Source organism: Ciconia boyciana, chromosome 3 (genome assembly GCF_034638445.1).
Source record: "Ciconia boyciana chromosome 3, ASM3463844v1, whole genome shotgun sequence".
Taxonomy (NCBI): domain Eukaryota; kingdom Metazoa; phylum Chordata; class Aves; order Ciconiiformes; family Ciconiidae; genus Ciconia; species Ciconia boyciana.
The window spans coordinates 90,266,295-90,410,473 of record NC_132936.1 but is presented as its reverse complement, the minus strand read 5'-3'; the positions used below and the strand labels follow the sequence as shown (position 1 = coordinate 90,410,473).

Below are 144,179 nucleotides of genomic sequence, written 5' to 3'. Positions count from 1 at the left end.
CTTTGCTGAATATATCAGCATTCCCTTCATTTCAATGCTTGCAGAAACTGCCTTTATCTTAATGATGAACTGGAAAGGGAAAAAATGAGCCTTGGCATTCTTTCCTTTGCTTTTGTGGAAGACAATTCTGAAAGCTTACTTTAAAAATAAAATTGTGGGGTTTTTTAAACTTGGTTAAGGTAGGGCTTTATGTCATTAAAAAATCAGGTCTGCTTCCTCACTGGGAGATTTGTATTTTTGCAGTCAGTCAAATGAGTCTTCCTTCCTTTTTTTTAATGTTGCGGTATATAGGGCTGTAAAGCACAGAAAACAGACTTTCCTGTTGTTGGCTATGCACACCCTGGCTTCCCTCCCAATAACCTACTCTTCTGGTAGCAATTCCAGTCTGGGTTTTCTTGCAGTACATCTGGGATCTAGTTATAAGCTAGCAAGGGAATTAATTGTGGCAGCTCCAAGCTACAGCTTTTCTTCTATAGGAGACTGGCAGCTGGTCCTTTTATAGAGTATCTCATAGTGGCAATTGAGCGGGGGGCAGTCCAGAAGTCCATTATGCATGTTTCTGGTTTTATTGCACTAGCAAAGTTCAGACATCTGTCAGGTATTACTGGTGATGAGATGCTCACTGGTCTGTTCAACACAAGTAGAAGGTCAGGGATACACAGTCCTTAAATGCATTAAGTAGTAGAACACAAGAAGAACCATTTATCTGGAGTACAGTCTGGAAACAGCCCTTAGTCACATATCACGAAGGGACTCTAGGACAATGTTTTCATTCAAGTTCTCTCCCACTCAACAGAGTCTACACAAGGTCCCATGCTGGTGTAAGGGCCCACCAGTATTGTAGTCTGCTGGGCTACCTATGCCTCAGCTCACTGTGAGAAACAAGCTAGAAAATTTCTGTCCTCCCAGAATAGTGCATTACACTTCTCATCTCAATTTTTGATAATTTTTGCCCAATGCCCCATCAAAAAGAAAGATTTTGTGCAAGAAAAAAAAGATCTGTTTTCCAGCGACCCATTGCTCTATGCATCATGAGATGAATGAGGACAGATGCAGGTCCCCCAACCAATGTGCTCAGCCAATAATCACATATGTCTAGTGAGGCTGGAGCCTTTTTCAGAGCTAGAAGGAAGCAGAGGTTGTAACCAGGAGTCTTTGTGGTTACAATAGAAAAATCAGCACTGAGACTCTTGGCTCTCTCACTCAGACAGGAAAGGTGGTAAGCTGGATCCAAACACACCTTCACTGGGCACTTTTGGTTACTGCCTGTTCCCTGTTCAGCTTTGGGCTTTTTACCCGCTCTACCTGACCTGACTCTCAGCTACTCTCTGTTCAAGTTTTCTATCCTCCTCAGCCAGTTCTCAGTCCTCTGCCAAAACCTTCACAGGGCTCTCAAACTCTCTCTTTGATCACTTCTTTTCCCCGTTTCTCAAGGGATCCAGGAGCACTAACTGTACTTTCCAAAATTACTGGAGCAAGCCCTTCTCTACCATTTCATGTAAGAATCCATGAGGTTTTAATCATGAGGTTCATGTTCATTAAATTATCTACAGTACCTACTTGGTTGATATTTTCCTCAGGGTACTCTGAGATGAACCATCAAAAATTAGAACTTGGTGAAAATTCCTGTGGCACTAAGACAGGAGCATAAAGAAAGGAGAAAAAGATATGGTACCAGTGCTCTTAAAGAAGAGCAATGAACCTGATTACCTTCTAATGAGTCTAACCTGATCCAACAAAAACACTTTAGAAGTGAATGTTAAACTAGGAATCTGTTAATATGTGCTAAAAGATAACTGAGCCAAATTCCCATTGACACGACTGGAAATGATCAGGGCTTCGCTCCTATGAAAGGAAGCCTCACAGGTTCTTAGGGAAGGTAGATTTGCTGCTTGAACAAGAAAGGATGTAAGATTTTTTTTTTTCTGCTCCTTATGTTTTATATCCTTGGACAGCACATAAAACCACAAGGCCATTGTTAGCTACAAAATGGGAAGCTCAACCCTGTAAATTTATAAAGACAAAGTTATCATCTAAGCATAGAAAAAAAAGTGTTTTAAGCTAACAATTAAAGCAAGAACATTTCCTAAGTGGCATTATGTCACTGGATGGCTTTTATAGGCATTGATTCAGACATTTTGCCATACACCACTGGTAAACTTCAAGATTGTACCAATGGGAACTGATTGCTTGATCTGGTGCTATCACAGTCATTTTGGTGGGTCTCCACAGGAACTGATCCTGACGTAGCACATCGGGAGAGGTTCTTGGTCCATATTTACACTGGGGCAATAGAGCAGAATTTTGCCCTTCTGCTTAATGATACATAATAATTTTTTTTCCCTTTCCAGTGGGGAAAAAAATTGTCCAGATTTCAGAAAAACTGTACCATAAAGTCAAGCTATCCTGTTCTTCCAATACCACTGGGAGAAAATGAAAAAAAATGAAGGTTCACCAAGACTTCAGTCACGTTTACATTTCCATTAAATTTTTATCTTCTGTCTTTCCACTCAGGTACCTCCCAATATCAGCTCCTTAAACTACTGCTTCTGAAACAAATAATTCCTTGACACTAGAGGCACAGATGGATTATAAGCAATTTGTACTTGAAGTGGAGGCACTAACGCTGTCAATGAACCCATTTGTTTTTTCTTGCCCCTCCACTACTGCTGCAAAGCACTTACAACAAAATACCTTGTCTCCAGTACTGACCTCTTTGAGAAATGCAGTGATGAAGTGCAGAGGTCATTTAACTGAAACAACAGCATCAAAACCTCAAAACATGCACTAAGTCTCATAAGGAAGCAAGGTAGCAAGTTACTTAGCAGAAAACAGCAATACAAAAGAAAGCAGCCTTCTTCTCATGTGGATGTTTTAATGGTGGCTGTGTGATTAAGCTTGTTCTAAAAGACCCTCTGATTTTTTCCAGAAGGATGAAGGAACAATACTGTAACTTGGAAAATGAGCAAACAGTAGTACTAATTTCACATACTGTTGATACAACTTAAGATTGTTTATCAGAGATGCAAAAGCAGGACAGATCAAAGACTGACCTGTAAAGACCTGAGTTCAAATCCCAGCCTTCATATGACCTGTATGAGCTGTTTCACCTCTCCTCACCTGTTTTATTTAACAAAACAAAGCTCTAACCCTTACTGGTATTAAGAAGCAACAGTAACTGTAAGACTGCTCTGCCAATAAAATGAAATCTAATTCTTTAATATCTGATATTTAATAAACACTAGTCGCTTTCTGTTTTGGAATCTGAAATGTAATAGTATATCTGGAGTAAAACTCCAAAGCTCTGTATTTGCCAGTACCTTTACCAGAATAACACAACTTTGGACTTGAGAGTTGGGATGGTCGTCACAATCCCAGGACTGACATCCAAACATTCGGGTACTGCTTGCACCACTCCAGTGACAAAAGTAAGATGTGCTAATACATTTGCACTGCTCAGATTTTACTGTGGGTAGCATCAGTTCTAAGCATAGAATTATTTTACTTATTTTCACAGTCAGCAAATCACTCAATTCTCTATGTCCAAAGAACAAGTAATGCCTATAGTCATTCTTTACTCATTAAATATAATTGAATCGCAATTTTGTTTCTGACAACTTTTTCAAGGTTATTAACCAGGTGACATCTAAGTGGTTTGTTTGTGCCACTCAGTCTCTCTCTCTTGTGTTTTACTTCTGCTCCTGTCTGACAGTTTTACAGAACAGCAATTATCAGCATATCCACAGTAGCAGCATTGTGACTATTAAAAATGCTACAGTTCAGAGCAATGTTTTTAATTATTCACCAGAGCCATGCTTAAACTGGGCTTAGCACTCAGCTATTTTTACCAAACTTCCTTCATTTCAAATGGTTTGATAAAACCTTTTAGTCACAGATCCAGGATATTCTGCATTTTTAAATAAAAGGCTTTTTCTTCCCACATCCTCTATGGGCCGATTAGGGATTCAAATCTTAATATTCCTAGGATAATCAGTATTCTCTGTTTATAATACTCAATAGTATCTACAGATGTTTCTTGTATTCATCAGAGCACAGTGCATGAAATTTATGTCTTAATGTCTACTAAAATCTTTCCAGGAGGGGATTCACCACTGGCTAAGGTGATTCCCTGCAAAGTATCTCATTCCCATATATTCATGACTACAAATCATCTTGGTTTTGGAGAAAAATAATTAAACATTAAATACTAGGACTGTATTCTCCATTTGGAAATTGTCTTAACTCCCACCAATCTCAAGCTAAAGCATGGCAAATTAAAAATTTGTAATTAACACTAAATCACTGAGCAGTGTTGGGCATTTTTTCAAATCCAGTGTCAATGAATAACGTGTAAAGGTCTAAACCTTTTTTTACATAGCATTCCTCTGCCTGAAGTGGAACCCCAGCCCTACTTTGAGACACAAAGTTTGGGCAAGTTAAAAGGAGTAGTACAATACTAACTGGATCTATTAAGAAGCCATTTGTTTTAGCTGCTCTTACCAGTGAGTTAAAGATATATAACCCACTTTCTTCATTTCCTAAATGTTCCAAAGGATATTTGTAGCTGTGACTCTTTGGCACTGTCGTGGTTTAACCCCAGCCGGAAACTAAGCACCACACAGCCGCTCACTCACTCCGCCCACAGTGGGATGGGGGAGAGAATCAGAAGAGGAAAAGTGAGAAAACTCGTGGGATGAGATAAAGACAGTTTGATAAGGAAAGCAAAAGCTGCGCACACAAGCAAAGCAAAACAAGGAATTCATTCCCTCCTTCCCATCGGCAGGCAGGTGTTCAGCCGTCTCCAGGAAAGCAGGGCTCCATCATGCATAACAGTTACTTGGGAAGACAAACGCCATCACTCCAAACATCCCCCCCTTCCTCCTTCTTCCCCAGCTTTATATACTGAGCATGACATCATCTGGTATGGAATATCCCTTTGGTCAGCTGGGGTCAGCTGTCCCGCCTGTGTCCCCTCCCAACTCCTTGTGGACTCCCAGCCTCCTCGCTGGTGGGGTGAGAAGCAGAAAAGGCCTTGAGTCTGTGTAAGCACTGCTCAGCAATAACAAAAACATTCCTGTATTATCAACACTGTTTTCAGCACAAATCCAAACCATAGCTCTATACTAGCTACTATGAAGAAAATTAACTCTATCCCAGCCAAAACCAGCACAGGCACTTTGACCACAGATTTCAAATGTTCCAGTGGTGAGGGTGGATGAACAGGAATGACAGATGGTTGACTATCTGATGGATAAAGCCGCTATTTTCCAGCTCAAAAACTGAATCCAATATAATTAAAACTTCTTTTCAATATTATTTTTTTCCTCTCCAATGCTCACTGCCTTCAATTTCCCCAACTATCGCAATTTTTCCCAATATACAATGGGCGCTATTTATCAAAAATGACCTTCTCAGATAAAAGCAGCTCCAGAATGTAAGTACATAGTCTACAGCCTACAGAGCTCACTTCCACTGCCTTGGCCAGGCTGAGCTTTCTAGGTAAGAGTGGTTCCCTGTCAGTCACTGAGTCTTTTGCACTGACTTCTGTGTTTCTGTTGCTAAAAATTGTTTATCATGAAACATCAAACAAGAGTAGCCTTGCCCTGGAAGTTTGCGAAGCAGTTAGTTGAGAGGAAAGGGGACGGACTTTCTCAGCTCTACATTTGGTCACTTTTACCCTTTCTTTGTTTGCTTTACTGAATCTCTATCTTACCCTGGTGTCTGTAGAAAATATATCACTCAAATGTATGAGGTTTTTTTTCCAGAATGACCTGTGGAAATGCTATCAGCTATGTGGGATTATTATTACTGTGAACAGAGAAGCCAAGAAAATTACCATGAGCAATGCTCCCACTAAGTGAAGCATTTTCCTCACAGTCAGCTCAGCTTTTTATATTTCTCACCCTCATTAAGTATTGAGTATGACAGTACTGGATATTCAGTGGTACACTAAGGGGAAAGGGTAAGCCTCCTGTCCCACCCACCCACCCACACACTATACTCATGAAAGATTCAATAGGTATTCCCTTAAAACACTTGCAATCCCATGGTACCACAAATGGCTCTGAGTCTAGCAGTTGTCTCCCAGATGCTTTCCCACATTCGCCAAATAATTTTAACCACTGATGCTCTCAAGATGTCAAGGGTATTTCTGATGAATAAATTTTCAGCAATTACAACGCTTAGCTGTTATGCCTGTAAGTAATTTTGTGATTTTTGCGTCTACTTTCAAGAGCAGACAGTATCTCCAAATGTTATTCTTGACAGTGGTCTTAATTTTCTGAATGTAATTCTTCAAAATTCCTGAAATCTGGCATTCTTAAAGGGGAATGCAGGTGCATTGATGTCCATTTTATGCATCCAGCATCTAATTTTGTAAAATGTTGAGTACCACTGAGATGGGCTCATAATTTTAACTCTCAAAGCCATTTCAAAACCGTGAGAGATTAGGCCCCTGGGAGACAGACATCCTGATAAAGTGATGGCAGCATGAAAAACAGAAAGAAAAAGTCAGTTCTAAACAAAACCATTTTGGAGTATATGGAGAAAGCACCTTGCTAAACAGTCACCCTGGAAATTCCTAATGGGTCAATCTTTACCCCACTAGCAGACTTACTTTGCCATCTTGTTCTAACATCAAGATAAACTACTTTGCATCATATGAGTTTATACCACTGTAGGTCAGCTGTGATGACAATTGTACATTCACAAAATAGAGAAACCTCAATTGTTAACAGAACAGTGGAGGTGGCAAGTTATTACTGTCTCAGCCTGTTCCCTGTTTGATCAAATATATGAGACCCACAGTGTTTTCTAGCCAGAAGGTGAGTGCTTTCCATAGCTCTGCAATAGGGATAAAGCATAGACTTTAACAAGTAGGAACTGCTACAAGCAAACATAATGAGGAGCCACGGGGAAAGTTCAGACATATGAAAAAGAGGAAACTTTGAGTTAAAAACAAAACAAAAAAAGTCTAGAATTGTCAAATGCTGCTTTTGGTTAAATAACCAATAAAGGTCTTTTCCAACCTAAATGATTCTGACATTATAAGATTTTTTTTAAAGCAGCAGTGATTTAAAGCAGCATGATTTTCCATCAATGTATTTGTTTTGGTTAGACATGTACCAGGCTGAATCTACAAGAGTTTACACCTGATGAGAGCTGGGCTGAAGACCTCTAGGACTGCAGGAAAGCAGGAACTCATCATCATCACCTGAACCTCCCCCTCCTGTGAGGGAAGTGCAGGCTGAGGTACTATGTGCTCCATTTCCACAGGCAGAAACTTTGGCCAGAAAATGCTTTTCATCATTGAAACTTCCACAACAATAAGGGTGGAAACATTATTTCCAGTAAACTGCTCCATGCAGAAGTTCAACTTGTTATCAGAAATCAAAACTACTTTTTTTTCTAGCAGCCCAAAACCTAAACATTTTGCCTCAGGCCACCAGAGAGGGTGAATGGGAAGTCAGTCTCAGAATGAAAACTATGAAGATTTTTTCTGGTGAGAAATAGAAAACATTTCAGACAGAACTATCCTTTAATGTAAATAAGACAATTAGTTATAAACCAAATCTTTCTTTTTTTAATAAGGTATTTTCTTCTTCTATCAGCCAAGCCTGTGCTCCAGCAGATATGAGTGTCATACTGTGGGCAAGAAGATTTTTTCCTGCCTTGCTAATATTAAAGCAGCCTTTAGATGCACAGCATGAAAACATCTCCATTAGACGGTTTATCTAGAGAAGAAATATAAGCCTTTTGGCCAGAGTTTTCTGCAGACTTGCCTTCACTTTCAGCAATTTCAGGGCTTGGTAAATCCACGCCTACTAATGAAAGACAGTCTGTTTGCTTGTTCCCTTGTCTAAACTATAAAAATCAATACATTGTAGAGAGCAGGCCTTTCTGGCATAGCTCCTCATAGTTTTCCACCTGAGAGACTGTGCTGACCTTTGGTGGCTAGAGAAAGAGTCATTCTTAACACATGCATTTCTAAAACATACCTAAAACACGAGTCAAATTGTGACCTTTGAGAAATCAGGACAGCAGAGCACTGGATAAAGTCAGCAGATAGCTAAGAGGGTGAAAATGTGCCCCTGAGCAGACAATTAGTTGTCCTGCAAGAAGCAGCCAGCAGCCACAGCCCACAAAAAACTGAGCACTGTGAAGTGCTCATAATCTTGAATTGAAATGTTTCATATCCAGAAGGGTTTCTTCTCGTGTAACTCAAGGCAGTGGTCAGCAGACAAAACTTTTCAAAAAGTTTGGCTTCGGTCATTCCTGTAAATGATGATGCCAATTACGTTGTCTCCATATTCAACAAACTCAGTTTATTCACATACAAACAGATTTTTTGCATTAAAATTCCTTTTCTCTCTCTCTTCTTGTGTTGCATGGGTTGTTTGTTTTTTCTAACTGTAAATTCTAAGGACAGGCATCTTGGTTGAACTATGGCCTCTGTCCCTACATGCTTTTCTGTTCTCATAACATCTTTTTATTCATGCTTTTATCATGTTTTCTATTCATTCTCCACCAGTCTTCATTTCTCTTTTCCATCCACACCCTTACACATCTGCCTGTTTTGTGTTTTGCCTTCTGCATTTCCTTCTTAACAGCCTGTTGCAGCCATCCATTCTCATACAGTCAATTTCTCTGGGGATTTTCCCATGTTCAGACCAAAGGAAGCCAAATGTAATCTTAGGATTTGCTGCACAAACAGGTTCTAAAAACTTGCAATTTCTATTAGCTTCAATAAGAAATGAGCCTGTTTAACAGCTCAGTATTTCAGATCATTATTGCTTTAAAAAAGATTCTTATCAGTGGAATCCTAAATGCATACCTGGGGGAGTGTAATCCTACAAAATCTGAGCATTCTCAGCTCAGATATAATTTGCAATATGAAAATATCATGATCAAAAAGGTAGTTATTAAGAAAAAAAAGGCAGTAATCTGAGAATGCTGTGTTAAAATTCGTCATCTACACTGGTTTCCTTTTTGTGGTTCCTTAAGCATGCAGTTCTCCAAGTGCTGTTTCTATTTACTGTGTCTCACTTCATTCACTATTTATCAAGTGCTTACAGTTCAGATCCCTTTTGGTGAATTTTTTGCAACCCTGTGCTGTTTTCTATCTTAGCTGTGCTCTTTGCTTGCACAGATTTTCAAGTACCTTGTTCTCCAAATACACAAATTTTGATTATATAAAAATTTCCTTAGACTCTCAATAGCTTGTTTCTAAGAAGAAATGATCACTTTACTATTAATTAAGCAAGAGCACACTAGCAGCTGCTTGAAACAAGTGGAAAGCATACACCAGACCTTTCTGAATGGGAACTCCTTCCTTCTGCAAAACAGAAATACCCAGAAGAAAACTGAAGGGCAGCTTCCCTGAGGGAGCAAGTTTGCATGGAAGCATTTACTTAGGTGTGAGACAGTCCCACAGTTTTCAAAGGCCAAAAATTACCGCATTCCTCCATAATTTTTTCTTATACATATAGAGACCAAACATGGTTTAATAATGAGAGCACTGGGACCCGTGTCCTGGCTTTGGTACTGATCTGTTTAAGTCTCCTTGCCTCTGCTTCTTACCTACTATTTTCAGTTTCTCTTACCATGGTATCCAAGCACCTTCCACAACAGGAGAGGTGAAGTCCCTGCTGAGCATTACAGAACCAGCAGCATGTCTTCATTTTGGAGGTAAATACTCTGCAGGGTCCTGAGGTTTTAAGCTTAGTTAATTTACCATGCTTATCATCCACCTTCCATCCATTCGGTTTATTCAAAAAGTAAAAATCATCAGGGCAGAACCCAGCAGCACTTTGTGTTTGTAGAAATATTTTCAATATTTGTTAATGAGATCGAAACCCCCACATTTTATGACGAGGACAGAAGTGTAGAATGTATATGTATAAATTATATTTCAGGATGTCTGACCGCCCTTTACTTTCTCTTTGTTCTATACTAAAACTAGATCTTCACACCCATTTCAATCAGCCCTAGACCTGCAAAGGTTTTCATATATGCTTAATTTTTAGCACTATGAGTAGCTTCAGTGTTACTGAAGTAATTCGCTGCCTGCAGTTATATAAATGAGTAACATTTTGCAGGACCAGGGCCTAAATCTTCAATAATATATGGTTTCCTCCTTTAATGCTTTTATTCTTCCAATTTATTCTTTAATTCCTCTGTTTTTCAGCTCTCATCAGTATCATCCGATGACCAGTGTGGGACTGATTAGCACATGAAGAAGCATCATTAAAGTCTAGCTTTATGTTCTGCATCTAATTTCATCCGAGAAGTGTCTTATAAACCTATGTTTAACTTTTCAACAGATCAATTTTTCTCATTTTAGACTTCAAAGGTTTTATCCCCCCAGTACTCATAACAGGAAATGTTATCTCTACAAAGTAGATAATAGGCATGGACAAGGTCACTATTGTACCTCTTGGCACTTTTGGGGAATTTAACAGCTCCACTGTGTGTAGATACACACTTTGCACTAAAATCCCCTCTCCAGTGTCAAGTGGGTATTAGATATTGCATTCATGTATACTGTTATTTTGTGCAGGATACTTGTGGGCTGTTTAATAGTCATAGTATTTCACTCTAGAGGTGACTGCACTTAAGGTATGCTTGGAATGAGTGTGTGTCTCTATGCTGTGCTTCACTTTTGCAGGAATAAAGATGTTATAGATGTTATATAGCAATGTATTTGAAGAGAGTTTTAAATACAATCTAACAATTTTTCTCTCAAATGGATTTACAAGATTAAAAGCTAGTTCGAGAGATAAGATCATAAGCTAAGATACGATCATAGGCTAAGACAGGAAGAAAGGAGGTGAGAGGGAAAAGATAACTGAGATGAGGCACAAACAGATGAGCTAGAGTTATGGAAAGGCAGCACCCAGTAGCTGAAGCTCCAAATAAGAAACAGATTCTTGTTGCTGCACTGCTGAGATTATTTGATAATAACAGTCAGTATGTTAAAGAGCAGAGAGCTCCAGAGTCATTTTATTGGCAGTGCGTGCAACAAAAGGAAAGCAGGCAAACATAACCATCGAAGTCTTTGCAGGTGAAATCATGAGTACAGTAAGAGAGTATCATCAATTAAAAAAAATATGTAGAGCACTAGGTAGGAATCAGAAAAATAACAGGATCTCCAGAACCTGGATTGGACAGCGAGAGATAAGAACATCAGAGTTGAGACACCCAGGAATTTGGAATGAAGATTTGAAAGGGAAAAGCAGGAATATTGGAAGCTTTTTTTAAAGGAAAGGAGGGGGGGAAATCAAAATCAGAGAAACTGCAAAGGAACTTGAGGGACTTCAGAGGAAAGAGATGCGTAGCAGATGCTCAGAGATGAACAGCACATACGAAGCAGTTCTGCATATGTAATGCTACACATGTATGTATATATGAGTATGTAACATATTTCTGAGTACGTAACACTACCTTCCTAGTGCAATCAGAGAACGGTCCAGCCGGCGAGTAGATCGCAATGACACAGAGAACAAGAAAGGGAGGCTTTCCAGGTGAAAGAAAGAAGTGTGTAGAGAAAGTAATTAGAGTAGTATGATAGTGGCAGGAAAAGTCATAGCTAAAGGGCCTTTTTTGAAGCAGTAAGCTGTTACTTATCAGAGGGGAATATGGGTAACAGAGATTTGGAGATGCTGAGACATTTGGATAAGATAGAATTTAATCAAAAGAAGAGGAGAAGCACATATATGAATAAAAGAGATCTTGGAAATAAGCTTCCTAAGAAAAAGTGCTGTTCGTGTCTCGCACTCCACACAGAGGTAAATGAATACTGGAACATACAGAAAAGAAAACCAGATAATGAGGAGGAAAAAGGTCAAGAAACATGCAGCAACTAAACTCAGTAGGTGAGTGGAAGCACATGAATGTTCCTCTAAACATCAGTCAGGAAGAATATTTATACAAATTACTCTGTAGAGAAATACTATCTTTCTAAAGTGTTGAAAGAAAATCTCATCTGTAATTGCACAATTACAGATGTACTCCAAACAGGAATACAGGCTGGAGGAAGCTATGGAGCAACCATCTCTGAAGCACATTCTTTTTCCTGTATCCTATCTGGAGTCTGGCTGAAAATACATTTGCTCTTGCTACATATTTGTGACTCCTATTTATAGAAATACAAGTTTGGGGATTTTTTTTCTTTGAGATATTTTATGTTCATATTCCACGTCACTGACTAAGTGACCTCTACCTATGTTTCTGTGTTATTCTTATGTATAATTTCAGCTAGGTTTTAATGAGTTACTACAGTGAGATTGCTATAATTTCCCATAGCACCACCAGAAAGTTACTGAAGGTAAAATGTCCCAAAGACATGATGACAGCTTTTCCATGCCAACACGCCTTCAGTCCTGAGGTCAAGCTCATACAATTTATATGTCTAGGGGGATATTGATTCTCACTTTCAGAGACAAGCTTCAACCTGTGCCATCTTTCAGAGGAAAACTAGTAGGAAGAGCATCTCAGGAGCTGCTAGGCAGGTGCATCCTGCTACCAAGAGGCTGAACCAGAGAGTGAAGACATTCCAACAGAGAAATAGTGGTTACACTGACACTGCGTGACAGTAACCACACAGGCATGTACATCAAAAAGAAAATATCTCAATCTGCCCAGTCTGGTTTCTCACTATGCATGATGTGTCATATTCACTGCAGTCTCAGTATAGTATTGATCTGTTATCTTTCTCCTGTCTCCTCACCCTTATCTTCCTTCTCAATGCAGGGCAAAACACCATGAGTGATTCCTCCATTATACTTTCCTCTTCCCCTAAATTGCTTCCTTCACTCCATATTGTGCTTTCCCATTTTTTACTGTACTGCCACCTCTCTTCCTCCAAGTGCCAAAAGGAGACTCAGCTGCCATTTTCTCCTCCCTTCACATTACAGAAGGCTTGATTTAAACTTTGTAGAAAACCTAGTTGTTAGGTTCTGCATTTGAAGGCTCATCTTCACAAACACAAACACGAAGGAGCACAGAAGTACAATGCCAACCAGGGAAACACCAATAACTTGATAAGGGAAAGGGAGCCCCCAGCCCTGACTCCTCCCAGAAGGAGTGATCAGCCCACTGTCCAGGTGTGAAACCCATCAATATGAGTCAACAGGAGCAGCTCCTCAGATTACCTTACCTTACAGACTGAGAGGGTGGCAGTTACCGCCTAAAGGGGTATGGGATTCTTTATGGGATACAGGGGAAAAGCATCTTGGGATTGCACAAGTTTTATTCTAGGAAGTTTAGGGAAAAAAACAAAGGTAGGGAAAGGGATGGATCAAGGTAGTCTAGGGAGGAACAAGCATTTGAGAGCAGAGAGATGCAGCAATAAAAGGGGCTGATCGCATGTAAACAGGTTGCTGGTCAGTATGCTTATCTGGCCATGCCCTGCATCTGATCACTGCAGCCTGTCCTTATGAAACTTCTTTTCTATTTTCCTGGGTGAGGAGACTCTACTTTGTGTGCATACATGTGTATGGAAGTCCAAGTGCAACTGCAGTACCAGCAACTGGAGAGACTGGAGTGCACGAGTGGTCCAAGTGCCAGCAACAGGAGTGGAGACCACAAGCCATAGACACCCATGTGTCCATAGTACCAGCAACTGAAGAGACTGGATGGAGAGCACATGTATTCTGTGGTACATATGTCACTGTGAAACTACTAGTAAGTATCAAGCTGAATCAGCCAGCAAGTAGGGTAAGAGGCTTGGGAGCCAGGTATCAAAACAGCCACAAGTCTGGGATGCATACAGGAAAGACCAGAGAGTCTGAGTGCTAGCTACTGGAGGGACCAACAAGTCCAAGTAAATTACTGGAGAGACCATGAGGTCTGGGGTCAGCTAAGACCCACTCATATATGTGTGTCCTCATGCCTGAGGCAACTGAAGACGAAAGGATCCAAGGGCCAGCCACTCATCAGAGTGTCCAAGGCCATCCATAGTGTGTGTCTGTACACAAGCTTGTGTGTGCAAGGGGGTCTGAGTACCAGCAACTGGAGTGGGACTGGGGTTGGCATGCTCAGGTGCCAGCAACTGGGGAGACCTGGAAGCCAGGTGCTAGCTACTGGGCAGACTGAGTATCTAAAATCAGCTATTGGAAGGATCCATATTGTATACATGTCTATATACATACACAAATTTTCCACTAGCAGACTTTCATCATGATCAGCTAGAGGAACAAGATGAGGCTATTGGTGCTGTTTACATTCGTGCTCTGTTTTCTGTATGTGTTGATCTGTGTAGCCATTCATGTGCACATGTATATACGTACACGTGGGAATGTATGCTCAGCCTTGCTACTGTCCAGAACTGGAAAGATGGAGCTGCAGCAGCCTTGCCTCAGCAATCTTTCCACTAACCTCCATGAAGAGACAGCTATAGAGGGCATGCTGTACCCTACGGTCCCAGCTAGAAGAATCATGGTGCAGCAAGTCCAGTGCGTCAGACTCACAACAAGTGCTAACTGGTTATACGTAGGCAGTGCCACACATCTGGCTATTGCACACACACAGTGTATTTGCACATGAACAGTAGCCACTGCTCCTTATGCCTGCAAAATATCCTTTGTGGTTTTAATTTGTAGTCAGAACTTGCCTACCTTTACACAGATCCACATTATATGACACACCTGATGTTTCCAGGACCATACTGACCCAGGACATTTTCCCAGAGCAATGCTGATCCGCATACAAAGCCTATAGACAAAATGTTATTTTGATATCAAGCATAAAAGAAGTTTTAGGCTCTCCCTGATATCGTTTGTTTCTTGTATTTACTGAAGAACATGTGAGGACAAAAATCAAATGCGTAATCTCTGGTATGTGCTTTCTGGTCATCTGTTTCAGCAGGCCTAATAAGGTAATTTGAAGACTTGTCATGCAAACTGAGATTGTTTCATAGTTTCTAGTGAAAATGGTTTAGCCACATCTCCATTTCATTTCCTGTCTTCCAGCTTCAGCAAAATTCCTTCACTCTAAATCTCTCTATGTATCTGAAATTTGGAAACCTTGCTGGCCATTATCCTTCACACTTCCAGATGCCCACATTGTGATCTGAACCAGAAAATAAAATAAAAACTTTCTTCAAAAGAAAGGTCATTGTAGAAGAGCTCAAAGTCAGTTATGGTGTGATATCGTTTGAAGTTGCCTACTGAACTCACACGTTCCCAGTGCTTCAGACACAGGGGTTATGTAGGATTTTTTAAAAAAAGAAACTCCACTCTTCAGAAGCTTTTTCTAGCTTTGATGACAACTCCTCTGAAATTGCTTATTTTTCAGATCAGTGGAGAGTGATACAGAAGGTCTTGGATCATTACAGAACATGAAGATCCTTACACATCTGAGCATATTGCAAGTGACAGCAGAACATAGAGTGAGCCCCCAACAACACTGTCAGCAGCCAGAGTTAAGAAAATAACATTCACTGGAATTTTCCTTACTTAAAGACGTTTTCTGACTTTTTTATTGACCCAACACTGTTGTATGTTTAAAGCACTCAGAGACATATTACATCACCCCTAGTGCTTGATGCAGAAACACAGGGAAAAGATCATCCAAGGAACCACATTGATGATCAGGTCAATAATTCAGTCTGCATACAGATGTAGATGCCACCTATCTTAACAGCAGCACTTTTCCAATCCCTCCATCCAGGAGGAGGCTTCTGTAGGCTCAGGCGTCTGCAGTCAAGGAAATAATGGGAAACAGAAAAAAGTGCACATTGCAGCCCTCCCATTTAAATAGGAACTGTTAAAGCTCAAGCCTCTGAGGCTAGCTGCAAGGACAGCCGCACCGTAAAGAATAAAATGGCCATTCCGGAGCCAGCTCAGAGGTAGCACTCCCATGGGCATGTTGCTGGCATGCTGCGCAGGTCAGCTGAGTGGCAGCAAATTTACCTGCTAAGGGTACACAGCAGCAAGCACAATGAACCTCACATTGTTTGTTTCTTTCTTTAAAGCCCCCGGCTCTGACATTCACAGGCTCGCATGTGAATGATTTTGTTTTCTTTCTTTAAAGAGAGCCTCTGAAACTTACCACCTAAAAGTTTGAAATTTTAGCCACCAAAGGGATAAGAAATCTTTCTTCTTTCTCTTCAAGGCAATGCTTTAAATATATTCCCTTCATTTTCATGACATTTGGCACATGATTTCTGACTGCAAAATTCACGTGTCACTGAAGTTTCCATGCTAAGCCGTTTTGTACAGTGCCTGCCCAAAAGGCTTTTCTTGTGGGAGAAGGTGGACTGCCTCACTGGAAGTCAGTGACCCCGGGATACCAATTAGCAGAGGAGCTGTTTGACTTTTGCTAATACTGACCCACTTCACACCCAAGTGAGTGAAGGCAAGTTGCTGCAGTCACATCAACCACTACAGAGTGCAAGCCCATGTATAATACCTTCACAAATCTAAGCAGAAGTTTGTTGTTTCATTCTTGAAATGTCAAGCCGAAAAGCTCACCATAGGCTACATCTAAAATAAGGCCATCCATAGCACAGCAGCATTGTTTCTCCTCCAGCGTGCCCTTAGAGCAGAGCACAGAGCACACAGCTTGCAAAAGGGCATATAGGTGGCACATCTGCGGTTCTCTTATTTGTGCAAGCACCTTGAAAGCTCCAGCCTTCGGCAGGCAGCTGTGAGCTGGGGAGAGAAGGGGACCACCTACGTGAATGATATGAAAAGGCAGTAACCATTTAATAGAAATGACCAGAGAATAAAAAACGTGAAGAGTTACACATAACCAAGGTACAAATCCTGAAAGTCAATGAAGCCATTCCTGGAAGAAGTGTGAACACAGTTTGGTGCTAGAAAAGACTTCCATTGACTATTATGATCATCTGGTTTGACCTCAAGGTGTCATCTTAAATTCTGGTTTCTTTTCACAGCATCAGCCCATTTTGCTCCTTTCCTAATGACTTCGTTTCCACTTTAGAAGTTCAACTAGCAGCTTGCAGAATGGGCCATTTACACACCATTATTGTTTCCATTTATTCAAATGATTAAGAAGTTTTTAGTAAAGTCTAGACCACCCTGCAGCCACTGGGTTTTCTTTTCCAGGAAAAAGATGGTTGTTGACCCACTTAATCCACCTTCATAAAGGGGAGGGAGATTTGTTTTTATTTTCTTTACACTTGTAATCTTTCCCTCCTCAAATTGCTTTCTGGGAGGATGATCAACAGAGAAGAGAGAACTGTGGCACCTTGTGATTGATTACAGCTTTTCTCCCAAGTTGCTCTCCTCATCTATTTCATAAGACATTTGCAAAAGCTAACATGATGTTAAATTCATCAGTTTCTAGAGAAAGAAAATGTCTAGCAATGAGAGATCAATTGGTTTCATCAAAAATAATTCTATTTCTTCTCAGTCTATCTTGGGAAACATAATGAATACTTTAAAACACTTTCCAAAATATTTCTCAGACATACTTCCTATGTTATAACACATAAGAAATATTTAATTCTGCTTAGTTATCAGCTGGTACTGTTTCTGAGCTTTTATAAGCCTGTTTTTTCCAAAACCTTCCTTTAGCTGACTCCAGACACCTGTATAGCACACACACATTCCCTTTTACTGCACAAAGCCATAGAAAAGCTGACCAAAACAACAATTTATATTTACTTTTAGGGCTGTGTTGCATCCTTAACAAAAGATAGTACAGTTCTGAGCTGCTCCAGAAGCACCACAGGAGGGAATTGCACTGCAGGCTGGTGGTTATTTACTGTAAGCATAGATGTAAGCTAGCAGTAAATAACTACTCTGATGCTCAAGTCCAGTAAGCATCAATTGTGCTGGCTCATACACTGGCAGAAAATACAAAGTTAAAGAATTATCTTGCACCTGTCTTTTCCCAGACCATGCCTTGCACCACTGCAAGGAAAGAGAGAGCAAGCACACACTGATTTTACTTCTCCAGTGTCCTGGGAAAGAATAGAAGGAAGGATGTACCAGTAAGCCCCTGCCTTGGCATGCAGCCTTCCTTCACACCCAGCTCCTGAAGAATACCTGGGGCTTCAATGAGTCAGACACAGGCAGTGTCTGCACTGAAGCCAGACACAAAAACTACCTAAAAGCCCCATCTCCCCCCAAGTACACAATCTCAAGACCATTGTAGAGAGAGACAGGTCAATGTTATCAGTGAGATATCCTCTCTACTCTTACAGTGATCTGTGAGCCAGGCAGAGCAATAAAGCATTAATGCAAACAGCAAGTGTGCATTTGAGTGCCCTTCAATGCATAGACAGGCATCAGCTTTTCATCTGTAAAATACCACCCCAGTTGCCATAAAACCAGTCTGTACATTCTCCAACAGGTCAACAGTCTAGTTAGTCAGACTCGTGTTCCACTGGAGGCCACATTAAAATACAGCATAGGAACGGCCACTGAGCCTAGTGCAGAGCCCCTTTAACTCAACAGGAAAGGTCCTTATTAATTTAATTCTCTATATTGCTAGTACTATGACTTAGAAGCTGTTCATTAACACAGGAATCTGGTGACATTTAGTTCCTATTAAGCAGTTCAACAAAACAGGCTCTGTCGTGTCGAAGCACGCCATTTCCGCTCAGAGTATGAAAGGAATATTCACTCATAAGGACATGAATTGGCAAACACCAGTCAGGGCCATATTCAGCAGCAGGATGTACCAGTAAAAAGCAAGCTGGCTAATATCAAGGGCTTGAGAGGCGGATGCATTTTGCTTGCTTTCCATTGCAAAGTGCTGTCTAATTAACATTTCAGTCCACCCTGAAAGAATGAACAGAGGACTGTACACAGCCCCCTCATTAGCCAGAGCCTCCCATGTGGGCAGGAAAACTGTCTGCAGATTCCAGATAGAGCAGTCCAGACAGGAAGGTATGCTAGCTGGCAGATCAAAAAATCCATTCTTCAGCTAAAACCATGGAAAACATACTGCCACAAGAGAAGTCTGAAGAAGAGATGAAGTCCAAAGACAAGACTTTCAAAAACAGGTGCCTACTCCCAGCCTTTAAAATCCACCTTGCAAGTAACTTAATCCACACATCTGGTTTTCCTGCCAAACCTTATTACTTTCCCTCTTCCTGCTATAATTGTTTTACTTGACATTTTACCCATTTTTGGGGTCCCCTCACTTGTGCCCTCTATTTCTGTGCTGGTGACATGGAATGCTTTCCTAGGTTTTTTTCGTTTTCATTGGCAAGCATCTTTTCTTCCACTAGGTAGCTTCCTCTCAGTTTCCCTGCAGTCAGTCACACCTGCAGCCCTGCTCAAGACCAGGAATGCAGATGCGGATTTGTTATTGAGGGCTGCCAGCATTTGCTTTTGAATGAACGATACACAGGCAAGCCCCCAGTGACTGCATTTCACAGATCCAGCCGCAGCTTTCCAGGATGAAGAACTGGCTATCTGGCTGATAATGGAAGATACAGGAATAAATATGGCTCTGAGGAGCCTCTCACGGCAGCTGGGCTCCAGTGGCCTCTTTTAGAAAGTGCAGATGACAGCCACGGTCAAGCAGACTAACTGTAGCAGTTCTGCTGGGTGTCAGTCAGAGCACCAGTATTCAAGGGACAATGAGAGCAGGTCAGACAAGTATATTAAAAAAAAAAAAAAAAGATGCCCAACTAAAAGACAGAAAAGTATGTGTGTTCCTGGGGTGAGGTGGCTCACAAAAATCACTCCATATCACTCACTGCAGTCCTAATCCAGCACCCTAAGCTTAGAGCACCTCAGCAGAAAGAGCTGTAGGGCTGGCAGATCCATGCCATCCACAAAGACAGGGCAGGGCTGAGCATCTAAACAGCCCCACTCACCCATGCTGCAGCTGCTGCTGGACAAGCATGGGCCAGCACAAAATACAGCAAACGCAGCAAGACAGACTGGCTACAGGCTTTAGCCACATTAACGCAGTAGCTCACACCTCCGCAGCAGCAGTCTGACCTCAACAAGCCATGAAGTGCAGTTATCAGATGTTACCCAAGATGGTCAGAGTGATGCTAAAACAGAGGACCTTGTCTTCATGTCCTCCTTCAGGATGCCATTTTGTCCAAGATTTTAGAAACTGGACACAAAACTCTGTGATGCTCCCAGTCTGTGACATCACAGCACAGATTCAGCTCCAGGCTGAACATCCCACATATACCTTTGCGGCCCACTGACTTCTAATAGAAAGTGGTTAAAAGGAACATGCTGCCATTTCATTTCCAATAGGTACAAGCTCTGTATTTGTTTTTCTTTGTACAGGGGCGGGAGGCAATAGATGAACATATACTTTACTCTGTTCTTTTCCTGGATCCATGCCCAGAAATCAGAAATGGAAATACACACCAGTTCCAATGATTTACAGGAAAAATATAAACCCACATTTTCCCTCTGCACACCTTCCTGTGTCTCCACCACATTCAGCTATCAAAACTTTCAGGTGCAGGCTGTGGTAAATTGGTTCTCCAGGACTGCCTCCCTACGTTAACAGAAAGCAGAGTACAGCACAGCAAGGAGCACACTCCTGGACTGACTCCAAAACCAGGGAGGTCAAGTGAAAGATTCTCCCTAACTTTAGGGAGATTGAACAAGGCTCTGGAAGATATGCATAAAAATAAATGGCAAGGGAAAAAAAAAAAATCTAGTCTCAGTAACACTGGAATAAAAAGAAACCTTGCAAAAGCATTATACAGCACACCGAATATTATTATTCTAATTGGAGACTGGAAAGCAAGTTGCAGGGCAACCCCCACGTTGCAATATACTCAGTATAGAGCAATAGTCTCAAAAACCCACCAGCTAAATCCACATAAGCTGTTTTTTCAGTAATTGCGCTATGTGTCACCCTGAACATCTGCGAGAAGCACTTGCAAAACACTGGAAAACTAACTGCTAACAATTGGTATCCATCCTGCGCTGTGGTGAAAGGCCAGCAAAGGGGCTGGGCAATACAGAACCTGGTTGTCTTCTGCACTTTGTACAGTGGCCACCAGAGCTGCTCCAGCTCCCTGGTCTGGGGGGCCAGGTCATGGTCCTGCTCAAAGCTGAGGCCCTGGTCATCACAGAAGAGCGGCTCTACTAGATCAGACTAGAAGTCCAGCTCCCCCTGCCATAACCTGTATTCAGCAGAAGCCATAATTAGAGAAGATCAAGAACCAAATAAGCACAGCATCCTTAACATTGTCCCAACCTCCAGTTATTTTAGCTCAGGGATGTGAGCTGCTGTAGTTTCTGTATAGTTAGTAAACCCCAACCGCAACTTTCTCTTTCCTGAACTTATCCGGTTTCCCTCAAACTAACATAAATGTGTTCACAACGTCCTTTAACAAAAAGTTCCACGTGTCCGCTACCCTCTGCATGAGGAATCAACTTTTTTTTTTTGTCTTTAATCCTTTCTCCTACTAGCTTCGTTTGATGTCCACCAGTTCTTGAACTGGAACACACAGTGAATATTCAACAAAGTGAATGTTCAACCCTCTACATGCCATTTCTGATAGACTTATATCAGAGACTCTTCAGCTGTTTCTTTCCAAACTGGAGTACCAGCTCACTCTGTCATAGCCTCCAACAAAAGATTTTTGTGCCTTTGATCATCCTTGCTGTCCTTCTCCAAACCTTTCCAGCTCTACTACATTATTTTTTAAATACAGAGATCAGAGCTTCACACATTATGCAAGATGCAGGCAAACAACATATTTACATGTAATGTCATGTTTTGTTCTATATTCCTTTCTTTATAAGCGCCAAGATTTGATTTACTTTTTTGACCACTAGTGAGTAAATTGACCTTTTCACAGAATTATCCACTAAAGCCCCAGGTTCTCACGCCAAAGATCCCACTTCCTGGTATGAGCTCAGCTCACTACTCATCTTTTATGATAAGTGGATTGTTTGTTCCCCACATAGATCACCTACACTGAGTTTCATCTGACATTTTATTAACCAGTCATTCAGTCTTACAAGGTTGCAGTTCCTTACAAGGCTGCAGTTCTCCAGCCAACCCACCCTTGCTCCCCCTACTATGATAATTTATTATCACCAGCAGCTTCTCTCCAAGTCATTTGTGAGCAGAGCTAAGAGCACACAGGTCTCAACACACATTCCTGTGTGATCTTCTGCCAGTGCAAGAGCTGACCATTGACCTTGTTTTCCAACTTTTAGCCAAATTAACTATCCATACCAGAACTGTCTTTCTGGTGTCACAGCTGCTTAGCTTCCCAAAAATCCTCTAATGAGGAAGCTGGTTTTTACAAAGCCTTCTGACAAAGTAGACTATACCACACAGAACATCTTTATCTACAAGCTTGTTGATTCCTACAGAGAACAGTAGTACATTTGCAAGGCAGACATACATTCTAACTCATCCCAAGTACACGATACTTACCCAGACATCCTCTAATTCTACTTTTTATTATAGTTTCTACACTGTACCAAGTACTTATGTCAGACTTACAGGCCTAGAATTCCCCAAACCACCCTGGAAACCTCTTGAAGTTGGGCATCACATTTATCACCTCCCGCTTCTCAGGTACAAAGGCAGCTCTAAGCCAGAGATCACACAGTGCTCTAAGCTTGAATTCCTCTGGAGTTTTTGGATGAGCACAATCTAGTCTTGGTGATTTGCTGCTGTTCATTTTGATAATTTGTTCTATAACCTTCTACAGTCACTTCAGTTTCAGAAAGACTTTCTCAAGGGTACCCCACAGGAAGGGTTCTGGCATGGGAAGTCTCCCCAGGTTATTCCACAGAGAACAACAATGCAAAGAATTAATGAAATTTCCTTGCATTGGCCTTAACAAGTTTAAGTATTCCTCTTATACCTCAATCATCTATTACTCCTACACGTATTCTCCTGATACATTTGAAGAAACACATGTTAATTATTATAAAAGTTTGGATCCCTCTTCATAGTTGATAGGACAAAACCAAAAATTTGAGTACCTTACTGAGCTTAATGTTTAACCTGCCAGAGTAGGATTTTTTTTTCTTTCTTCAAACATAACTTCAGCTTCTTGACAGATTCTTCTTACTTCTGATAATCTCTGTTTGGGGCAAAAGAAATCATCACAACTTCCTGCAATCTATTCTAACAGGTGGAGTGTCCTTAAGTAGTCTTCATGCCAGCTTGGTGGTAACATGCTCCCTCATTTTTACACAATTACCCTTCTCCACATTGAGGACAGCTGTGATGGATTTTTTAGCCTCCCTTGCTCTAACAAGGATGCTGAACCAAAGTACATTATAGTCCTCATTACAGAGTTTATAGGATTCAGGACCTACACATCACTTGGCACAAAGTCAAGCATAACCACACCCCTTGCATGTTTGCTAATCAAGTGCTCCATGAGCCAGCCATTGATGAGTACCTCATCGCTTGGTTTCTACATTACACCTTGTTACCTTCACCCAATCAACAAGAAGGAAACCAGTCTCCCATCACTGTTGTTTTTCTTGTCCCTTGCAGGCTTTCTGTTTTCCAAAGGCACTGTGCTGGCTGCTGTGTCCTTCACTAGAGTTTTCACCACACATGAAATTCCTTTTCCTTGGAGGCATTAGCAGCCAGAGCACATTTCTTCTTAGAAGCTGACTAGTTCCCCAGACAATTTATTGTGTTACTGATGCATGTCATGATCGACAATGTAATGATGGACATCTATTCACACTGTAAATAGAAACAAAGGTAACAGGACTCTATGGTAACAGTGGAGAGGCTGTTAACTGAAATGAAGGCTTTGGAGTGGAAGGCATGACTATAATACCAGCCACAGTGGATAAAATGACTAAAGAGGACAGGGAAAAAGAAGAATTTGGGTGAAACTAAACCAGGACTGTATTTGTCCTGTTACCCTAGTGCTTCATATAGTCTCACTGTGCTCACAATTCCAGTCAGTGGAAGGACCATAATAACATTAGGCAGAAAAATCCAGGAATTCACATGCATAGTTTCCAGTAAAGGTCAGAGAGAAACCACTCCCTCCAATCTATTTTGTTGTACAGAACAACAACAACAAAAAAGAAAAAACACAGAGACTTGTTGATAGGAAAAAACCCCACACCCCCACACACCAACAAGCTCTGATGCAATGGGACACCAGCAAGCTTGAATTTTAGCTCAGGAGGGTTGCTCCCCCTCTTTGTTAAGACATTCTCAGCTTTTTTTGCTGGACCAGGGCTTTAGCATGGACTCCATTAGGGCTATTACCAGTCCATGAAAAATACACCTGCCAGGAATATGTAAAGAAGATACTGTAAGACTGTTTCATGCACTGTGTAATTTGCATATCATTTCTTGTTTGTGTAGTGCCATGCTGTTTGAATCTGCTGCCTGTTCTGCCACACCAGTGGTAGTGCAGCTTCACTATTCAAATGGAACAAAATCCAGCTTCAAGTCAGTGGGAGTAGGATTGTCCCTCATATTTGTACTTTTTAGCAACACCACTGAAAAATACCAAGTTATTAATTTCAATTATACAATGAAACAAAGTTAACTTTCTTTTTCCTGGTGCCCTGGAAGGTGGTGCACAACTACCTCTTTCTGTACCTTGAAAGCAACGGTTACTTTCAAGCAGCCTATCTGCATTTAGGAAGGAACATAGGAATGAACATACCAGATGAGACCTCTGGTTCAACCATGCTGTATCCCATCAGCACCAAATTCTGCAGGGGAACGTTGTAGATGCCTCACAGTAGGCAAATATGGGATAATGAACACCTTATGCTTCTGATGTGTTAAAAGTAAACTATGTCAACCAGTTCTTTATGATGTGCTTCAAAATTCTGTTTGATTAGAGAGGTACAGTTTTCATCAACAGAAACCAATTCAGTAAGGTTGTAACATAATATGACCATGCATACATTCCCTTACCCTGTAAAGATTTTAAACAATTATTTTTGACCTATTTCTTCGTGTGGCACTCACTGAACAATCATTCTTCCTCAATAGTCTCTTGCACAAAATCTGCAGAAAAAGTGAATTTACTTTTATGTAAGTTCCTAGTGATTACAAGTTTTGGAGTATTTGCTTTGTTTTACTGCTTTTTGAGCCTGCTGAACAGTTCACCCTCCATGTATCCATAAAGTATAACATCCCTAACAGACATGCTACATTAACTTCAGATTGCCTTATGCTCAAGGAAAATCAAAGGAAAGGAAAACTATCTCTGCAGGTAATCTTTAAATAATATTATTTAGATGCCCTATGATTGTGATAATGCAAAACTTCCTCTAGAAGAGGAGTTAACTTGTAGACAAAAAATACCTGACTGCCAAGTGACCAAGACTAAGGTATGCTGACTTTCCCTACTATCTTCAACAGAATCCATGGCAGTTGTTCCAACCTCATTCTGAAGCAGCCTTCATTTTATTCCATCAACATCTTTACTAGACTGGCCATGAATAAAAGACTGTGATATTACCATATAAAATGCCTGTCCCCAAGTCATAGCACATGCACCCTTTCAGAACACGTTTCTTTTATTACCTGAAAGAATTTTTAGCACCCAACAGCTCTTGAGTTATGCCAGTTTGGCTGACAAGGCTTAAGTCACTTTACTGCAGAAAATGCAGTATAAACAAAAACATATCCTCCAACAATTACAATACCAAAGTCACAGCCATTTTGCAATGTTTTCATTTATCTCTTTCAGACCGTGCTTTCCAACTTTACTTACAAATAAAATTAGATTAGACTTAAGAGATCAAAGAGAACCTTGTCACTGGACAGATGTAGGCTAACTGGCAATGCCTTGACCCCCACAGGGGTCTGCAGTCAGTGTGCTACATAAAGAGCTATTACAGTTAATGGGTTAGTTCTAATTACATCTTCTTTCCCCAAACACTAAAAATATGCCCCATGGAAACAGAATGTGCTTGGTCATTCACACAAGACTCAGGCACTCAGGGAAACTTACAGAGTGCTTATAGTAGGGACTAAAGCACACAACTGTAACATGATCTGTTAAAACCGAGAGACAGCAAATATAGGGAATGGAACACATTACAAAGCAGCTGACTTGGCTTCTTCCTCTAAACTTTTGCCTTCACAGATGCCACAGATTTCTGGATGGAATCTGCCTCCATACAGACAATCACTTCCCCATCATCTCTTTGCTCCTGTAGGATATTAATTTCCAGAAACACAGCATTAAGTCACCTATTCATAAGAAGATTTGAAATGCCAACATCCCTACTTACTGAAGTCAATCACAAACCAGAGCATTAATTAACCGCTAAACACACGGGAAGTGAAAACCACTGTCCTTCCCATCACACCAGTTGTCACTAAGTTGCTTGACTCTTTCCCTGGATCATAAAGTACTGATCAGTGGCAGAAACAGGGTTTCACAGGATGAACCACCAGGTTCATCTTGAGGAAGACTCCTTTACTCCTTGTAGATGGAGATGAAGTATGACAAAAAAAGTGATTTTGATCACAAAAAAAAGATTTATCTGGAGGTGAAGTCCAGATTTATCCCTAGCGTAGTCCAGATTTATGCCTAGTGTAATAAGGCCACATCTCATACAATTTTCAGCCTGATCAGAGTACCAGCCTCTTTGCAGGCTGCAGAGCAGACTTATTTCTGTTGTGACTTTTTCTTGTGCAACTTTATTGTAAAAGAACAAGAACACAGACCACATTTCTGACGGCTGTATCAGTCCTACAATAACTTTCAGAAAACAGAGTAGAACGCTGTCAAACACTAGGTATTCATCAACATGGAGCTAGGAACAAGATTTAGCCTTAAAAATGAAAATTTTCATGTTATTGGTGATGTACTAAAGCACTTTGCACAGATTTTGGGTCCTGTAGGTATTTTCTATGACAACAAAGCAAGATAAGCAGCAGTGTGCCCAGGTGGCCAAGAAGGCAAATAACATCTTGGCTTGTATCAGAAATAGTGTGGCCAGCAGGACTAGGGAAGTGATCATGCCCCTGTACTCGGCACTAGTGAGGCCACACCTCGAATACTGTGTTTCAGTTTTGGGCCCCTCACTACAAGAGAGACATTGAGGCGCTGGAGCGTGTCCAGAGCAGGGCAACAAAGCTGGTGAAGGATCTAGAGAACAAGTCTTATGAGGAGCAGCTGAGGGAACTGGGGTTGTTTAGCCCAGAGAAAAGGAGGCTGAGGGGAGACCTTATCGCTCTCTACAACTACCTGAAAGGAGGCTGTAGTGAGGTGGGGGTCGGTCTCTTCTCCCAAGTAACACGCAATAGGACAAGAGGAAATGGCCTCAAATTGCTCCAGGGGAGGTTTAGACTGGATATTAGGAAAAATTTCTTCACCGAAAGGGTTGTCAAGCATTGGAAGAGGCTGCCCAGCGAAGTGGTTGAATAACCATCCCTGGAGGTATTTAAAAGACATGTAGATGTGGTGCTTAGGGACATGGTTCAGTGGTGGACTTGGCAGTGTTAGGTTTACAGTTGAACTCGATCTTAAAGGTCTTTTCCAACCTAAACAATTCTATGATACAATGACTATCAAAAATGAAAATATCTAGAAATGCAAAAAATTTTCCTTTCACCAAGTACATCTTTTCACCTTTAGAGGATGCATACAAACTACTTGAATTAGTTAGTAGGGCTGAAAGGAAGATAATGAGATTAAAATAGATTAGCTTCTTCAGTTTGAACAAAAATACTCAGGGTAGGGTAGCAAGACTTGGAGCTTGCCTCTAATTTTCTGCTGAAGTTAAAATACCACAAAACACAACTTACCCTCAAAATATTTTGGCATTCAGACTGTGCTAGAAGTCCTGACGTTTGAATACACAGCAACTGGATTTTTCAGTCAACTTGCTTAGGCAATGAGAAGAGCACATCTATTTCACACACCTCCTTATAGATTTCTTTTCAACAGCAAAAATGTCATATCTCCCTACAACCATAATTTTGCACTTCAAGCTAAAACCTGTTGTAAACAGCTCAAACCCAGAGGCAAAAATTGATACGAAATTTGAAATCTGGTAGCTAAGCTCTTGCCATGGGCCCATCCATCTTCCATGATCAAGAGACACTTCCTACCAGTTTCTCTGTGGGTGGCTGTGAGACAGTATAGGATAGTGACAAGACACGCTATTCTTTTTCCTCAGGCTTATTTTTGCCATGGTTTCAAAAGCAGAAAGCAATCATCCTGTAGGACTCTTCATTAGAAGAAAGTTGACATTTATGTCACATTGCAAATGCTACAGGGCTTTCCCCTCCCCCTACAATAAAAATAAGAAGAATCCCATGAAATTCTATAAAATGAATATAGAACTTTTTTTCTCCCCATGGCAATTTTAGATTAGTAAATTGCCTGTAATGAAAAAAAATGCGTGAGCTATGCACATGTTCCTTTGCAGTTTAACCCCTACAGGCTCCCTGTATCGCATGGGAAGGCCAGGTTCAAAACTCAGGGCTGAGGCTCCTATTGTCTGAGAGACTAAAAGTGACGACAAGCCATTCGGTGGAGTCCTTGTGAACTTTGGTGCTGTTTGCTCCATAAGAAACATCACTTATTACAGTGATACTGCACCAGGGAAATCCCAGGACTCTACGAAAACCCAGTTACTACTCTACACAGTGACAAACCCCATGGCCCTTCTTCAGCATCTCTGAGGGAGCAGGAACTAATTCCAAAAAACAAGCACCACGCTTGGACACAGCACAGGCAAACGTTTCATCAGTACCAGGCTCAATTTGGAGGGAGAGGTCCTAAAGAGACACTCTTCCCCAGCAACACCATAACACATGCCTTAGCTGATATTTAAAATACACCGGTTAAATCCCTATCCAAACCAGACACGTCTCCAAACACCTCCCCAGGGAGGCTGCTTTCTCCCTTGCAGTGCCCACTGCTGGAAGTGGGAACATGAAGTTGGAATTGCTGCTGCGTGGCACGGTCGCCAGCACTACTCCCTACGCCAGCAGGGTCCGGCCTCTGCTTGCAGCCTTCCCACAGCTCTGTGCCCCCCACCCTTGCTCCCTCACCACCGCATTAGGCTTGTGCTGCTCAGAACACCCACCCAACTTTTGCTCAAGTCTGTGATACTCCACAGGTATGGAAGTCAGGTTGCTTTATTCAATGGCTTTATTACAGGGCTAGGAGCCTTACCTGGCCAAACCATTTTACATGATATCTTTAGAAGCTGAAATAATACCACAAAGTTAACACGTACAAGTGGTTAAGCTGATTCCAGGCTTAGGCTCAGCATTTAAAGAACTTAAAGCTTAAAAAATTAGCAGTCCTCTGTCACTTTATAACTCCAGAACCAGCTTAACAGATCAGAATCATTTTATATTAAAAAAAGATCATGCATTTAGCCTGACAACCGGATATTAAGTTTCGTCACTGTGGGATTTCAAATGACTGAACGTAAATCTCCCAAACCAGGCAACGTAGAAGCTGATGGCCCCCCTCACAGCCAAGCATTTAGCAGCTCCAATTCCTCGCCAAAGTACTAAAAGGGCACTGGGAGATGGCATGCTTATTGAACAATGCATTTTCTTACTCAGCATGCAAGGTTATTCTTAACAGGTAAAAAATGAAGCAGAACGAACATAATCAGCACAGCATCTTGCCTTTTAAAATATGTAAAATTATAACGGCAGTGAAAGACCAGAGTGTGGCAAATCCTCATGCAAAGTTATTAACTGAACTTCAGTACTAGGCAGCTGCCTTGCCTAATGATATGTTTAATACAAACTATATTTCTTGTCAAGAACGTTCTATTTTGTTTATTTGTTTAAATCATAAATCAGATTAGATTCGTAGATAACGTTTTGGCCTCTTGCTCCAGTTTCTCTCCCATCTCCTGCCTTAGAATACAAAACCTCACAAGAGTAGCTTGTGTGTTAGTTAAATACCAACTGTAATTACCCCAGACTATGTTCTGGGAGGTTGACACAAGACAACTGAAAAAGTTACCTCTTTTTTATTTATTTCCTGCTTGTGGTTCCTGGGTAAGAGCCATGCATATCAAACAGATGGGCTGCTGGCCTCCTAGAAGGATTTTACCAACTTGAAAGATACAGGGTTTTAAATTATTTCCCAGTCCCAAACCTTCCTTATAGCTAAGCTGGTGTAAACATATTTAGTGAGTGGGTATCTCTTATTTAGAAAAGACTACATACAAACAAAACATACACAGATATGCAGATACACACAAGATCATCCTACATGTTTGGGAACAAAATTCCAGAATAGTAACACCAAGGTTAAATTTGGCCCGGAGTCTCCACATATAGTGCTGAATGTAGTAGTTCATTCCACTAGTAGTTCCTTCAAACCTTCCAAGACTTTATTTTATTGCTGGTATTCAGGGTTTTAAATCAGTCCAGAATAAGTCTTGTGGGTGGGGAGAAGTGATCAATACAAACAAAATGCTGATCTTGTCTTCAGAGCTACCTGCAGAAGGAATGGGTTGTTGCTGGCCACGCAGGTATTTCACTGAGCTGAAGAAATCCTCTGTGAGCCTCTGACTTAACAACCTTTCTCACCTTGCAGTTTCAAAGGAGCTAATTTGGCACACCATAAAATGTTAATTTTCCAGGTGTTTCCTTAGAGGGAAGACATGACTCTTCTCTTAGTAAAAAAATTCTCAGGCTCCAAATTGTAACCTTTCTTTTTTATTTTTAAAGCAAGCCAGGGGGAAAGGGGGTGTCATTTACAATTAGGCAGCAAAGCCAAAGTCACAGATGGGTGACCTCAACTGTACTAAAACCCTAACACTCAGACCAAGCAATAAATGATAGGAGTCTTATGAACTCAGGAAACAGTAATGAACAACACCTTTTTTCTCATAGCCTCAAGGGTTACAGTGGATTCCTCACAAATCTGGTATTACACTCTCAGTTGTTCTTCCTTGTTCTCCCACGATGGCAGGACAGGCTCAAGAAGGGCACAGATGCATGGTGAGCCTTCCCTGTACAACCCTGCTTGGAAGCAAAGGTCAATTTATGCCCCTGCTTCCTCCCAAGCACATGGCAGCTGCAGGCTGGCAGGGGTGAGCTGGCTGTAGGACAGCCTGAGCCTCAGCCCTCTGTCCCATGTCCCTGCCCCAGCTGGAAAAAAGCACATGCTTCAGAAGGTCCTTCAAAATAAACACAGGCTTCAAACAAACCTCTCCCAAGTGTACTTTAGTTGCCACAATCTCCCATCCCACTAACATGCTTCATATCAAATGCCTTCCAAGGGGGAAATGTCCACAGAAGTAGCCTGACTACACTCAAAAACTGGAGATGGGACTTTCAGCAGTATGTCCTTGGCATATGCAAGTCAGTACGGCTCCTTTGAGTCTGTGCTGTTTGCCTCAGAAAACAATAAGCTATGTCCAATTTCTACTGTTATTCCTTCTTTTTAAAGAAATAATCCCCCCTCAAAAGGCTGACGGGGCAGGAAGAAGCACACACAAAAATTAAGTTGGAGAGAAGACAGAAAAATATGCAGGAGGGAGGGAAAGAAGAGTGAAAGAGCATGAAAATCAGCTACTTGATTATGCTTCTGGAGAAACTGCCCTAGTAAGCACAACAACTCGATGTTACCTATTTCTATCTTATCACATCCATGTCAGCATTGCCTAATTTATTATATACTTGAATAGCCATATTTGTATTAGTCTCCGCTCCACACTATCAACATTGCTTGCAAAACACAGGCTACAGCATTTCTCCCATGCATCAGCACCACCAATAGCCAGAAAAGAGAAAACAAATTCTGGTTCTGGAGCATACAGTAGGGCTAAAAATTTATCTACAGCAGAACAAAGGCAGCTGGAGTTCATTTTTATTACCTTTCAAGACAAAGCTGCAGACCTGGCTTTGTTATTCATCTGGACAAGATGGCAGGGACGTCGCTAAGGAAACATGACAACAACGCTACAAGATGCTATCTTACCCTGTTGAGTTTTTCCAGGAGGAAACAAAATGATTTGTACTTGCAAAGAGCACAAGCACTTCAATTTGTGCAAAAGGCTTCAGAGCCAGAGGACCTGGTTCCATGTTCTCTGCACAGTGTGGCCGACAGGTGCTGCAGATGGCACGGCAAAGCAGAATCAGGCTTTGAAAGAAATACCAGCACTGCTGAAAGCGAGAGACTGGTGAGGGGGGAAGGGAAGAGGGAAGTTAAACTCATTGCCACAACAGGCTTCCTGGTATTAAAGCATGGCCCAAATACTATGCTTAACATAACTGCTCAGCTGGTGGCACCTGATAGAGGGGGCTGGGGGGATCCTAGCCCTCACAAGCTGACAGTCCCCCCTCAAAAACTGACACCGATGAAAAACATCACAACTGAAGTCCTTTATTTACCCTTAAAAGAGCTGGAGTAGTCTCCAGGTTGTTCCTTTTCTGTTCCACTTAGTTACTAGACAGGGATCCTTGAATCACTAATACAATGTTTAATCTTAATGGTTAATTTGAAATGCTTCAATTATGGATGTGAGCCACTTCCTCAGCCCCTACACAGAAACAGTCTCTGGTTTTATATGGCACTGCCAGAACAAGGATCCAAGAGGCACTTAAATACTAACGTTGCCTTTGTGGCAGGAAAGGTTGCAAGTGCCTGGCATTTGGAGATCTGTTCCAGCAAGGCAAGAAGTTTCAGAGAGAACCAAATTTTGTAAGTGAGCAAGACTATGCTAAGAGGAAATGGGAATGTAAAGTCCTTCCCCTAAATTCAATAGAAATGCACAGTAGGCTGCTCTCTCACTCAGAGAAATCCCAGGCCAGCCATTTCAGTAAACTCTTGACGCAAAAATCAGTCACCTTGCTTCCTCTCAAAGCCTTACAGAAGTGCCTGCGCTGTCTCTAGCTCCTGGGCTTCCAACCGCTCCGCACTTCTTCTACATGTGCAAAGGGGGAGAGCCTTCAAACCCGGCCCTGCATTTCTTAGACACTCAAAAGTCTCCATAACCCTGAGGCACTAGCTCCACAACTCCTGCCTGTCTTGAAGAACATAAAGGGATTATTTTTTTTTTCCTACCGAGCTGAAAAAACTGTTTGGTATAATCCATCTCCAGAGGCTCACTTGCTGGTGGTCATTATCAGCTTTTAACATTGAGCCTCTTGATGTCCCCAGGCAACTGCAGAGTCACATTAGCTTCATTTTATAGATGGAGAGCAGAGGCAAAGATGCTTACCTCGACATGAGCAGGGAGTCTGAATGAAACAGCGAAGGCACAACACAAATCTCTTGACACCTACCCACATGCTGTGCTCCTTTCCATGACCACAACCTAATCCCTCTTCATTACAGAGCAATGGAGGAAACAAAATGCCACAACACATTTAAGCCTCTATAGAGGTAAAGGACAAAGACCCCTGTGGCTTACTGTGCAACAGCAATCAGTACTGCTTTCCATGGTCCACTTGCAAGAAACCACTTCTGCAACTAATTTAATGTCTCAAATTTACCTCTGTATTTAATCAATCACAGAAGAATCAATCATGGTTCATGCTGGGACAATCAGATGATGTTATCAATTTCACTACTAATGAGCACTGAGGAACAGAACAGTTTTCGGTAGGTACAAATGAAAGTGTTCGGCACTGTTTGTGCTCACTTAACAGTGAAGAGCAGTTGCGTATCCTTCCCTCAGAGGCAGGCATATGTGTCCGGGAATGACAACACAGGTATCAGCAGGTCCTCTGAATGTTATGATTTCCTGGAGCCAGTTCAGCTGTCCCTCCAAATCAGGAGAAGCACTACTGTTGCCAGGGCAGGTACACTGTTGTAAAAACTACATAGGCAAGATGCAAATGTGGGTACTAGGGCTGCCCCAGAATAAAAGTTTTGTGAGGTGACATGAGAATTAGGCTTCTAAGTGAAGTAAGCTACCTCGGGGCATTTGATTGAGCAATGTGCAACAGCAAGATAAAAGTAAGACTTTAAGAACATGTTGGTTTCCTGCTTTTGAAGTGTATTTGTGCATTCAGCTGGCAAAGGTAATGGTAGGTGATTTTAGAAGGTTGCACTTTAATTCCTACTCACGTTTCAAATGCAATTAATTCTAAAAAAAAAAAAATAAAAAATTTTTAACAGGCTCAAAAGGCTTGATCCTAGTCCTGTTGATGTCTGGGTAAATTTTGCCAATCATGTCACAAGAACAGATTAAATGGAGAGGGGAAGGCAGGAAGTTAGACGTCTGTAATCCTGCCACCTTCCCATGCAATGCTGCTCAAGGAAGCACATGCTCTGCAACACTTCACAGGACAGAGTGACACAGCATCCCCTTCACTAGGAAGGTGGCTGCATCCATCAGAGTCAGTGGCAGGCAGCCCCAAAGCCATCACCCATTTGCCTTCACTAGTAGGTTCATGGCTATAATCTAAATGGAGTCACTCCCCAGCTAGAAAATTCAAAAAAGGTTAATGCATCCTGGGATATTCTCCTGGACAGCCCCTACGTAACCGTGACCTCTCATGTGAGACAGTACGTAAGAGACCTTCCCACAGAAAGGGGTCACCTTCGGAATAGAAAGCAAGGAGAACTGTGGTCCTTCTACCAAAAGGATACCAAGACGCAGAAATGAAATCATCCATCCAGTCACACAGCAAGCTTATGGAAGATCACAGAGCTGAAAACACGTTTCTTTTGTCCTTTCTAATACCTTAACTTAAAAGCAGATGAGTGGTAGTTTTCAGGAAAGATAGTGCACACCTGATGTCTGTGTCAATTAATGCCCATTACTTTTCTTTCTGAAGCTACCAGAAGGAAAATCTTGCTTATAAGAATCTAGACTGTCTACAACCTTCCCAGTGTAAAAGGCTAGGCACTTTCTTAGTCAAAATATGAAAGTGTTCTCTATCCTTGTACGATCCCACAGACTGAGGGGAAATGCACCATTTGATGTAAATCTCCAGAAGAAAACACAAATGGTCCCCATGGAAAGATAACCCCTTCTTCTATCTGCATCTGTCAAGTTTGACTCATGACAGAATTATGACCCCAAAATAACATTTTAATAAGTGTTTACATGCTACCACTCCCCAAAGACTAGGCTGATAAAATTCTTCCTCAGAACTAATTACGCTTCAAGACAAGGGTACCCTCGGAGGATGCAGCAGTGAAAAAACAGGACAGGGCTAGACCCTTCTTTGGCAAGCGCGGGGCTCCTCCTTGTGGATGTCTTTGCAAAATTGCGCGCTTTGCACGTATTCCCATGAAAAGACAAAAGAAACTGAAGTCATGTGTGGAATTTCCACTACCTACGTTAGTTACATTAAAAATACATGAACATATTAGCATGTCTTCTGTTCTTCTCCCGTCCTTCTCCCTGATGGGAGAAGACAAGACAGATCAGCTGGCTGATCTCCGTGGAATTTTTCCTTACTGTGGGGTTCAGGATCAGAGAGCATTGGAAAGGTAATGCCGCAGCAGCTGTTTGATATTATCATCTTGTGCTATACAGACTGTGAAGTGGACAAGACCAGACGCTGCCTTTTCAGGTGTACAGGTGAGAAGAGAAAACACGTGGAGACACATACCTGAAGATCTGAGGGAGATATAACATCTTGGTGTTCTACATTCCATCCTATGCGTTTCAGACCAGTTTCTCTCTGCCCCAGACCATGGCAGCAGCAATGAAGCAGCATGAAAGTGAATGGAGATTTAAAATCTTACCCTTTTTATCTTAATGGCCAAAAAAAAGAAGGCTTCTGCTTATTCCAGAAGCTCTTCAGCTTGGCAGAGATAAGAGGAAAGATTAAGTCCATGCCAGTATCAGTAGAGGTGCAGTTCAGCTTTTGAAATCCCCATATCAAGACTCAGACTACTGCTACTAGTGAATGTTCCCACAGCAATCCTGAAAGCAGTGGGCATCTCAAGCACAACTCTTCAAGCTATCCAGCACACAAGCCTTCCCAAAGCAGTCTGGTTTAGAGAGCCACAGTATAGCACACCGTTGCATGATTATTCACTGGAGCATCAAACACCTTAGTTGTATATGTGTTTGAGGAATGAAAAGAGATGAAGAGATCAGTCCTCGCACAGTCAACCAAGCTGTATAATTCATTCAAGAAAAGCACCAGTTAAGTTTCTCTTGCCTGCACTGTGCCTATCAGAAGTTCATGTAGACCTCCCTGTTCTGATGGCAAGGCATACTTTCCAGCCAGAATGTACGCCTAATGTACACCCACTTGCTCTTTTGCTACCATGGTTCTTTAGTTTCTCCCTCCCCTTCTCCCCCGTCATTGTCACCCCTAAACGCTCAGCCTCCCAGCCTTCGTTTTGCTGGTTAAACAAGAAAAGTTGTTGTAGTCTCTTCTTGTACCTTATGGCTCAATAGACCCGGGGCTGTGCTAACACCTGTCCTAGCCTGAGTTTATCTTCCTTGAACATGGAGTGACTAGGACTATCAGAGAGATATATCTATCAGGATCAGAGATTAACTTCTCCAGAGCATTAATTTTTCCCTGTCTTCAGCGGGAATCCCTTATCAGAAACATCCTACACTTACTTTTGATACCAGGATGTCATGGCTACATATATACTGATATATGCATGTGGTCTTTCCCCAGTCTGCAATTTCCAATTTGCAAAATAAATTCTTGTGCAATATGGTGAATCTGGAACAAACAGCTTCATGTCTCTGGAGTCACTGTCCTCATGAAAGTTATTGAAATCACCATTTTACAACGTTCATCTGCTACTGTATCAGCAGAAAATTGTTTCTCTTCTGCCATAGGTGAGGTTTGTTATTCTGGTTAGCCTTCAACTGTTCATACTGTATATATTTCTTTAACCCACAAATTATCAACCTCATTTTGATCTGTTATAATTAAGAAATAATATTCCCTGACTTCACTAGTGATTTCTGAAATCTACCCCTCTAATAGTATATTTATGCACTCCAAAGAGATTCTGTGTCCTCATCTCTGGAAACTGCCCTGGTAGGAGCTGAAGAAACCTCAGGGACAGACTTCTGGCCCCAGAAAGCTCCCGTTTGGTACAACCTGTGATGTTCACCAGAACCTCTGACCAAAAGCACCCAGAACTCCACAACAAAGAGATAGTGCACACCTGGCCTCTCATCACTCCAGCTCACACCTTCCAGGAAATCCACATTGCCTGCTTTCAGCACAAGGCCTGTACTGCAAGATAACATTTACTCTTTCTGGCACGTGCAATATATAACATTATCACATCAGAGTTTGAGTATCAGTCTGAAGTGCATGCTGTTCATGTTTAATTCATTTACTTGTACAGAACCTAGACAGCACTTTGCTCTAAAAAAAGTCACATGAAAAATCATACATCAACCACAGAATGGGCAAAACTGCATCAGTGCACAAGGTCACTATCTCAAACTAAACTTAGGGTTGTCAGAGATCATTATGACTTCAAAAGCATATTTTCATTAAGAAAAAAAAAAAGCAGTAATGGTCCTTTTTTTTTAAAAAAAAAAAAAGGTTCTTTATCCAAAATGCAAGCCATTACCCTAAGGAACAGTAAGCATAGCAGCTCTTTGTTGGTGCAGAATGGCCCATCCTTTGACTACCTGAGAATGATTAACAAGAGCTCTCTAAATAGTTATTTAATTGCTGAGATGGCTGTGTAATCTGCAGTGATAACTTACTTCTTCATCTTACAGGCTCATGGAAGTCTTCCACCCTGGATAAATAACCTGAGTGAAAAAGACCATTTCATCTGCTGATTATAGCAAATAAATAAAAAGCTTGCAATAGGAAGACAAGATCAGCCCTTTCAGCTATGTAACGTTGCCATCTAGTGATCATCTCTAGATGTTAAGCACAAGAGGGCCCACCTGGTTGTGTTTCAATCTCCTGGCCTAATCCTGAATCACCAGAGAACCTCACACCTGCAACTCCGTCCTGGCTGACAAAAGTCAGTCAAACCAATTTGCAACACTGTTGGAGAGACATCTTTTCTATATATGCAGCATATATATATATATATCTTCAGGGCAAATTGATACAGACCAAATGCTGGCTCTTAATCCATTGACCAAAACAGATTTTGTTTACCCTGCTTAAAGCTCTAAGTTAGTGGTGATCTATAAAGAGAGGGATAATAGAAGAAATTGCCTGCAAGTCAACAGCGAGGGTAACTTATTCCATATTCAGATTTGAAAACTCAGCAGATAATCATTCACTATGATTAACCTTGGCTAAAGAGCAGTTTTCCACAACAGGAATAATACAGATACCCAATACATTTAAAAGGGGAGGGGCAGAACAGTGGGCAACAATTAAAAAAAAAGTCACCAAGCAGAGAAAAACAACCAGGGAAAAGCCTTTAAGGATGAAAGCACACCAGAATCCACTCAACGTAGAGAGCTTTGAAATATCTGGCAGTGCCAGCACTGGACAGTCTGAGAAGCAATATTTGTGTGGTACTGGCTAGGTACCTGCATTGCAGGATATTTTGAGGGGTAGATGATAATGATGATTTTTACCCTCCGGTCTGCCTATGTCTGACTCAGATGGTGGCCAATGGAGAAGATCACTGGAGTATGGGAGACTCCAGATAGGCCACTCAAAAAATTTACTGCTAATCTAAAACTCTGCTATGTCTGGGCAAACAGCAGGTCTAAATAGCTTCACAGGGAGAAAACAAAAGGAATCACTGACTTATGTACCGCCCCCTGCCAAACCCTGGGTTGCTGGAACATAGCACTTTCTTTCAATAAAAAATAAAAAAAAAATTTTAAAAAGTCATTCAAAAACTGGAGTGAGAGAAAGTTGGGCAGTAAGGTTTTACTTTTGACCACTAGACATTGTTTAAAATATGCTGGAAGGAGTCAGAACTAGAAAGGCCAAATCATCAAAAGAACCAAATTAGTGGCAAGTCCAAATCATCAAAATTAAAAGACTCAGAGAGAAAGGCAGCAAGTGAGCATGATAGTACAATGATACAGATGAAACAATGAAAAGTTGTTTACTTCATGTCTTGTTATTCTTGACTATTTGACAAGGCAATTACTGTCAACACTTAGCACTTTCCTATGTCTTCCAGGAGACAAGGTCTAATTTTTCATCCTTTTGAGGAAGCTCATCACACCAAAATGTCAAGAATAACTAATGAGCTTTTTGTAAACACTCAGCAGAAAATCCATTTATAGGGTCAGTTGCGTGTGCATACAGCTCCTTCTACGCAGGCTTCTAATTTGCTATCCTCCCTCCCCATAATTTGAGCACTTATATTGAGAGCGCAAGTATTCTTCAGAAATAAATAAATACAAACCAAAAGCAAAATAACCTGTGGAAGAAAAATTATCATCTGTCTGCCTTTTTAACAAAGATGTACTGAAAAGAACTATAATTATCACCTGAGAAGATGCCCACTGTCCACAAAAGCTGAGTACTCCGAAGAAGACAGCACAGCAACAGCTGCAGATATTTATGTTCCTCTCTCCCTTCATTCTAAGCATAAATTTCTCATGAAAAAATTTTTCCAAACACAGATCATGAGCTGATGAAAGTGTATTGTCTATTTCCCTGACCTGGGGAAAGAAGTTCATTTAGAACAGACTTACTGAGTTATCCTCTCTTCATACTTTTTTCTGCTGCTCTGAATACTGTTCTGTTGCTAGCATTTTAAGTTCAACTTTTTGATGCATTTTGGTGCTGTAAGAGAAAGATTCAGAAAACTAGCAAGTGCTATTGGCTGAGGGCCTAATCCAAAATATACAACAAAGATTTGACTATATTGTTTCTTTCAGCTTACTGTTTCTGAGCACAGAACACAGTAGAACTGTTTTTCAACTGCACTTTAATCATTATTTACTTCCTTTTTAATTATTATAGCTCAGTGGGCTCTTTCTTTTAAGCTGATTTTTCAGACAAACCAAGTGCATATTTTTGATTCAGCACTGACTAAAATGCAACCAGAAAATAAAGACCGGAACCCAAGTCTGCCTCCTCCCAGCTACATATCTTAACCACTAAACCACAAATACACACTCTTGGGACAGAACTTTAAAGCTAACATACTTAGGCAGCAACGTGCTTACATACTTAGGCAGCAACATTGCCCCTTCTCTAAGTGTGATTAAAAAGAAATCAGTCACATGAAACTGCATTTTGTAGGGAGTCTCCTACCATAGACCCACTCCATGAGCACTTGCAGAACCAAGCAGCCCACGAGCCAGAGGAACAATTTCATTTCTGTGCCTGCAGAGGGTTCAGACGTCATTTAATACCTGAGCTGCTTCACTTGTCAAGACAATGATAATCCCTAACATGTACACAGGGACAGTGCAGACACTTGGGGAACTTCAGTCAAGTGAAGATACCCCTGTGTAAGTTAGAAACCTCCAGGGTTTAAACAGTGGCTATACAAAGCTCTTTGGGTCATAATTTTGGATTCAAGGACCTGAATTGATCCTAAATCCCATCTCAAGCACATAAATTCCAACTTGCACTTGGCCTTGTTCCTACCATCACTCTGTACAATGAGCCTTGAGATGTAAGGGAGGTTTCGAAACTCTGTGGGACCGCTAACACAGTAACTGCAGTCAAGAGTTGCAGGAGGATCACTCAGAGGGAGATGAAACTGGAACAACCCTGCAGCAACAGGAAAACAAAACCATTCACATGCAAAAGGTATTAATCTACAGCCAAGTCTGCAAAACTGCATGCCTCAAAATTGCTTCTCTTGCTCTAACAAGCCTGCTATGGAGATAGATTGATAGACAACCTCTGAGCCATCTTATTCTGTATCTGTGGTAGTGCTTTGCAGATTTTATGGCCATCCAACAATATCCTTTTCTTTCTGTAATTGGCTCTGCTCAATACTTCACAACCATTTTTGTTCTCTGTTTCTCCAGAGAGTGTTAAAAGGATTTAGACTTTAACTCAGGAGAGAAATTAAACCTCTAATTAGACCAGGTGTGTCTAGGATTGCATTCCCCAGGAAACCTAAATAATTCTACTTTCATTTTACAAATGTATAAATCATTAGAATGCAAAACCTGTAAATAGGAATTAGTCAGAAGCTTAAAACTGTACTGAAACACCAGGAATGAGTGCATGCTTCCCACGCTGAAAACATCCCACGAAGCATTAAATTCTTGATCCAAAGCTCAGTGGAATTAGTGAAAAGAGACCCATAGGGGTTTGGATCAAACCCGAAACCCTGCAGGCATACAGCGTTTAACCAGAGAGAGCTGCCCTGGCTTGATGGAAAGAGCTCAGGAGCTGCAGATTAGCTTACCCAATGAGTTATATGAGGCTTTGCCCTCGTATAGGCCCACATAGGGGCTTTGCCTAAAGGACAAGAGCATGAATAAAGCTGGACCTGTGGTGCTAAGTGCCTCTGAACAAGAAACAGTCTGCCTGCCGCTCAGAGAAAATTAAAGTGCTAAAGAAGAAACAATTTGCTTAAGGTCACATAGCAGAATCAGAATTACTATACATGTCATCTGAATCCAGTTCTTGGGGCTCATCTCCTAACCCCGAGCTCTGCCTGCTGCATTGGAACATTTTATGCTTCACCCAGCATCTCTGGCTAACACTGCTGGTGCAGTGAAAAGCAGGTCTTCCTGAGATAAACAGACATCAAACTCACTCTTTGCAAGGAAGAAAAGCTTATCCTGACAGCTCTTCTGAGCAGATAGATCTGTAGAGAAAGGTTACCCATGTGCAAATCAAAAAGCCCTCAAAAGACAGGGCCGCTCATATCTTAAAGGGTATTTCTGCGCTATTAGTTGGATTGCTCAACTGTCCAAGAAAAAACACCTGTGGAAATCAAGCAAATGGCATTTATGGTTTATCCATGCTGATCTGTGAGGATGAAACCTGCTCACATTGGTCAGTTAAGCATCCACTGATTTTCTCAATCATGGAACAAATGCTGGCATGTCAGTAATTTAAAAAAAAAAAAAAAAGCCTTTTAAGGTATTCATCAACCTGAACGTCTGTTGGGGAAGTCAGAAAAGTAATGGCCCACATTAAGGTTATTTATTATACAAAAAGGTCTAAAAGAGATGCTGTCTCTGCCTTATACTAGATCTACTAAAAGTTACACATGGAAAATAATTACATATAACATACATCTCCAAAAAGGAATGAGCTTTGCTAACATTGGTTCAGAGTTATTTTTCCCTAGGACCTGTCTCTCCTCAACCTAGTCATAAATCTCCTCTATGGACAAAGCAGCCATAACAGCTAGCAGGCATTTCAAAACATCAAAGCAAAGAAATACTAAAGAAAGTTGACTTTGAGAATCACATGGCAGCTAAGGACAAAGCAAATGTGACTTACATTAACCAAAGGAATAGAGTTGAGTAAAATGAGACTTAGATCCTAGTATTTTAGACAGATTTTGACATATACAAGAATGAAAATACTGTTAGAAGCCAGTTTTCAGAGTCTATTTCACATTTTGCTATTAATTCAAACAAACAGGAAAACAAATCTCTCATTAAAGACAGATTCCACATTTCAAGTCTGTAGTAGCCCTTAGCTCTTCTTTATGCAGTACCTTTAGCTAGTGATACTACATTTCCTCAATTCACCTAGTTTTTATTAAATGATACTTAGCACAGAGTCCAAGGCTGTAGCCATGATACAATTCTCAAATTTCTTTCTTAGAAAAGAGTAATGACTGGAAATTGATGAAGGTTCAATTTTGAAAACAACTCAAAGCAGATATTTTCATTAGTATCCACCATCTTCTGTATTAGCCACTGAGATTAGTGCAGATGAAGTATAGCCTCTAGCCCACCTTTCGAGTTTATTATTCACCGGAGAGAACCTATTTATCTGAAAATAACAAATTTTTAAATTTTTCATAAGATAAGAGTAGGACACTGGTCTAGTTGTATCTAGTGATTTTTTTCCTCTCCAGATTACATGTTAAGATTCTGCAATTCAATTCTATCAAATAGATGGGGGGTGGTTCTATAAGACCACATAAGTCTTTGTATGATGCTTTTACACATAAAAATCAGATTCCCCACAGAAGGGGTTTTCAAAATATTATATATATACACATATGAAGCTTTTGCTTTGTAGCAATAATCTAGTTAGAATATTCCACTGCAATTCCAGGTACACACATACACACATTTGGAAAGTTAATATGGCTGCAACACAGGTGTACCATTTTTATTTACAAAATAAATCAATTAGGATCTCTATGCAAGCCTGAGATTGCCTTCTACTGTTTTTTCTCCAAAGTTATGTGGTCTGGGGTTATGGAACTGGCCCTGTATCTGCCAAGCTCCAACCCAGTGGCCTGCTGAAGTTCCAGTGCAGAATAGCCTGGTGAATAAGTATCACCAAAAACTTGGTGTGATCTAAACTGAAAGTGTTTCCAATACCAGCATTACTTAAAGTTTCTAAATAAAATCATATAGCTATGAAAAAAAATACATGAGGGGAAAAGGAGAGAAGGTCTGTAGTGCCTTTTCTGGTGCGGGCATCTTATAGTGTTATTATTGAAGCTCAAACCCATTTGAGCATTTCCATAAAAATTTAAGATGGTGATCTCATTCCATGAGAGGCAACATCAAAGTCACAATAAAACTGAGGTGACACAAATACAAAGAAAACTCCTTCAAGAATTGACTAGGTGTAACGTACAACTGCTCATGTAGTATATGTGTTGTTCTTGCATACCACATGAAGCCTTTGAGGTGTACTGCAAACACAGCACAACAGTGAAGAACTTCATACAGAGAAATACACAGAGACTGCCTGGGTGTGCATCTCTTCAGTGCCACCCGAGAATATTTTGTGTTAGCATGTAACACACTGCCTACTTCCTCTGCTGTGGGCTCATAAGGAGCAATCCACTCTTGTTCAGAGAAGCCACGTGGCAGAGCTGTAAGGAGTGTCCATAAACCAGCAGTGCAGCTGAGAAGGGCAGTCACTGGTTTTAAGACCTCTGGCAGCATACAATATGGTGGCTTTTCCACAAAAGGCTGGCAGAGAGTGAATGTGTCCTCAAGATATGTTCAAGAAAACATACAGAAAAAGTGTTACAACCTACTTGGATCAGGAACACAGCTTGATGAAGTCATGAGGCCAACAACTTAAGAAGGGCCCACTGGTGGTTCTGTAGCTCTTTATGTCAGGGTACCTTTAAAAAAACCAAAAAAATCCTTTTACTTTTATAGTCCATTATGAACTGCCCAGAAATACTGGACTTCAATATGAATCCCTAATCCTTTAATAACTCCGAGCATTTAAGAAGAAAAATATTCCAAATTCAACCTCCTATACCTTTGCACTGTACCACAAATAGAGGTGTCACTCATTTTTTTTGAGGGTCAGACATCTCTGAGGGCTCAGTCATGTAATGCACTGATGTAGAAGACATGCCACCCACTTCATCTTGCTTAGCGTGATACATACAGGGAAACAACTCTGAATTTGACAGCCTTCTACTGGCAGCCCTGTACTGCCATGTCTTCAAATTACAGTCCACACTGGAGGTAAACAGAGGGGAGGAAGGCAAGGACTGACCCTGCAATCAAAATGAAGTTGGCAGCCTGGCATTAGCACTCTCAGAGAGTTCATTATATCCCACAGAATCCATAGAAATATATATTCATACATTCCCCATTCTGTCACAGATATTTTAAAATGCATAACCAAAATACTTTCTACTGCTCAATATTTCACATGGTGCCAGAAGGCAGAAGTACTTCACAAAGCACTTTGAGGTATTTAGAAGTTTCTCATGCATTCAATAAATACTGGAGTTCAGTTACACTTAATTTCAAAGGCCACCAAGGCTTTTACACTGCTCCAGCAAATTAACTGTTCTTGGGATCTTTATCTTGTTCGAAAAAAACATACATCATTCTACGCATGTGATAAAACAAGGTTTTTGTAATCCTTGACCTTTGGCAGTACACATGAAGGCTACGTTAAAACTACATTTGAGCCTCAAGCAATAGCTGACCCTTTAAGCCACAGGAACAGCAAATGCTTTTACAAACTTACAAAGCAATTGCATAAGCTATCTGAAGTGAAGATCCACCTGTACTTGACTTAAGGAAGGACAATTAGAATTATATAAACTATAGAAACAAATGTAACTAGACCTGAATTGTTTCAGTACCATATATGTGATCTTTAGCTCAGTAAACTGTTAGGGGTTAGACTGCAACTTTTATCAGGATGAATGCTCTCCCACAGGTCTTTTAAATTCCCCAAAATCTAGAGTAACCTGATCCCAGGTGTAACCCTGTAGGGGCAATTCCTATATTTCTGAAGGACAGCAAAAGAAAAGATATCTTCTGAACATAAACAACAGAAACAGAAGTTTCTGTCACCACGAACATTAAGTCTCATACAGTATTAGATCTCAAGCAACAGAATAAGACTATTTCTTGATTAGATCTGCAGTCAGGCAATAGTTTGGTCCTGAATTTCAGCCTGAAATATACTGTGCTTTGTGTCTTTGCTATGCAGGGTCTTCAGTAAAAAAAAAAAAAAAAAAAAAAAAAAATTGGTATAAGTCAAACTTATTTTATTAGTAGCTAATACAGTGATGACAAAATGCAGGGCATAAATTTTTGCTTCCTACTGTGGCACATATGTAAGTATGAAAAACCTCACAGAAGGTGGATCTCAGCATTTTGTACAGCAGACTGGAGGAAAATGTTTTAGAATAATCTAGTTGAAGGAGGAAAGAATGAACTCTTTGCTCCTTTTTAGTTACATTGTAGTCTCACCTAAAGGTCTGAGAAGAGAGCTGATAGCTGCTGTGTCAAGTACTCTGCTGTTGTGGTTGCACCTTAGCCTGTGAAATTGGGGTTTTTTTCCCTCCATTAACCCTCATTATTGTTCTGTGATGCTCCATATGAAAGATACTTATATAAAAATACATATTATTTTACCAAACGTCTCCATATTTATCAGGTAAGATAAATTATCAGCCTAGCAATACCTTTCACCGGCAGAATGGCTCTTGATGAACTGGGGCCCAAATCTGAATCCTAACTACAAACATGCTTTGTTAGAATGAGCATGGTTAAAACTCTGGATCTACATTTCTCAGCTGGTCACATTACCTAAAACAGGACAGACCAATCCCAGATATAAATATACCCACATTTTAAGGAATTCAACATTTGGACTCTTTTCCTAATTAGGGATCCAGGGCATTACAGTTCAAGTAACATTAAATCACAGGCAGACTATGCTTTTGAAAACTAATGGTACAACTTTGTTTCGATAGCTCAGCAATACCTTATATGCAGAACATACAATATTTTAACAGGATATTGTAAGGAATAAGAGGCACTCCTTGTCAACAAACCTGTGGCCTTCATCCTGCTGTGGAAGGCCATCACTGGACCAGGAGCAGCAGTGACCACTTCCATCCTGAACACGCCAGAACAGCTGTAGCCCTCTGGGACGAAGGAGCCTGGAGCAAAGGTGAGAAGAAACAGCAGTCTCAGCTTTAAAGAGGGCAGTCTCTGCAACAATCTCCTGGAAGACTTTGGGGTTAACCCACCTTAGAACCACTCACTTACCTGGAGGGAATATTTTATCATCACTTGACATCAAGGAGAGTGGTGGATGAAGGGTGAGTAAGACCATGACTAATGGACTTAACCCAAACCGTCTCATAATACAATCACTCTTATAATGCAGGGAGAACGCCCAATGTGGTCTACAGAGGGCCTTAAACTAAGCCTGTTCTCACATGTTCTTTCTGAATAGGGATTGAAGCAGGGCCTTAAGTAGTAGAGAAATCAATAGAAGTATTTATCAGGAAAAGGTAAAAATCATTTACTTTTGATTCAAAATGAACACTGTGGGCAAAGTAGGTTCAGAGTACATCCTTCTACACAAGCAGAACTAGAATTTGTAGTAGAAAGTTGCGTACTATAATTAGCTAATTCTTAGTACCAATCTTTCAACATCAGTATAACTCGTAAAATCCCCCTACAACTAAAACGTTGTCAAATTTCATTAGCAGGAAAACAAACAAAAAAAATCAGTAAACTCAGTGCTGGAGATAGAGTGTTTTTTAGCTGGTGAATAAATGGTAACTACAGCACTTTCAGCTTTTGTTTGGGGATTAGTAGGACTGATAATGAGAAGTTTACAAGAGTAATAATGCTGCACAAATTGTTTCTTAATGTACTATTTGTGTAAAAATAACAGTAACTCCACTAGTACATAGATACGCCTTGAATACACACACATAGTCTTGCAACAACATGTGGCTTAGAGTGAGAGGAAGCCTTCTGTGGTGTGAATAAATTGGTTATAAAGTGCTGATACCCCTGACTTTTTTTGCTATATTTCTAACTCACAGCCACCAACACCCCACCCCCATTTCATTCTCTTACCTGCTGTCTCTTTTTCCTCTTCTCTGTCTTGCTGTTCCCTTTAGTTATCCTTTCTGAAGTAGCTGGTTTAAGGTGATTAACAAATCTTTGACACCTGCAGGTTGCAACATTAGGCTCACCTCTTCAGCAGGCCTTCCCTAGAGGATCAGAGGCAAGTGAGGCTTGTGCCATTGAATACATTGCCTGGAAACAACAGTGGAAACAAAAAGACATTTTAGAAGTGGAGAAGCGTGACACTGATGTTCCCAGGGCTGTTGCATGCCAAGATTTCCATGTAATGCTGGCACATCTTGAAACTCTTTAATCCCTTCTCTCCAGAAGAGCTGCAGAGACAGCCCAGGCTAGAAGTGACACTGCAAACTAGAGATTACCCACCTGTTCTCCTTCTAGGCACCAGTGGCAAAGTGCCATCAAAAGCAAACAAACCACCCCTTTTCCTATATTTTCTGTGCTGCTTTAGGTGTGTCCACACTGACACAGAGCAGGTGGGACAAGGCAGCAGTAAAGCCATACTGTGCTGTTTTACACATGCCAGAATGGGTATCTTCAGACAAGGGTTAGGATACAGCAAGTCACACTGGAGGCTGAAAACTACAGGAGGACAGTTGGACAAAAAGCTACAAGCAGAACAGCGGGTTGTACAGCATTTTTTAGCAACCCTCAGCTACCTCTTCCCACCATTTATCTGTCAGAAACTTCTCTTTTTCAAACTGCTCCAGCCTCCCTTCTTTGCCATTTATTTCCCAGCAGTCCTGTTGCTTGTCCTGAGACATGGAGGTGATGGAGACAGGGTACTGCTCTCATATCCAGCGAGTGCAGGACAGACAGGCAGAGGAGTTTGCCCAGATGAGTGTTACTCTGAGAGCAGAAATTTCCATTTGACCTGGGGATCATATTGTTTTCATGCCTGTATGTCCATATATTTTTATTCTCCCGTGTCTAAACCTGCAAGAAGCAGCAGATGGACATTCCCCAGCCTCCCTGAGGACTTCTGATCTCGCGTGCCTGCCTGACACACACCCATAGGATTGCTCTCTGCAACCGGGCACAGCAGCAGCAGCCATTTCCGTTCGAGAAATACAGCACAAGGCAGAGCTCGGCGGTTAATGTACTATTGCAGAATACAAGAGACTAGTAATTTCCCTCCCTTCTCAAGTTTCAGCCCCTCACCTCCCATCTCTCAACAGCATGTACATTGGCCCAGTCAATGTTATGTTCCCTCTGTCTTGCCCAATTAATTTTGATTGTTTTAAGCTAAGTGCAACAGCTTCAACAGGAGAGTGGCTGAAGTCCCCTTATATCACAGGAGCCTACAACTTGGCACTTTTGTTCTGTCTTGGGAGATACAGGTTTGATCCCTCTGGTTGCAGAAGGAATTAAACTTAGGAGTATGATCTCACCATAAGGTTGTCCCATAAAGACAAGAATGGAAAACTGGCACCATCACTCTAGTTAAACAAGCAGAAACTGCCAGTCCCTGCTGCTTCTTTTGGGGGGGTGGGGGGAGCAGAAACAATGTCTGACCTCAGGGCACCGAGACATTGAAATCCCCTGGCAATCTACCTGAAGGAACCCAAGCCGATATTTTAGGGTAAGCAGTGTAAAGAACAAATGGGAAGTCCAGTATGTTCCTTGTATCCTGTAACCACTGACAGTACCTAGATGCTGATGGCTTCATTCCCAGGACTATTGCCTTGAGAGGAGAAGTGACAAAATCACATACAACTAAAGAGACTTTACTGTCCCTCAGTATTTTCCCTGTAATTTGGCATCTCTCTCCTGTAATGGGGCAAAAATACATTGGTCTTTTTGTTTTTACTCTGCACAGAGAAACGGGTTGTCACAATACAAACAGCAATCTGACATTTACAGGGCAGGATCATGCCATGTTTTGCTGAAGGGCATTTTGATAGGTCTTTTCATATATTACTTTTGACTGAACCTGGTAATCAAACATATAGAATGAAACTAATACTTACTGACTAAACCAGTGCCAGCCCCTCAGCAACCCGGCTGTGTTCCCATGGCACAAAACAAGAGCACAATGCGAATGCCCTCCTGTTCCGCTCAATAGAAAGAGACTTGGAGCATTTTCCAGTACACATGGGAGAGCACTTAAAAGGTCAAACTCATCCCCAATAGACTGATGCTGATGCCACGACAGCAGCTCTCTAAGGAGAGCATTTGTCCAAGAGCAGAATGTGGCACTGCTCTTCTTTTATATTTAATTTCAGATAACATTTATGGTCCGAAGAAGGAAAAAATAAGTGGTTTTTTGCTGTAACAATCCCCACCATCCAGCTACACTCTCCAAAAGTAAATATAGGTCTAAACTTTCTCCCCATCCCCAAATTAACTCCTAATTAGAGAATTAATTGTATGACACTCTTATGCAAAAACTTTATAGGATAAACCAGAAAAAGATGGCTACAAAGATGTCAAGCACGTATCCCCATAAGATGGTTCACTCATATTTCACGAGCCAAGAAAACAAATTAATTTTACTGAATATATGGCCAATTATTCACAGCATCAGAATTAACGTAATTCAAATTATAATGGATTTCTTCAAAAGACAACTGCTGTAGTAATTACATAAGGCATTCTAAATGGGAAACAAAGCCAATTGCAAATTTCAGATGTTATTTTATGCAAATACTGTAGCGGTAGTGTTCTGAAGAATTCCATTGTGAGCCAAATTGTCCATTTCTGATGCTATGAATAATTGCGTACCCATTTATTTCTAATAACCTATTATTTATGTGCAATTTCTTTTGTCCTTCTAAATGCTATGAAGCCATTTACAGAAACCACCTACATGACAACTTACCAATTATCCTTATAAAACCTTTTATTGCTTTGGATTAGTTACACACATAATCAAATGCCAACTAACTATTATGTTCATATAAGTTAGCAAAAGTCTGTGAACCCCAGCAATAAAATATTTCATTTAATTCTAAACAACCATTTCTAAAAGGAAGTGGTTTATATATAATCACCCCAGAACACAATCAAATTACACTCAGTTTTACCATTTAAAAGATTAGTGAGTGCATGTATCAATATTTAAATATACAAATAACAGCCACCATTTTCCAGACCATCCCCAAAACAAACTCATTCACTGCTTTGCTCTTCCAGTACACCGATATTGCAGCTACTTACGCATGTGCCCAGCAGTACACCCATGAGCAGCCCCATGGCACCATGCATTTACCCCCCATGTTCACCTCAGGATATACTGACATTGCATTTGGCCACTGGGCCACAATTTGGCTTAAGGCTGGCAAGCTGGATTACTCAAGCCTGTTGCATCCACGCTGCTGGACTTGGCTTTCCTCTGGGTCACACTGCTTAGCACCGGTGTCGCTCAGAGGGGCTGCGCTTGGGCTCTCGGCCAGCACACAGGTCTGGGTCCCACCACGTTCAGCAGCGGTGGAGGAATGGCCATTCCTCCTGGCACAGTCATGCAGGCCGACAGGCTGCCACTGTGCCACATATACTTACCACCATATCTCTACCGCCTGGGCAGAGCGAGGCAGCCACTGTTGCCAGTAGCATAGCAGAAGAGCACACCACCGTCTGGTATCTCTGCCACTGTTATACTATAGACACCAAGGATGCCCTGGCTTCCTTAACCACAGAAGGGGCACCAGACAGCACCCACCTTCAATCCACCGCTTGCCTAAAGGCGGCGCTGGCTACACAGATAAGGCTACCAGACTGGAGACCCGTTAGGTCCACTTCACAGGAACCGGTAAAGGCTGTGTCATTAGAGTGCACGATTTCCGTACCTTCAGAAAGTCAAGCTCCGCGCTGCTTGGCCAGGCGTCTCCTGCGTGCACCCAGAGATGACAGCATCGTCAGGATACCAGCCTGCAACACAGCATACCCCTTGCCAGACAGCGTGAAGAGCCCAAATGCTTGTTCTTTCAGTCATTGAGAATTTAGTCAATATGGGCTTTCAGTGAAAACAGAAGCAATATGGAAAGACTGTGACAGCACCGAAAAGTGGCAAGGAGAAGATAGAGCTGGTGTACGCCCTCCAGAGCCCAGAGAATAATGCACAAGCTTGTCAGTGCAAGCCGATACACTCTCATCATCCCACAATGAGTCAGTCGGGGCAGCTTCCTTGGGGAGGGCCATAACTACAGCACTCCAGAGTAAACGCACAAGAGCTGCTTGCTATGGAGAGCCACTTGTCCAAATCAAAGATCTAAACAAACCATGCAGGTGTTCTGACAGCCCCCTCAAGGAGAGCAACTTGAGAGTAGCTGATCTACAAACCAAGCAGCCCAGCTTGGCAAGTTGACGTCCCCCATACAGTGAATGAGGAGCAGTAAAGCACCCAAGAACAAGGCTCATAGTGCCTGGCACGCTGAACGGGAGCAGCAGAGGGAGGGCAGACATCACTGCAGCTAACTGCTAGAAAAGACTGCAAAATGTAGCACATCTGAAAACCCACCCTCCCCAGAGGCAGGCATAGATGGGGAGCTGGAACACAGAGCCTGAAGGTACTTCTGGGCTTCGGCGTCTACCTCCCCCTTTAGCCTCCAGCAATTAGCACACGCCTTTCCTTCAAAACAGCCCCTCTGGCAGATGATTTGTGGTGCTATTTTAAATAAACACATCTTTTTTTAATGTATGCAAATGCTTTCTTAGATCCTTTTTTGTCAATGTCTACACCATCTTTTGGAGGCACGGTGTGCAAGTAGCCCAATGACTGTGTTAGCCGATAAACCTGGCCTGTGGCTCTTCCCAATGAGAGTCCTTGGGACTGCAGTAATCATGGCTACGCAGCTCCCAGGCTAGAGATGACTCCTGCCTGGCCATCATGTCTATGGGAAAACCACACAAAAAAATACTCAATGCGTTTCTTTTCAAGCTCCTTTCCTCTCTTTAAGCTCACCATGAAATTGCTGTAGTGCCTCAGTAGCTCCCGTGCCTGGGACACCATGCCTGGCGCTGCTTCAGGGCACCGCAGGGCGGCCGTGGGGTGCAGCGGGACCTGCAGGGAAGAGACGTGCTGCCACGGGCAGGTTATGGAGGCAGCGAGCAGGATTCAGTCCTGCAGGCTTCCGTATCTTAAAGCAGGACTTCATGTACATTGATGTAAATGAGTGTAAATTTAATCTGTGGGCTAGTATGCAAGAGGAGCTCAATTTGCATGAAGGGATCTCGGCCTAACTTTTGGTTTCTTTAGTTTCAATTCGTTCTGTACTCATGTTCATTCCTTTGCAATGAGATGCTGCATTTGGTTTGATTTCCCTCTTTTTCCAACTGAACTGCTCCTTATTCAATGAACGCAATTTGCCATATTGACTCCTCTGATACACTTTCCTTGGTACGTCAGCATCCACCTCCGCTTCTGTGCCACTGAAAGGCTGCAGCATCGCTGTACCCAGGCTAACACTGTCTCGTCTCTTCCTTTTACCCTCAGTGATTTTGACTTAATTCTGGACTTTGAGCAGTTTTCCTTCTGAAGCAAACTCAGGCTACTTCTGTTATTGTTATTCTTGGAGGGTCTCTCATGCCAGCAAACAGCTTTGTATTTACAGCAGTTAATAATGATGCTTATTCTACTGCATTACATAGTTGTCTTTCTATATTAATGCATTTTTCATCTCTTTCAGTGCCCTTGGGCTTTCAGCACACAATACATTTGTGGACAAAGCACTTGTATGGCCCTATATTGTAAACCATTCAAAACACTGGCAGTGAAAAATGCAACACAAGAGAGCCTTAGAGGGCCTGTCCTCCACTGCACGGAAACTTTGAAATCACCCATGTATAAAATACACACGCTGTCTCTTGTGCTTCAGATTGCTTATTTAAAATGGCAATAGTCAGGGCACAGGGGCCAGAGAGGCATAAAATGACCTGCAAAAGCAATTAAGTGCCACTGAGACATTCCCATTTGATAACAGCAGAAGATTGTTTATTGCCCTGTTTACTCCTCCACCATGAATATTGTACTCCACGGTATGACAACAGGAGGCCTGAGCAAACCCCAGCGCTTGGACACATTTGTTGCTCTGCTGAGGGTCTGCAGCACACACACACTTCCCACCGGCATCACCGTGCAGATGGCTTTCCCAAGGCTTTTTGCTCCAAATTATAATCTCCAGCTGTATGGGGAACACACTTATCAAACACATACAGTCTTCAGAGCCACTCTCCTTTCCACACCCGCTTGTTTTGTGTGCTCCTGTTCCTCCACATCCTCCCACCCCATGTTTTTTCTCTCTGGTGAGATCATAGCCAGGCTTCACTGCTAGAAAATCCTCAGCAGGTCGGGATTTAGACAGCATGGGGGACCACATTACCACCCCCCTGCAACCACTGCTCACCCCAGGCAGGCTGGCACAAGAGGTCTGTCGATCACCAGGTGGGGAACTGACTTCCCCATGTATTTGCCCCAGCCCGGTCTGAGAGCCGAACCGTACTTTTCAGACACGGGAGAACAACTCCTCTCACCTTTAGAAGTAGGCTGTGCAGTGCTGGACAGCCCAAGAGAGAAAACTCCTGCGGGGGAGAGCCCCAGGCCAGTGGGCTGTGGCAGCCATGGAAGATCCTGCTTTCCCACTGCTCCTGAGGTGAGGCAAGGCAAGAGGGGTTTTCCCTCCACAACTTCCCCTCAGCGCAGCAAGGGCCCCCGGCCCACGTCTGACACGACAGCGCCAGGCGTCCCCACCCGATTTCGGAGGGACTGAGGGGCAGGGAAGCCCAGCCTCCACCGCTGCTCCTTGTCCTACTCCAGTTAACGTCCCATCCTCTTGAGGCAGGGCCGCCCTGTTTAACAGGGAGACTACTTAATGGTGCCTTGACGGAGGCAGCCTCCGCCAAGCCATGCCCCAGCTCCCCCAGGCAGGGGCAGAGAGGCTCCTCAGGGCTCCCCTCGCCCGCTGTCATAAGGTCTCACCACCTTACGGCCTCGGTGTGTAAAGCTTCTATTTATATTTTGTCAGCACAACAACATCAAGGTAACTTTTCTACGGTGATGCATAAATGGCTGACTGTGCCTCTGGTACCATGGCAGCAAGAAAGGCGGGTGTCCAGAAGCTCACACGTTGCAAGTGAGGACAAACACAGTGGCTTGCTGGTGGGGGGGGGTGGGAAGAAACAAACAAAAAGAAGAAAAATGAACAGTTTTCTAAATAAATAACAGGGGGGGAAAAATTCCATGCCATCAGGAAAAAAGAAGGTGGATTGTGCTGAGAGACCAGAAAAAAAAAAAAGAAAATTGAAGACAGTATAAATACTCACCCACAGAATGAAAGAAGAGACCAGCCTGGTCATCTGCAGAAGTTAGTCCGATCACTCTCTGTGCCTGTAGAAAAGAAATGAAGAAGAGGGAAGAATATAAGCACCCCATTTTCATGGGGGTTTTTGTTGGGTTTTTTTTTACATTTTTGGGGACATCGCTAATGCCTAAGATTATCTTGTATTTAATTTTTTCCTCTGAATATAAATACATTGCCTATGGATATATGAGAAATACAAAATAATGAAACTGAGTTATTTACCTGCTGGGGGAACGCTAATGAGTGTTGTAGTAATGAAAACGGCTTCACTGGCTTGTAAAATGCAAAACAGCAGGGAACTCACTGGAGACCCCACGAGCATATGTCAATAAGCTTATATTATTCACAAGTGCACAAGCCTCCCAGCCTCCCAGTTTCCCAGCCTCCATTCATTTCCTGACGGCTCCCAAGTGCCTCACGTTTTGAGCAAAGTCAAAGACTAATCTTCTATCTTCCTCAAGCCTCTAAAGTTTTTGTAGAAGACAAATGATCATATGAAAAACTTTCCATTCAGATGCAAACTGACTATTTTATTGGCTAATACTTCATATTATCCAATCTACAAGTATTACAAAGTGCGATAGCAATACAGGACAATTGTATCCATGACCATAAACATCTGAACGTAAATAACATTTTATCAGACTGCTTTAGCAATGCACTCACACAGAGCACTGACACAGTATGCTCTCATTCACAATGTTGTGGTTCTCTATTTCTATCCTTTACATCAATCCCGACAATATTAACATCCATAACAATCACTGACCAGTCTCATTTCAACACTTCCAGTATACATTGCCAAGCTCTGCAGTGTGTTAACAGTACAACAGAAGATGCTAATCCCCACCAAAGGTGATCGTTCAGCCAAAATTCAGATCAAAGTGTTAGGACTTTAACAAAAAAACCCCATTAGAATACAAGTCCAGGCATTTGCTGTCATAACAAGATTGTGATGACTGTATTTCATGTCCCCCTTCATTATAAATCCATTTGGCATCCTTTCTAATAGCCAGCCTCCCCTCAGAAAAAAAATATTTGATGTTCCTGTGGATGTCATATGTGCCCTGTACTTTTACAGCACTTCTATTGTAATTCAACATTAATTATCTTTCCAATTAATGTACTGCATAATGCTGCAATATGAAATGCTCGCATTTTGTAAATGAGAAAATTGAGCTCAGTTCTGTCTGCTTTGATCCCATTTTACTTTTATTATAATTCAATACCAGAATTATTTTCCTTTTTGGTTGGGTTCTTGACACCCTGAATACACACAAGGGAGACACCTCTCACATACAAAAGATACATTTATGCTTCTTTTTTCTGAGAAGACCTCCAATTTATCTTTTTCATTATCATTTTAATATATCTTCCTGCCTTATGATTGTTACTGAATAGCTCATAAGGGAAATGGAGGTGACAAAAGTACTAATAGAGCAGCATTTACCAGTTACCATAAATGTAGACATCATAAATACCCACAACTGCTAGAAAATCATAAGCATGAAGCAGGTCACAAATACAGAAAAAATGAAATCAAAACTGTGGTCAGGGAGTGAAAAAACTCTTCTTTAGAAGCTGAATGATCCAACATATTCCTTAAATGTTGTGTGTCAAAAATACCATTTACAGTTTTACTGCTGAGTACCATAATAAAAAGTATAAAATATAGAAATGGAAAATATATATCCAAAATTGCTCCCTATATGTATGGCTGAAAGAATATATGACTGGTGATTTTCCACAATGAGGAGTTTAATTTTTCTTTTGTTTGGGTTTGAATCTTTTGTTTAGTTTAGCTGCTGTCAATTGCTGCAATCATTGTTGGCTACTTGATTTGACCTTCAATGCCACCATCTCAAAGCACTTCATAGTGCTTTTTCATCCTGAATGCGTTTACGTGCTTGAGGAAGGTACCTATTCTCCCTGTCTCCAGTGACATTGTGTCTAGCCTTCCTCCTTGTTACCCCGCTACATCATTATTAACAGAACCAAACCTACAACACACAGAAAGCTGCAAAAAAATCAGTCACCCCTCACAGTCACTAGTCTTTCACTCAATGTTCTTGAATGCTCAACATTAGCTGGCAGTTACTGAGTATGTCAGTATGTGCCGAGAAGAATGTGCAGATCAGACTGAAGGAATTTAAGAATGTAATCTATAAAATATTCCCTCAGATGATAGCTAAATAACATCAGCTTAAATAACCTTGCTGGTCAAAAGGTGTAAAACTTTTAAGAGAAGCCTAGCTAGCATCTTGAGCCAGGATTTCCTCTTGAACTGCCGTGGAATACTTCATTGTAATCTTAAAGTGAGAAATACCGTGGTTTAAATGGACAGGCTGGCTATTACTGAACTATCAGTAATTCAGGCAACCTACTTTAATAGGAAGTACTGCTCCTGTTTTGACATTATCCTCAACCAAAGCCTTTTGAACTTCCTTTTATGAATTGCTTAGCAATGATCTTGACCTACTGCTGCAGCAGGTACAGCTGAGGCGAACACCCAAGGAACACTGCTGCTTTTTCCAGTGCCTTTGTAAAGCTTACAGGGAACCCTGGATTTGTTTGAGATAGCTTTAGCAACCTGAAACTTTCATTTGTTTGGTATTAACCGACTTCATTCTGATACGGTTTGGTTTTGTGTGTTCTATTTTGCTCTTCAATCCTCACTGGTACACCACTTTTTGTTTACTTATTTTAAATGGCCATTATTACAGCTGTTAATTTTGAAAGCAAATTCACATCTGCATTGATCCTTTCTTCCCACCATGTGAATGCCAGTCTTTGGGACACTGGCATCTTAGCTAGTCAACCTAAAGGACCAACAGCTGGAGGTTTTTTGTGCTGTCAGTGAGCTGTATGCAGTTTTCATTGCTACAGCAAACACGGCTAGAACAGGAGAAGAAAATTAAAGGGGAATATGCCAGGAAAGACAAACAAATATGACTTTGTGGAAACCTGACTACAAAATGACAAGACGTTCCTAACTATGCACTGAAGTTAAGCTATCTTAATCCTTCCCCTGTCACTGGCAGACTTCTAGAAAGGGATTCTCATTAGCACTGAATGACTGGGAGTTTGTGGTGTTTACCATCAGCTAACAAAGTGTGCAGCAGGATGTCTCACAGAGTCCATCTGTGTCAACACCTCAAGTACCCAATACTTGAGTTTTCAGCCTGGCTAAGGTACATTCTTTACCCAACATATCTGTAACAAACACTCCTTCTGCCAAGCCATTTACCAAGACAATTATTTCTCAGACAGAAGCTGACAAACTACGAGGAGGAAGACTTTAGCCTCCCCTACTGGCTAAATTAGCAACTGTGTGCCCATTACCCGCATACTCCTTCTCCAAGTACTTTTTCCTTTGTATTCCTTCTCTTCGGAGATAAAGAAATGCCTCTGGTGGGGAAAACACCAGCTGTCAAAGACTGGTGTTTAATTAGCCTCCCAAGGGAAAACTGCAGCCTAAAAACTCAGCCCTTTATGAGACCGTTCAATGTTCAACCGTCTTGTGCACACCGGTCTTCTGGTGTGCACAAGACCACAGTAGGTCTTGTGGTGGTGTGACTCTTCTCTTCCAAAGAACAGTCATTCTGTTCTTGACAGTAGCTCTTCAAAACTCCCAGACAGACGTCCAGAAAAAATCCACATCCTGGCTCTGAAATCATATGTACTACTGTTGGGCATAAAGTAACGCTGGCAAACCCAGACAACCCAGGCAAAGGCTCCATTTCCAGAGTTATGCAAGTAGCACACTTCCTTCTCTCATGTCTAAAAAGTCCCTTCTTCCGAACAAGTCAACCAGATGGTTACCAACCCCCCTGCCTTGATACCATAAAGAAGTGACTTCCTCCCAGTCCTGCCCAGCCAGGGGCTTCTTCATGTGCTTCCTCAACATCCAAAACAGGGTGGGTGCTCAGGAGTCCTGACAGTCATGTGGACAAAACCTGATATTCTCAACACGTGTTTCCAATTTCCCCCATGGGTAACCCTGTGTTCAGGTTAAGCAACAAAGCAAGCCACCACCAGGAGGAGGACTCCAACCTCCATGAGCGAATTCTGTCCAAGGCAATTCCTTCAATTGCTCAGGATGAGATCTCACACTCCCAAAGGAAAGAAAAATATTATTGACAAAAGGGGGAGAAAATTTCCACCACTGCATTCCTTTACTTTTTTCACACATTTATCAGCACACAGAAAGTGGCAAAGGACAACAAGACCTTCTGAAATTTCATTTTAGACTATGAACTTAGAAATTAAAATTATATATGAATACTATGAACTTAAAAATTAAGAATCAAAATGACACTTCATGGTTGTTTTAAAAAATCTCTTGGAAAGTCACTTCCAACATACTGAATACATTTCCAGTGATTTCAGCAGGTTTAACTACTGCATATATATTTCACACAGGATTCTACCAGGTAACATGAAATCACAGCTAAAAATCAGTGTTAAAAAACAAGTGAGGCCAAAGAACTACAGGTCATTTAAAAGAATCCAGTGAAGTCACTGATACTAACGGCATGAGCAAGGATTGCTTGTGTAAGTTAAGACAGCAGAAACAGGTTTGCAAATTGCATGGATTTTCAAAATTTTTCAATCAGATATTGTCCTTGTGGGATAACACTGGTTTCTGTTATATTTCATAAAAGTGAATGAAAAGCAGCTTGGACATGAGTTTTTTCTCTAAAGGAGGTTCAGGCCTTGCAGTACACATCATATTTTAACTTCGCTCCCAGCTTAGTTCCTTCTAAGCACACTTTGAATTTGGCATCCATTTCCTCGTTCTGAGCTTCAGTGAAAAGAGTTTTCCAGTCTCCAACAACACCTGGAATACAAAGAAAAGTAAAATATTACCCTTGACTGTAAGGACCAAGGAGTATGATTTAAAACAAAAAACTACCTTGTCTCTCTTATTACCATATTTCAGGATAATCCATTTTTTTCTTTTTTTGGTTTTTTTTTTTTTCCTGCAAGAAAAGAATCTCTGACCCAAGAATACACTCATATGTTTGCCTTATATTTGATGTTCTCAATAGAATGTGAACATAAAGCGAACAAAGGAAGCTACTGGTCTGCCTTCATAGGTTTGGCATGTGTCTTGTACAGCTGCAGAAGACTATAAAAGATGACCAGCAGTTGTGAAACCAACCCAGAAAGTTCAAAGATGTGGCTTTGAACTGCAAGAGCTTTGTGCACTGCAACCTGTAGTCTAACCTGTAGTCTACCCTTAATCTAGATTTTAGAGAGCCCACAGTCTGAGGTTGTCTGAGTCTACAGCTCTAGCTTGATCTATGGCTAAAAGACATAGCTCAATTTGTGGAGTGTCTGGATTCCATGTGTTGACTGAGGTTCTTAGGCAATCACAAGAGTTATTTAGAAAACCTAAGAAGAAAAATCTGTGGAGGCACTCTGTAGACCGAGTGCCAGGCTATCCCCAGTACTCACAGAAACCAAAATGAAACTCTTCTTTGTTTTAACTGGTGCTTACTGCATACCATGACTGAAGGGTGTGCTACTTGTAGGGCACTTCTGCTAATCACATTATACAGGGCTTTACCGAAATCAAGTGACAGCATCCTGAATCACAGTGTTTCTTAAACAACTCCCAACCTTGAAAATTAGACAGAAGGATTAACCATCTATTAATCCAAACTCCTGCCTGCCCAAGATGCAGTGCTACCATTCACCACCCTGACAAAATACAAACAAATTTACCTTTGCGGAAAAGAACTGAGCCAACAGCACCATGAGTCTCCTGTGCCTTATCCTTCACTGCCTGGAAAGTTGCCCTGTCTGCAATGCACTGGATCTGCTCTGCCGTTGGGGAGAATCCAAAGAATTCAGCTATCTGCTTTACACTGGCAGTCAGGTTCTGAAAGCAATACAGTGAAAGGGAGACATGTAATATGCTTCCTCTGAAAAAGGAGTTACCCACTTGGGATGTGCATTGCCATCATCTATTAACAATATATATTTTCCTTCACAGTATGTTTTCTGCCTTACACTGAAGCTCTGCTTTTGTATAGCCAGACTCAACTTGTCGCTAAAATCAACTTGATTTTGCTCTTTCAGAAACCTGTGTCTTCTGCTGTTAATTTCAGCAGATTTCAAGAAGTGGGTTCAGATGTGTTTTGCCTGCCAGTACACAGCATCTGCTTTACCTCTTTCAAGTCTTCATATATTATGATCATAGTATTCTCATCCTCAATATGTTTGTTCCAGGTGACTGCATGATCAAAATAGGATCCCCAGATGACTGTAAAGAAGAGAAAAAACCGTAAGTGTGACCTTCTTTTCTTACTGGGTACTTATTTCTCGCCAACTGAAGAATTGCCTTCTGTTGCCTATCGGTTACATCAATGCAAAAAAAAGGAACAGCCTGTCCTTTCCGTGGTACCATACTGTACAACAGAATGACAGAGTCTTCCTCTGGACTTTTGTAGTGGTTTCCACACAGAAATATGAATTTCACTACGTGCTTCCCCTCTGTTACTATATTGTCATTCAAACATCTCTTAAAAGCCAAAGCCAGACATCAGTCTAAATCTAAAATCTGGGTTGCTAATGAGGTGTTTGGCCTCATGTGCAGAAACAGTAAAGACAACAAACTGTCATTTCATTACCACTTCAGATCTGTAGCATTTCCTCCATCACTAAGTGGCAGAATTTTGACCCAATGCCCATTGTCAAGCTGCCATGCAACTCCTTCACCCTTGCCTGGAAGAGCAAAATACCCAGAAGCAAAGCATCTTTCGGACATTCTCCCCATTCTGGCATTCGGCTGCCTCCTTTATCATGACGCATGGCCATCAGTAAACTAATTATGACACAGCTGTTTTCCCACTGGCCCCATTTAGTTGTTTTGAAATATTTTTTTTCTGCTGCTTCTTCAACTGCATTCAGTGTCTACAACAATACCTTTCCCATTCATGAACTCTGAGAAGAACTCATCCCAGGAGCTGTAACTGGGGATGCTTGGCACATTGTTGTGGAAATGGAAAAACGAAACAGCTGTATCTTTAGGGTTTCGAAACAGCACTAGTATCTGGAGTGGGAGAAAGAGGTCAACAATTTTAGATCACTTATTTCCCCTGGTAACCAAAATGAGAGTATAACCAAACATTCTGCAGCCAGTAACATACTGGGGGCTATAAAATATTTTATTAGTTAAGGCATGGAGAACAAATTTAAAATGTGATCATAATAAAGACCTTGTTACACTTCTAAGATTTGCTTATATCATTACACAACTGTAGAAAGAAGCAACTGGAAAAACTGTAATATCGTCATTGAATACTATCCCATAACTACCTAAGACCTGGGAAATTGTAAGTAACCATTTACCAACCCCCTGCTAGGAAAAGCTCTGTTTGATTCTCCTTCAGGAAACGGCAGCTGTTACAATCATCTCCCATTTTTCAAAGCATGGCAATAATGTTCTTGAAATCCTAAGAGACTGTAATCCTCAGAGAAGCGTAAACACTTCTGAAAACACGTTATACAGATTACAGTTTTTGTTACACACATTCTATTTTTTCCTGTCTCATATAGGAAAAAATACCAATGAAACATGGAAAAAATCCCCATCCCTTAACCAATTATTTTCTTCATCTGTGGTACATCTCCTAAGTGCTATGTATCCACCATTGTTCAGTGACCCAGTACCAGAAATATTAAAGTTTTAACAATGTGACTCTTTGCAAGGAGACAGCCAATGTCCCAGAGATACTGCTGCCACATTCATTCCCACCACGGTCATGCATAGAAAAGAGTAGCATAAAAACTGAAAGTGTGACACTCCAGACATTTCTGAGCACAGCAACAGCCTCTAGATCTGTTCTTGTTTATGTCAACTACAGCACCGCTAAGGCTACTGTAAATTGTAGGGGGTACTAAGCCAGCCCAGGCATCATGAGACTCCCACTGTCTCCAGGTTGCTTTTCCCCAGTGCCACCTGCTTGGGCGCAAGGAAAGGATGTGGCCCTAAAATTACTCTTGCATGCTGGTACTGTCAGAGAGATGAGGCCTGTTCTTGGAAAAAAGAAAAAAAGCCCACCTTGGCTTTGTTCTTGAAAATAGACTTGGGGAGGCAGTCATAATTCAGATGTGTTGCCAAAATCCTTGGAGATGGAATCTGCTTCATCCTCTTTAGAAATAAACAGAACTATAAGTGAGAACAGGTTTATTTCATGGGTGCAGCAATGATCTGTGTGAGTTGCCTGTGTGAAACAACTCCTAATCAAAAGGCATTAGTCATCCAATATTATCTTTTTTCCCCTCTCGGGAGAAAATCTTTACCTGCTGCATGACTTAATTTTAATAACTTGGGGGGGGGGGGTGCAAGAGAGAGAAAACAACAGACTTTAAGTGGTTCAATAGTTTCTTTTCACTAACCTGATATTTATCTGGATCTCCACATTCAATAAATGGTAGTTCTGTGCTTACAGGTTTACTCTGGGTAGTTGTAAATATCAGATCACTTAAAATCTGGATAAGCCAGTTCACACCTGCACCAAGAATCCCAGAGAACAAAATAAAAACATATCAGAGGTTTATGTAAGATCTCAGAGCCTTCTCATTACATGGCTTAATTCAGCATAATAGACAGTCATCAAATGACAAATGGCACTAAAGCTCTCAAATGATTATAAACAAAATAATGTTTTCCGTTAATGAGATCCTCAACAGCTTCTTAACTGTGACCTTCTTGGCTCACTTATAACTGGTATGTGGAAAGCACTGGGGGCAGAACTGACTCAGCGATGCACTTACTTAACATCTTTTTAATATATTCATAAAACACTCAGTGACAGACAATAACAGAAGCTTTCCTGTCTTTTGCAGAGAAACACCTGGGAAGGGTCTGGATAGGAGAAGGAAGGAATGAGCAAGGACCTTCTCTCATTCTGCTGAGGAAAGCGTTTGCCTCTCTCTGCTGCCCTGGGTGAAGGATGAAATGGAGTAATTTATTCAATGTCACTGCCAGTGCTTGTCCCCAGTTGTGCCTGCTGCTGCCTCCATAAAGTGGATGCCAGAACAAGTGCTAGAAGAGCTGTTACCCACTGGACACCTGCATCCCTCCCCACCCCTCACCCTTTGGAAGGGATCTTGCAGCAAAGCCTCCCCCATACTGCATCCTGTTCAAGCGTGAGCCTGTGGCCAGCTCCTGGAGCTGCGCCGTGGTGCCTGCTTCCCCAAGGTTTCCAGGAATCACATTTGCTCCACTGATGCTCTGCCGATTGCCGGCAGGACAGAGCGAGAGAACAGCATGTTCACCTTGGCCCGCAGCACCCTTCCCACGTCCTTGTGGGGAGGTACTTGGAAGGCTTCCCACAGGGCCCACGGAGACGGAGCTGCAGAGCTGCTGCCGCCTCCTGCATGCTGCGAGTCCCCTGTGAACACAGCTGCCAGAGGCACTAAAGGGAACACACAACACAAACAGCTTTAACCTCATGCTTCCAGTGGAAAGTTATTCCCAGAAAGGAATAACTTCCACCCTATGTTATATAAAGTGCCTCAGGATGCTTGGATGGAAACAGCTGATACATGTCATTTATACAGTAATGTGTATACAATGTGTGCACATCATACAATGTCTTTTAATACATATATTACACTTATATACTACCCAATATCATATTTATATATAAGACATTGTATGATGTATATCATTTATATCACTCTCCCATTTACATACAGACCAGAGCCGAAAGCATTAAGATGTCCTCATCTGCCCAGTATTAACTGCATTTGCACAAATACAAATTTTATTTTAACGAAAAGCTACAATTCCTAAACCTAAAATTCCTAGTCTCTAAATCCCCTACTGGCTTCTCAACCATGCGACCCATACCTGGGAAGTACTACATCCTGGAGCTCCATCATGCTTTACCCCTACCTCATCAATAGTTCTCTGCATCAGAGTTTTCCTCTCCACTGCGCACACCTGAGTTGGGGGAAACCTTTTATATAGTGAGACTTTACTGTAACTTAACCTTCATAACACTTAATAAGTAAAAGGAATGAGGACTATATTAAAGCTTTGAGAGACAAAGCTTTTGAAGGGCCTCAATGCAAGTCCTTCATCAGGCATGTTCATGACCATTTAAACCTGGCAAATGCCAAAGAGTTTGAGCCCTGCATGGAAAACACTTGAGAAGCTGGCAGAGGAAGCCAGACACCAGGCTCCCTTGCTTCAAGAGGGAAAGAGGCCTGCAGAGAGACTTTTATTAGTACCTGGTGACACTATGGCTTGGTGGGTCGAAGTGTGGCATCAAGGGGCAAGAGGGAGCCCAGCAATTTCTGGTTTCAAACTGAGGGAGATAATATTTCCTTTTCATTCTTTATCCTCCCTTCTTGACTTCCCCCCCCCCTGCCACTTGGCAAGCTATAGAAAATTAGGACAAGAAATCTATTTAGCACTGTTTAAGAGTGTAGGAGCAAACATCCAAATGGAAGAAAATTCCAAAAGATTTACCTGCAGATTGTAACTACACTGCACTGCACAAAAGCAGCATTTTCTCTCCCTCCTGCTCTCCCATTTCTTCCGTGCAACCTCCCGTACATGCCTTTCCAGCAGCGCCCGCTGGGTAACAGGGTGCTGCATTCCCCAGTAGACCACAGGGAGCTGTGTACTCCCTCTCCTACTGAACAAGTAGCAGTGGTCTTTGGTAAAATTTTCCCTTGCTGACCTCCCACAAACTGCCCAATATTAACAGTGTGAGATCTCTTTCTTTATCTACTGATCCCTCTCCCTGAGCAGGAGAGGTTTACTGAGTTACTAAACCTCAGAGGCAATCAGTATCATGACTCCGTGCCTGAACTCTTCCAAACTCTGTGAGAAATCAAAGCCAGTGCCAAGTTATGACAATGACCTTCTAGGTCTTTATAGGGTCCAGCAGAACTCTGGACCCAAACCCAATGGAATTACAGGCTCCTTAAAATAAAGATGCACATTTCACATTTTGTGCCAGATCCCTCCTTTTGTATTTGCCCTCTCTTTCTCTTGGCTCAGTGTCCTGTCTCACAGCTGCTAAAAATTCACCCTAAACACTACAGGTATACTCCTTAAGCCCCTAAATACACCACAGTTTCTTTCCAGATCAGAACTCGCCAACCAGTAAGAATTCTATGTGCTGAATGACACCTTGACCTAGGACTCTCTGGTTAGAGCCCAATTTGACCACATCCACTACCATGCTAGTGCAATGAAATCCTTCTCTGAACCCACATTTTCTCTGACAATCCTAAGCTTCTGCTGCTTGGGTCCCAAAGAAGAAACATATGCTTCCTAGATAAGCAAAACCCTTCCCTTCCTTGCAAGCCACCATTTCAGAATTGACATTTAATAAAACTGATCAAAATCAAAATCAGTTGGTTGTTTGAGTTTTTTTTCACTGCTCCTGTTGCACCTTTTGTGCTTTCTGCAAACCTCTGACTAAAAGATTTAGACTTCCAGTATGTCTTAGTCAATACCATTTTGGAGTAACAAAACAAAAAACAATGCTGATACTGAATAATGCTAAGAAACAGCTTATAATTTTGCAAGTAAAGATGCCGTGCCATGTCACTTTCTACACCTTAAAGAGTCTAATGTGAAATTCTATTGCTTTTGTACACTACACTACATTACATTACTAACATGCTTTTCAGAATACAGTTTATCATACTGGCAGAGTTGTCTTGTTCCACTAATATATAAAAAACTATGTACTTTATCCTCACTTCTTCAGTCAAAAATATCTTTGAACACTAGAACTTTTCTTTTCAGAAACATAAACCATATTAAAAAGCAGTGCAACAGACTGCTTAATTAAGATAAAGCAGGACAAAAACCTGCTGCCTCTGGTTGTAGTAGAAATGCCCGATATCCTCACACAATGCAAAACCACAGTCAGTTGGTTTTCCTTCTTATTGTGTCAGCTAATTAGTTACAGTATTGTAGACTACAGCAAGCAATTTATAATGTATTCACCGCATTTGGGGTAGGACACCAGCACCATATCCTCTTTTCTGGCTTCCAGGTTCTCCAGGGCTTGGAAAGTTTCCGCGCTGCACACTGTGACAGGATACGGGGTCCCCCGGTAGGAGAAGAGTAGATCCTTCAAGGTAAGCCCTTCAGACTTTGCCAACACTTTATTTATCTCATCAACAAAGGCTTTTTTATCCTCAGCCATGTTTACCACCTTTGGGGTGTGAAACTGTTAGTCTAATGCAGTAAGTGCCTTTAAATAGACTTTTAAGTGGTGGAGTAGAAATCCTTGGCATTACTTCTGCCCTCCCCCAAATTTGATATGTTTCTTTCCCTCCTCCCTTCCCACCTTTCTGGAAATGGAAGCTGGGTTGATCCTGTCCACTTATAATCTACAGAGCAGGAATTACTTTATTAAGAAATCCCACTGAGAGTAAGTAATACTTGCAAGCTCAGCCACCAGGGAAAACAGAATTGGAAAACGCATCACCCTGTAAGAATGAGCAGCAAAATATTATATCTAATCTTACATAACATTAATAGGAAAAAAAAGCATCTCACAAAGAAAAGGAAGTCCCTAATAAGAAAAATCCCAAGAGGTTTTATTTTGGCAATAAAGTCAGCCCCATACTATGAGTTAAGAGAAATAGGTAGTGAGTAATAGAAAACAATGAAATCAAAACCATAAAACAGAAAGAACAATACTGAGAGGGAAGCGATGCTGTCATTTTAGGTTCTAAATAGCCCCTGTGGGAGCTAGTCTGCACTAATGCCCTTTTTTATGTTAAAAAGACAATTAAATACCGAGATCTTGCATGGCACAGGTTTTTTGAACATTCTCATGACAGAACTAGGATCCCTTTTTAAAAGCCATGAGCCTTATGTATGTAGCTGCTTTCCCCTAGCAGGAAACACAGACTGGTGCTGCCTCCCAGGAGCAGCAGAGGAGCTCTTCCACCAGTTGAAGCAGCAGGAGAGCAGTACCGCAGCACAGGCATGCTCCCTCGCCTAACAGGGGGCACCTGCTCAAGAGCCTCAACATGAGGCAGCAAGGCCTGGCCCGGCCTCTTAGCTGTGGCGGGCACACATGCTGCCAGCTCACAGCTGAAACAGCGAGGCGGGGACAGTGGCTCCTGGGCAGCAGGGAAAGGTGGTGGCGAGTCGCACCGGCTGCCAGCAGCCACAGGGGACCGCCGAGGGCGAGCGGCAGCGGCCAAGGACTGCCACCTACGCCCAACGCCATCGCTGTGCTAAGCAACGGCCCCGCCTGGGCCTGCCCAGGCAGCAGCGGAGCGGGGGGAGCCGCGGGTTGCCGAGACGCGCCTCTGCCTCTGTCTGCCTGCGACGGGGCAGCAGCTTAGCGCCCCGGCAGGACCCCAACTACCAGGGTCGGCGCTGGGTCGGCCATTACGGGACCGGGCAGACGCGAAAAAACGGCATGCGCATGCGCGGCCCGCCTGTGCGGAAAAGGTGCGCAAACCGCAGGCGGTCCGAGTGCACTGCGCATGTGCAGGCGTTACCGGCGGTAACGGAAGGGCGCCGTGCCCCGGCGGCAGCGATGGCGCGGCGCGTCGTGAAGGGGCTGCTGCTGCTGGAGGCGGCGGGGCTGCTCGGCGCCCTCCTGCTCTACCGCGCCATGGACCGCAGCCAAGGTGCGACGGGGCGGCCGGGGTCACACCTCGCCGGGGGAGGGGGGGAGCTCCTCCACGCGGGGGCCGCTCGAGGTGCCCGGAGCGCCTCACACCGCCACGGCGCGTACGCTGCGTGCGTGGGTTTCTTAAGAAAACCTGCCGCGTCGGGGTTAGTAGCTTGGCTTGTATTAGTGTACGTACACAGTAATCACTTGTTACACGGATCCTCAGGGATAAACTGCTATTTTAGTTTTAGAAAATCAAAACCGTGGGGAAACTTTTGAAAGGCAGCACACGACCACCAGGAACAAAGCTGAATCTTATGCGTTTTAATAGTAACACCATCGGCTCAAATGGGGACTTAAAAAGGAGAGGCTGGCTGCAAACGAGGCAGGAATTGATCAATCCTGTTTCAGGCATCTGGTGTTCAGCCCTTGAAGCGATCCCCTGGCTCATATCTAGGCCTCACTGGCTCTGTGATTTGACATTTCCCAGGCAGACAACAGACCCGGCTGGCATGAGGCAGCCAGCATCATCTTCCAGATGATTCAGCTTCATTCCCTCAAGTCTCTCAGACTTACGACTCAGTGCCTAGGTAACACAAAAATAAGCCAAGCACCGACTTAATTACTGCAAGATTTGCTATGCACAGCAGTGGCCTTATTTTGCATTCGGGGCTCTGCAGGGTGCAGCACTAGTTTGACAGGCCTGTGCCCCTGCAGGAAAAGTCCTGCTACCTGCAGGGTCAGTGAGAGCCAAAAGGCAGCTGCTGCGGCTGGGAGGGCGTGAGCCCACCCATTTCGGCCGCAGTGCAGTCTTACACCAAGTTCAAGCTGAACTTCACCTACACTACATCAGTTTGCATTTTTATTAAAAAAATATATAATCAAAATGTGGAAGATAGATGTATCAGCGTATCTTGGTAACGTTGTGCTGGGCATTCATGGTTTCTCATTTCTCCCCCTTTTCAGTTCTAGGTCCTAATTCTTATATGCCTTTGCAGAAGATTTTCTTAAGCTGGAGTTCTTGTAGTTCTGTAGGTGCAGTGAGCTCATCTAACAGCTCAGTGTTCTCAGAATTAGGCTTTTACCGCTTTCTTTGTGCTAGTACTAGCGTTGATAAGATCCTTCTATGAGCTGCTGTAAGTCATTAAAATACCACAAAGCTATCATTACATGATTTTCTACTGGGTTGCCAGAGCAGCCCACAGAAGGATTCAGTGAACACCTGCGTAAGGAAACAAAGTAGTTTTCCCAATTTTACTTTCCATGTCAGTCTATGAGAGGCATTCAGCTTCTTGTGAATTTGTAGCTTGTATTTGGTTATCACAATTTGAGGAAGCTCAGAGAACACTGTGATGATAAGGCTGTAACCTGAATACAGTCTGTGATACAATTTAAAAAAGTAAATTCAGATCATATTATTTAATGGTGGCTGTAACGAAGGAGCTCAGACAAATTTACGTAAAACTAATCTAGTTAGAAAAATAATGCATTTAATTATTCGTCTTAAAATATGTTGGGTAAAGTAACTGGGATTTATCTTTCTTGTCAGATTTCAGATATACAATGCAGAAGAGGTTTCCATCAATTCTGGAAGGTAGGTTTGGAGTTGTTGGCTTCAGAAGGATGGCTAAAGCTTCTGTTGCATCTTATGTACAAAACTGATTTTATTATTGCTTAAAACTTACCCCAGGAGACACTGCAGAAGTGTTTATTGTTACGCATAGGTGCGGCTGGAGTGTCAGACAGTTGGATAGTCCTCAGAACTGGAGGACTATACATCCAACAAAACTAGCCACAAAGTGGCTCACCTTCAGACATGACAGGCTACTTACAGCTGACATGGATTTTCCTATTTTTCAGTGTATTACAAATCCAATGAGTGGTCTGGAATTCATGGCATAAGGGAGAATGATCAAATGACATGGTTAAGCAGCAAGAACTGAAGTAAGAAAGATGTGTGATTAATTAAAAAATTATTTTAGAATAATTACTGTAAAAATGTCCACATTAAAATGTCTGGTTCATCTTTTTGATTTCTTGCCTTTGTACTTGTTTTTCAACCCTCTGTGCCTGAACTGTTTCTTCCTTTTGATGATGCTTTTCACATCCCTATTGTGAAGCCACTTGTCACGCTCTATTTCCCACTGGATCTGTTTGACACCTGTAAGAGGAAAGGCGAGAAATAAGGAGCTGATGGATACCTCTGACCATGATGTGGAATCCAGATGAATCATGTAAAAGTTAAAACTTGGCTGCTGTATTTATAAATGTTAATAAAGTGCAAGCTGCCAATTTTTTTTTGATACCAGAGAAAGTTTTTGTTTTTTCATTTCACAAAACATACCCTACCATCTCAGAATCTCAGAGTTTAAGACTGCTCTTGCCGTTGCTTTGTATTTTACTAATGCTAGACACACTTGTGTTAGGAGTACACGGTGTTTGAGTGCTGCTGTTTGCATTTTTCAGGTGACACCAGCAAGATTTGTAAAAGCTCCACAAAGGACTGATTATTCAATCCATATATACACATCTAATTCATTAGAATTATTTCTGGGAAACTACTTTTGCTTCACTGATACTGCAAGGAAATACTCTGGTAGGTAGATAAGGCAGCCATGCCTTATGCCTTGGAATCCAGGACACTCTTCATCAGAGCAAAATTCACACGAGTGCTTAACAAACAGCATACTGCCTGTCCTTATTTACAGTGTGAAAGGGCCACATGATAGCCTCCTGCTCTTTTCTGAAGCCTTATCACTCCAGTAGTCACAGTTAACATTAGTACTGGGCATCTCTCGTAACTGAAGAAAACTAAGTCGTGTCTTACTGACGTTGAGCTACTGTCCCTACTGTGTGATTTCTGACCGTGTGTGTGTGTGTGTCAGTTAAAGAAGGTACATCTTTTTAAGTACAGAATCTGAAGAGAAAGAAGTAAAACAGCATTACAACTATCTGCTATGTGTAGCATGTACTTACTTGCATTATCTCTGTTGGCCATGGCATTCATTCCGATATTGTCAAACTTAGACCCAGCATTTTCATCCAGCAGATAGCCAAACTTTAAAGAGAGAAATTTTAGTATTTTATTACAAAGAAACAGGTAAAATGCTTGATCACTCTTTTGCTAAGCACTGATCAAACTCACCTCTTCTGCAGATGCCAGTATACTGGCATCTTTGAGTTTTCTCTTCTTTCCTCCATTGGATCCTTCAAACAAAAAGTATTATTCTTATGAGACAGAATTTCAAGTTCACAAAGACACTAAAACAGTGTTACCATGTTTTTACTTTTTTTATTTAATTAGATCATCTAAAATAGCTGTGTTACAAACCTTTATTCTCCACCTCCCCTGAAAAAAAAAAAAGGTTTCCAAACAAGAACTAAATAGCACAAATCTGTGCATCAGGTGTTCGTAATAGATGCACAAACTGCCAGTACAACTCCATCCTTCCTTCAAAAGTTCCTCCTTTGATTCCCAGTCCTTCAACAGCAGATTGTCACTCTGAATCAGGCCACACTGGTTGAAAGACAACCTCCTTTTCATTTATGGTTTATTCAAATCTGAACCCAGATCCAAAAGTGTAGATAATCTACAGTACTAAAACCCTCTGATTCCAAAGTTTTCCAGACTCTGTATTTGTATTAAGCCTTCTCAAATGGAAATCATGGCAGTGTTTCCTTACCTTCAAGTGATCCCACAAAATTAATATCTTTCTTTCTCTTCCCTTTTTTACTGACAGACTTCAATTGCTTGTCCTTGTTCGGGTCTGACAGAAAAAAAAGAGAGATACATCAATCCCTCATTACCATACCATGTACATGTATTTCGAGCACAACAGAGACTAAAATTTCTTTTTAGACCTATTTGTCATAATGGTCCGAGTTTTTACATTAAAAAAGTTTAAAACACAGTGCGCACAACCAAATCTGGGATTTCTTCAACCCAGACAATTAAACATTGGTCAGTGGTGTGCCATGCTTTTTTTCCACAGCACCAAAAAGGAATGAAATAAGATACATAAAATACAAAGGCTAAAAGGAGATGTTATGTGAACCTTGAATGTCTGCTTGGTAAGTCTGGTGAAATAATAATCTCATGAAAGATTAATGTGTTAACAGCTGTATGAATAGTTTACCTCCCCGACCCTCAATCGTCTTCCTGTGACCTTAAGTTATTAGTTGAAATACTCCATTAATCTGTGCATGTCCAGCCACATAAAGTGTATACCATGTAAACTGCACTTTTCAATTGAAAAGATAATAAAACCATGCAGGTGCAATGATCAGTTATTATTGTAGTGGTAATAAAAATTTGGGTGCATAGCTGTATTAGAAGAGTAAGCTGGTCCTTATGAGACAGCTATTTAAATAAAAGTTACCTCATCTAAAAAAATCAACAAGGTCTAAAGAAATAAAAAAGTTACCAAGTACCAGATTGGTTTTTTTATTTTTCTCTTTGAGATCTTTTAACATTTCTGCCAACTGGAGCCAGTTATTTGTGTATAAAGCTACTTTTATTACTGCCAATGTTTTCAGAATTAAAGAAACATGTCTTGTTTGCAAGTTTTTATACCCAGATGCCTATTCCCACTCTCACCTAGGAGACTGTGCCAGGAAATGTTTCTCTTAAGACTTCATTGTCCAGAGAAGGGCTTGTTGTCACTTCTTTACTTAAAAGCCAAGCCTCCCACCTAGGTAACTAAAGCTGAATTTATATATGTAATTACCTATTAGATAACCTATTTTTAAAGCTTTTTCTTCTTGTTTTTTTGAGAATAAATGGTACTTTACCTAGGCTCGTATCATCATCAGACACATCCATAAATACACCTCCCTCTTCATCCATATCCTCTCCAAAGTCTTCCTCCATACTTCCTAAGGAGACTTCCTCATCATCCAGATCACTGAATTCATCTTCATCATCAGAATCCTCCCAGTCAGCACTGGATTCCTCGCTTCTTTGGCCTTTCTTACCGCCTTTGGTTTTCTTTTTTATATTACTAAAAGAATACGTAACAAGCTTAGCACTTAATCTGGCAAAATACTGTTTGCATCCAGATAACATCTGTCTACCGGCAAATGCTATGTTAAAAGTTCAACATCATTGCAAACTACTGTAAATGTAGGCTGAGACCTAAGAAAAATGTATTATGTGCTCAAGTATGTTTTCAACATCAGCATATGGAACTGTACTATAGAAGTCAACCATTTTAGGAAGTTCTGGAGAGAATCCTATTCTGAAATTAACAGAAATGTCAGATTCAGCCTTTTATCTCCTATGTGCCTTTGCTGCTTTTCAGAAAGTCTTTCCTGTAAAACACACAAACTGCTGGTATCCCTAGCAACTCTACTAAATGAAGAAATAAGACTTCTTTTTTTTCTTAAGAAAGGAAACATGGTTCTTCATGCACTAGACGGTTACTTGTTTTTTTTGTCTCCTCTTTGCTACACACCAGTCTGGATCACAAAAATGTTCAGGTTTCACTAGAAGTTTAAGCTTTAATTCTCCTTTCACCTCAAGAAAAAAAAGTTTCTGTGCTGATTTGAAAGCTGTATTTCAGATACTTTAAGTAAAAAAGAGGCTACTTAATCATTCACAGTTGGACTCGATGATCTTAAAGGTCTTTTCCAACCTAAATGATTCTATGATTAATGAAACTGCTGACTTCCTGAGAATTGAGCTCTGCGAGTCTGGATTCCACAAAGTTTATTTAGGTCCAGTTACAACCAGTCCTTACAGCAGCAGTACCATTATGCCTCATTCTGCTTCCTTTTGTACTTGGTAATTCTCAAACAGAAACCTGAGACAATGAAAAACAAATAAGATTTTACCTTGCTTACTGGGTCACTGCATTGTATAAATAAAATACTACAGGTCTCACGTGTCAAGCCAGCAGACTGTAAGCACCACAGGATCACGATGCTCCATTATGGGACATGCAGAAGAGCAGCACTACCCAGAGTTCAACTGCTGTTGCCATTTTTGCAAGGTGATATTCTGAGTCTTTTTGAAAAAGGTCTACCCAGTTTTGCAGAGTAAAACTCTATATAGGTATTAAAACAAGAGATGAAAGAACCAATTTAAAGTCTTACCCAGCAAAATCAAGGTCATCCTGGCCAACGTCAATGGCATTATCAGCAGCTTCAAATGTATCTAGAGGGAAAAAAATGTGTTTATTACTACAAAACAAAGTCAAACAAAGAAATATGAAGTAATTGCAAAATATATTCATTTTAGATATTATTTTCCTGAACAGTTTATATGATCTGCATCAGTAACAAAGGGCCCCGGTACCAAAGGGTTCATACGCCTATAGAAAAATACTCCACAGAACAGTTACCTAAAGCTAACTGGAATTTTCCTAAAAAAATATTTTTCTTTGAAAAATAATGAAAGTTTTATTTTATCCAGGATGTAATTTCTGGACAGAACTAGATGATGTGGGAGGCAGACAGACACAAATGGACACACAATTGCCCAGTGATTCAAACTTAGTTGGCAGGTGGGATATCGCAAGTCTCAAACACTTGCTCCAAGTCAGATAGAACAAAGACTCAATTAGCATACCCCAAGCAAGTGTCCTGCCAGCTAATGCGTATGTTAATTTTCAGATTAGAAGTATTCACTATAATTTTTAACAGAAAAGCAAGCAGACTAGAGGATGAAAGCTCCTATCATCGGATTCACTTAGGAACAAATTGCTATATAAAATAGCAGGTAAAAACAAAATCTGAAAAATTACAACTGTTCTGTTTCAAAGAGTAAATACTAACATTAGAGGATCCTTAATTTAAGCTTCTGACTTTATGAAGCAAATTCTCAGAGACAGTCAGCTTATTAGAGATACTAACAAAAAACCAACAATCATAATTAGTAATGGATTCTTGTCATAACTAAGACCATACTGATTGTGTCACTAAGGAAGAATCCTGCTATGGGAGTTCAGAATTCTCTAAAAATATGGTACAAAACAGTTATGGAGAGCTAACTGGATTTTTTTTTTTCCAAATACATATATTACTGTACAAGTAAAATACAAAATCGTAAAATAATGGACATTTTATGGTACACTAGCAAATTTAGATTCTGGAACAAATCATACACTAATTCCAAAGCAAACAAGGAAGAGCGAAGACTACTGCAGAAATTTGCCAAGGACCTAACTGAACCAAATAACCTCATGAAAGATGTTAGGAATTATGAGAGAAACTGTAAGGAAGATTGAAAAAAGCCAAGCAGTAAAGAAAGAATAGAAGCAAATGTTACATGCTGTTAGAAAAAGTTATTTAACTCTCAGACTACATTAGGAAAAGAACAAAAAGGCATGAACTGCCACTCATGAGCTTATGTTCAAAATCAGACCATTTCCAACCATTCCAACAAGCTGAACACTACTGCAGTACTGAGAGCAAGACCTCTTTTACAAGATGGCCATCCAGTTGGCTTATGCGATGGATAGTATGAACTGCTGCCTGTAGTAGCACAGAATGGGAACTGGAAAGCCAGTTTTCTTCCAATTCCATATTCCTGTATCTGGCTCTTTTACACAATATAAACTATAAAAAGGATAAATTAATAATTTGCAAAAGTAGGAAATATTGGGATAGTTACTGCAAGGAAAAACACAACCTTACCCAGTGCTCTTTCAAATTCATCATCCTCTACATCTTCCACACTTTCTTCATCATCCTGATGCTTTTGTTTCTCTCTCCTCTTATCGAACTTTGAATAAAATCTGAAATAATATATTGCTCTCAGACACAAAATTACAGGTGATAATCTTTATGACAAGTTTTTTTAAAAAGACAGACTGCATATGGTTTCACGTGTATGCTGCCAGTTGGAAATTGTAAGTAATGGTTTCAAACACATCTCAAATCAGAGATTTGTATTTTCTTTGCTTTTCAAAGAGTAAGCCACTACTGTAAGATTTAAAACAAAGAAATTTCATAGCCAAAGGTACCAGAAGTTATTTTGAACATAGTGAATTTATAAAAGGGAACAAGAAAGATGTGAAAATCTGCCTTACACTAATAAGGAAGAAAGAATCAAGTTCAACTTGAATCTAATTGGGGAAAAAAAAATTATATATAAAAGAGATTCATCCATTAAGATCTGTAAAATTTTCCACCGTAGCCCTCTTCTTTTGTGTGCTTAGTTTTACCTTTTGTCAGCCATTTTAAACCACTTTCTCTCCTTAATTTCATATTAAGGAACCACCAAGCACAGAAGGCAATTTTGATCATACACAAGAGCAAAAGAGTACAGCACTTCATATGGAAGACTTTAAATGTGTAATCTCAGTTTCAGCCATCTTCAATGTAACAATACTGTTAACTTTTCAGACAGGCATGGTTTTAAACTGCTTTTCTTTAATCTCAAAATTAATACCACTATTTTATGTATTTATTAATATTATATTCCTCAATATTGTGATATCAATTAATTAAAATTAGTAAGTTCCATTAACCTGATACTTCAAAAATTTTAAAAGTGCCTACAGCAATGAATATATCAAACAAAAATACCAAAGTGAATTAAACAAAATAAATGAAGTTAATTCAAACACTGATTTCCTAAGGAGACACTCACAGGTAACCAGTATTTTGATCTAATAAGAACAAATCTTTGCCAAATGTGTATCACTTCAATTTTAGTGTTACAGCTGCATTTTTATATCTTAATCTGAAAGGAAAGCCAACTAAACGGAAAGAACTATAAATAATAAAAAAATAAATACACAGAAAACTAGCTCCTCTGACATTGTTTGCATTGTTCCATTCTAATAAGCTTTGATGCCAATAACATAAACAAGGTATATTCCATTTTTTTTAAATATACTTTCTAATGCATAAGAATTACAACCCACAAGACATTCACCATTACCCATTGTTTAAGACTTCTTTATTACAATGTCAACTTACTTAATTTTAGACTACAAGCACTGATTGTAGTGGCCTTTGTTCATAAGTGATATTCTTTCCTAAGCACTTTTGACTAATGTTGAAATTACATTCTAAGGAAAGTACTATCATCAGAAGTCACTCAAATTAATCAAATTTTGCAAACACTTGGAATACCAGAGAATACTTATGAAATGTCATGGGGTTTGATGGCATTGCGTTAAAAAACAACACTTAAAATGAATGTTCACAGGTATTTCATTACCTGTGAAAAAACACTTCATCCACTGGGATTTTGCTTTCATCTTTGGCACGGAATTCCTTACTGTTGACTGCAAAAACAAAAAAAGAACAGATTTTACCTCAAGTTGAAATTATTGTTATTCTTTTAAACAGTTTAACAGCATGCACAGACAGAAGTATGCAGATACCAGCGTCATCCATTAAATAAAGTGGAGCTCATCTCAAAACCTCTTCAAACATTTCTCAGTGTATATACTGATACTTAGACGTGAGCAGACCCTATGGAAAAACTCAAGAGGCATAGCCCTAACCAGATTCTAATTTATGTATCAGCAAGGGAGGTTTTGCAATCACCTACAGCTGGAATGCATTTCAAAAAAAAAGAAAAAAAAACAAAGTAGGAAATAAGATAAATTCACTGTCATGCACTAAAACACTGGAACCGCTTTTGCCCAGCACTCCTGGCAGTAGAAATGTTCAGCAGTAGCTGCAAGCAGGACCATACACCAGCTGACCATGTTGAAGAAGGGATTGAGCCTCACCCTGCCTCCATTTCTGAGGAACTGAGGCAAAATATGACACTGCAACAGCAGATTGACTAGGGTATTGATCAGGTTCCCTGTGGAGAAGCTTTTTACCCTGTGGGAGACTGATACCCTTATACATTCCCCTTCCCTCCTCCACCTCAGAAGTAAATCACAGGAGAAAGAGCTACTGATTATCACAGTAGGCACAAATTATATTTTTTAAGTGACAAGGGTCCAAGTTTCTGAAACCAGATCAGCATACTCACAGAAGGACTCTTCAAATGAACAGTAGAAGGTACCAGATGATTTGAAATCTGTTCTCTAAGCCTCAGCAGAGACCAGCTACATGCAACAAGTGCAGATTGTTGTATCCATATTAATATATCCATATTTTTGTATCAGATGTTTCATTTGTAGAATTTGAATGAGGAAGGTGTTTCACTTAAATTCCTCAAATCTAGTTCTAAATGCTCAGTCTGCTCCTTCAACTCAGAATAAACTAAAGAATGCGATAAACAAACTGTACCTTCAAATGCATTCTAGGTAAAAATTCCTACTTTAAGCTTTAATAGCCATAAAACCATGCATCAGTAAAGGTACATCAGCTAATCTGTGTAACTAAAACCTCTGTGCAACACAATAGACCCAAAGTTAGAGGAAAGGGATTGTTACAGAGGTTCTACCACAGAAGATGGTACCTCTTCTGTCCTCAAGCAGCATGTTTTACTGATGGTTTACCCTGATTTTTTAACTGCTGGTTCTTACCACCAAATCCCGCCTTCTTAATCATTGGAAACAGTGGGACTAGACAAAAGGCAGCCTCTTTCGGGAGGCAGGAAGACTCTTAGCAAAATAACAGTGCCAAAGATATCTTACACTAATCCTAACAATAGCTGCAGCTGTGGCATTGTATGGAGTAATCCATATCATTTAATGAAAGAGCTTAATGTGATTTAAATCATTATATAAATCCATCTTCTGAGATTTTAAAGTAATTTTTCAATCACAATAAGCAGAATAGAAGTAGTTTCATGATAATTTGGAAACAAAAGCATTAACTACACAATAATACTATATTAACTACTGCTAGATCAGCACACATTTTAAAGATTTTTATATAATTTCAGATATTTTTAAGAACTTCAAAAAACATTATTTGTAAAACTAGGATGGCAGACATAAGAATGGCATGTTTGTGAGCAGAATATTTAGTTAGTATTTTACAAATTCATGTCCCTCTGAGGTTAGTACCCCAACAGATTGCTCTTCTAACTAGAAATATCATTACCTGGAATAAATTCTAAGGCCTTTTTTAGCCTTTTTTCCCCCCTAAGGGGTCACATTGCCAGCTACAAGCAAATTTGTAACAATGTTCTAAACTTTTTATACGAGACTGCTAATCTACTCTTTACCCATGGGGTGTATTTCATTTTAGGGGGATGCAGGAAAAAGGTAACAGCATAAGAGAAGGTATAGGAAGCATATGCAGGTCATAGCAAAAATAGCACAGAAAACAAGGCATGCAGTTTTCAGTAGCTCTGTCCTTTGCTGTTACACATGTCTTAATGGGATGGCTAAACAGAAGGTATGATCTTCATCATGCATTGCCTAAGAAAAAGGAATTACTACAATAGAAAGTAATTGACAATTAAGGGGGAAAAACAGAGAGAAAAGAAAGGTCTTAAAAAAAAAAAAATGGTGTGTAGCCAAGTGCTACAGTAGAAGACAAAGTGCTTTCCTATTCAAGAGGCTAACAGCTGAGGTAAATGACTTTATGTAATTTGTTCTTAAAATGATTCAATGGATCCAAAGTTTCAGCTGTGGAGATTCCATGCACCCTTACAAGAAGATTAGACCTGATCCTGAACATCAGGCACCACCACTGCACTCCTGATGGACAGGACTTTCTTTTATTGCTAACAGAAATAGCACAGACAGCACAGATGATCTATGTCTACAACAACCAGCCAAGAATTTTTTAGCCATCATAATCTTAACTGAAAAGGGGCTGGCTTACCTGCAAGATTCTGCATATCTTTCATAAACTGCTTCTTCTTTGGCTGCATTACCACACTGCTGGTGTTTTCTGTAGCAGAACATAAATCAGAAACAAATTACTTTATTACTATTGATACAAAACTGTGAGGAGTGGCTGATACACCAGAGGGTTTTGCTGTCATCCATAAGGACCTCAGGAGGCTGGAGAAATGGGCTGACAGGAACCTCGTGCAGTTCAACAAGGGGAAGTGCAAAGTCCTGCACCTGGGGAAGAACAGCCTCCTGCACCAGTATATGTTGAGGGCTGCCCAGCTGGAAAGCGGCTTGCAGAAAAGACCCTGGGTGTCCTGGTGGACACCGAGGCGACCGTGAGCCAGCAACAGGCCCTTGCGGCAAAGGTGGCTGACGGTATCCTGGGCTGCACGAGGAGGAGCGTTGCCAGCCGGTGGAGGGAGGTGGTCCTTCCTCTGCTCAGCACTGGTGAGGCCACACCTGAAGTGCTGTGTCCAGGTGTGGGCTCCCCAGTGTGACAAGAGAGATATGGAACGACTGGAGAGAGTGCAGCAGAGGGCCACAAAGATGGCTAGAGGGCACTGGAGCCTCTCTCCTGCGGCGAAAGGTGGAGGGAGCTGGGGCTGGTCAGCCTGGAGAAGAGAAGGCTCAGGGGGGATCTCATGAATTAATCTAAATACCTGAAGGGAGGGGGTAAAGAAGACGGAGCCAGGCACTTTCCAGTGGTGCCCAGGGACAGGGCAAGACGTGATGAGCACAAACTGAAACACAGGAGGCTCCATCTGAACATCAGGAAACATTCTTTCACTGTGAGTGCGACTGTGCGCTGGCACAGGTTGCCCAGAGAGGCAGTGGAGTCTCCATTCTTGGAGACATTCAAAAGCCATCTGGACAGCCTGGGCAGCCTGCTCTAGGTGGCCCTGCTTGAGCAGATGACCTCCAGAGGTCCCTTCCAACCTCAACCATTCTGTAGTCTTTATATTCCCCTATCACTTTGCTTATTCCTGCTAGGTTAGCAATTTCTGCACTGTGGATGTGAGAGGTGGCAGTATGTGACTCCCAGCTGGTTCTGACTTGCAGACATCTCTCTTGCAGCCCTGAAGACTGATCCCTCTCCTCTGTTGTACCACATGCACCCCGAATACTTGACAAGCACAAAGGGCTACTTAGCAATCTGAGAGAAAAAGAGTTTGGTCACCATCAATAATCAAGATCATATGCTAATATGTACAGAGAATTTCGTACCTTTGCCTTTATGGAGTTTGGGATTTCTGTACACAAAGCGATCCAAGAATCTCATTAACGTGAAATCCTGCAAAGGGTCACCGGAGTACTGAATGTGATCTCCCTAAAAGAAGAAAAAAGCCAAAAATCATTAAGTTCTTCATTTTAGAAAGACAGCAACTAAACACAGAAGACTCAAACAGTCCAATAACAACATTAAACCACACTTTAAAAAAACAAAGACTTGGGGATACTTCATCACATGAGCCTGACCAGTTAATACACTCCTGTACAGGTTCTTATTTTTGGAATTTCAATATTTTCTTAACCAAAAAACACCTCCTTCACTTTGTTTCAGTGATGAACTGCCTTGCAATGTACTGTGCTAATACTAGTTAATACTCAGTACTATTTGGATACCATATATTCAAATTAAAATAAATATTTTAAATATATATTTGTGTAGATTTGAGTATTTTTGGCACGATACCACAACAGTATTAAAAAAGAATTTGTTCCAACAGCAGGGTTCCCCACATAAAAAATCCACATAAAATAAAAAGATAGACCGAAACACTAACAAAGGTTTAAGAATCAGGTAATACCCACATTTCTGCCAAGTTAATTACTTCTGTGAGCAGTCTCCTTTACATAAAACACTTTAATTCCATGAAAAGCTTTGCATTTGAGTGTATGCTACAGTGCTGCAGAGCCGCTAGTTACCTGCTGAGTGCAAGGAGGCTTTATAACTTATTTTTTCAAATGGCAAAAGACAACTAACACAAAAATCAAACTTCAAAGCTACGGACTAATTAAAGCACTTACTTCTAGAATTGTTTTTGCGAATAGGGCCACAGATGGATGAAAATGTTCAGAAAGCTGAAAAACATGAATCATTTATTTCTACTTTAAAAATAAATGCAATCATTACTCATGTTGACATATTACACCTGACAACACCACTATGTCATAAGACCACTCCGTAACTCACCAAATAACACGCAGATGCATGTAGTAGTGCAAGGCTGATGTGCTCTGCCCTTGAACAACTGAAGAACTTCAAGTTCTAATCTTTTGTTTGCATTAACTAAATACATTCTCACTTACAATTTTACTTAATTCAACACTAAAAAGCTTTAGTGATACAAAGCTAAGATCCAAAAGTCAAAAAATATTATTATTGTCCAAATCTCCACTTAGAAATTCCTATTCCCTACTCCGGAATATCAGCATTGTAAGTAACATATACAAGCTTAAAGCTGAACAATGTGTCAGCTTTAACCTTTCTGTTATGTTACCCACGTAGCTACTCCAAGAATAACCAAGTTAATTTTCTTCTCTGAATACAAGGGCCACACTAAGAAACACAGTAATCAGCAACATAAGAATGCCTTACCTTCTTCAGTTCCCAAAGGCTTGTACTTTCAGCACCACAGTATAAAGGACTTCGGTGCATAGGATCATACAAAGCTCCACTCTTCCTGCCTGAGGGGTGGAGAAAATGAAAACAACTTAAATTTCCTCAGGCAACTTTATGAGAGTATTATTTTCATTTCACCATGACAGTAATGCTGCCATCATTCTTAGCTGGACAGGCCACAGATTCCTTCAGAAGCAAGTAAGAGTTCTATTCAGCTGCCATTCCCCAGTGTATGATCAGGTGCCCAGGTGAGTTCCTATGTGCTTCCAAGGAAGCTCCTGAAAACCCCTGCTCTGTTCCAAAAGGCCCTCAGGAAAGGCTGAAACTAGAAGCAGGTTCAAAGCTAGACGAATTGTTCTAGCAAGTTTCGCAAGCGTATGAGGGGTGACACATCCTAACCTTGGCAACATTGATCTGAAGGTGTTTGAACACGGAAGCAAAAAATCCCAAGCCTGTTTATTGCTTAGGCACAAATGCAATAAACTGCATAAAGTGAAATACACTAACAGATTCATATAGTCTCTTCATCACTGCTGGAAAAATGATTCTGACTGATTGCTTTGAATCAAACTTCAATTTGAAAAACTAAAATAATGTTTTAATCACTGAATTTTACAAGTCTTGATCAACACATCACTGTTATAGAATGTTAAAAGTTAAATGAATTATATTTTCTTGCTAATTTACCTCCCATATTCAGATGATGCACCCACGAGGCTGTTGAAGTTGAATTGTTTGTTTTAGCAGAATTTTCTGTTGTGCTCTTCTCTTCACCTTCTACTTCTTTATCTGCATCCACAAATTTTTCCTCATCCGCTTCAGCCTCTTCTTGATCCTTAAAGCACTCTTCATCATCCGACTCCTAAACAACAAAAAATGTTAGCAAACAGCTTTTCCTTTCCAGTTTTATTCCGATTTATAAGAAAAATGCACATATAGATCTTAAGAAGCTACTTACAAAAATATAAACAAATTATGGCCAATGTTTAAGCAATACAGATTTTTGGCCTTGATACAGGACTTAAAATTGAACTTTACAGCTTACATCACACAAGTGTAATGGTCCCTCCCCGCCTGAAGAAAGAAAAAAAAAATCCAGTCCTGCCTAGCTATACTTCAGAGGCTGCAGACAGAAGAAACAAGCAGGCCATGTTTTGACAAAGCTTTTGGGTGAAGAATGTTCACCTGCTTACACAGCGTTTAGCAAACTAATCCTCTCTCCGGGAATTAAGTCCACAGGACCTGCTAGAATGCTTAAAACACCTTCACCTATGCAGATTTTTAATGCAGTTATAACTGCTCAAGTGCTTTCTCCCATAACATAACATATTAGCAAACCCTCAGGTTACTAATAAACAGGTTAGGGAAAGATGCTTATGAAAATACCTCTTATTGAAAAAACAATGAGATAAAGAAATCATTTTATACCACATGATCCTGTAACTGGACCCTTAACTCTGGTTTTACTTTCAGAAGCTCAGATAGAAGGTACAGGGTTCCACAAATGAAGGGTGGCATTTGTCCACAAGTGACTTGAAGTAACCTCTTCACAAAGGCCTTCACGCGCCGTAACACTACATCTGCCTTCAGAGATTTATAGACAAGATTAAGAAACATGGATGGCTTTGAGCAGGTTGCTAAAGCAGGATCTAGAAGCTTCCTGTAGAAAACACAGGAGAAAATATTGCTGATTGGCGTAATGCATGTAGGAGAATAATTGCTATTAACAACAATCATCTACATTTTTCAGAATGACATCTAAACACCAGTGACAGCTTGTTGCCCAATACTCAAAACCATTACGATCAACCCTGAACTGTCAACAGCTATGTAATATTTCTAGATAGATATGAGACTCTGAAGATTAAAAAAAAGCCTGTATCAGTAAACTAAAAAAAACTGTAAGAAAATATAAAGAAACTGAGTTCAATTGGAAACAGTTTAAAAATTTGAGATATGCAAAGGGACAAACTAACCTGATTTGTTCAGATGTTCAAAAAAATAGAAAGAAAATGGTTAGCAATCTGCATCCTTCACAATCAGACCAGACTTATGTGTTGGCAAGTTCATTTTCTACTCCACTATTTCTCCAGGCTGCCAGGCTCAGGAAGGCCCCTAAATACATTGCACATTCTGGGGGAACTTGAGTTCCCCTCTTAAAATACAGCACCTTCCCTTTGGTCTACTAAACAGAAGTCTGTAAGGATCCTACAAAGAGTCTAAACAACCAGCTGGGACAAAAAAGAGACACTTTTATAATACAAGACTTTCCAACTACACAAATTAAATTATCTAAAGAATTTGTTAGCATAATATTCTCCCGCACCCCCACAAAAAAAGAAAACAAGATTTTGGGCTATTATGTGACTAAACCACAGTACCTGTAAAAGTGATTTCAGAAGCAGTTATCTATTAGTTTCAAATAATATCTGGAATTAAAACATGCCACTGGAAAACTGTGCAAAGGATGAAATGCGTATGTTGTGTTCTTAGGACCTATCAGTACCATTTGTTTTGTCCCTACGTTAAGTCAAACAAATCACACGCTTTTTCTTCTAGCTCATACAAAATGTCAGAAATTTTTAGCCAATGAGATGCAAAACTTGCAAGATCTTAAAAGCAAAATAAGTGTTTCTACAACTTTAAATTAATGGTGACTACTTCATAAAATGAAATTTATATAAAAAATGCAAACGTGTCACTTACTTGTATAGTGCTGCATAGTACCTATCCGATACAGTCTGCTGAGAGTCCATCACTTGAAACAGTAACATCAGGGCCTGGACACTGGTACCAAAGTTCACAAGATGCAGAACTTTAAACAACGTGTCCATTTGTTCTTTCACTTTCTCATCACCAGTCTCGGCATAAGGGTAAGCTCTGTTTACCCCGCAAAGAAGAGCACTGAGCATTTTGGATTCAACATCTTTTTTCTTAATGCAGTTCCGAAAAAAGCAAAAGTACAAAGTTATCAGTTTGTTAGCCAATGCACTTTCTTCGTGACTGAGGACTATCTGATTTAGAAAGCAAATGGCGTAATATTGAGTTTTCACATTAATGTTTGACCGGTACAAAAGCCTCTCCACCTCACTGCACACTACTCCCTTCATATTTGGATGCTTGTGAAGTAACGTCTCTAAAAGATAAGAGGCTTTGGTGGCAATTTTGTTCTGAGGGTCTCCTAGTTTATTTACCAGCTGAACGAGCAGAACTTTCTCCTGCTCAGGCTTGTTACAGAGAAGCTCATGGGCAACTGCCAGCGCTCGGGATTTCGCTGCCATCAGAGAATCATGACTCAGTGTTTCTAACGCTTGCACAAACTCTGCCACCTGCAGTTTCAGGTGGTGCTCAAAGTACCACAGTATCAACCGTCTGTCTCTTGAATCCCTGTTGCCACTCGACATCTTCTCTATGTTGTTAAATGGTCGCTGCGAGAAAGACCATAATTTTCGATTGTCTGGTAAGAGATCTGAAATGAGAAGCTCCTTGAAAGTATCCAAAGCCATAAAGCTCTGATGCCTGCTGCCCTTTTTCTTTATGAGGTTTACCAAGTTCTCAACAAACTGGAGACTGTGGACAGCACTGTCCTGAATGAGAAGGGTCATCGCTGCCATCCTGTCAGCCAAGGTACCCGACGACACAACAGTTTTCATCCACGCCGAAGAGGCCCCCTTCTGATAATCGGTCTTATTCTTATACAGATCTGTCTCATGATGGTACAGCTTTTGGGCCAAGGCCTTATACTTGGACAGAAGCATCTGATTTTGTGGCTCTGAAGAGAATTCATTGGTGTATTCTAGATCATACCATTTGCCCCCTGGTTTGATCAGTATCACTTGCCTAGCATGAAATTCAAAATCTTCTTCCAGCCTCTCTTTCTTTGCTGAAAGCTGCTGGTCCTGATCACCACCAGCTTCCTTTTTCTTGCTGTCTTTCACACCACTTGCCTTTTCCTTGACTTTTTTTTCTTTTTTCCCCTCTAACGAAGGAGAGTTAGTTTCCTTCTTGCTTTTCTCTTTCTTTGGGGGCTTCTCTTTCTCCTTGCTGCCGCCGCCGTCTTCCTCCTCCTCCTCCACCACCAGGCAACTGTTCGCGTATTTGCCGAGCCCCAGGGAGCTGACGAACGCCTCCAGCTCCCCTTCCTTCAGGTCGTCGATCGCATCCTTCTTCCCGCCGTCCACCATCTCCTCCGCCTCGTCCACGCCGCACAGCATCAGGTAGTCTTGCTGCGGGCGGCAGCGCACGGCCGTTACAGGCGGCCCCGCCGCCACCCCCCACACCCCGCGCCTCACAAGGGCCGGGGGAGCCCGGCCGCCACGTGCTCCCGCTCCCTCCCGCCCCCCCTTACCTTGGTGCCCCCGAGGCGCAGCACCTCGTCCAGCGTGAAGCCTTCGGCATCTTCTTCTTCATCATCGTCCTCCTCCTCGCCGCTGTCGCCAGCCGCCTCCTTCGGGTCCCTCACGCCGAAATCCCACAGTGCCGCCATCACCGACCGCCGGAAGCTCCGCGCGCATGCGCGGCGCGCGCTTCCGGCCCCGCGGGACGGCGGGAGCGCAGGTCCTGCAAGGGGGGCGCGAGGGAGCGCGCGCGGGCCTCGCCGGAGCGGGGGAGAGCGGGCAGGGGACCTCTGGGCAAACCGCAGCCGCCTCCGCACGCCCCGGCGGCGTTCAGCCGCGGCCCGTCCTCTCACAGGCGGCGGGACGCAGCGCGGCTACCGAGCGGCCAGGACCCGGGGAGGAGGAAGAGGCGGCGGAGGAGGAGTGGGACACGGGCACCGGCGCCGCTGCCGCTGCCATGGTGCCGCTGCCCCTGCCCGCGCGCCCTGCGCTCCTCGCCGCCGTCCTGGGCCCCGCCGGCCGCCGCCGCCTCTCCCGTCACCATGGTAACCGCCTCCTCCCCCCCCCTCTTCTCCCCACAGCCCCGGCGGCGGCGGCGGCGGCGCGGCCCTCCTCGGGCGCGGGGGGCCAGCCGGAGGCCGAGGGGCCCAGCCGGGCCACCGCCCTGCTGCGACACTTGCTGCTCAAGCTGCGAGCCACCGGGCCGGTGACGGTGGCCGAGTACATGCGGGAGGCGCTCACCAACCCCGGCCAGGTGCGGGCGGGGCCGGGCCGGGGGCTCCTCGCCGTCGCGGCCTGCGGGCCGGGGTGCTGTGCCTGAGCACCCGCAGCCCGTAGCGTCGCAGTCGGCCGGAAAGCGGCCCCGCCGTGCCGCTCACCGGGCGCCCGGCTCCTCTCCCCCCCGCAGGGTTACTACACGCGCCGCGGCGGCATCGGCGAAAGCGGGGATTTCGTCACCTCACCTGAAATAAGTCAGGTATTCGGAGAGGTAATGCGTAGTTCCTTATGTCTTAAGTAACTCTTTTTCATTCCTAAGTTACCGTTACGTTGTTCTTGGAGGAGGAAGGGGTGTTTTGTTTTTCTGGAAGATCGGGGAGTCCTTTGTTGTGTTCTAATTTGGGACACCATCTGTGCTTAGTAACACTTATTTTCATATAGAACTTGTTTATAAATAAAAAGAGTTATGGTAGCTTCCCAGTGTGAAAACTCTACTCAAAAATAATTTTCAGATTTTGGTCTGGTTTGCTCTGGTTTGTGTATCATTTCCAGTAGTGAAGATTGGCTACACGCTGTTCTCGATGTCACTTTGGTAAATGCACTCTCATGAAGAACGGCTGTTCAGAGGCAGCTGGGCGGTGACCTGCATTTGAGCCTTAAGTAAAAGCTCATGCACTGACCAGAAAAGAGTCCCGCCCGTTTACTGATGGGGAGTTGCTTCTGCTGGGCTGACAGCAACCAACCACCAATTTTAATACTGAAGAGGGCAAAGTTATGTATGATTTTTCTTAACTTTAAAATACGGAGAGAGAATATTTAGTATCTTAGTTATCAGACAAAAAGCAGATGTCACTTTCCACAAGTTCTGAAATTATTACTGTAACTCTTTCTTTGTGTGTGTTCTCACTGTCAGTTGATAGGAATATGGTATATTAGCGAATGGATAGCCACCGGCAAACCTAAAGCGTTCCAGCTGGTAGAATTGGGCCCAGGGAGGGGCACTCTTACTGATGATATATTGCGGGTAGGTGAAAACTAATATTAATATTCTCCATTTCTGGCTTTATTCTGTGACTACACTGAAATCTGAAGAAATGAGGTTTTCCTGTGAGGGTTTAACCTTCCCTAGTACCCAAATCATTTCAGTCAGGAGATTTGCAGCTTAGAATCTAATGAGCATATATGCAAGTTTCTGCTATTCAGTGAAGAGACCAGGTCTCTGAGTTGAAAGCAGAACACAGGCCAGTGTGTGCACACTGCACAGACACGCGTGTCATCTTTCAAACACTACTGGATAGAAGGGGAGGGCAGGAATATTCCATTACAAATTATTTCTGTATAGGAAAGCATTATCCAAACTGAAAACCATTTAGGAGGGTGCCACTGTGTGTAACTGGGAGGGAGGCCACAGTGCAAGCAATAGGAGGAAGGGGAGGAGGACAATAATACAGGACTGAGGTTGAAATCCTTTGGGGATTTCAGGAGCTTCTTTCTTTTGAGTTAAGCCTTTCTGTTCTATCATGCTTGCATGGCTGTCTATTAATTAAAATCTACTGATTCAAAACCAAATCACTAATGGGATTTAGTACCTCAGAAGGACTTTTATTCTGTTTACATATGTAAATGAAAAGAACTCTAATAACCACAGTAAAAGGTAGGATATTGAGCACTTTTTTTTATGGTGCCTGGGGAAGACGGAACCATTTTTCTCCTAATGCTAAACCCACTGTAGGTATTAGAGGAGCTACTCACTTTCAGGCTATTATTATCCTAAAATAGCATTTCATGTTGCTGTCCTTACAACTATATAATGTGTACTGTACTTTGCCAACTTTATTAGAAGCATAACAGCTTTTATTAAAACTGATGAAGAAATTCCCATTTCCTTCTGGAGAAGCAAAATGCAGTCTCTTTCACTGAGACTTATTTTGTTAAATGAAAGCCAACTAAATCTTATCTTGAATATAAGTAATGAGATTAAAGGTTAATTCTTAAACCTTTAATGTATATAGCATGTGACTGTGCCTAATAGAATTCATCTGTCTTTATAGGTCTTCAACCAGCTTGCCTCTGTACTTAGTAAATGCGATGTCTCTATTCATCTGGTAGAAGTGAGTCCCAAACTCAGTGAGATCCAAGCGCTGATGCTGGCAGGAGAGAAGGTGCAGTTAAACCCTGAGGACAAGCCTGCTTACATGAAAGGCATTAGCAAGACTGGAATTCCCATTTTCTGGTACAGAGACATTCAGGATGTGCCGCCAGGTAAGGAGCTTCAATGTCTTGTTACAGGGATGGCGTCCTTCCTCCATTTGCAGGTTTTGGTGACTGAGGATGTCTCTGTTAGCCTTCATAATGGGTAGAAAAGTATTTAGTGTACAGATTAGCTCCTACTTGTATGAGTTTGAGGCAGGATCTTGACTTATTCTCATAGCTGCTACCTATTCTGACTATCTTCATTTTGGGATAGATACCCAATTTCATATATTTTGACTTTTTCTTTTCATGGGAAACCATTTACTGGCTTTACCTGAATTTCCTTTCGTGAGATACTGATCTAAAATTCATGGACTGGAAGCTATAGCTAGCTGTAGAAATGCTGTCTTTGATGTATCCAAGCTGGAAGTAATGATAATTATTTCACAACCCCATTAACTAGCTTAATTCATTAAAATTCATAAAAACATTTTAATTTTCAACTGGAAGCTGCTATGGAAGCATTAATAATTTAATGCATTTTTTTTACCTTCCCACAGGTTACAGCTTTTACCTAGCACATGAGTTTTTTGATGCCCTGCCAATACATAAGTTTCAGGTATAGCAAGAAGATTATTGTAATTGTGACCATCTGCTTGAAGACCTTTTTTCTTTGAGGAAGAATAGAATTAGGGTGCCAAGCTAGATACATGCATTGTCTCTGTTAATAAAATATTTCTAACTGAATTTGGACAAATAAGGCTTAATTCAGCTGATAACTGTAAAATTAGTAATTGTTCTTGAATGGAAAAACTTGCAGAAAGCTAAAGATTTCTTTCTGCTGAGATAAGTCTCAAGTTTTTTTTATTTCTTGTGCTACATGAATGAAGTTTCTAATTTTCCACATTATTTTATGTACTGCTACTAGCAAAGACTGAAGGGCTTTCATTTGAATGGTAATGAGAATAGCAAAATAGAGGCTACTTAGGATTCAGAAGAAACTTTCAACTTCAATTTGATAATTAGTTTATGAAAATCACTGGTAGAATAAAATATTTTATCTAAATAAGTTAAACGTTGTACTGTCAATAGAAGAGGCAGCATTTTTCTTAACGGCATCATTCATTCCTTTTAATTAAACCTGTATTATTTGACTCTGCAAATGAGTCTCTACCACAAGCTTTTTCCAAGGCAGTTATTGGAATTAAATAGGAATGAATAATTGTTGTTAATAGCATATTATGTTCTTAAAACGTTTGTGAAAATGCTTGACATGTTAGTTCAATCAAATAAACAAGATACTGTTGTACCTGTTAGAGTGTAAAATGAGTACTTTGGGTTCATTAAACAGAGAACAGAGAAAGGCTGGTGTGAAGTGTTGGTTGATATAGATCCAGAAGTTCCTGACCAGCTGCGGTTTGTCCTGTCACCATCCGGTACCCCCGCGACAGAAAACTTTATTCAGGTAAGGTTATGCCTACCAGAGTTTGTACTTCTATCTTTACTGACTCTTTCCAGTACATTTACTGCTTCCCACTTACTTTGACAGCAAGAGGAAGGCTCTCGATCTATAAATGAGTAAATACAGCTTACCATTTCCATTCTGCAAAACTTCCACAAGCGTTTAACTTCGTATGCTGTGAAAACATAGCACAAAAATAAACACATACATCAAACTTTGCAAAATCAGAGCTTAAATAGACAAAACACTTCAGAGAGCAAACCGAGGCAGCAAGTGACAGGGAGAGTTCTGCGTCGCATGTGTCACATCACCATCTCAACAGTGGCCCTGCCCAACCTGCTGTGTACTTCTGTGCTATACTGACCTTTAATGGAAAGCATCTAAGATTATTTTGTTACAAAATGAAGTAGTTGAGATTAAAACCAACTACAAAGTTTCACACAGAAAGGTCTTTTTGAAGGGTGCGCACGGCTGAAGAGCTATTTTCATTCTTTCAGTACCACAGTAATGCAGTTTCACCTGATGCAGGTATTCTTACTTGTTAGTAAAATTTTCATTTCAGTCGACTATAGGTTATAGAAGAGATGACTGAAATCCAGCACTCAGAAAACACTAATTGAAAGTGACTGTCAGCAAAAACCAGCTCAAGCTCCAGGTGGCCCAGAATACACCCCTGGGCCTCCGTGCCCCAATGAAGTGACGACAATCCCAAGATGTCAAGTGTGAAGAACTCCCGCCCTGTACTTGTTTGCTAACACGGGTGTTTTGATCTTTGAACTCTGCACTAGCCTGAAGAAATGAGAGATCATGTGGAAGTGTGTCCTGAGGCTGGTGTCATCATTCAGAGGCTTGCCTGTCGTATAGAAAAGGATGGTGGGGCTGCACTGGTTGCTGATTATGGTCATGATGGAACCAAAACTGACACTTTCCGAGTAAGTCATTTACCCTGAAATAAGAAGCCAAAATACTTTTTATTATTTATCTTTTTTATTAGTTATCTTTTTATTTGTCACTTGGATCATTAAGTTCTTGTAAGAGAAAGGTCTTGGTGGACATCATAGCAAAAACTGTTAGGCTGCAATCATAGAACTAATTGGGTTCTTACTTAATCAGTACCCATAAGGGTTTCTGCCAGAGAGAAAGGATAATCTGAGCCCTTGCTGCATTTATCTCAAATTTTCAAAGTATAATTTGCTATTCTTGCCCCTTACATGCACAACTAATCTTTGCTAGCCCCAGCTGTGGTAGCTAGGAGTACAGCTGAGTATAACCTTCCAATTTAATTTTTCAGGGTTTCCGGAATCACAAACTTCACAATGTGCTGAGAGCTCCAGGTACAGCAGACCTGACAGCAGATGTTGATTTCAGCTATCTTCGAAAGATGACACAAGGAAGAACAGCCACATTAGGCCCCATAAAACAGCGGGAGTTTTTAAAAAACATGGGCATTGACCTCCGATTGCAGGTACGATAGTGTTTACAGGTACATAAACTCTCCTAATCCACAAGAAATACTCTTAAGCAGCAAGAGAGCTTTTATAAAACTCTGATTTTAAAACAAAATTGTTCAAAACAACATGTAGGTGTGAGATCAAAGAGTTGCTTCTCCTAGACATAAGTTACTCTGGATCCATCAAAGTAAACTGATCGTATTACATTTAGGAGTATTTAATGCAAAACTTTGCTACATATATCAATGTATGAGCTCCACCAGGGATCTCACCAGTTCTACTGAACATTATGGCACTGTTAAATTAGTATAAGTGAAAAGGATATAACAAGAGATTGCAGGTATGAGGGAATTTATAGAAAAGCAGGAAGGGCTATAACCTATGTTCTTTATTTTTTTTTTAGGTGCTCTTGCAGAACTCACATGACACAGCAACTCATGAGCAGTTACTTCACAGCTATGATATGCTGATGAATCCCAAGAAGATGGGGGACTGTTTTAACTTTTTTGCCCTGCTGCCTCACCACAGACTTGTACATCCTGACAAAAAACATAAGCCAGATTCTAAGTCTCCCTTAGCACCTGTTGCTGGATTTGGTGAACTCTTACTGAAGTAATTTCAAATACTATAGCAAAATGTCTGATAACAGTAGCTTTCAACAGCGACTGATTAAATAAAAAAAAAAATCAAAGTAAAAGGAAGAGAGTCAGTCCTGCATTTTATGGTTTCACACACTAAATGTTTTGCAATAACGTAATCAGCATATAGCTACATAGGCAGTAAGAACTAAATATTTTGATTGATCTTTGAACTGAAAGCACATGAAATGTCACATTACTTCAGGCAATTTTCTCACACCAATCTACGCTTCAGGGCCTAGCCACATTTTGGTAGGGAGCGCTATTTCAGAGTAAATCTAGTACAGCACACTAAACCTATTGACTGACCTACGCAGTAGGTGTAGAAATCAAACACTGCACATACAGAAACCAGTATACACAGAGCAGAGAAATGAACCATGTTTCAAGGGTCTTTCTTACAATAGAGTTGAGTGAAGTATTTACTAGTGGAGTCAAGTTAAAACTTGTCAGTAACAAACAGATGTACTAAGGAGACTTTCAGGGTACTCAGCTTTGGTACTTGCTTAAAACACAAGATGTCTTGACATTTTTGAAGATATTTTTATAAAGAGAATGGTGACAGGAACGATGCAAAAAGAGTTGTTAGTTCCAAAGCACCTGCTAACAGAATTCCTGCAGCAGGGCCTATCTAATGACAGATCCACAACCAAGGAAGCATAAAGAAACATTTACTTCTAAGAAAGGAGAGATAATTCATGTAAATAAAAAGAACAAGTCTAATAGGGAAATAAATTTTATTTTCGAGCTTATCAGAGGATATTTACAAACAATGGGATGTATAAAAATATAAAAGTACTTGACAGTGTCCTTTTGAGGCTATAAATTTTACATGAACTTTTTTCTAGCATCATAGCACTATTTCTTGAATGAACGCAACTTAATTCATCTAGGGGTAAGGATATAAAACACTGTAACCTACTGCTGTCAAAGTTTGCAGTAAAGGTGGAAAAAAGGGAATAAAAAACTCAGCTATTTTTACTACTCTGAAGAAAGTTTACTCCTAATGTATGTCTGATTTTTTTGGTTCCTTGACTATTAGCTGCTTGTGGCTTCTATCATCTGGCCCCATAAGTCTGCATATATGGTCAGGCAACCTCCTCCAAAGGCCAACAGCTTGTTTGTTTGTATACAACTTGAAGAATAAATAGCTCATATAGTATTTCGGAGCAGAGCAGACTTCATGGGGAGAGACATCAGCCAGGCCTTCTTCATTGTTGTCCCCTCCTTCCTCTATTCCTGTTGTGCTTTTTCAAGTGACCAAGCTGGCTTTTTTTCCTCCCTTAAAACAAAACAAACAAAAAACCCCACAGGAAAACCTGAACTGACAGCTCAAGTATAAAATCTGAAGTTTAAAACCAGACTGTATCTACATTATTACAGTTAGGATAGAAGATAGCAATGGCTTCACTGAAATTTGGTCACTTGAGCAGTGGAAATTTTAAAAAAAGCACTGCTTCCCTTGTCAAGCCTGGGCAAACACAAGACTACCAGTTTCACAGGTGATTGTTCTGGTTCCAAAGATGAAAAATAGTGCCTCTCTGAAGAATCAGTCCTGAAACCCTGCCTTAACAGGATGGCAAGGTTAAGGGACAAATTCTGCCCCTTCTGCATTCCTTTGCACTGCCTTGACAGCATAGAAGGGGGAGGATGACCCCCAGCGTAGGAGGGGCAGGGACTGCCATCAGGCAAGTCCCCTGCACAAACCTGAGAAAAAACACGTGCTAGGAGAGAGGACACGTGGTGGTCAGAAGGGCTGAAACACTCTGCCCGCTGCTGGCTGTAGGAAACTGCCAAACACATTGCACCAATGTTTTGTACAAAGTTTGGTATATCCTAACAGGGAAGCCAGAGTTCAGCCTTTACCAACTTCGACACCTACAAAATTCAGTGGCAGTTAGGTTAAGGGCAATAGGAAAAGAAAAGGTGGATTAAAGACCCAAACCTACCTGTGGGTACATACCTCTGCAACTGCCACTGACTTTACTGCCAGGTCACTGTCATTGCAAGCAGCTGCCAGCCCTGAAATAACCTTGTAAAATTTTATGTATATCTAACAACTTAGAAAAAGTCTGCTCACCTGCTTCCTTACCTGAATAACAACAGTAGAAAAAAAATACTTGTCTACACACGCACACATACACACAAAAAAATATTTGTAGGAGAGAGAGGAGATACCCCAAAGCCTCTCACTGACTTTGCAGTTCAAGCCTGTATCAGTATTCTAAAAAGTATTTCAAACCAAGCTCCAGTTAAGCAGCTTGGCACATCAGGGATAGGTACAGCCATCCAGCACCTTCCACCAGCACAATGCTGTTATCCCACACAACAGGAAAGATTTCACCTTTTCCATTTTTTTAAATAGGACAAAAAAACCCTCTTCCATTTACAGTTAGCATTCATGGCCTCAAACTTTGAAATACCGTGAACTTTAACCATTACACTGTCCTCTGAGGGAATCACTTCCAAGGAATATTGCTGCTTCCTCTCTACAGTGCCACAAGTCCAGTAAGTGGTTGGGAATCCATCAACTGAGGCATCTGCATAAAAACTGAACTAGGAGTTGGTTTTGGACTCTTCATTCAGCTCAAACAACAATGCTGAGCACAGTAAAGAGGATGGGAGGGGCTGCAGGTTAAGGTCAGAAGGTAATGCCCTTTCTCCTACAATCCAGCTGCCCTGGCAGAAGCAACAGGTGATTTGATATCCACTGTTACTCCTAGGTTTGGAGCAGAGTTAAGATACAAGCTAGCAGGCTACAAACTACTCCTGATGTAAGTTCAGGGAACCTTAAAAAAATTAGAAAAATATTAGGAAAATTTAAAAGTCTAATTACTCAAAACAACAGAAGAAAGCTGCTTGTATATTTCCCTATTCTTCCACATCCTTCCGTTAGAAGCTGTTTTTCCAGAGTGAAAGAATACGCTACATCAAGTCTTGTGTGCTCTCTGTGCATTACTTGTGTAGTTTTAAGGCAAAATGCCTTTGGTGTGTATCAATGACATGTGCCAGCCTTGCACAGCAACACACTTGTGGCTTATTGCTTTGTTTTAACAGACAAAATAAAAGGACTAGCATAGCTTTGATTGTCATCTCTTTAGATTGTCAGCCAGCATTTCAAGACAAATGTAAGAAGTTGTGGGGTTTTCTTTTTTTTGGGTATCTAGAAAAAGTTCAATTAGGGCAAAGGGACACATATTTAACTGTCTTAACAGCAGCAAATTATTCCTTCATCTGTGAAGCTGTATTCAACCTAAACCACCATGTTTTGCTATTAGCCAAGGTATTCTGCACTGATTTCTTTTTACAGTCTCTTTTCACCACGCACAGTTTAGGAAACGGGAGATGTATCTAAGTAACAGAAAACAGTCCTCTATGGCCTAGTAAATAGGGATTAGAAAACCATTACAAAATTATTACTGTGTAGGCTATGGAAAAAAAAAAACCCAAAACAAACCAACCTTGAAAAACACACAAACCATTCAATCTGTACACATTACACCTCAGTAATGGCTTTGTAGCCACACAGCTTGGTGAAATGTTACCCAACGGGGCTTATCCCGCTGTCCAGTAACTACTCATAGTTTAAGTCAGAGATAGAGAAAAGCTTGTCAGAGGACAGTCTACTCCCATGTCAACGCAGGATCCTCTGGGGCTTTGTACGCTGAACTACATGTACAGCGTTCAGAAAGAGCAACAGTTGTTCCGAAACTTATATTCAGTTTCTGTCTGGAGTGTCCTTCTTTGCTGCAATTTAACATAATGAATAAATCAAGGGTCTTCCTCCATGTCATCTGGATTAGGAGCCATAATAAAATGCTGGGGGTACTCAAGGTTGTGTTCATAAGCATGTTCTTTCCAGCGTGCATCATCACTCTCATGGGTAATGTAACGCTCTCCAATGCGTGTTTCAAATTCTCTGAGGTCAAGCCAAGTCTGATAATCCTAAGGAGTAAGAGAGATTTAAGGAAGCAGTTTAAGAAACAGCAGCACTAGATTCCTACAGATAAATTCTGCAGCTTGTCTCTACTTTTACTATAAATAGCCACATGATATAATCAATAAGATCTGGTAAAAAAAACAAACAAACAAGCAAAAAAACCAGCACACACCCAAGCACACCCCCCCCAAAATACCCCAACAGAGTGTCCACATACAATGGTTCAAAATTAAATAGGCTAGTATCTAAGGTTGTAATACTGTAAATCATGAAAACTTTTTGTAACAAGGCAGCTATGTTAGCTTTATTATAAAATTAATTGTATATATACACATACATGAAGTTATACTCATTCCAATATTGTTTGTACTCAAATTTAATTGGATTTTCCCGTTAACATCTTTTGAGTTATTTGTGTGCATGGATATGTGCATACAGTATTATGAAACTATTGGGAAAGGAACCACGCCAAACAAGTGGATAAATTCCACTCCAAACAATTCTCTAGAACAACTACAAGTTATAGCACACACAAGCTTGTGTGTCCACTTCAGCACTGAACAAACAATGTTTGTCTCGATACTGATCTCAGAGGGGCTCCATGCACTCATCATTGCCCACATTCAGGGGAGGTGCCAGAAGAGTAGAACTCTATGTTGGTGTCAGACAGAAAGTAAGGGGTGGGAGAGACAGTAAGACAAAATTTTCCTTGAGGAAAGAAGCCGTTAACAGATGGGCAGAATCCTGAAGCACATAAAATGTAAAGCTAAAACCAGAAATACTCAAGCGTCCATGAATGGTTGTTAACAGACTTTGATAGTAGCCGTTTTAATAAGCCTCTGAAGGATTTCATCCAAAAAAATCATTATTCATCCATTATAAACATAGTGAAAAAGGCAGATGGGTTTACCTGTAACCACGGGTGACTAAGGGATTTGTCAACACTGAAACGTTTTCTCATCTTCACTTGAAGCAAATTGTTTATTAAATCAATGGCTGACAAAGAACAGAACAAAAATTTTGTTGTTTAAATACTAATCACCTCTATCATCATTCACATGCTGCAGTGAAAGTGGATTTTTTTTATATGTGTATGTATCCTACTCAACTCTTTTAAACTTAATCAAGCTCTTGAATTTTATATTTAGCATTGCTTATGTTAAATGAGGCTACAAAATAGGTATAGGGTAAGCTTCCCCCCTTAGATGGAAACACCAAAAGCTTTACTATATTACTCGTTAATCTTTTTGCCTACTGATTTTAGCGATTTTCAGAAGTGCCTAAATAATTTGAGCATAATCCTTTGTTCCAAAATGTAGGTACTTTCACTATTGTATACTTTTGTATATATCCTTCCACATCTACCTGTGTGCTAATCGTATATACATAACTAATAACAAAGCTGGCATTGGAGAGCTCTAGAGACCAGCCTCGTAAACTTCTAGATCGTTCAGACCTGACATTTAGATCCAGGTTCTGTTTCACTTGCTAATGTACAAAACTAAATTCCAGATTCAACTTTGAACCATTTCTGTAATTATATTTTAGATAAAGTATGTTTTGAGATCAGAATTCAGCAGTTTAACTTTTCACTGGTAATTTTGGGAAGTTTCAGATTATTCATCCCACTCCTCATGCATGCAATTAATTTTTCTTGCTAAATCTACTGGCTCCTCCTGTCCTGAAAATGATCTACAGCATTATATTTGACAATTTATCTTTCACAAATACATGCCAGCTCTTATTTATCAATTTTGGCATAGTCTACTAAACTCAAACTATGAATAATACTCACACTCCTATCTGAATGAACCTTGAGGTTTAAGCATTTGAATGTGTTATCTACATATAAAGACATTCTAATAAAGAAAATTAATTTCTTTACCTTCACTAGAAATTTCCTTCCAAGGATTCGGTGGGTACATAAATGCTGCATTTTGAATCTGATCATTTATATCCTCATCTTCATTAAATGGGAAGGTACCACTAAGGCTCACATAGACAATAACTCCTACTGACCACATGTCTAGAGAGCGGTTGTAACCTTTACTCCTGAGCACTTCAGGGGCAAGATAAGCAGGTGTCCCCACCACAGAGCGCCTGAAAGATTTTTCACCAATGATACGTGCAAAGCCAAAATCACACAGCTTCACCTGCAAAAGGAATATATTTTAAACTGAGAAATCTCTGCTTGATCTCCAAAGCATGCTACTGCCCAAGACCAGAGTGGTACTTGATACTGGTTTTGCCATCATTTAAACATTGTATGCACTGAAACAGAGACAAAACATTACCTAAGCCAGTCAGTTAAGGTTTTAGGTTGCTGGTTTTGCAGACTGTGGATCAACCATGCTTCAGACTGAGCCCTGAAATGGCCTTGCACAGACTCAGGTCTGAGGCAGTCTGTGTAGTATGTGGCCACAAGTGTGCAAATAAGGACAAAAAAACTTGATTCCAAACTCAGGTCATTTTCAGAGGCAAATCCATACCCTCACAAGGCACAGAACCAAAATTTAAAAAGCACATGAATCCCAGCCAGACCACATTCTTAATCATATTCCTGAAGTTGGAGGCTTCAGCTACACAGAAATCAAAAGATAAGTTTTAGCTAGACTCAGACCCAGCCAGCTCTGGCTAGAACAGTCCAATAATCATCCAGGTAAAAAGCATCAACACCTGGTGCCTGCTCAACTCTTCATAGTTCTGGGATGGTTCCTTAACTTGAATACAGCAGACACTTGTACAGAAAAAAGGATCCAAATCAAGTCCAACACTAACCCCAAGTTAATAAGCCCTCCTTAGGGTATAAGAAAGAGCAGTGCACTAAAGGCATACAAGTGACTCTCCACCCCACTCCACATTACTGTCACAGGACTGGAAGCAATTCCCTGATGCTGCCTAGCAGATTTTAATTTCTGTATATCCTCCACAAAATCCATACTATCAAAGGTATCTAAGGTAATAACTGACTGGGCTAAGTGTTGACAGTATATCAATACTAGTATCACTGAACAGCATTTCTCTTACAGAAATTAGCTATTTAGTTTATATTACAATGTAATATCACACATACTGATGACGAAGATCCCTGAGCAAGACCAGTGACAAATGAGCCAGTCCCTTTTCACAACAGCTTATAAGCAAGACAGACAAGAGCAAGGAGGAGAAGGAGATGTACAACAGGGAAGACATTTTTTCCCCAGGGTCAAACAGCACCGGAACAGGAATGAGGACTGGTCTTGAAGCTTCTAGTCTTGTGCCTTTTCCACTGGACTATTCTCACTGATCCAGAATACCAATTTCCATGCACCCTTCACAAGCATAAAAATAGATGCAGTCTACACAGCCTTTTCCTAAGTGCTGGCAGTAGTTGTACTTCTCGGGCTCCTCAGAATAAAGAATGCTTGTGCACAGCATTGTTGTGAGACATGATCCACGTCTGAGGGGAAAGAAACTGAAACAGACCACTGAGCATAAAGCTAGGCGAAGAGTTGGAAGGAAAAAAAAAAAAAGACAATTATAATACATGTAGTTCAAGTAATTCTAGACTAAGTCAGTTGAACAATCCCACAAGAGGTCATGTTTTAAGCTGCAATGCCTATATTTCTTTAAAAAAAGAACAATGAAAAGTGATGAAAAGTATTTTTTAATTTTCACTCACTTGAGGGAATGGCTCTGCTGATGCTAGTAGTACATTTTCCGGTTTTAAATCACAGTGCACAATATTCTTGAAGTGTAAATTCCTCAAAGCAACAAGTATCTACAAAAAGGAAAGAACATTTTCAGAACTATTCAAGTGGATCAAAAGTGTCAAAAGTCACACACACTAAGCAACACAGTGATTTGTATCAACACAGCCTTCAAGAATTAACCCGTATATACTGAGCAAGTACTATTTTTTTCCAGCCTATCAAGACCTGGAACTGATGGTTTTGATTTTCTTTTTTTTTTTCCCCCCTCCTCCCTCTCTATCTTTTTGAATGCTTACTGTTTTCACATGCATCTTTGGATGTCCATAATGTTATGTCTTGGGAAAGAAAGGCAAAAAAATTAACATCATTAACGTTCAAAATTATTTCCATGTTTATTCAATTTTCATTAGATGTGCAGCCCTCTGTGCTGTCTCTTTTAAATAACAATACAGAAAATGCCTTCTCCAAACTCCATTCTCACATAATTACAAAAGACAAACCTAGCCTTTCCTCTCAAAGAAGAGAGACTGAATGCCAACCTGAGTGACCATGAACTTAGTTATTCGTTCTGGAAGTCGACTTTTCTCGCTAGAAAGAATCATCTCTAGCATATCCCCATGCAGCTTTTCCATCACAACAAAGACCCGTTCTGGGGTTTCAAACATACATTCCAGGTTCACAATCCCAGGGTGGTGCAAATTCTAAAATAAAGTAGTATAGGTACATCACTAAAATAAAACAGTATGAAATATCGTGAATTACACAAAAATGTTGTACCTCAAATCAAAAAGCAGTTAAGTGGAGAGTTAGAGATGAAAAAACAGAATGTCTGAGGCAAGAAACTAGCTTGAAACATAAACGACAACCCATGAAACATGCCAATTATCACTACTAAGACTAATTTGTTTTAACACAAATTATCTGTAATGATTCATTTTACAGTTGATACACTCAGTAGCTTGAGTACAGAACATGCAAGAATAACACTCAGATTGAGGAGCCAGTAGTGGAAGACAGCCCAAAATAATACAGAGAGTTTCCTTCTACCTGCAGGAGACAACATGGAGCCAAAGTACCTGTCTTCAGTGGATCCCTTATAGGGGGTAGATACCACTCCCAAGTTATCAATTCTACCAAATACTCAGGAATTACCGCCCTTCTAGGATTCCCTCTTACAAAAACACTCAGGAATCACATACACAGATTTAGAAATCAATTCAGAGCACTTACACACATTACAAAATCTTATTAATGCCTTAAGACAAACTCCAATGGGTTCCAAAAATACTTTTGTACCTGGAGAATGGCTACTTCATTACGAAGCTGACTTTCCTGTTTAGTTGGAAACCTCATCTTGTCAATGACTTTGATAGCCACATCTCTTCCAGTCTTTCTATGTTTTCCTAAACAGAAAGCAATGTCAGCCAGCAAGAGGCAGAAGCAATTCATAGCTATAAAACATTACAGCAGAAATTCCTTTTTGGGGAAACAAGTATATTTTGTACAAATGTACAATATTACTATATTTATATTTAAAATTGCAACTGGTATATGAGTAACAAGAAGTGATCAGCCTCAGCAGGAGGGTTGTAGATAAATTTAAACTGGTTACTACTCTGCTGTCAGGTATGCACATTGACGTTAGATGTATTAGGTGAACAGGATGTTTCAGATAGGATGTTTCAAGGGCTAAGTGAGTAGCTGTAAATGCTTACCCAGCTTCTCCACAACTGCTAAACTGACTTCTATCACAATCACATAAGAGAGGTTAATGGGATCACACACTGCAAGACCTTGATAATCTAAGACATTAAATACTAAACTAATATAGAACAATAAGTCTGCACCAAAAGGAAAAAAGTCATTATCTGCTCAGTGAAGAATTTGAAAGCCATTTCAGGAAAAGGGACGACACACACAGCTACAGTGCAAGCGGCACAGAGGACTCTACCAGGACTGCAATGGGGAGCCCAGCTATGCCTCACTAACCACCCAGCAAGGCCTCACCTGCTGCTCTGCAGTCAGTACTGGTGGCCAGGGCTTAGGCAGGACATAGGAATCGCTCCCAAGGCTGCTGTGCCAAGCAGCTAATGCCTTAAACATCATCATGAAGGTGGGGGGTCAAAACCAGGCTTATCTCCACCAATGAAGTAAGGCAGTTAGTGGAGACATCACTCAAGGTCCAAAAGGGTTTTCAAGGTTACCAAATAGAACAAACAATTGGAGAGCAAAAAATAAATTTTAAGATTAAATTAGTCCTAAGGAAAGCATACACTATATAATGGACTGTCACAGACAACAGCATAAAGCCAGAAGTCTTTGAAGAGAGATCTGTGGAGTTTTGTCATTTTGTCTGTAACAAATCAGCAATTTTTAGGCAAAATATTAAATCACAGCACCCAGCTATAATTTAAATAAAACCCTAGATTCAGGGACAGTCTGGCTCCACTAGATATCAAATTATATTGAAATGTAGCAGAAATACCATAAATTACAAACTAGATGCAAAACCCAGAAGACAAATGTTAAGTTGCAAGAGAATATAAAGCAAAACCACCAAACTAACAAAACACTTTGCTACAGAAGCTAGACTAGAGCTAAAAATTGAACATGAAGAAAGATTAAGAGAAAAGCAGCTTGAAAATTCCTTTTCCCAAGTAAAACACAACCAACCAGGTTTCAGGGCAAGTTTTACATCAGTAAGAAACTGTCAAGAATTTTTTTTCTCTCTCCATTTTTCAGACCCTTCAAAACTAAGGAAAATAGGAAAAGCAGAGGGAAACTGTTCTCACTGAAAGAAACAAGAGTTGGCTATCAATATCCCATAACTTCTTGATTTAGAATTTATAAATGTTTGTCCAGAATAGAGGACAAAAAAAAACAACCCACCAACAAAAAAAAAAAACAAACCCCACAACAATGTAAGCAACTTAATTTTACCTTTATTTGTTTAAATAAAAGGTTTTGTTACCATTATTTCAGCAAGCCTACACAGGTGGGGAGAAGCCAGTATTAGAAGTTACCAGACCTAGTCTCCCCAAACACCAGCAACAATTAAGCAGTGTGCAGAGCCAGCAAAAGAATATTCTTTTGTATTATCTTTTCTTGCTCTTTCAGCTTGTGATTTTATCTTAAGAAACTGAGTATGCATACTCTATAAATGTTAAGGGATCTTTAAGTGAAAATATTTAATAAAAGCCTTTTATAAGCATTTATTATGCTTATAAGCATTTATAAGCATTAAATCATGAAAAACACCAAGCTAAGATTTATGTAAAAGGCAATTTAGGAGAGTATATATAGAAGTAAAATCAAAACATTAAACGACTGTCTGCATTTGTGAATGTTCTATTCATAAGAGAGGGAGCATACTTTGATTCACGCTATGTTTTAAGAAATAGAGGGAAAGAAACAGACACATCTCAAGAGTGATGTAAAACCAGACCATCAAACTGCATTTCCATCAAGCAGTTCAGAAGTAAGAAGGACAAGTATTTAACTACACAATTGGCACACAGAAAATCATAGCCACAATACTTCCTGACTAGAAAGACAACATGACAGAAGCAGAAAGGTTACCACTTTTAAATGATTAGTTATCACTTTTTCTTTCTTTCCAGACTTATGGTCTGTGGTTTTCTCAACACTTGAGATACAACACATGGGATTTAAAAAAAAAAAAAAAAAGAAACAGAGTTCATATGATGCATTTCTAGTATTTCTTCTTTTTGTGATTACATACTGGAAACAAGTTATATATTGCAACAGAAGTTTTTAGAAAGTAAAAGTGAGAAAACTACATTTGAAACCTAAAATTGAGACCTTTTGACAAAATTCCTCGCTATACTTTATCCTGATGACAGAAATTTGTAACAAAACTGTTTGCATAAAATATGTCAATAATATGTTTGCATAAAAACTGTCAAAGCATAAACTATGTATTTTTCTAATTGCTTTTGGCCACATCTCTCAGATATCATTAAAAGCAGGTATAGCTGACAGCCTCCTTAAATACATGACTTCTAATACTGTATAATACAGACAACAGTGTTAGAATTGGCAATTAAAAAAAACATTAACCAAGGCCAAATTCAGACTAGAGATTGCTTTGTATTTAACTGTGGTCAAAATGCAATACATATTCTAAACTGATTTTGATACCAATGCAAAACTCTAAATGCAAAAAATGAATTGTAAGAAATACTGTACATAAAACTGCAGAGAGACACAGTAAAGTAATCCAAACAAAACTTTTAACAAGATAAACTTCACCTGCATGTTCTAGATAGAGCTAGGCAAATATGAAAAGGCTAATTATATCAAGCAGACAGACATTCTACCTTAATAAATGCATAATGGAATCTAATGTAGTTTACCTCCATATACAATACCAAACTGACCAGAACCCAGCACTTCATCAGCAAATATTTGGTACACAGAGCTGATATCCTAATGCATGAAAAAAAGAAATCACAAATATCAGGAGTCATCAAAATGTTCTGAGCACATTAGTACTGGCTAAGCTGTATTTACATTTGATGTTAATCAAACTCCATAAAGGGTGCCATTATTACCCTGAATGGAGTGGAAAAACACGAACAAACCTTTCCTCAAAAGGATCCACTTAGCTGCACTGTAAGCAGGGACATACATACGTACAAACTAACAGCTTTGCCAGGTAAATAGATTACTTCCTGTATATAACATAGACTTCTTTAGCTACAATACCCTGGTGTTGCTTTCTCATCCAGACACTGTTACTACCAATTACTTTGTAATAACCAGGTAAACAAACACCATGATTATACAATGCATGACTCACCACATTCTCCTGGACCTGGCAATTTGAAACAGAGATGCTTAGAGATAACTCTTCTGCAATAAAGAAGATATAACTGAGTAAGTAAATAGGAAGGACAGGCTTTTTCTAGTAAAAAGGGGAAAAAAACATAAACAAATAACCTTTACTGACTTCTAACCCAGTCACAGTGCAACAATTTTTACTGATGTTCTGGAGAAACATCATACCCTGGAACTCAAATTTCACAGACTGATTAGATAAACAACCCTGGGAGTTCTGCTGGGATTATTTGTCTATTTTTGTCATATCGCTGATTACAAAAATAGTAGAACAGTATAAATATGTACACAATAGAGAGCTGGAGAAGCAAAAGCAATAGTAATATGGCAATTGTATCAGAGTTCATTAAACTACTAAGAATTTCTGGTAGTAATATAGAAAAACACAGGGAAGAGGACCAGGTAGATCCCTTACAGTCAAATGAATGTAGTTACTGATTTTCTGTGGCATCAAGATATACAGAATTAATGCATAAGAAAAGGAAACAAATCAAGCAAAGCAAGTAAAGGAAGACCTGAGAATTAAAAGCAGCAATAAACCCCATAATATGAACAAACTTTGTTTCATGGACAAACTACAGAAGCGTATCAATCTTTGGAATATAAGAGCACATCTAGGAAATGTAATTTGCAAGTAAAAGCACCAGATAAACATACAGAATTTTTCAGCCTTCAGCAGATGTTGACACAAAGTTTTCATTACAGGAATAACATTATGATGCACAGACAAGAAGAGATACATCAAGGAAGGCAGGAAACACCTTTTTCCTTTAACTTCCAAGACAGAGGTGAAGCGTCTCAGAAAAACGGACACCTACCATTTGTTACGTTAACTTCCAAAAATAAAAAAAAAAAAGAAAAAGTAGAACAAATTCACCTACAAGGTGAAAAGAAGATATACTATAGATTTACTAGTACTTTGAAAAGAGCCTTTATCACCCTAAGAAGAGTGTTGAGATTTCAGAGAACAAAGAAAGTGTCTGTATCTGATTTTTACCACCTTCTCAAAGAAGGACTTTACAGACTTAAGATAGCAACAAATACTAGCGCTCAAAAACACTCCGAAACTGCATCTGAAACATGAACTGGAATTACAGCCTTGCATATGTCTACTGATTATTGACTACAGTGTAGTCTATATTGGAATAACAGTACAGAACACAAGGAAAAACAAGAAAGAAGGCAGACAAAAAAGTTACTAAGGTCCACAATGCAGCAATGTAGAAACAAGGTAACTAGAAAGTGAAGATACGGATTTTGAAACTGTTTAAAGAGAACTCACTGAACCCTTCTCCACAGATGGCTACAGAATACAAAATATCTGGTAAGTAGAGATTGAATTATTCCTTCCAAATAAACCCATTTTTCTAGTGTCTGAAACGTATAAGAATAAGGGCAGAAAAATTGCCACTTCTGAAGCAGTCAGTAATGCCAGGATTCCATATGTAATCTATACCAGGTAACAGCTTACTAATCTTCTCTTTCTCAGTTCAGCTCAGAAACATCCCACAAAGAACATCCCATCCCAACCACTCGGTACAAGGTCAGTAAGGACTCTTTCCCATGGGTCAGTCTGGAAGAGCATCCTCATTTCTAGCTACTTTCTGGCTAGAATGTGGTATAAACCGACTAGCTAGTGTCTTGTGGACATTTTGACACTACAAATTCCCTGCTGCTATAAGTATTTCAAGCACAAGTCTCCCTCCTCTTTTGGTCTTGTCATTTAAAAGAGTATATTTGAGGCTTTTGAGGTTTTGTTTTTTTAACTAGAAGTCTAATTTTCTTAAAGGCTCTTGGGATACATTTCATGGCTAACAGTGTGTAGGAAGGAGACGGATGAATGGACATTTTCTGGGCTTTTTAGAGTCTAAAAACCAACCTGAGTTGTCTAAGAATATGGGAACACCACTCCACAACTCATGGTAGTTTCTTATTCTCCTACAATCCTAAACATGCTAATACACTTCCTTCTCTGCATCTACCCCTGCAGCTCTATTCCCTACCACTGTCAAGTTTTAATATAAAAAATGTTATTATTTATATCTGAAAAAATACCGATTTTCGAAAAAACACCTGTCTTTACAAGTGTCTCAGTAACAGTAAGCCTTAGGTTCTAAAAAACAAAGAGAGCTTTGGTATATATATATTTGGAGCTAATAATTTCATATCAAAAGTGGCATTTTATGTATGTATAAGGCCAGTTATGAGGTACCATCTTACAGGTATGTTTCTTCACTGTAATTAAATACAGATACCAGTACCGGCATTTCATAGTTTACCATTTCAGACCATGGTTGCATTTTCAGAAAGTGCCTTTACCTCAGACTAGTACTTAATGTCCTTAACTGTTGTTGATTCAGAGTAGGCAGATGTCAGAGAAACTAATCTCAGAATCTCCTGCAAAAGAAAATTTCACTAAAAGAAGATTAAGGAGTAGCTGGAAGACGAAAGGAAACTAAAGAATGAAAGCATAAATCTCAGTACAGAATGTGAATGAATGTTGTTGCAAGGAACACGGAGATGTCTGAAGAGAAAGAACACAATATATAGTTTAGTGGAGCCTTGACAATGAATATGATCCTATGCCAGAGAAAGGCAGGCAAGACAGGTGCATAAAAAGAAGAATAGGGTATTTTTTATTACTACCCACAGCTCAGCAAAAGTTCTTTCCATCACTGGCAGTATTTACATTGCATCACTAACTCCTTTTCTTCTCCTTAGCTATTGATATCTCACAGATCTTAAAAAAAATAAAATAATTTTTATATATATATATATGGGATAACATCAAAAAGCATCCAAATCTAGTTCTTTCAGAGTATATGTATATAATGTGAATATATATTTTTTTTATTTTTTTAAAGTATAGAAATATCTAAACTCTGGTCCCTTTTTACATCTAGGAACTATGCATGAGTTCTTAATGCTCCTAACAATAAAGCTCTGCAATATGCATTCATATTGTAAATCTGATTCTTAACTACTTCTTCCTGCTACAACAGATTAAAGGATTTGCCCACCCTCCACAAACCTGAGTGTCACTTTTTAGAGACCTGTGGAAAATTATGGACCCAAATCAGCAGACAAGAGAAAGACAATACTTTACTCTAACTAAGCACTTTTCTGAAAGGAATCTCTACCATTAACAGCTTCAGAATATGAATAATAGTGCCTTGTCTGCCTGCTTACTGTGATCTTTTCCTTGTCCTGCAGCAGTGCAAACGCTAGCTTGAGGAGTGACTGGCATCAAAGCCTGACGAATGGCTTTCTCCCAGCCCTGAGCTACGTCAAGTCCAACTCCGGTGGCAGCAAGAACAGGACTGTGATGACTGCTGCCATTGTTTTCGCCAACAAAGTATACCATCGTGTCAGTGATGATCTCAAAACAGTATGGGTTGCTGCCCTGCACCACGTTTGAAAAATCTCGAGGCTGAGTCACCTGGAGAATTTCTGAAAGTGGAATCTCCTGAAGAAAAATATTAAAGATTAAAAAATGAAAATGCACATAATATTTTAATATACTGATATTCAAAACTTAAAGTGTTTGCAAAGAAATCAAAGCAAATATATCAAATACCAAAACACCAAGCTTCATAACTAATGTCAAACTGTGCATGACCATTGCCCACCCACAGTTTTCTGAACTCCTTTATACAAGCCTAGATAGACTTCCAGCCCCACCACAGTTCTCTCTATACAACTACTATTCTCTACTCAGACAAACTGCATTTATATTCAGCATGGGACACGCCCCCACCGCACACAAATGATGCACAACTATACAATGACCATTTTCCCCCTGTAGTTTATACAGCTTAGCTACAGAAGAATGTGACAGGGGAAAAAAGTGAAACAAGACAACATTAAGAAGAGGATGCGGTTATACAAGCTAGTCAATAAGCACTGCTTCACATATCAGAATCGTTTTGGGTAAAGGTTCTCTTTCATATAGATATTAACAATTTCTACTGACTCCTCTACTTTCTCAGTTTAAGATCATGATACAAGCAGTACTAGAGAACAGATCTGAAGGAAGAAATGGTTGCAAGTTCACACTAGCTGGAGGAGGACATTCCACACACATGGGAAGGTGTACAGGTGCACGTCACTTGCAAGAGTAGTGAACAAGCAGGTGAACACTGGGCTAGCATTAGGGGGATAAGAGACAGTAGCTGATTAAGATGAAGAGCACATAAATGTAAAGGCAACAACTGTGAATGATTCTAACAGCAAAGACAAATAACCTGAGATTTAAGCAGTTAAAAAAAGGGCGTCAAAGGGGCAAGTCAAAGGACTAAAAGCAGTGACATAACGGAGCAACAAGCAAGGAACATATTTTACCAGCTGTATTTTGAATGCACAGGGCAATACAAGTATCAGGGAGGTCTGAGAAGAAGAGACTGCATTGGTCAAGATAAGGATGAAAAGGATCTGGGCAAGTTTAGCTGGGTGTACAGAGAAAAGGCTTGATCTTAGAGATGTTATAAAGGAAGAAGCTGCAAGATTTGGACCCCCACCTAAAGGTGTAAGACAAGAAAGGGAAAAATCCTGTTCATACATTCGAACACATTTTCTGAATATTCCACCATTGAACACATTACTATATTAACAATATCCTAAACTTACTGCTAAGTTTCATTTATATAATGCCAGGCTGCACAGTAAATTTTCCACTAAATCCTGCTTGCAACTTTCAGTTGTACAGTTGGGAATAACTTAATTTTGGGAACTTCGAAATAAAATACATAAGCATGCAAACTTTCAGTCACTACTTTTAGAAAGCAAAAATCCTAGCCTTCATTAGACTGGCGGCCAAACAAATTCTCTGGTATTTGTGAAGAAAGCTTAATATGCTAGGCAATTAAGGAGAACAGTACACATAAAATGTAAGGAGAGACATACTCAAGAGGATTAGAACAGGAGCTGCAAGCAACTTCTCAGAGTTAGTCTTGGTCCTTCTCACTTACAAGCTTTGGCCAACAATTAACCTGTCACAGTTCTGATTAAAAAAAGATGGGAAAATGGAGATCATACTTATACTGCTCACAAGCAGATTTCAGATCTATAAAGCACTGAGTAAACCAAGTGCAACATAATTATTACTCACTATTAATTACCTTGTAATATTTTGTTCCAGATTCATTTTGAAATAGCGTGAGGCATTTGCTGTCCAGTCTCCAATAATGTCTTTTTCTCTACAAAATGCACAGTACAATAATGTAAGGAATAAATCACTGGTATGGCTTTTGTTATCTGATTATTTAAATAAGAAATGTTTTAAATGACTAAGATAATCAACTAACATTAACCTACAGTTGTATCTTAGACCAGATACATGAAAATATACACTTTGGGAATAAAGATTTTTTTAAACTCAAGAAGAGGCTCATAAAATTACTCCCACAAACTAGAAAAAAATATCACTTACCTTACAGTAATAGCACTGACAACAGCAGTTATCTTGTACAGGAAAAGCACTTAACTACACAGGTTTCTCTCCAGGTGCATGTGCTCACAAAACCTGAATTATTTTAATTTAGTAACATTTGTGGGAGTCATGCTTTCTCCCTCTGTGCCCTCACACCAACATTGCAAGGGTTGAAGAACTAAGCAAGCCTAACAAGTCCTTAATTCTTTTGCCAACACAGAATTCTAGAAGGTCAAAAGCGCACAGTGGCAAGACAGACAGATTATGAGATTCAAGTGGACAAAATACCTTGGGGGGAAAAAAGAAAATAAAAATCAAGACAGACTAAATAGCCATTTTCTGGAAGTCTCCACCAATAAGAAATATTGTCTCCACCAAAAAGTAATACGAATAAGCTGTTGCACATAACTGTCTTGTAATTTTAAGCAGAGGAACATCCCTCAAAACAAAGAAGCCTTTAGAAAGCTAATATGGCTGTATGAACCTAACTTAATTTGCTTGCACCATGCTCATATAGTTAGAAACCCATTTTCATTTTTCTGTGACAAAAATCCAAGGCCCTTAACTCTGGCCTAGGATTACACTAGTTTGAAACATAATACAGCAGAGCTTAAATCACTTCAGTCATGGGGAAGCTAAGACTACTGTAGGAGTTAGACAAAGAAAGCTAGGACATGAATGGATTTAACTAAATGGAATTCCAAGCCAGCACTGAATGGAAACTGTGTGAAAGCATAAGGCTGAACCTGTCCTTTGGATATATATGCCCTTTATTAAATCATTAATCAGGGAAGACATCAGAGGGGTGGAATTATGGAACAGGTTGGTAACTCTCTCAGGCATTCAAAATCTGCCCATACCATATTCTGAGAAAGCATGGGCTCAGAGTGAGGAAAAGAATACAGATGATTATACAGAAACTTCTCATTATAAAGGGTGAAATATCTTGTTATCCAGGGTCAGCAAGAAGTATACAGATATTGCTGTTAAAATGAACCTCTTTGGAACTGACAGAAAGCCCAAGTTGTTTCAGGAACAGGAAGTAGTCTGACATTGCTAAGAGCAGAGCAGTCAAGGGAAACAGCCGATGGCCTCCTCCCATTAGGAAGATCTATGAGATCTTGCTTGGCTGAAGGTATCTTGCTTTGGGGCAGAATACTCCACTTCATTTGAATGGCCTTTTTCAGTAGATGTCATCTAGGTAGCAGCCAGACTGACAGATGAAAAAAATCCAGCTAAGCTAAGGTCTACAATCTGATCACTGTTCTATGAGCAGGTCCAAAAAAGTCCACAGAAAAATGTACTGGCTGTACTGATAGATTAAATTTGAGCCAAATACCAGGTCTGCCCTGAACACTGCTAGAAATACTTATCTTTGTCTACTACCTGGCCTTAGTTTTTCCATAGCCAGCTGATGATAACTGTGTCTGTAAAGTAGCCTTGGCTGGAATCTCATCTGAAATATGCTAGATACTTATTTTGGTTTGTGATAAATCCATCTAGATATTAGAAAACTGTACTTTAAAATAAATGTTTTGTAAGGCAGCTTCTGACAGACCACTTACAGTGGTCTGTTTAGTTGACAATCACAAAGAGTAAAAATACTACAGTAACCTGAGCTGACTAGTATCACCCCTCAGATTGATTTCAACAAAACAAATAATTTTGCTTCTCTAAATTCCTGAAGTTCCCTTCAATCAGACTCCTGTGTAGAGACAAAGAATGCAAAAGTATTTACGCTGCCTTTCATGAACAGTCTCAATATGACACACTGTGCTTCACGAAATCTGGTAACTTCTTGACTTCATCTTTTTCAGTCATCTACCAAAAGACAAGAGGATTGACTTCCTCCCATTAGACAACTCTAAGGAACCCAGTTATTATTCCTTATCTTCCTCCTCAATTCACAAAATCAACAAGCTTGCCTAAGAAGGTTCAGTTAAGAGATCATTATCGGTAGCACTGGAAACAACCAACGTAGTCTTTTTGGAGGATGCTTGCATACCCAAGGACATACAGTCAAGCCACAACTCTACTCCACTGACATCAAGAGGAATAGTGAGTTTGGGGGGATGGTGTTCAATAATGCTTACTTTTAGATAGAGTGAATTGCTAGAGGAATGAAGGGCTCCCATATCTACACATAAATATTTACAAACACCTAGATTATTAGAATAATAGTGTCAACCATTTCAGTACTCATCATTTTATAATGATTTCCACCTTTTCATGTAGTTGAATAAAAACACTGATACAAATATTTAGTTCAACTGCTAAACAGAAAGAAGACATAAGCATATTATTCCAAATTATTATCTCAGGAAAGCTGAAATCTTAAACATACAATTCATTTGAGACAATTTAGAGATGCTTCTCCTTAAAAGGGAGAAGGCAAAGTACTGTTGAATCACCACATGAAGAATTTTGAATAAACTACAGTTTCTCCTTTGCACCAGATTTCTTTATCATTTGAAAGAACTTAACCATGAAGTCCATTACACTGTAAATCAGAATATCTAAATAAGAGAAATAAGATACACTGGTTTAGAGAAATAATTTAACTTAATGTAGGAAGAATCTAAAGTCACTGACCAGATTGTCTCTACTAGTATAGTGGACCATCCATCCTTCCTTCACCATTGTACTGCTCTTCCTCTTTGTGTGCTTGATTGACTGTACAACTCTCATGAGAGGAATATTATTGCTTGTTGAAGGACTAAAAAAAGATAGAACAGTTAATATTTAACAAGTTAAAATACAACAGTACTGTAATTATACTGGTACTACACATTTAGCCCATAATTTTCAGGAACAGGCACCTTTTCTTCCCATACAAATTACTTGATCGATAGATGAAATTGATAAGGTATATGAGCTCTCCCTACTTCTCCTAGTGCAAGTATTGCAGTACTTAAATTACTCTGTCGAACACAGAAGAAACACACTGGAATGAGGACACCTACAGAAATCATCCTCTCTCAAAACAATTAGCTGAGACTGCTGGTCTTAATCCAGCATAAAAATATAATTAACATCAGCATTGCTATTATTTTCTCTTGCCTGTGTAAGTTGACTATGCTACTTCTTCATATTGTTATTACACTAATAAAGGTCCCTATCTAAGCATACTTTCAATTTATGAAAATATCAACAGGGGTGTGTTAATTCAAATCACAGCTGCACTAGGAAATTTTATCAATGCTCACGGATATTAACTGTCCTACAGACAAAGATTTGACAATCTCTAACATTCTGACAGAGTCATTAGTTAAACATACAGGTTTTAATAGTGCTGAAGATGAAGTGAACCACTAAGTTACCTGCTTAACACCAGAGCTCACACATGTGGCACTAACAGAAATGTTTGCAAACACATGAAATCATGTGGCAGATTAAAAAAACAAAAATGTAAGGATGCTTTAACACAGCACACAGTTACACTGTAGAACTGGCTGCCACAGGATGCTCTTCATGCCAAAAAATCTTTAATTGCTTCAAATGCAATTAGAAATAAATGAAAAATCCTACCTAGTGGTGGAACACAAAAAAGATGCTATTTCCAACTCAGGAAGTCCTTGAGCTATAAATCACTGAAAGGTGAGAAGGTATCACTATATGCTCTTCCTCACATATTTGCTATTAAGCACTGAGCTAAAATGACCTTTGGTTTGACCTAATACAACTGCTCTTACATCATTAAGAATGACTCAAGAAAATCACGATGACGCTATTCAGAATGATACAGAAAGTAAAAAGACCAAACTTGATTAAAGGAACTAGGTAACAGTTATCGGATAGAAGACTTGAGAAAAACCACATTCAAGTTATATAAATCAAACCTCTGCCCAAAATGCATACAAACTGCGATGTGAACATTAAAATATTGCAAGTAATTCCTTTCAAATCAACACATGTATAACAGTAACTAAATTAGGCTAATGTCACAAAGATCTTAGTCATGTCTTAGCCATGTTAAGTTAAGCCATAAATTTTACTATGCTTTGATAATCTGGCTTTATTTCTTTGATAACAGTCATAGCTCAGCACTTTTTCCAATTAGAAGAGACTATATTATTTTATTTATGTTTCAGACTTGCTTGGGACAGAACAACTTTACAAAGCAGTTTCAAGTTAAAAAAAATCACAGGTGAAAAAACAACACTTGAAGCAGTAAAACTGGGCTAATCAGAACTGTTTTACTCAAAAGTTTTACTTCAAAATATTGAGGAAAGTACATCCAGAGCAAAGAAATCCACCTTATGACTTACCTGATGGTTTTGACAGCTTCCTCATCTTTGTCTGCATCAAGGTCAGATGGATCCATAAAGAAGATTTTGTCCTCTGGAGGAGAGGGCTCTTCAGCATCATCTAGACCCCGACTACCGTCACTGTTCATTTCACTGCTATCAACTTCCATTGGCATGTCCAAGTCCTGGCCTGGGCTAGCAGGTTCTGGAAACAACACAAGATTCAGATATTATTTCAAATACACAATTAAAAAAAAAAAAAAGAACAACAAACAACCACCACACAAAAAAACCAAAAAAACTCCACAAAATTCTTCTTCGGTTCACATTTATGCAAGTAAACATAAAAGTACAATCAGAATATACAAAATCCTCACGTTTTTGCCAAATGATGCAGAGTGTGCTAATGAACATTACCAATTTGTTTTTGCTAAATGCCAAGGGAAGACAGACCCAACCAAAACAAGAATCATATTGAAAGAAATGGAGTGAAAAGCCTAAGGTCTAAACCTAAATCTCATTAAGTAATCCTGTTCCACAAGTATTAAGTACAAAGTAACCTTTTGATGGCTAGAGATGGCCCAGAGAATTACTCCTGTGCAAATGAAATTCTCCGTAAACAGAAACCCAATTCTGTTCTCGCTGCCCCTGTAGCCCATAATAGCAAAAGTAAGAGAGAAAAAAAGGGGGCTGTGGTATTGCAGGAAAAGAGAAAAGCAGAACAGATCTTATTTGCATCTGACTCTCTGCTAGCAGAAGTTTAAAAAGTTTAAAGTTTCCAAAAGCTGTACAACTTTCATTGTGGAAGACTAAGAATTAAGACATACAAATACCTTCATCTGTAGTCTTTTTTTTTTTTGGGTCTGAGGAGAGTTCAATTTAAGGGTAGGAGAAAGAACAAAAAAAATAAACAACTCCTTATGTCCACAGAAGAATTGTCTGAAACTGTAGTTCCCAAACTATGTGCTCTAGCACCTTAGCATCACAAGGGTGGTGAGCAGGCTGCAGCAACATGTTGCACACACTATTGTTCACAGCCACCAATCTCAAGACCCAGGCAAGAGCCTTGGAGCTGGAGAAGGCAAGCATGAATGGATGGGATACATTCTGCAATGGCAATGGACCCACTGGCTAACAGGGCTGCTGCCTAGGCCTCTGAATCAGGTTGTACAATTTGGTGGGATCTGCTGCATGTCATCAATTTTATTCCCCTCAAAAACATGCATGCCAAGGATCAAGGTTTTGGGCAACACAATCACAGAATGGTTGAAGTTGGAGGGGACCTACGGAGGTCATCTGGTCCAACAACCCCCGTAAGCCCATTTCTCCAGCCTGCTGAAGTCCCTCTGGATGGCAGCACAACGCTCTGACATATCAGTCAGTCCTCCCAGTCATCGGCAAACTTGCTGAGGGTACACTCTGCCCCATCATCCAAAATCATTAATTAAGATGTTGAACAGGACTGGACCCAGTACTGGCCCCTGGGGTATACCACTAGTTACCAGCCTCCAACTAGACTTCATGCCACTGATCACCACCCTCCAGGTCCATCCATTCAACCAGCTTTCAATCCACCTCACTGTCTGTTCCTCCATCCCATATTTCATCAGCCTAACGCTGGTCTAAAACTTGTAAGAATAAGACTAAACTTTCTGCTACATACCGTTCCTCACCTTTCCCTTTCAACTCTGTAAGGTCTATTCAGAAAATAGTCCTCCTTAACTGAGGTTTCGAAACATTAGAGTGGGGTTTTTTTGTTTGGTTTGGCTTGGTTTTTTCCTTTCTCTGTTACCTCACAAACTGCTGGGCTAGCTCTGGCCACTAAAAATCATGGATATGAGAAAGTCACAAAAAAATGGTACTTGACTTCAGTTATTAGCATTTAAAAATACATATTTCATGGTGAACAATGAGCAGACTGATCGCAACAGATGTTTAATTTTTGTACATTGAGAAGGCTTCTTGATTTTTTTATTTTCCTTGAGCAAATCTCAAGCAAAGTATACTGTACTTGCCAAGACTAAGTAAAATTAAAGTCACCAGAGCATAAGTTTTAGAGTGGATCTTTTTAATTGTCAGTGATCTCAGGTGAAAAAACTGGGAAGATATAACAAAAAGACGTAAAATATTCAAAGCTGAGGGAACCAAAAGCTAATGCATCTTGTTAAGCCTCCAACGATCTGTCAGTATTTGAAAGCATGTTTCTCATCTTACCTCCATTGAAAATCACCTCTCCAAGACAGTCTCTAGGTACTTTAGATGCACAGCGTTTGTGACAGTTGAATCTGCAATCTAAAACAGAAGATAAATAAGCCCATGATACCAGAATCCTACTCCGACTCAGACACTAACCTTCTATCATTCACTACTTCCATCACAAGCTTCAGTTGAGATTCATACGGTTGCATGTAACTGAAGACAGCACCAATGAGGTCACCTCCAGAAGAAAATTAACAATCTTGTCCTGATGTCACACGTTGATTTTCCCCATCACTATTTATTGTCAGCACTTCCCCTTCCAGTACAAAACAGTTTTCTGCTTATCTAGCTTTCTCTGTAGTTATTTTTTCCATTATGATGTAATTTTTCCCATCCTCTCATCTGTTCCACACCCTTTTTTCCATTGCTATACGATTCAAATGTCTCATCTCTATCATTTTTCCCCACCTGCTGCCTAAGGCTTGCAGCCATCAGAGAGTCTAGGATCACACACTTATATCATAGAGCAAATATGCTCTGCAGTAAATCCCAAAGTCCAGTTCCCCTATCATTCAGATTACAGATTTGACTGAACACTGAAGCTCCATTTCTGCCTCCTGACACAGGGCAGAGAGAATAACATTATGTCCAGATCTGGCCTGACATGGAGATAGAATCTAACCTGGATATGTGCCATTTCCGCATCTGCGGTATCAGATGCAGCCTACTGAACAAAGTCCAGCATACAATATTAGTGGTATTAACAGGAATTACCTTTATTAGCACCACTGCTGTAATTTTCAACTCTGTATCAACATCATGAATTTCAAAACTCCCCACTGCCCCCACAACTGTTTTCAAACTTATAATTTTGCCCCTTTCCGCTATCCAAAGAAAGCTCATTGTGCTTTCCTTTTAAGCCCAGACAAGGGAAAAATCATTATCTCCCTGTTTTTAGTAGCAGAGAAGCCAAACCCTGGAGCAAAATACAATCCTGTTCAGCTTCTGAGTGCCTACAAGGAAGCATCCTAGGAGACCAATTAACTGTCCCCTTTCTATAGCAATGTTTTCAGTCCATATTAAGGAATATGGTTACTTCACTAGTTTGAAGGGGGCTGGAAGAAACAGAGACATTTCAAATCCTACCAGAGAACTAGAAAGCCTAAGAGCGAGTCAATCCTAATAAATTAAACTACGTCCAGAAACATTCTTGGGTACTGCAATGCAACTCTCTAGTCTAGTAAACAGTTCAAAACATCCCCTAGCACGCTTTTGGCCCACAGCATTAGCACAATCCCAAACAGTTCCCAGGTCTAGTTCATAAATCAGAGCATCCCATGAAATTGTTCCCAAGGGGCAGTCTGCATACAGTCACCCAGGCTGGGATGCTAAGAAAACCTGTTCATGAGCACAGGTCATTTTGTCCCAGTTGACTTCAGTGTCTAGGAATTTATTACCACAAATATAGCCTTAGCATCCCAAAGATCATCCTCAGAGTCCAAGTAGAAGCCTGGATGAATTCAAGAAATCCAGGGCTCTTACGAGTACTCAGGAACATGGGACTGCTGAAAGACCCCAAGCTTTGGGAATGTGTACAAGGAAGTCGGTAGGAAATCTTAAGAATATGTAGGAGAAAGCAGTATGAAAATATTTTGATTGATATCTATTCCTGATATATTAAAAATACATATAGGATCACACTGCATAAATGGAGGCCTATTAATATACTTATTTCTGTCCTGTGTGTATACACAACATTTCTCTAGGCTTGTTTTCCATACATAAACGCTATGTTTATCCAATGTCATTCACTTTCCTGAAACTGATGTGGTAGCCCCATTTGTTCAGCTGGATATACAGTCACAACAAGTGTATATGGTCAGTAGCATCTATGTTAAAACTGTAAAGCAGCTTTTTCAGGCTTCATTATTTATGTATTATATGTATCCAAGAGACACATTGACTAAAAAAAAAAATAAAAAATAAAAATCAAAACCAGTTCAGGGTTGTCCTGGTTTCAGCTGGGATAATTTTCTTTCTAGTAGCTGGTATAGTGCTGTGTTTTGGATTTTAGTATGAGAATAATGTTGATAGCACACTGATGTTTTAGCTGTTGCTAAGTAATGTTTACACTAGTCAAGGATTTTTCAGCTTCCCATGCTCTGCCAGGCACACAAGAAGCTGAGAGGGGGCACAGCCAGGACAGCTGACCCAAACTGACCAAAGGGCTATTCCATACCATATGACATCATGCTCAGTATATAAACTATGGGCAGCTGGGCAGGGAGCAGCAATCACTGCTCAGGACTGGCTGGGCATCGGTCAGCAGGTGGTGAGCAGTTGCATCACTTGGGGTTTTTTGTTGTTTTTCCCTGGATTTTGTTCCTCTCTCTCTCTCTCTCTCTCTCTGTTTTCCTTTTCATTACAATTTATTATTATTTTATTTCAATTATTAAACTGTTCTTATCTCACCCCACAAGTTTTCTTACTTGTGCTTTTCAGATTCTCTCCCCCATCCCACCGGGGGGGAGGCAGGGGTGAGTGAGTGGCTGTGTGGTGCTTAGCTGCCAACTGAAGCTAAACCACAACAAGGATGCAGACTTCAAACAGGCTACAAAGACTGCAAATTAATAAAAACAGAAACGAAAGATAAAACTACTTCCTTACATGAGACAGCAGTATTTTTATTCAAAAGAAATAACAGCTATAAGCTCACAATTTTTGCTCTCTTCTACTAAAGGAAATTGAAAATGTATTAAGCAACCTCTTTCAAAATGTTGACCTTTGGTACTCACGTTTGACAAACTCACATGAGCGCAATGGAAAGTCCTTTCCATATTAATGTTTAGGATTCATCACTACAGTTTTCTTTACTGCAACAAAGCTGACAGATCTGCACTATCAAGCAATAAAGAGCCGGAAGAAGATCACAATGTCATAGTTACACCCTGGGAACTGCATAAAAGAGTCTGAGAACTGAAGTCATGCATCTTCACGTATGCTAAATAAAAACTGTGCAGCTGATGAAGCCTAAGCTACTTCAGAAAAGGCACATATCTGTGTAAAATTTTTCCAAAAGATAATAACCAGTATTCTGTACTACAATAATATAATGAAAACTTACAAATTCTTTAGTGATGAGTCTAGAAGACAGACATTGAACTAAAGGAAGTACTTCCCATTCTTATTAATTTAGAATTATCCTTCTAGAAGTAAGGTGTTTCCAATCTACATGTGATTACATCTTATTTTTCAGAAAAATGTACAATGCACAGTCTACTAAAATGAAAATGAGGGGTGCTGTAATCCTCTCAAAAATATGCAATTTTTCAAAAATTATACTGCCCCATTTCACAGTATACAACCTTCTGGCAATCAAAACTTAAGTTGAAATCAGTTTTAAATACAAGACCTTTACTGAAATTTATCGCTGCAGCAGAAAATTAAGCATTCACCTTTACACTGCATTCCTTGGCGAAAAAGGCCCTTGAGCAGCCGTTTGCAATACTGGCATATGGTGGGACGAGTGTAAGAGTGAACAGCAAAGGTGTGCGGAACCTTCACTCTGCAAAGCACCATCTTTTCCATCCAGATGGGACGGCCACTCCAGGAGGGAATCCTCTTACTAGGTTCTGGGCAGCAGCGCTGGAATAAAGAAGGTATATACAATTTGCACCAAAACAGTTCGACTTTAGCTGGGGGGGGGGGAGCGGGGGGAAGTCAGTGGAGCTGGGAGGAAGATGTTGGCTCAGAAAGTGACCAGCTAAGAAAGCAATCTTGCCAAGAAGTTTTAAGAGGACATTCTGATATCGTAAAACAAACCCAAGAAAACACCAGATGGAAAATCCTTGCAGAGAGCAGGAAAGTATGTATGAATCTCTATTTCCACAGAAGCTAAAATGCTAAAAATTCACTTTTATGACTTTTTTTTTTAAGCAACCTGGCAAGGTTCACAGACAGCACATACAGACCCCCATGTAGGGGATAAAATGGAAAACACTGGAGGTAGGCAAACCAAAATTCAATCACTACCTCAAGCTATCAGTTTTAAAAAGCAAAGTGTGGCATGCCTTAGTAAGCTTACTAAGTTAGGCAAAAATATTTAGAAAATTAAAAAAATAATTTTGGAAATTAAACCCCCCAAGAAATCTTTTAAATTAAGTTAAAAAAAAACTTCGGCAATTAAAACAAAAAAGGCATTGAGTATCATACTGAACATTCAGCAGGATAAATTTCCAGTTACCCACATCTACAGAAAAATGTAAAGGAACATGGCCCTGTACATCTGACCTAAAGCATTTTAAAGACTGCTGAAAGATGAACTGCAAATATGATAATATATTACTGATCATCTAAGCTAAGTATTTGAAATCGGATAGCAAAGAACAGGTGTCAAAGAGGTACTAAACACACATGTAGAAATCAAAGTTGAATTCCATGAGAGGAGAAACACGTATAATTCTATGTTCACTGAATAAATCTTACCAACAGTTATAAACATCAGAATAAATATTTTTCATTACTCAAGACTAGGCTTCGTAGCCTCTAGCTAAAATAATTATGTTCTTGAACTAGAAAATCTACATAATTTATATTTTAAACTATGGTAAGAATGTAAGAATTGTTATTCTGTAAAGTAATAGAATTAGATAAGCAGGAAAGACTAAGCGTCAAAAGCACCGCTTTTGTCCCACAGTGAAAGCAGCAACGAAACAAATGGATCTAATCACCACCTGCCCTGCCTTAAGATCCCAATATAGTTGCAGTATAATCGATAATCTCTCAGCAATCATCATAACCATTATAACAAAGAACTATTATGGATGACTGGTTTTACTGTAAGCCCTTCATCCCCCTACACCCTCCTTGATAGGGCTTGGGTTTTTTTAGATTAACTCTGTGAAAAGCTTAACAGCATATCAGGAACACTCTCTCCTCTCCCAGCATAAAAGCTTACATTTTGTACTGCTTTAGCCAAGTAACTATTCCGTACTGATACCGTAATTACAGAATGAATCTGTATTACAAAGAAGGGAAGGTGTTTTATCATTTCTGAAACCAAAGTTCTCTGAGTTCATATAACCATGAGTGACAGGCTAATAACAAAATTATACATAAAACTTATAATTTACATCCCGCTTCATTTCTCACAGTAATAGTTATCAGTAAGTGTCACAGTCTAAGGCTCACCAGATTTAAAAATTAACTAAAACCAATCATAATGGTTAAGCTCAACTCCCTCGTACTCATTATGAGCCACTTGCAACACTAGCTAGATCCCCAGAGGTTAAAGGATTTAAAACCAGAAATTGTTTCCCCTTTCACATTACATACTTCTTCAGAGGCAGAGGATGTGTATTCAGCTTGTGCTGGTCTTGGAACTGAAAGCCCTGCTCCCGGTAAAGACACATTAGACAGACGCCTCTTTCTCACTCCACTGCAGTTATTTGGAATCTTGAAAGCACATCGCTTATGGTAGTTTAACCCACAACCTGAAAGAGAAGGGTTTTTTAGACAAAAAAAAACCCCCAACATTCCAAATAACAAAAATACTAATATTTTGATAAAACAGTTAAAAAGATGATCCAGGAAAATGGTAAACGCAGAAATAGATTGTTCTGTTAACTTCTCTTCTTTTTGTGTTCTTGATGTGATCCACAGAAACAGCTTTTTTTGCACTACTTGCTATAACACTGTTCCCTAGTAAGCCCAGCTCTAGAAACGAGGTCTAAGACTCCAAAGCAGCTCATCGCCCTCCTCACTCCTCCCCCCACCAGGACACTTTCATCATTCCCTCACTTTGGAGCACAAGAGCCAAGGACAAGCCAGTGAGCAGGCAGCATCAGTACCTGACAGCAGGCTGCAGAGTGCTCTGCAGCCAGCTGGATGAAGGCCATAAGGAAAGGGATTCCCCTTTGGGAGTCTCTCCAAAGTATGTGCTCCTCGTGCAAAGAACACACGCTTGTAAGCTAGCTATTTTTACAAAGGGGAAACAAGAACACTTCTTAAATCATTTGCCCAAGGTCATACACAGTTTGCATTAAAGTCAGGATCAGAATTCGGGTTTCCTGATGCACAACCCCTTCTAACTCTATGAAATGCTACATTTATCACATGCTAACATATCGAACAAGATACAATTTTTTTTCTTCCTCATCTTATATAGATATACACACACAAAAATACACTAAAAATCACAGGCTTACCTTCACATTTTAATCCTTGTCGTACCAAACCCCAAAGCATCTCTCCGCAGTAGTCACAAAAAGTAGGAGCCTTGTAGGAATGCACATAAAGTGCATGAGGACGAATCTGGAAATCTTCAACTGTAGCCAAAGCTTTTAAAAAATTGCAGTAAGTTATGGTTCTTGCCACAGGATCAACAAGGTTTTATGAAAAGAATATGTTGTTTTAAAAATGGCAGATTCAAAGAACACTAATGAGCTGTTTAGACATCAGCATTTTACTGTATACCATTTAAACATGCATTTAGAAGATTACAGTTTTCAGTAAGCTTTTTTACTGAGGGAAAAATCCGTTGGATTCTGTAGGCTAATGGCCACAACCAATCAACAGTTTGAGTCACAATGCTGAAAACCTCACCAAGTTGAGAAGGCAAATACATTAAGCTTTGCTAAAATCAACTTGAGAGTAAACATTTGAAAGAGCAACTTAATTATCAAGCTGGTTTGTAACCTACAAAATTTTCAAATGAAGGACAGGTCTACAGGTTAGATTTTTATCTTCTAAAGGACTTTTTCAGTAAAAGTTTATTAGATTGAACTCTGTGTGTATTGAAACAGAACTGTGGACAGATTTTCCATGGAACACTGGAAACTTCACTAGTAATGTTCTTTTTCTTAAACAAGCATAGATATATTTAAATGAATTTTTTGTCCTGTTTCTTTGGAATGTAAAAAAAAAACCAACAACCCGATGGCTACTATTCTTTGATCAAATACATACTCACACCTCATATTCAGATTCTCAGTTTTAAAACCCTACTGAAAGAGATTTACATGTCTTCAAAATGCCTCGGTTTCTGGTGGTCTGTCTGTTTATAAGAAAACTGTCAGAGATTGTCAAGAAGAGGCACACAAGACAAATTTTCCAAATATGCTGTTCACCAGAAGCAATGAAAAGCTCAAACCAAGATGATCAACTACTGAACTTCCTAGACAGACCAAGAACAGTAGGTCCTGAAATGCAACCAAAGTACTCAGCCTTATGACTCTGGAAATCATACTTTATTGATCCAATTTACAAATCTGATTCCATGACAGTCAAGAGATCTCTCTTTCTAGAACGCAACCTCAGTTGGGCACTTAGTCCTCAAAGTCTAAAAGAACTGCTCAATACTAGTCCAGCTTTTATTTGTACTTTAACTACAGCTGGCTTTTGGCTGAATTCAACAGGGTACTGATGAAACACATACAATTCAAATCAGCTAGGGTTTGGGGTTTTTTTTGTCCTCGTTATTGAAGAATACTACAGGTTAATAACCACCACTCTAAGGACTTTATCATTTAAAAGAAACTGTTTTCAAACACTACAATAACTCTTAAGGCTCTGTCCTCACAGGTATGATTCAGCAACTACATTGATATGAAGCCTTTTAACAGTATAAACCATCAATGGCAAAAGCTACAGAACAAAAAGACATATGTAAGCAAAACAAAGCCAACATCAGGGTTGGAAGAGCAAATCCTGAATTCTACCTGCATTTCACGTCAATATTTATAATAATAAACTTATATTATTATAATTATAAATTCATATTCTTGTAATTCATATTTATTTATAATAATAAACCTGAAGAAGATTAAAACATTACAATGAAACAATAACAAAACTCAGTACTGAAGTATCAGTACCACTTGGATTTTCTTGGAAACCTCTACCCAGAAACAGTGACCCAGTGTGAGACTTAAGTCAAAGAGCTCAAGGAAAGCATGATAATAATGTTCCATAAAGTCCTATTTTCTTCTAATCTGCTGAATAAAGCACTGTTCCACTGTTACAACAATACCTACCAGAGAGTACAACCTCAACAAGATCTCCCTCATGTATCTCTTCTGCTGATGTAATCCGTTGCAAAATATTATCTGAGTTCAGGTCATGACGGAAGAGGAGAATTTTGTCATACATGCCAAAGAAACCACACTCTGGGAACTGCAATGGAAAGCAAACTCTAAATTAACACATGCTCTTTGATAATCTTATCCATAAAATTTTTTAATAACAGCTACAGAATTTGAGTGTTTTAAGTGTTCCATGGAAACAAATTTCATCTGCTTGTTTCTGAGGAACTGAAGAATTTTCTGAACTGAAATATAGCATAAAAAGGTTAAAAAAAAGCCAAAACAAAAAAAACACCCAAAAAAACCCAAATAAAATCCATCAATACCAAATTCTTCCCTGTTCCCCGCTACCAACAGTGACACTTTTTTTCAAACCTGAAAAGAAAAGATGTTAGGGGTTTTGTTTCTTTGGGTTTTTAATCTCTCAGACCTGCATAATCAGTCTGGCACCCGAAAGCTAATGCAGATCTTTCTAACTTGGATACCGCCAGCTGTAAGCCTTATTTCACAGACATTCTGGTCAGGCAGGTATTCAGCTCGAGACACTCCAGCAGCATCTGCCATACTTTTCTTGAGCACCAAGCCAAGAGAGGCTCCATGTTGCTGTTCTACAACAGTTTAGATCTGCAGATGCAAGAAAAAGAAAACTCGATTCCTGCCAAGGACAGAATATAATATTGCAAATCCATATAGGGAATAGATACACTAAGTAACACACCGTTTTTCCATGACACTTCACTGAAAATAGCTTTCTTATTCTGTATTTTTCCCCCCTCTTCAAAATATTGTCAAGTGTGAGTAAAACTTCTTAAAATGAAAAGCTTAAAAGTAAACAGACAGTTCACAGAGAAAAAGAGCAGGAATAGACCCTGGAGAGGAATGAGTAGCAATCAACCAGCTCCTTTGGCCTTTTTGTTCAAACCAGAACTCAAACTCGAGGTGGGAACACACACACACAGAAGTGCTCCACAGAAGAAAACAGGAAGAATGTGGGGAAAAAAAAATACGGAAAAGCACACAACCAACCTTCAATTAATTAGCTAACAGACTATAGTTTGGTAATTTAGATCTTGCACACTCAATAAGTAACAGGGTCTAAACTGCATGAAGCTTGTGGTATATTAATTGTCCTTAACTAAAGTAGTCATAGACGTGTTTCTACCAAACCAAAGACATAATGAAGGTATCCGTCATGCCCATTGTTTTCACACTCCCTTCCCATTCAGAGAGAAAATAATTTCCTCTTTCCAGTAGCAATTTTATCCAAAATATTAAATTGGCCTTCTCTGTTTTGGTGTGCACACCCTACACGTTTACATTACACATAATACTGAAGAATCCCCATGCTCTGGAAAGTGTATTATCTACTTGGACAGTCACAAAGAGAGGCAGAATTTGTGCCATTTAACCCATGCAAAAGCAAAAGATGGACCTGACAAAATTATACAGACAACAGTAGGTATTTAACCCGCAGCACCAAGAAACTGATTTACTGGGCTGATGCCAAACCAGCAGGTTGCTTCCTCTGTCTCCCAACTCACTCTTAGGTTCCCTAGATAGATTTGATACTCTCTTGTACTCTGTACAGTAGCCATGATGGTACAGATATGACAGTAGCATTATATTCCCCTAAAACAGATGCTTTTTAAACATCTAAATAATAAAATGCTATTGCTTAAAATCCTTTAGGTCATCTGGAGTTACCTGTAAGAACTCCTCTCTTATTGTACTATATTTCAGTATACTCATCTGCTGATTCATCTTGATAAATAGCAAATATCCATGAATATGCTGAAAATTACATTCTTCCAGTCTCCCAAAGACTATTTGTAAGAGGAAAGCAAATAAAAAGCTTGAAAATTAGCTGTGCTGCCCAAATATGTGTCTCGGTATCTGTGCAAGTATGCACAAGACTTGACTTTATATTCAGAGCATGCATAGATACAGCATACTAGTAATTCTTCCAAGGGAACTGACAGTTTTTCATACCTGAAACAGTGCATAAACCTGCTTTAAGCTCTAACTCAAAATTCCACTATGCCTCAATTCACAAGAAAACAAGTTATATTTACATTTTTTTAATAAGTGCTGTGAGGTTTTATTCCTTGATACTATATACACTGTTTAGCCACGAATCACATCTTAATGCTGGTACCAACAAGAGAAAGCTACCACAACAATGCTACTATCAATTGTATCCTCAAGACAACTTCTATTTATAGCATATCAATTGCTGCTGAAAAACTTAATTCCAACAAAAGGGAGAGAAAATCGATGTGAACATGGTATGCATCTGCCTGCAGATAAGCATGACACTTTTTATCAATGCTGATATTAATTTCCACTGCCAGGAGGGACAACTGATGATTCAGAAAATCAGCGTGAACTATTGCCTCTTTGTATTAAGTTCACAGAACCACCTACTAACCACAGATTTTAAGGAACTTCTAAGATATTTCACAGGTTTAAGTCTCCTTCTTTTGATAAAGATATGTCTTTGTTTCTCTTTTTTTCATTCTTTGAGACCATAAACCTATCATGCAGCTGCCAGAACATCCCCACACATAATCCCCCACCCCAGTAACCAGAGGTCACACAATCACATACCAAGATGCACTTATTTTAAATGCTATGACCATGTGTTCTGCATGTGAAACCGTTTACCCATTCTCATGTACAAATCTTGGATTTATTAAAATGTTTTAAACATGCCACATTAATTTTGGTGACTAAAAAGCATTAGCTGACACAATAAATAAAAGTTATAGATGAATACTCAAATCCTCTTTGTGGCAGCAAGTGTAATCATTAAAAATGAGACATCACATTCCTTAGAAGGCAGCATCAACATTAATTCCAAAGTTTGTAAATAACAGTATAATGCCTATAATTAAGATCTAGCTTTCAAATAAATTCCAGACTTAAAGGCTAAATTAATTTATATGGAATAAAAGTATTGTTAAAAAAAAAGCAAAATCATCTATTATAGATTGTTAAAACTGTTGGCATCACCATCCTTGTTTGGTTCTACGTTAATTAAATTGACCTTTTAAGCTGTGTATCGTGAATGCTTATGATACTGTAGCTACATGTTTTACTGCCCTCTTCTCTCAAGTATACATACATATGGATGAAATGACTGTGAAAGGTTGCCTGTTTTTGTAACTGTAATATTTAACCTCATAAAAGATAATTCCTCTATTTACAAGCTTCAGCTTGATCAGTAGCTTCTAGACTAAGGATGCAGAATCACAAGCCCAGGCCCAACTAGACTAACAATAATCTACACCAGTATTTATTGCAAGGAGCATATCACTAAACACAGACCCTATACAGTTTCTATAGATATATGTGACAGACTTCACCCAGGACACATTCTTCTATGCATTGTGCATGCCTAATCTCCATTTCTGAAACAATCATTCCAAAACCTAAAAGCGTTAGAATAACCTGTTCATTGGTACTACAGAGTTGCAGCTGCTACAAGGTTTTCCGGAATCCACAACAGGGACACGCATAGCTGAGAAACCTTGCAACAGCTCCCTTACCTGTCCTGCCTGTTCGGTTAGGTGCTTGTCTGCATGTCCACAAAGGAGCGCAGAGGAATAACGCAGGTGGGGCAGCCCGTACAACACCCTGCCCGGCTCCTCCCAGGCCCATCACAGGAGCCATCAACCCACCAAAGGCCCATCTCCACATGCCAGAGGAGCAGAGAGGCACAAGGGCAGGCAGGGAACCCAAATTAAGGACTCCAAGGAAAATATACCCTGTCCAGGCCCCTCCCAGGGCTGTCACAGTAGAGCCTCAGCCCCAGTTTCCAGCCATAAAACCCATCAAGGTAAGTCAACACTAGAGCACCTTTTGAACCGAGAGGGGTTGCTGCCCAATGGTATGGGACACATTGTAAGATGCCAGGGAATTATGATTGTACAAGACTTATTATGGGATGTTTATGGAAGGAACCAAAGGCAAGGAAAGACGTGATTCAGGGAGGAACAAATGTGGGGAAAAAATAGAGAGATAAGAAGATAAAAAAGGCTAGTCACCTGTAAACAGGGGCTGGTCAGAACAATTGTCTGTCCATGTCCTGTGCCTGATCAGCACCATCTGTCCTATCTTTTCATTAAATTCCATTTCTAACTATTTTCCTGGATGATGGGTTCTCATTCTAAGTGCATGTGTGTGTATGAGGAGTCTGAGTGCCAGCAACTGAAGCCAGACCACAGGTCAGAGCACCCACACGTCTGTGGTGCCACTGACTGGAGAGACCAGAGTGATGAAATCAAGAGCTTGAATAGCCAGGTGCCAGCAACTGGAAAGACCAAGATCTAGCAGCTGCTACTGGGCAGAGAATGCCTGAGCCCAGCTGCTGGAGACATCCACTTCATTGTTGGTTTCGGGGGGGTGGGGGGGTGGGGGGGGTGGTGTGTGTGGGTGTGGGTGGGTGGGTGGGGGGGGGTGTGGTGTCCCACTAAGAGACCTTCATGCTGATCCACCAGAGAAGGGTACAGTATGAGACCACTGGTGCTGCTCGTGTTCATGTGAGCGCTCTGTGTGTCTGCCTGTGTCGATCTGTGTGTTTACGCACACCTGCATCCAAGTGCCTGTGCCCACTGGGAATATGTGGTCAGTCTTGATACTGGTTGGACCTGCGACACGGAGCTGCAGCAGCCTCGTCCCTGCCAGGAGGCTGTTGGATTCAATTGTCCCCAACAAAACTTTTCAAGTTTGATGAACAAGTCCTGCCCTTTCCTTGCACACACCTCCCCCCCCGCAAGATTCCCCTGTTATAAAAGAACAGGCCCTAACACAAAGATGCCTCTCTGACTGCTCCTTTCCACACACTTCATCTCGGATCACTCTCCTCTGCCCCCACTACAGTCCTGTGCACCCAAGGAATGGAAGCACTGGCTGGCTGCCCTCTGCATGGCCGGCCCTGATGAGCTGCAGGTGGCCCGTCAGAGCCCGTGTCTAAGGCACTTGGCCAGGCTTCGATGGGGGGAGCTGTGCAAGCAGCTTGGCTCCTTACAGACGTGCAGCGCCCTGCTCTCTCTTCCGCTCCCCAGTACATTCGGGAATACAGCATTCCTTGCTAGCACCTTAGCCAGAAGACTATGTGCGGACTGCTGGCCAAGAATAACCTCATCAATTAAAGAGGTTTTTATTTCAAGTGGTATCTTTTAACAGAATTTTTTTTTTTACACAAAGCTTAAACTATGTTCAAGTTGTACACTACCAAATTTTTCTCTCGTGTACTGCAGCAAAGTACAGCTTTTATAGCCTTCCTTATGCTCAATTACATGAAGCTGTTAAGGAAGAACACTGTCCAGTTCCTCTGAAGTGTTAAGAGCTCATAATGTAAACTTGAAAACAAAACTCAAAGCAGAATTTTTTTTAAAGCCTGTTTTATCTTACGGGATTATACAGCTATTACTTTCCTACATAAAAGCCCAAAGTATCTCCACAGCGACTCAGAACATATAAACTGCTAATCCCAGTATTACTATGTTTCCTAAAAGCAAAAAGGAGCCTGTTCCCAGTGTTAACAGTTCCAAAAGAGCATCTAACTACAGGAAATCACTTGCGGGAAGTCTACGTATGCGATAGACCGTGCCAAAATTCATCTCTGGTACACCAACATTGTCAACTTACGTAAAGAATGTATGCAATCCTTTGTGCTTGGGTGGTACTAGCACAAGTAGCACTACTAGTGCATTACTGCGGTTACAGTGATAAAAACAACTGGTGTTATCTAGAATGCTTATACTGTAAGTATTACAGTATGTCTAGTTTTAATTGATAGTGCATTACACCATTCTTTTTACCCAGGAGAACTCAATATACAGCGGCAAATATTGCTGGAGCAAAACACAACTGAGGCTTCTTTCTATCTTGGCAGTAACTGAAAAATCCCTCTACTTCAAGTTCCAGGACTTACTTTACAGAGTTCTGGACCAGTCGCCAAAAATTCACACTAGGGAAAAGTGTAGGCGGATATTGTTTCAAGGTCCAATATCTCATGACCCATCATAACTCAAAACAAATGCTTCAAACCACTGAAAGTTAATTCCAAAGTCTAATGGTGCAAAACACCCATTACCTTGGAAAGTCTCTTCGTTCACTGAAATCACTCCAATCTATTATCCCGCATCCCTACCCAGCTATTCACTCCCACTCTTTAGAATCATGTGCCAAATCACACTATCACACAGACAATTAGCTTCAAACATGTTGCATGAAATCTTTCCCTCGCCAGATGCCTCAGTACAGACATACTTGGACTACTGCTTGGCTAGGTTTTCCAGCATACAAACCTATTACCATGCTGGAAATGCTAATCTGCCCTGCATATACCAGCTCCGTGCCCCAAGTACTCCCCAGCAACCATATTCTCACAGGCATGTTTGCTTCTCATGCCTCAACTCTCTATTACTCTGTTGCCTTATTTAGCTCGTACAAAGATGGTAGATGACAAGTCAAGAAGGCAGACTAACGGGGGGAAAAATATTTGAGCACAGCTGATGAATACAAAACACGATTTCCATTAATTTTAGAGCCATTCAAAAGCAAGCACCATGAACTATTACAACTACTGGAGAAAAACCCAGAAGGATGGCTGCAGTACTATTACCTATTCATTACACCAAATTAAGTTGTTACTGCAAGAGTTGTAGAGACTCATTTGTAATATGGATGGATTGTAATATGATCCTTGTAATATGATTCTTTTCCTTCTCAATATTTTATTAGTAAAACATCTGTTAACACTTGAGAAATCATACTAAGCTTCAAGTCAACACCTCTGCCACAATTTGGTTAGACAGTTCCCCATTACCATGACAGTGTCCAAACCCTTGGAAGACAGCTCATATTCATTCCACATGTTTTGGTCTTTTCATAACATGACGATTTAAAGTATTTTAAAATAAACACTTTTTTCCCCTTCAGCAGCCCTTACTGAAGAGCTAGCTATCCAAACTACTTTAATTCAGCACTATTAAAACTCAAGTTCTTAGCTATATGAATAATACAGGTATACAGTTAATTGTCCCTTGGTTAGAAAATTCTACAGATATATTTATGCATTCTACACGTCAGGCTTTTTTTCCCCTGATTATCAAAGCAAAACGTTTAAACACATCTCCTCATCTTCCTCACCCCCAACCCCCAGTCTACTTCGTCTTCAAAGGAAACTGGCTATTTTTCCAAACAATCAAGGACTTCAGTCATATTCCAATTATTGAAAATGAAATCCCACCTAGTCTAATTTAAAATAATAGGCAGAACTATCAAAAAAGTGCATACATACTGATAGGATCACATTGAATTCAGATCATTCAAATTATTGACCAGGGAATACAACGTACACAGACTACAACATTTATAAAAACAATGAAAGTATGAAACTACAGAAACACAGAAAGACTCACGAGCAGGTATAATATGCAAAATTTAACTCCTTTTAAACACAGCTATACTTCCAGTGATTGTGTTCTCAACACCTTACACAGTTCAGAGTCTTGAAGAAATAAATATGAATGTGTACATGTTAAGTATCTGTGTAAGTGGCTATTGACAGATTAAGGCCTGAATTCAGGCAAGTCAAAACAGCATAATGTGGCAGGAAATAATCAGGGAATTAACACTAGTAAGAAAGCATAAGTACTGTTGGGAGAGGAGACAACATTTAAGGTAAACAATGACATCTTAAGGACTCTGCCTATAGAGAGAAAGATGACCAAAAAGCCAACATGGAAAAAATAGCCAAAAAATAAGATGAAAGAACAAAGCAGCACAAAGAAAGCCAGTAATCAAGTAGAAATGAGATTATACACAATCATTAATTTGCTGTTGAGAGACAGACAATTACATGTGTAGTTGAAAGAGAGCGACCATGTTAGGATGAGGAAAAATGAAGACAACAAAAATATCATTGATAGGAAAAGCAAAGACACCAAACACACAAGAGTCACAGGAATCAAGATGAAAGCAACAGGAGCTAGATAAGGGTTTCAAGCCTATACACAAGCCAGACAATTTTGAGACTACTTTGAGGAAAGAAATGAAAAACAACTACATATGGAAGAGTTCAGCAATAGCAGAATTGTAAACATTGTTGGCGAAGAAGGTTTAAGAGCAATCCTGAAACAGGCAGGCCATGGAAGGAAAAATTACTTTTGGAGCTGAACTAAATAAGACACAAGATAGACCAAAAAATACTAGGCTGGATCAAGTTTGATAAGAAAAAAATAGACAGGAAACAAGTGCAGCAAACATAAATGAAACACTAAAAATATGTAAGGGCAAAGAAGAGGAAGAGAGTGAGAAAGTTTGGTTTGGCTTTTTTTTTTTCTTTTTTAAATTTAAGACATGAGAGCACTATGTTATGAAAACACAGAAGAAAAATCTAAGAGAGGTTTATTAATCAGTAAGACATAAGAAATACCCCTTTGACTTTGCTAAGTGGTGACCGTTTGGGTGGGTTCAGTGAAGTAGAAAAAGAAAAACTAGTTTGGAAGATTAAGAAACAGATTGTATGGGTAAACAGATTGTACTTGAGATGTATTAGTACTCAAGTCAAAGAGAAAGCAACGGTTAGGAAGGCTCATGAGGATTTCAGGCAAACATCCGAAGGTAGGAGGGCAACTGGCCTATTTCAGAGCAAAATGTAGTAAAGCCATTGGAGGAAAAGTATGTAAAGGAGGAGAATGCTGAGTATGACTGAAAATGAAAAGCATGAAGAACAGGTTTGTAGATGAAAAAGGTAGATAAGGGAAGTTTCAGAATCATGAAAGTAAAGATTCATAAGTTTAAGAAAAAAGTTATGATAAATTGTGCAGGTACTGATACTATACAAGTAATAGCACAGAACAATCAGATTTTTTCATTTATAGCTATTCGTTTAATTAGAACAAAATAAATAAGCTAGAATAAAGCATTTATAGCATGCTATCCCACATAATTCTCAGTTTGCAGGCAGTGGAGCATCACCACATGGGAGTTTCTAGTTTTAAGCTAGTAAGCCCTATGTTCTACTTCATGTCCTCTCATGTGAAGAATGAAGAAACAGTACTTAAACATAAAACAGGATTAAGAACTTGCCTCTGTAATATCTGATAATTGTGCAAGGACACACACTGTCCATCTACAACTTATGCTACACATTTTTCTGCTTCTAAACACACTCTCTCTATTCCAGCAGTCATATCTGTTCATGCTTTGGTTCCTCTTCAGATTCCCCCTGAGAACTGTATGTCTGGTACTTTAATATAAAGCAATCTAGATAAGGAACGAACAGAGAAGAGAGATTGAGACTATAACCAAGAGTCTTTTGAAGCATCCCTATAAAGTCTAAAGTTTGGGGTTTTCTGAGGATTTCTAGTAACCATTCCAATATACAATACTCCTAACATAGTGGTCCCCGAATTTAACTTTAAACTTGAGAAAAGTTTTTGCTCCTCTCCTGATGTTTAGAACATTTTTAACAAAGCTAAGAGACACACCAAATATTTGCATTACTCATCTCACTCTCCTTGCACACATATGCCTCTTTAGTTTCAGTTCTGCTGATACTACTTTTAATTAGCCCTCTGCAAAACCTGAACAAGCTACACCAAACAGCAGTGTCTGAAGCAGGAAGCACAGCTGACCATCAACAATACAGCAAGACTGGCAATACAGAATGCTATGCAAATGCATTAAGTAAACGCAGTACTTAATTTCCTAACCAAAATGCTCTCCAACACAGGCTTTTGCAGGACTGTTTTCCCCCCAGTTGATTAATTTCCCCTGAAAGAAATAAATGCAATGCATAAAGTTATTTTTCTGAAAACTTCTGAGGATGCTATAATTACTTTTACAAAGGTTAAAATCCAGCCTCCTCAAAGATCTGCTGTAAGTCCTAATCAACATTTTTGATACTGTAATTGTAGCCTCAAATACAGTTAGGCAGGCCGTTCAAGCTCTCAAGCAAATGAGGAGGGACACCTGAAACTTTTTTTTGCTCCAGATATGTAGAGAAATACAAGTCTGAAATGTGATTTAATGGCACTATTAAAAATAAGTAAGGAAACTTCCATTTAATTCTAGTAAAGACAACACTCAAATAAGAAGAAAAACTATAAATGATTCTAAGTAAAAAAAGATATTTCTCCTTTTTCATTAAAGAAATGCAACAGTAAACAGATACTGCTAACTACAGAAGTATCACAAGAACAAACTATACAGTACCCTGAAGCTGAGAGCCAGGAACTGGTCAAGAAAAGACAGTCTAAGCAGGCTGTGGAATACCAGAGGAAAGGGAAGCTTTAATACTGTTGAATCTCAACAGCATACCCAGTAGTTTCAAAGCTTTCAACTGGAAAAAACAGGGAACCATATGCATGACAGTACACAGAAGAACACAGTTTACAATTTTTACATAGATAGAAAATTATCTATATATTAATACTAGAATATTTAATATGCTTGCAACAGTCACCAGATCTGAGAGAAAAAAAGTCAAGGCAGGACGTATTGCTGTCAAATAGAGGGTGGAGGGAGGATATTGCCACTTGTGCACTGGCTGCAAAACTACTTATGAAAGATGAATCCACCACACATAAGGTTGTTTCCTGATCAGTTTGCTGCCTGCAAACATGGTCTCATTGAGCAGTCATTTACTGGTAGCATCAGCTGCAGGAGAGCATAAACTGAATCAAAGCCAGACAAAAGAGGAAAACTGATCATTAAATCTTTATCAGTTTTGCAGTACATTAGGCTCAGCATGTAAGAAGTTTCCTGAGCTATAACAAGAACTTGAGCTAAACTTTTAGCTGAGCCTGCCACACGAACAGAAAGGAAAAAGAAAAATAAGCGTGAATGTATTTGTTTTCATCTTTCTTTAAGACAGAAGACAGGAAATATGCAGATGCAAAGAGGAGTTGATATAGAAAGAAAAAGCAGCCCCTAAAATGGCTGTGAAAAAGTGCACCTAACACGCATAGTACAAGAAAAAAAAGTTGACCCAAACAACTCATCTCTTCAGAAAGGAACTAACATGCTGAACTACATTTTGGTAGCCCATAAAGTTATTATGAAATCAGCTTGCTGGCCAACTAGTTTGTAAAAATATGGAAGATGCAGTAAGTTATGAGATGGGGAAAAAAGATACACAAGCATATGCAAATGAGAGTTCATATAATGTTTGCATTGACGTTCTTTCAAGCTATTAAGTGAAAAAGAATCATCTAATAAAACTAATCAACCATAAATACCAAATCACAACAATGAAAGACATGGAGAAAACAATTCCCTACAAAATAATCTATCTTCAACTCACTCCCTCTCACCCACCCCTGGCCTTGAGAGAAAAGAGCAATTCTTTCTTAATTATTTTATGAAACAATGTTAACTACTTTTCAGGTTACTTAACAGAATCTAACCTACGTGACCTAAATAAAGATAAAACTTGAATGTAAAACCAGCAAGATCAATGTTATTTCCTTCCTAGAGAGTCAGAACTTGCAACAGCTTAACCAAGACCCATTTGAAAAGTATGCTAAGATTTTTTTATTTCTTAGTCAACCCTCTCTTAATAGAAATTATGCTGATAATAGTCCTCTAATAAGAGAGTAATGCATGTATTCCTTATATGGAATAACAATACTAGGACTGCCTTAGCTGTTCGGTGGGGGTTTTAATTATTAACTAGAAACGAAAAGAAGAGCTAGTATCATGCAAGTCTGCAGGCCTACAGTGCATTTCTGTAGCCACAATTGGTCCTTTCATTACAGCTGGCTATACTGTTCCAAGAATACTCCTTAACAGTAGTAAGCATAAACTGGTAAAAACCTAAGATATCAGTGACAATCACTAAAAGGAAAAAACAGTCACCATATTGTGAAAACTAATTCTTCCAGAAAATTTACTACTACTACTTCTTTTACTAGATTTCACAAGTAGGAAAGTAACAAGAGGGTTTACTCCTTTTAAATTAAAAGCTTCTATCTTGGGAGTTAACAAAATTTCTTTGTGCATAACTGCAAACATCTAACATGGATCTTTGTCACTGTACCAAACTTCTTGGCATATTCCAGTCACACATTGTTTTTACTAGCAGTCTGTTATAAAACAACTGTTGCCATCAGCAGGACGTGGTAGTGTTATACCATACCTTCTGGTAAACTATAGAGCACACGAGGTCTTTAACAGCAGAGAGGGACAGGTCCTGAGCTTCAATGGTAACAGTCTCTCGAGTGAGACCAATCTGCAGAAGGAAGGAGACCCCATGCATAGAGCCCCGGGAGTTGGTGAGGCTCTGGGTACTGAAACTGCCATTGGAGAGTCGACTAGAGAGCCCCGACTGGGGACTTGAAGACAAAGTTGGGGTTTGTGGTGCAGCAGCATGACACGTAGGTGGGGAAAACTTCTGTAAGGATGGGGGAGAAGAGTTGTTTGCTGACATCTGACTTGCTTTACTCTGTCAAGATCTCCCTAGTAGTCAAATTCTAAGAAAAATATGTTGTCAGTTCTTGGTTTGAAGTGAAAACAAGGATAATGTAACTTTCCCTTTCTTAGTTCAGTAAAACCCCCCTGACCAGTAAAACTTAATTTTCCCTTTCATTCTGTGCAAGCCAAAGAATAAAATAATTTCAGCTGTAAGTTACTTTAAATTAAAGGTTCTCTTTCCACAGTTACAATCAGCCAATCAAAAGCAGATTGTCTGTCTTCTAGCACCACGTCCAGACAACAGAGGCTTACATAAAGGCCTCACAGAAATACATCAGCTCTGCTGTTTTATACTTGTCCTTCATTTTCATGTATTAAAAAAAAAAAAGCTGGAAATACAGATGGAAATAAATGTTGGTAACTCATTAAAAGTATCCTCGTTCACCTAATTCCACAGATCATATCTTAAATGCAGACTCATCTTCATGTAGATAGCCTTTTAGAATGAAAAAAAGCGTATTCTTGAGCAACAACAGAAGTCCACGTATGTGATGAATCTATTCCTCCTTCAGAAAGTCTTCTCTGAATTCACAGGATGCGGTTAACTTGGAGATCAGTGAAGGTATCTGATTTCATTTTTATAAAATATTTTAGCTCATGAAATGCAGGAGCAGAATGTCTGAAGACACAATCACATTAAATGTAATCTCTAGCTTCACCCAGATAATCTCCAGCATTTTGAAACGTTGTACTCTGCCTGTAGGGGAGAAGATAAAGTTGTTATTTCACATGAAATGCATAAAATTGCATAGCAATGTCATAACCACTTTACTTCGAAGCAGCAGGATCACCAATTCCTTGTACTCAGATATGTTATGTTAGTAACATTTTGTACTTATAACTTGAACTTAACTGTTTTCTCACTGTATGAAACACAAGACAAATCAGACCTAACGCTGCCCAATACATTTCCACATCTTCTAATTAATGGTAATTTAGCAGAGCAAAGCACTTAACAGCTAAAGGGGGGGGGGGGGGGCAGGAAGGGGGAGGAGTAGACCACAGCTCTGCTCTGTAGATGTATACTGAGAAGCTGGTGGGTAGAGAAGGAAATTTATTACATGCATTGAAATGTCAAAACTCAAAAAAACTCTGTGTAGCATGTACTCAGGATACCATTTTAATACTTTTAATTCAAGACAACTGAAGAATGTCTTGCATAAACTCTTAACTGTAGGAAGATATGCATAGCATACAACTGAGCATTGGTTCCTCTGGAAAAAAAAAATAAATCATTTAATGCTCACATCTGATTAAAAAAGCAAGTCTGTACAACCTTTTAAAATAAATCATTTCATGAGCACAGGCTCAAAATACTTACTACAAGATGCTGTGCTACCTGATTTGATACTTCAAGCATTTCATGAGCAACTGAAATGCTTGAAAATAATCATTTTTAGATTCCCCATGCAACTTCTGCCACAGAAAAAGTTAGCTGTGAATGCAAAAGTGGTTCAAGTACATAGATACTACATATCACTAACAGTTTTTAAAGAAGCATAGATCCATATAGGACACTGAAATCAATACGCTCACACATTTTTTCCTTCCCTTATGTACAAAAAAAAATAATCTCAGAATGAGTATTACTAAGATTAAATGAAATGAAATTTTGGAAAAGAAATGCCACAGTTTATCACACACAATATAAACTGTCTTACTGATAACTGGTAAAACAGTCTATTTAATAGATTATAAACTCCTGGTATTTACCAGTGTAATAAGTCAAAAACTCACTGTCATTGCATTCTAAAAGGTAGATAAGGAAAGAGAGGCACATGAACTGCTGTACTGGAAGGAAAATAAGCTCTTGGTTCTGTGATAAAAATTCCTAACAGGGGCTCCAGAAGAGAGAACAAATTAATACCTTCTGGATTTTCAGCACAGGGCTCTACAAACTGTTGTCTTCAAATACTCAAGAGCTGCTGGACATTTACCAACAACACCTGAAAAGACCACTTCTGCCTTAAAGAACACACTAAACACGATACAGACAAAGGTCATAAATAGGAGGAATAAGGGCAGCAACAATAACATCTCAAGAAAGCAGCTTCACAGTACCTTCAACTTTGCTTGAAGATTACTTATTTTTTCTACATATTGCTTTTCTCTCCCTCACTTCTCATGGATACCAGAGACAGCAAATACCAAGCCTTAGGGGTGGATCTGAATTAAAAAACAATAATGCCTAACCAACATAATAGAAGATGGAAAAGCCATATGATGTGAAAGAATTAATGGGTCTACTAAGCAAGTTTAATTTAGACAGTGAAAACACACTGCAAAAGCTCACCTACAGCTGCCTAATTAGAATGTTAATTACATTTACCAAAAGTATGATGCATTTGCGTTTACAAAGCCTTTTCCTACCAAGTGTATTTGCATAGAAGCCTTTAATTAAGTTTATTGTTGCTACTTGGTAGGAAAGAATGGGTCTTTCTAAGAAAGGAAAACCATCGAAACTGCTCACTTTGTAGTCAGGATAAATTGATTCTGAACATCAAATAAAATAAGTCCATATTGAAATTTATATTCAATCCTACGATTCTATATTTATGTATATATATATTAAAAAACCCACTAAATCTCAAAAAGCAGACAGGCACAAGGGCTATGCAGGGAGCCCATCTGCCCCTGCTGCACAGCTCGCAGCCTACTTTCCAGCCTGCTCTCGCCGCCGAAGCGCTGACCCTCCCCTTCCTTTTGGGGCTGCTCCCAAACCAAGCAGCTCTCAGGCAGCTTCTCCAACATCTGGCACTTAATTCACCCTCCTTTCCCCCTCCTAGGCACGACACGGACTTCGAGGCCCGCTCCAAGCGGATCCTCTCGCTCGTCTTACCCCCGCGGGCGCTGGTCGCTTTCCCGGTTCCCGCCGGGAGGGGCTGAAGCCCCTGCCGCGCAGTAGCCGGGCTCCCGCCGCCGGACCTCGGGGCCGCCCGCAGGTGCCAGGGCTGGGGTTGCGGGCAGGCGAGCAAGCGAGCGGCCTCCCCGCCGCCACGGGCCGGGCTGGGGCGGGACCGGCGGAGGAGCCCCCGGCGGGGCGGCGGGATGCGTCCTGCCTGCCGCGGGTCACGCAGCCCCGTCCGGGCTGGCGCTGGCAGCCGCTCGTCCCGTCCTGTCCCGTCCCTCCCAGGTTTAAATCCCCGCTGGGCGACCCGCCCCTGCCGGCACAGCTCCCCGCGGCGCCGCTCTCCGGAGATGATGTGGCCTCGGCCCGTCACCCCCACCCCGGGGCACCCCCGCGCCAGGGCGGAGCTGCCGCCGCGACGGCGCTTCCCCCCGCACGGGGGTCGGCGGGGGCCCCACACAGCCCCCGGGGGCAGGGCCCTTGCCGGGGTCAGCGACGTCGCCGCTCCCGCCGCGGCAGGAACTTTCCGAGTCCGCCCCCGCCCTTCCCCGGCGCGGCGGGCCCGGACCCCGGCCCCCCGCCCACCGGCTCCCGGCCCCAACGGCGGCGGCGGCGACGCGCGTCCCCCCCACCCCGTCGCCCTCACCTGCGGCCCCGCCAGACGCCGGCTGCCCCCGGGCCGGAGCTGCCTCGCGCGCATCTCACCCGCCGCGCAGCCCCGCGGCTCCCCGCACACACCAGAGCCGCCCGAGACGGGCTGCGGCGCGGGGGGCTGCCGGGAGCTGTAGTCCCGCAGCCCGGTGCTGGCCCGGGGCACCGCGCCCAGGCGAACTACAAGCCCCGGCGTGCCCCGCGCGAGCGGGACACAGCGAGTGAGGCTGCGCATGCGCAGGCCTCCCCGAAAGAGTTTCCGTTAGTTTTCTTGCCTGTGGCGGTTGCTGCCCTGAACCGCTAACGGGACGGCGGGGCGCGGCGCGGCGGGGCGGCGCCTTCAGCGGTTCCTTGCGCTCCATGTTGCAGCTGGCGCCCCGCCGCCGCCCTTGCCTCGCCTCTCCAGCCCCCCGCCGCCTGCAGGCGTGCCAAAACTTGGGTCCGCGCCAGCTCGCACCCGCTCGCTGTTGTGCCAGCGCCGGCCTCGAGTTTCGACAGCTTCTCCGCCCTCCCCGCTGTACCTCGGGGAGCGCCCTGGGCCTTCCTGCTCCTGGGCCCAGCCGGGGCCGCCGCAGCCCTTCTCTCCGTCTGCGCCACTTTCAGTTCACCTTTCCGGGGCGTGGGTGGCGCAGCGCAGCCCCACGGAGATCTCCCCAGGGCCTCGGACAAGGCCCTTCATCTCTGCACAGGAAATACTTGACCTAGTGTGTCACAGGATCACGTTGGTCTTTTTCGTGGCCGCTCTGACCTGGTAGCTCGAAAGGGCGTTCTGCAAACAGCGTGTCTTCCGGTCCCCGTGTTCCTCTTGGTGGCCCCCACTGATGAGCTTGTGGCTTACCGCAGAAGTTCTCCAGGCCCCTTTGGACATGGCTGTCCATCTCTGCCACTACGCTTCAGCCTCCCCCTTCCAATACTCTTGATTCACCCAAACCCTGCCTTCCTGCTCTGCATTAATGATGCCGCTCTTGCATCATCAGCAAATCTCTGCATGCAAGATATTTAGCAAAAGTACTAAATAAAACTGGTCACAAGGCAAAACTGCATTTGTAACCACCCTCCAGCCCAAAAGCTCCCTGTTGAAAGACAACCCGTAATCTTCCTTCTTGAATTTGGATTCAATTTCTGTGTACGAGTCTTAAAATAATATCCACTACCATGAGAAGTTACTGAAGTTTAAATTATATACCAGACCAAAAACACTTGGGAAGGGCAAACTGTCAACAGAAATTCAAAAGCTTCTAATTCTCAGCTCAGCAAGACACAGATGGAGAAGCAGATTAGTGCTTTGTCATTTACAGTGCTGTTTGTAAAGTAAGTTTCTCATTTCCTTCATCTTACACTCCTGAGGCCTGGCCTAAAACCCACTGAAGCTGAGTGGAGTCTTTCCGCTTACTTCACCCTATTTTGCATCAAACCTTTACACAGTGCAGCTGATACAGAGTGTAACCAGGTCTGTGTTCTGACTGGAGCCAGTTTATCTGATAAATAATTAGCCTGCAGCTTCTTGTCGAAATCTGGAACTACTTTAAACTAAAACTGTAGCAGTTAATGGTTGATTCTGCTTTTAACTGGTTTTGAATGCTAAAAAACACCCTGGGACTTTTAAATGAAGGCTATTCCATGAATAGAGGATGTTCTTGCCAAAGCTCTGCACCAGATAACTGAGCAATCTTCGTTTCCTTTTTCCTCTAAAGTGGGACTCCCACACGCCACCACTGTAAACATAGAGCTTGCCTCCATAAACATGATTTTTGATGTTTAGCACAGCAAGGAGTCATACTCTAGAGTATTTAAAGTGCAGTGAGCTTCTCACATTCTGAGTAACAGCCCTAAAAATAGCTGTTTATGGACAATACCAGATGGATATTAGGTATTACCACAGTCACTGGGCAACGATTAGACTTCTTTGTAAAGAAGCTTAGCTTTATACCATCCAAGAGGGTTGGTGCCATTTAATTTGCTGCCCTAAGCCATAATAGCTGCTTTTTCATAAATCAGAACAGAAGATGGATTAGTTAAAATCAATTTATTACAGAACACAGGAAAGCATCAGCCAAAACAAAGCAGACTGCTCTAAGTATTTGTGCGGCGGTACTTTCTACTAAACAAATATTCCTGAAGCATCTAAAACCTGTTCTGTTTGTAAAGACCTCTGAGTAAAACACATCTGAATGCAGCTCTGCATTTCAGCATCTATGTATAGAGCAGCACATACATCTGTGCCTATGCACACCTGACTCTGTGTGACTATACATAGCGCAGCATTATGACAGCATTAGCCCTCTCTGCACCAATTGACAGGGCAAGCATTCTGGTTTGTTATTTTTGTGACTACCATAATTAGTGATTTCCTGTGGATTTCATTGAAGTTCTTCATCTTGTTTCTGAGCCCACATCATTCCCTCAGATGGTTAGCTTGTTTTCACAGCTCAGAGCTTTCCCTACTGAAGCCGGCTGCACTTTACAA

General features: G+C 40.6%; 5 protein-coding genes across 12 annotated transcripts; 2 read left to right on the top strand and 3 right to left on the bottom strand.

The window, feature by feature from the left end:
* Positions 1-58,948: 58,948 nt before the first annotated feature.
* SULT6B1 (sulfotransferase family 6B member 1) lies at positions 58,949-67,209 on the bottom strand. 2 transcript variants are annotated; one of them, XM_072856560.1, is made up of 8 exons: positions 66,519-66,617; positions 63,821-63,960; positions 62,939-63,051; positions 62,601-62,690; positions 61,463-61,589; positions 60,706-60,800; positions 60,260-60,416; positions 58,949-59,369 (listed from the first exon to the last, which is right to left on the bottom strand). In XM_072856560.1, exons 1-8 carry the CDS (start codon positions 66,521-66,523, stop codon positions 59,239-59,241), a joined length of 858 nt encoding a protein of 285 aa, XP_072712661.1. In that variant the 5' UTR covers positions 66,524-66,617; the 3' UTR covers positions 58,949-59,238. The 2 variants fall into 2 exon arrangements, with proteins under 2 accessions (XP_072712661.1, XP_072712658.1); XM_072856557.1 differs by lacking the exon at positions 63,821-63,960 and having other exon boundaries at positions 66,519-67,209.
* A 536-nt stretch (positions 67,210-67,745) lies between these two features.
* Positions 67,746-70,465, top strand: CEBPZOS (CEBPZ opposite strand). The gene is made up of 4 exons (XM_072856561.1): positions 67,746-68,167; positions 69,701-69,745; positions 70,012-70,095; positions 70,320-70,465. Exons 1-3 carry the CDS (start codon positions 67,954-67,956, stop codon positions 70,092-70,094), a joined length of 342 nt encoding a protein of 113 aa, XP_072712662.1. The 5' UTR covers positions 67,746-67,953; the 3' UTR covers position 70,095; positions 70,320-70,465.
* On the bottom strand, positions 69,542-87,012 carry CEBPZ (CCAAT enhancer binding protein zeta). Of its 2 annotated transcripts, none has more exons than XM_072856548.1 (16): positions 86,828-87,012; positions 85,186-86,705; positions 83,908-84,139; positions 83,167-83,341; positions 82,456-82,544; positions 81,885-81,938; positions 81,081-81,183; positions 79,843-79,911; positions 77,321-77,387; positions 75,787-75,887; positions 74,245-74,305; positions 72,943-73,151; positions 71,835-71,918; positions 71,297-71,358; positions 71,128-71,209; positions 69,542-70,312 (listed from the first exon to the last, which is right to left on the bottom strand). In XM_072856548.1, the coding sequence occupies exons 1-16, from the start codon at positions 86,963-86,965 to the stop codon at positions 70,173-70,175; spliced, it is 3,186 nt and encodes a 1,061-aa protein (XP_072712649.1). In that variant the 5' UTR covers positions 86,966-87,012; the 3' UTR covers positions 69,542-70,172. The 2 variants fall into 2 exon arrangements, with proteins under 2 accessions (XP_072712649.1, XP_072712650.1); XM_072856549.1 differs by having other exon boundaries at positions 85,186-85,412; positions 86,828-87,011.
* Positions 87,013-87,140: 128 nt separating this feature from the next.
* On the top strand, positions 87,141-93,849 carry NDUFAF7 (NADH:ubiquinone oxidoreductase complex assembly factor 7). Its single transcript, XM_072856556.1, has 9 exons — positions 87,141-87,570; positions 87,724-87,804; positions 88,447-88,557; positions 89,585-89,795; positions 90,287-90,345; positions 91,078-91,191; positions 91,977-92,120; positions 92,480-92,653; positions 93,043-93,849. The coding sequence occupies exons 1-9, from the start codon at positions 87,274-87,276 to the stop codon at positions 93,253-93,255; spliced, it is 1,404 nt and encodes a 467-aa protein (XP_072712657.1). The 5' UTR covers positions 87,141-87,273; the 3' UTR covers positions 93,256-93,849.
* Positions 93,850-94,315: 466 nt separating this feature from the next.
* On the bottom strand, positions 94,316-142,388 carry PRKD3 (protein kinase D3). 6 transcript variants are annotated; one of them, XM_072856551.1, is made up of 20 exons: positions 141,708-141,844; positions 140,275-140,379; positions 137,879-138,910; positions 125,677-125,815; positions 123,850-123,981; positions 122,978-123,135; positions 121,099-121,288; positions 117,659-117,736; positions 115,466-115,649; positions 113,790-113,913; positions 110,887-110,964; positions 108,959-109,235; positions 105,732-105,784; positions 105,286-105,358; positions 102,206-102,312; positions 101,449-101,610; positions 100,879-100,977; positions 99,103-99,370; positions 98,128-98,213; positions 94,316-97,222 (listed from the first exon to the last, which is right to left on the bottom strand). In XM_072856551.1, the coding sequence occupies exons 3-20, from the start codon at positions 138,167-138,169 to the stop codon at positions 97,049-97,051; spliced, it is 2,673 nt and encodes an 890-aa protein (XP_072712652.1). In that variant the 5' UTR covers positions 138,170-138,910; positions 140,275-140,379; positions 141,708-141,844; the 3' UTR covers positions 94,316-97,048. The 6 variants fall into 6 exon arrangements, with proteins under 6 accessions (XP_072712652.1, XP_072712654.1, XP_072712655.1 ...); XM_072856553.1 differs by lacking the exon at positions 141,708-141,844 and adding an exon at positions 141,053-141,363; XM_072856554.1 differs by lacking the exons at positions 140,275-140,379; positions 141,708-141,844 and adding an exon at positions 142,234-142,388.
* Between the last annotated feature and the right edge of the window lie 1,791 nt (positions 142,389-144,179).

Coding starts and splice junctions, on each gene's coding strand:
- SULT6B1 (XM_072856557.1), bottom strand. CDS start 66,720: ATGGCTGAGGATAAAAAAGCCTTTGTTGATGAGATAAATAAAGTGTTG. Junction 63,052..66,518: donor GGTGTCCTACCCCAAATGCG/GTGAATACATTA, acceptor TTCTTGGTGCAG/GTGTGAACTGGCTTATCCAG. Junction 60,417..60,705: donor TATATGAAGACTTGAAAGAG/GTAAAGCAGATG, acceptor TATTGCTTTCAG/AACCTGACTGCCAGTGTAAA.
- CEBPZOS (XM_072856561.1), top strand. CDS start 67,954: ATGCGCATGCGCGGCCCGCCTGTGCGGAAAAGGTGCGCAAACCGCAGG. Junction 68,168..69,700: donor CGCCATGGACCGCAGCCAAG/GTGCGACGGGGC, acceptor CTTTCTTGTCAG/ATTTCAGATATACAATGCAG. Junction 69,746..70,011: donor GTTTCCATCAATTCTGGAAG/GTAGGTTTGGAG, acceptor CCTATTTTTCAG/TGTATTACAAATCCAATGAG.
- CEBPZ (XM_072856548.1), bottom strand. CDS start 86,965: ATGGCGGCACTGTGGGATTTCGGCGTGAGGGACCCGAAGGAGGCGGCT. Junction 81,184..81,884: donor TCGCAAAAACAATTCTAGAA/GTAAGTGCTTTA, acceptor TTCTTCTTTTAG/GGAGATCACATTCAGTACTC. Junction 77,388..79,842: donor AGATATGCAGAATCTTGCAG/GTAAGCCAGCCC, acceptor TTGTTTTTGCAG/TCAACAGTAAGGAATTCCGT.
- NDUFAF7 (XM_072856556.1), top strand. CDS start 87,274: ATGGTGCCGCTGCCCCTGCCCGCGCGCCCTGCGCTCCTCGCCGCCGTC. Junction 91,192..91,976: donor CGACAGAAAACTTTATTCAG/GTAAGGTTATGC, acceptor ACTCTGCACTAG/CCTGAAGAAATGAGAGATCA. Junction 92,654..93,042: donor GCATTGACCTCCGATTGCAG/GTACGATAGTGT, acceptor TTTTTTTTTTAG/GTGCTCTTGCAGAACTCACA.
- PRKD3 (XM_072856554.1), bottom strand. CDS start 138,169: ATGTCAGCAAACAACTCTTCTCCCCCATCCTTACAGAAGTTTTCCCCA. Junction 102,313..105,285: donor GTTTGGTATTGTATATGGAG/GTAAACTACATT, acceptor CTTTCTGTTTAG/GAAAACATAGAAAGACTGGA. Junction 99,371..100,878: donor CAGCAGAGCCATTCCCTCAA/GTGAGTGAAAAT, acceptor TTCCTTTTGCAG/GTGAAGCTGTGTGATTTTGG.